Genomic DNA, 126,307 nt, shown 5'->3' with positions numbered 1-126,307 from the left:
ACCATGATTATAGTGACCATCATGTCGACCATGACCATGGTCATGTAAACCATCATAACCATTATCATGGTGATCATCATGACCATGGTCATAGTGACCATCATAACTATGATCATGGTGAACTTCATGACCATGTTTACGGTGACCACTGAGACCATCATGACCATGATCATGATTAACATCATGACTATGATCATGGTCACAATCATGACCATGATTATGGTGACTATTATGACCGTGTTCAGTATGACCACCATAACCATGATCATGGTAACCATTAGAACCATGATCATAGTGACCATCATGTCCACCATGACCATGGTCATGTAAACCATTATAACCATTATCATGGTGATCATCATGACCATGGTCATAGTGACTATCATAACTATGATCATGGTGACCATCATGACCATGTTTATGGTGACTATTGAGACCATCATGACCATGATCATAATAAACATCATGACCAGGATCATGGTCACAATCATGACCATGATTATGGTGACTATTATGACCGTGTTCATTATGACCACCATAACCATGATCATGTCGACCATTAGAACTATGATCATAGTGACCATCATGTCGACCATGACCATGGTCATGTTAACCATTATAACCACTATCATGGTGATCATCATGACCATGGTCATAGTGACCATTATAACTATGATCATGGTGACCATTGAGACCATCATGACCATAGTCATGGTGACCGTTGAGACCATCATGACCATGATCATGGTGACAGTAATGACCATGATTGTGGTGACCATCATAACTATGTTCATAGTGACCATCATAACTATGATCATGGTGACCATCATAAATATGGTCGTGGTGACCATCATGACCATGATTATGGTTACCATCATGACTGTGATTATGGTCACCATCATGACCATGATTATGGTGACGATTATGACCGTGTTCATGAAGACCATCATAACCACGATCAGGGTGACAATTAAAACCATCATGACCGTGATCATGGTCACCATCATGACCATGAACATGGTCACCATCATGACCGTGGTCATGGTGACCATCATGACCGTGGTCATGGTGACCATCATGACCATGATCATGGTGTCCATTACGACCATTATCATGGTGACCATTATGACCGTGGTCATTGTGACCATCATGACCATGGTCATGGTGAACATCATGACTAGGATCATGGCGACCACAACGACCATGATCATGGTCACCATTATGACCGACACTATCATGATCATGGTGACCATTACGACCATGATCATCGTGACCATCATGACCATGGTCATGTTGACCATTATAACCATTATTATGGTGACCATCATGACCATGTTTATAGTGACCATTGAGACCATTATGACCATGATCATGATTACCATCATGACCATGATCATAGTCACTATCATTACCATCGTGACCATGGTTATAGTGACCATCATAGCCATGATCATGCTGACCATTACGACCATGATCATATTGACCATCATGTCCACCATGATCAACCATGACCATGGTCATGTTGACTATTATAACCATTATCATGTCGACCATCATGACTATAGTCATTGTGACCATCATGACTATGATCATGGTGACCATCCTGACTATGATCGTAGTGACTATCATGACTATGATCATGGTGACCATCATGACTATGATCGTGGTCACCATCATGATCATTACGATCATGATCATGGTCACTATCATGACCATCATGACCACGATCATGATGACCATTACGAAGATCATGACTATGATCATAGTCACCATCGTCACTATGATCATGGTGACTATCATGACCATGGTCATGGTGACCATCATGACTATAATCATTGTGACGGTTATGACTATAGTCATTGTGACCATCGTGACTATGATCATGGTGACCATCGTCACCATGATCATGGTGACCATCATGACCATCGTCGTGGTGACCGTCATGTTTATGATCATGGTGTCCATCATGACCATGGTCTTGGTGACCATTATGACTATGATCATTGTGACTGTTATGACTATAATCATTGTGACCATCATGACTATGATCATGGTGTCCATCATGACCATGGTCTTGGTGACCATTATGACTATGATCATTGTGACTGTTATGACTATAATCATTGTGACCACCATGACTATGATCATGGTGACCATCGGCACTATGATCATGGTGACCATCATGCCCATGGTCATGGTGACCATCATGACTATGATCATGGTGACCATCATGACCATGGTCCTTGTGACAGTCATGACTATGATTATGGTGACCATCATGACCATGTTCACGGTCATGATGGTCACCATGATCATAGTCATGATGGTGGCCAAGACCATGGTCATGATGGTCACCATGATCATAGTCATGATGGTCACAATGATTATAGTCATAACAGTCACAATGATCATAGTCATAATGGTCACCATGACCATGGTCATGATGGACACCATAATCATAGTCATGACTGTCACAAGGACCATGGTCATGATGGTCACCATGATCATAGTCATGATGGTCACCATGACCATGGTCATGATGGTCACCATGATCATAGTCATGATGGTCACAATGATTATAGTCATAACAGTCACAATGATCATAGTCATAATGGTCACCATGACCATGGTCATGATGGACACCATGATCATAAACATGACGGTCACTACGACGATGGTCATGATGGTCACCATGATCATAGTGACGATGGTCACCATGATCATAGTCACGATGGTCACAATGACTATAGTCATAACCGTCACAATGATCATAGTCATGATGGTCACCATGACCATGGTCATGATGGTCACCATGATCATAGTGACGATGGTGACTATGATCATAGTCATGATCTTCGTAATGGTCATCCTGATCGTGGTCATGATAGTCATGATAGTGACCATGATCATGATCGTAATGATCATGATGGTGACCACGATCATAGTCATGATGGTCACCATGATCATAGTCATGATAGTCACTACGATCATAGTCAGGATGGTCACCATGATCATGGTCATGATGGTCACAATGACTATAGTCATAACAGTCACAATGATCGTAGTTATGATGATCACTATGACCATGGTCATGATGGTCGACATGATAATGGTTATAATAGTCAACATGACCATGGTCATGGTTGATCATGGTGGACATGATGGTCAATATGATCATGGTCGTAATGGTCACCATGATCATGGCTATGATGGTCACTATAACCATGGTCATGATGGTAATGATAGTGACCATGATCATGGTCATGATGGTAATCATGATCATGGTCATGATTGTCTCAATGGTCAGTATGAACATGGTCATAATGGTCTCAATGGTCACCATAAACATGGTCATGATGGTCACCATAATAATGGTTATAATGGTCAACATAACCATGGTCATGATGGTCACGATGATCATGGTCGTAATGGTCACCATGATCATGATAATGTCAGTCATAATGGTGACCATGATCATGGTCGTTGTGGTCGCCATGATCCTAGTCATGATGTTCACCATGACCATGGTCATAATGGTCACCATGATAATGGTCGTAATGGACACCATGATCATGGTCATGATGGTCACCATGACCACGGTCATGATGGTGACCATGTTCATGGTCATGATGGTGACCATGATCACGGTCATGATGGTTTTAATTGTCACCCTGATCGTGGTTATGATGGTCTTCATGAACACGGTCATAATAGTCACCATAATCATGGTCATGATGGTGACCATAATCACAGTCATGATGGTAACCATAATCATGGTCATGATGGTCACCACGACCATATTTATGATGGTCACCATGATCATAGTTATGATGGTCACTATGAACATAGTTATGATGGTCACCACAATCATGGTCATTACGGTCACCATGATCATGGTCATGATGGTCTTAACGGTCACCATGACTATGGTCATGATGGTCTCAATGGTCACCATGATCATAGTTATAATGGTCACTATGACCATGGTCATGATGGTCTCAATGGTCACCATGATCATAGTTATAATGGTCACTATGACCATGGTCATGATGATCACCATGATAATGGTTATAATGGTTAACATGACCATGGTCATGGTCGACATGATGGTCACTATGATCATGGTTCTAATGGTCGACATGATCATGGTTATGGTGGTCATAATGAACACGGTCATAATAGTCACCATAATCATGGTCATGATTGTGACCATGATCCTGGTCATGATGTTTATTATGATCATGGTCATGATGGTCTCAATAGTCACCATAAACATGGTCATGATGGTCACCATGATCATAGTTATGATGGTCACTATGACCATGGTCATGATGATCACCATGATAATGGTTATAATGGTTTACATGACCATGGTCATGGTGGACATGATGGTCACTATGATCATGGTTCTAATGGTTACCATGATCATGGTTATGGTGGTCATAATGAACACGGTTATGGTGGTCATAATGAACACGGTCATAATAGTCACCATAATCATGGTCATGATTGTGACCATGATCATGGTCATGATGTTAATCATGATCATAGTCATGATGGTCTCAGTGGTCACCATAAACATGGTCATGAAGTTCACCATGATCATAGTTATGATGGTCACTATGACCATGGTCATGATGATCACCATGATAATGGTTATGATGGTTTACATGACCATGGTCATGGTGGACATGATGGTCACTATGATCATGGTTCTAATGGTCACCATGATCATGGTTATGGTGGTCAGAATGAACACGGTCATAATAGTCACCATAATCATGGTCATGATTGTGACCATGATCATGGTCATGATGGTCTCAATGGTCACCATAAACATGGTCATGATAGTCACCATGATCATATTAAGGATAGTCGTTATGACCATAGATATGATGGTCACCATGATTATAGTCATGATGATCTCGATCGTCACCATGGTTATAGTCATGATGGTCTTGATCGTTAATGTGATCTAGGTCGTAATGGTCACCATGATCACGGTCATGATGGTAACCATGATCATGGTCATGATGGTCTTAATGGTCACTATAAACATGGTCATGATGGTCACCATGATCATAGTTATGATGGTCATTATGACCATGGTTATGATGGCCACCATGATCATGGTCGTGATGGACAGCATGATCGAAGTCATGATCGTCAACATGACCATAGTCATGATAGTCACGATGGTGACTATGATTATTGTCATGATGGTCACCATGATCATAGTCATGATAGTCGTAATAGTCACTATGATCATGGTCATGATGGTCGTGATAGTAATCATAATGATGATCGTTATGATCGTGATAGTGACCATGACCATGGTCATGATGGACACCATGATCATAGTATAGATGGTCACCATGACCATGGTCATGATGGTCACCATAATCATAGTGACGATGTTCACTATGATCATGGTCTCGATGGCCACCATGATCATGGTCGTGATGGACAGCATGATCAAAGTCATGATCGTCACCATGACCATGGTCATGATAGTCACGACGGTGACTATGATTATTGTCATGATGGTCACCATGATCATGGTCATAATGGTCACTATGATCGTGGATATGATGCTCAACATGACCAAAGACATGATGTTCATGATGGTCACCATGGTCATGGTCATGATGGTCATGATAGTGACTATAATCATGGTCATGATGGTCACCATGATCATAGTCATGATAGTCGTAATAGTCACTATGATCATGGTCATGATGGTCACCATGATCATAGTCATGATGGTCGCCAAGACCATGGTCATGATGGACACCATGATCATAGTCATGACTGTCACAAGGACCATGGTCATGATGGTCACCATGATCATAGTCATGATGGTCACCATGATCATAGTGAAGATGGTCACCATGATCATAGTCATGATGGTCACAATGATTATAGTCATAACAGTCACAATGATCATAGTAATGATGGTCGGCATGACCATAGTCATGATGGTCACCATGACCATGGTCATGATGGTCACCATGATCATAGTCATGATGGTCACAATGATTATAGTCATAACAGTCACAATGCTCATCGTCATAATGGTCACCATGACCATGGTCATGATGGACACCATGATCATAGTCATGACGGTCACCACGACCATGGTCATGATGGTCACCATGATCATAGTGACGATGGTCACCATGATCATAGTCATGATGGTCACAATGACTATAGTCATAACAGTCACAATGATCATAGTCATGATGATCACCATGACCATGGTCATGATTGACACCATGGTTATAGTCATGACGGTCACAACGACCATGGTCATGATGGTCACCATGATCATAGTGACGATGGTGACTATTATCATAGTCATGATCTTCGTAATGGTCACCATGATCGTGGTCATGATGGTCATGATAGTGACCATGATCATGATCGTAATGATCGTGATGCTGACCACGATCATAGTCATGACGGTCAACATGATCATAGTCATGATAGTCACTACGATCATGGTCAGGATGGTCACCATGATCATAGTCATGATGGTCACAATGACTATAGTCATAACAGTCACAATGATCGTAGTTATAGTGATCACTATGACTATGGTCATGATGGTCGACATGATAATGGTTATAGTGGTCAACATGACCATGGTCATGGTTGATCATGGTGGACATGATGGTCAATATGATCACGGTCGTAATGGTCACCATGATCATGGCTATGATGGTCACTATAACCATGGTTATGATGGTAATGATAGTGACCATGATCATGGTCATGATGGTAATCATGATCATGTCCATGATTGTCTCAATGGTCACTATGAACATGGTTATGATGGTCACCATGATCATGGTCAGGATGGTCACCATAATCATGGCTATGATGGTCACCATAACCATGGTCATGATGGTCATGATTGTGACCATGATCATAGTCATGATGTTAATCATGATCATGGTCATGATGGTCTCAATGGTCACCATAAACATGGTCATGATGGTCACCATGATCATAGTTATGATGATCACTATGACCATGGTCATGATGGTCACCATGATAATGGTTATAATTGTCAACATGACCATGGTCATGACGGTCATGATTGTCACGATGATCATGGTCGTAATGTCGGTCATAATGGTGACCATGATCATGGTCGTTGTGGTCGCCATGATCCTAGTCATGATGTTCACCATGATCCTAGTCATGATGTTCACCATGACCACGGTCATGATGGTGACCATGTTCATGGTCATGATGGTGACCATGATCACGGTCATGATGGTTTTAATTGTCGGCCTGATCGTGGTTGTGATGGTCTTCATGAACATGGTCATGGTAGTCAATATGACCATGGTCATGATAGTCAGAATGAACACGGTCATAATAGTCACCATAATCATGGTCATGATGGTGACCATAATCACGGTCATGATGGTAACCATAATCATGGTCATGATGGTCACGACGATCAAGGTCACAATAGTCACCATGATCATGGTTATTATGGTCAACATAACCATGGTGGTCATGATGGTTATCATGATCATGGTCATGATGGTCTCGATCGTCACTATGATCATGGTCATTATGGTCTTGATTGTCACCCTGATCGTGATTATGATGGTCATCATGAACATGGTCATCATTGTCACCGTGATCATGGTTATAACAGTCAACATGACCATGGTCATGTTAGACATGATGGTCACTATGATCATGGTCGTAATGGTCACCATGATCATGGTCATGATGGTAATCATGATCATAGTCATGATAGTCTTAATCGTCAACATGAACATGGTCATGATCGTCACCATGACCATGGTCATGATAGTCACGATGGTGACTATGATTATGGTCATGATGGTCACCATTATCATGGTCATAATGGTCACTATGATCGTGGATATGATGCTCAACATGACTATTGACATGATAGTCATGATGGTCACCATGGTCATGGTCATGATGGTCATGATGGTGACTATAATCATGGTCATGATGGTCATGATAGTAACCATGACAGTGGTCATAGTGGTCATGATGGTCACCATGATCATAGTTATGATAAGCACCACGATCATAGTCATAATAGTCACCATTATTATAGTCATGATGGTCACCACGATCATAGTCATGATGGTTACCATGATCATGGTCATGATGGTCACCATGATCATGGTCATGATGGTCATGAAAGTAACCATGATCATGGTCGTTATGATCGTGATGGTGACCATGAACATGGTCATGATATTCACCATGATCATAGTTATGATGGTCACTATCACCATGGTCATGATGGTCATTATGATCATAGTCTAATGGTCACTATGGTCATGGTCATGATGATCTTAATGGTCATCATATAATTGATCATGATAGTCACCATGATCATAGTTATAATAGTCAATATGACCATGGTCATGATCGTCACTATGATCATGTTCATGATGGTCACCATGATAATGGTCATGATGGTCTCTATGGTTATGGTTCTGATGGTCTCAACGGTCACTATAAACATGGTCATGATGGTCACCATGATTATAGTTATGATGGTCACAATGACCATGGTCATGATAGTCACCATGATCATGGTCATGATCGTCACTATGATCATGTTCATGTTGGTCTCAATGGTCACCATGAACATGGTCATGATGGGCACCATGATTATCGTTATGATATCCACCTTGAAGATGGTCATGATGGTCCCCATGATCATAGTATTTATAGTCACCATGATCATGGTCGTAAAGGTCATTATGATCTTGGTCATGGAGGTCACCATGATCATGCACAAAATGGTCATTATTGTCATGGTCATAATGGTACGGGTTGTGACCATAATCATGCTCATAATGGTCATTATTATCATGGTCATGATGGTCATGCCGGTCACTATGATTTTGGTCATGATGGTCACCATGATCATGTTCAGGTCAGTCGTGATGGTGACCATAACTTTGGTCGTGTAGGTCCGCATGATCATGGTCATGATGGTCAACATGATCATGGTCACAAAGGTCTTGATCGTCACCATGATCGTGGTCATAATGGTCAACATGACCATAGTCATGATGGTCACTATAAACATAGTCATAAAAGTCACCACGATCATAGTCATGATGGTCACTATGATCATGGTCATAATGGTCATGATAGTGACCATGATCATAGTCATGATAGTAACCATAATCATGGTCGTGATGGTCTTAATGATCACTATGAACATGGTCATGATGGTCACCATGATCATAGTTTTGATGGTGACTGATCATGGGTATGATGGTCACTATAATCATAGTCATGATGGTATTGATTGTAACCATGATCGTGGTTATGATAGTCACAAAAATCTAAGTCATAATAGTCACCGTGATCATAGGTATGATGGTCATGATGGTGACTATGATCATGGTCATGATAGTCATCATGATCATGGTCATGATGGTAAATATGATCATGGTCAAGATGGTCATGATAGTGACTATGATTATGATCATGATGGTAACCATGATCATAGTTATGATGGTCACCATGACCATAGCCATGATAGTCACCATGATCATGGCCATAATGGTCACTATGGTCGTGGTAATGATGGACACTATGATCATAGTCATGATGGTCACCATGACCATGGTCATGAAAGTCATTATGATCATGGTCATGATGGTAAAGATAATCATGGTCATGATGGTAAAGATAATCATGGTCATGATGGTCATGATAGTGACTATGATCATGGTCATGATGGTAACCATGATCATAGTTATGATGGTCACCATGAGCATAGTCATAATAGTCACGATGATCATGGCCATAATGGTCACTATGATCATAGTCATGATAGTCACTAGGATCATAGTTATGATGGTCACTATGACCGTGGTCATGATAGTAACCATGATCATAGTCATGATGGTCTAAATGGTCACAATGACCAATATCATGATGCTCACCATGATCATGGTCATAATGGTCATGATAGTAACTATGTTCATGGTCATGATAGTAACTATAATCATGGTCATGATGGTCTTAATGATCACTATAAACATGGTCATAATGGTCACTATGATCATAGTTTTCTAGTCGGTATGACCATAGTTATGATAGTCACCATACTCTAAGTCATAATAGACAACATCATCATGATTATGATGGTCACCATGATCATAGTTATGATGGTCATCATGACCATGGTCATAATAGTCACCATGATAATGGTCAGAATGGTCACTATGATTATGGTCATGATGGTCTCAATGGTAATGGTCATGATGGTCACAATGGTCACCATGAACATGGTCATGATGGCCACCATGATCATAGTTGTGATAGTCACTATGACCATGGTCATGATAGTCACCATGATCATGGTCATGATGGTCACTATGATCATGGTCATGATAGTCTCAATGGTCACCACGAACATGGTCATGATGGTCACTATGACCATGGTTATGACGGTCACCATGATCATAGTCATGATGGTCTTGATCGTCACCATGATCGTGGTTATGAGAGGCACCATAATCTAAATCATAATAGTCACCATAATCATAATTATGATGGTCATCATAGGCACTATGACGATGGTCATGATGGTCACCATGATCATGGTCATAGTGGTCATTATGGTCACTGTGATCATAGTCATGATGATCTCAATGGTCACCATGAACATTGTCATGATGGTCACTATGATCATAGTTATGATGGTCACTATGACCATGGTCATGATGGTTACCATGACCGTGGACATATTGCTCACATTGATGATGGCCATGATGGTCACTATGATCATGGTCATGATGGTCTTAATGGTCACCATTAACATGGTAATGATAGTCACCATGATCATAGTCATGATGGTCACCCTGAACATTTTTATGATGGTCACCATGATCATGCTTATAGTGGTCATGATGGTCACCATGATCATAGTTATGATTTTCTTGATTGTCTTCATGACCGTGGATATGATAGTCAGCATAATCTCAGTCATAATAGTCACCATAACCATGGTTATGATGATCATGATGGTGACTATGATCATGGACATGATAGTCACAATGATCATGGTCATGATGGTCACTATGATCATGGTCATGATGGACACCATGATCATGGTTATAATGGTCACCATAATCATAGTTATGATGGTCACCATGACCATGGTCATGATATCACCATGATCATGGTCGTAATGGTCACTATGATCATGGTCATGATGGTCTCAATGGTCACCCCGAACATGGTCATGATAGTCAGCATGATTAGTGTCATGATGGTCATAATGGTCACCATGACCATGATCATGATAGTCACTATGATCATGGTCATGATGGTCTCAATGGTCATGATTATGATGATCACCATGATCATAGTCATGACTGTCTTTATGGTCACCATGAACATGGTCATGATGGTCACCATGATCATGGTTACAAAGGTCACTATGACCATTGCCATGATAGTCACCATGATCATGGTCATGATGGTCACCAAGACCATGGTCATGATAGTCGTGACGGTCACCATGATCGTGGTTATGATCGTCACTAACATCATAGTCATAATGGTCATGATGATTACCATGATCATAGTCATGATAGTCACCATAATCGAAGTCATGATGGTCTTGATCGTCACTAGGATCATGCTCATAATGGTCATCATTATCATGGTCATGATGGTCATGCTGGTCACTATGATCTTGGTTATGTTGATCACCATGATCATAGTTATGTCAGTGATCATAATCATTGTCATAATGGTCACCATGATCGTGGTCATGATGGTCAGCATGATCATGGTCATGATGGTCACCATGATCATGGTCATGATTGTCAACATTTCATGGATCTGATAGTCTCCATAATCATGGTTATAAAGGTCATGTTGGTCTTAACGGTCACCATGAACATAATCATGATGGTCACCATGATCATGGTTATGATGGTCACCATGATCATAGTTATGATGGTCACCATGACCATAGTCATGATAGTAACCATGATCATGGCCATAATGGTCACTATGATCATAGTCATGATGGTCACTAGGATCATAGTTATGATGGTCACTATGACCGTGGTCATGATGGTCACCATGATTAGGGTCACGATGGTCACTATAATCATGGTCGTGATGGTCACCACGATCATGGTCATGATGGTCACTATGACGATGGTCGTGATGGTCACCATAATCGAAGTCATGATGGTCTTGATCGTCACTAGGATCATGCTCATAATGGTCATTATTATCATGGTCATGATGGTCATGCTGGTCACTATGATCTTGGTCATGATGGTCACCATGATCATAGTTTTGATGGTCGCTATGACCATGGTTGTGATGGTTACTATAATCATAGCCATGATGATATTGATTGTCACCATGATCGTGGTTATGATAGTCACCAAAATCTAAGTCATAATAGTCACCATGATCATAGTTATGATGGTCATGATGGTGACTATGATCATTGTCATGATGGTCACCATGGTCATTATCACGACCATGTTCATGTTCATGGTCACTATCACGATCATAACGATCATTATGATGATTATTATCATGACCATCATGACCATGATCATAGTGACTATTACGACTATTATGACTATGATCATGGTGACCATCATGACCATGATTATAGTCACCATCATGACCATCATGACCCTGACCATGGTGACCATCATGAACATCATGTCTTTGGTCATGTTGAGCATCGTATCCACGATCATAGTGACCATTATGACCATGATCATGGTGACCATCATGACAATAATCATAGTCACTGTCGTGATTATCATGACCATGGTCATGGTGACGATCATGACTTTGATCATGCTGTCCATCACGACCATGATCATGGTGACCATCAAGACCAAGATCATGGTGACCATCGTCACTATGATCATGGTGACCATCATGACCATCGTCGTGGTGACCGTCATGTTTATGATCATGGTCTCCATCATGACCATGGTCATGGTGACCATTATGACTATGATCATTGTGACTGTTATGACTACAATCATTGTGACCACCATGACTATGATCATGGTGACCATCGGCACTATGATCATGGTGACCATCATGCCCATGGTCATGGTGACCATCATGACTATGATCATGGTGACCATCATGAACATGGTCCTTGTGACAGTCATGACTATGATTATGGTGTCTATCATGACCATGGTCATGGTGACCATTATGACTATGATCATCGTGACTGTTATGACTATAATCATTGGGACCATCATGACTATGATCATGGTGACCATCATGACCATGGTCTTGGCCACCATCATGACTATGATCATGGTGACCATCATGACCATGTTCGTGGTCACTATCACGATCATAACGATCATGATGATGATTACTATCATGACCATCATGACCATGATCATAGTGACTATTACGACTATTATGACTATGATCATGGTGACCATCATGACCATGATTATAGTCACCATCATGACCATCATGACCCTGACCATGGTGACCATCATGAACATCATGTCTTTGGTCATGTTGAGCATCATATCCACGATCATAGTGACCATTATGACTATGATCATGGTGACCATCATGACAATAATCATAGTCACCGTCGTGATTATCATGACCATGGTCATGGTGACGATCACGACTTTGATCATGCTGTCCATCACGACCATGATCATGATGACCATCAAGACCATGATCATGGTGACCATCGTCACTATGATCATGGTGACTATCATGACCATGGTCATAGTGACCATCATTACTATGATCATGGTGACCATAATGACAATAATCATAGTCACCATCGTGACCATCATGACCATTGTCATATTGACGATCATGACTTTGATCATGCTGTCCATCACGAACATGATCATGGTGGCCATCAAGACCATGATCATGGTGACCATCACAACCATGGTCATAATGACCATCATAACTATGATCATGGTTACCATCATGACCATGATCATGGTGACCATTACGACCTAGATCACATTAACGATCAAGACCATCATGACTATAATCATGGTGACGATCGGGATCATCATGACTATGATCATGGTGACCATCATGACCATGGTCATGGTGACCATCATGACTATGATCATTGTGACTGTTATGACTATAGTCATTGTGACCATCATGATTATGATCATGGTGACCATCGTCACTATGATCATGGTGACCATCATGACCATCGTCGTGGTGACCGTCATGTTTATGATCATGGTCTCCATCATGACCATGGTCATGGTGACCATTATGACTATGATCATTGTGACTGTTATGACTACAATCATTGTGACCACCATGACTATGATCATGGCGACCATCGGCACTATGATCATGGTGACCATCATGCCCATGGTCATTGTGACCATCATGACTATGATCATGGTGACCATCATGACCATGGTCCTTGTGACAGTCATGACTATGATTATGGTGTCTATCATGACCATGGTCATGGTGACCATTATGACTATGATCATTGTGACCATCATGCCCATGGTCATTGTGACCATCATGACTATGATCATGGTGACTATCATGACCATGGTCCTTGTGACAGTCATGACTATGATCATGGTGACCATCATGACCATGGTCTTGGCCACCATCATGACTATGATCATGGTGACCATCATGACCATGTTCATGGTCACTATCACGATCATAACGATCATGATGATGATTACTATCATGACCATCATGACCATGATCATAGTGACTATTACGACTATTATGACTATGATCATGGTGACCATCATGACCATAATTATAGTCATCATCATGACCATCATGACCCTGTCCATGGTGACCATCATGAACATCATGTCTTTGGTCATGTTGAGCATCATATCCACGATCATAGTGACCATTATGACCATGATCATGGTGACCATCATGACAATAATCATAGTCACCGTCGTGATTATCATGACCATGGTCATGGTGACGATCACGACTTTGATCATGCTGTCCATCACGACCATGATCATGGTGACCATCAAGACCATGATCATGGTGACCATCATGACCATGGTCATAGTGACCATCATTACTATGATCATGGTGTCCATCATGACCATGGTCATGGTCACTATCATGACCATCATGACCATGACCATGGTGACCATCATGAACATCGTGTCTTCGGTCATGTTGAGCATCATATCCACGATCATAGTGACCATTATGACCATGATCATGGTGACCATCATGACAATAATCATAGTCACCATCGTGACCATCATGACCATGGTCATGTTGACTATCATGACTTTGATCATGCTGTCCATCACGACCAGGATCATGGTGGCCATTTGAGGTCGCGAAAACACGATTTTCTAACTTTTGTCCCAATTATCAGAAATTTGACGGACCAAGCTTAGATTGCTTATTTTAATGCATAGGAACGATATTGAGTAATTTGGAGATTTTTCTAATAAGTTGGTTTTCTTGACTTTTTAGGTCGCAAAAACACAATTATCTAACTTTTGTCCTAAACATCAAACATCAGTCGGACCAAGCTCAGAACCCATATTCGATGCATAGAACCGATATTAAGCGATTCGGAGATTTTTCTAAAAAGTTGGTTTTTTCGACTTTTCAGGTCGCAAAAACACGATTTCCTAACTTTTGTCCTTATTATCATAAATGAGTCAGACCAAGCTCAGAACGCTTATTTCGATTCATAGAAACGATCTATAATGATCGGGAGATTTTTCTAAAAAGTTGGTTTTTTCGACTTTTCAGATGGCGAAAACACAATTTTCTAACTTTTGTCCTAATAATCAGAAATGAGTCGGACCAAGCTTAGATCGCTTATTTTGATGCATAGGAACGATATTTATCGATTCCGAGATTTTTCTAAAAAGTTGGTTTTTTCGTTTTTTGCGGTCGCGAATACACGATTTTATAACTTTTGTCCTAATTATCGGATATGAGTCGGACCAAGCTCACAACCCATATTCGATGCATAGAACAAATATTGAGCGATTCGGAGATTTCTCTAAAAAGTTCGTAGTTTCGACTTTTGAGGTCGCGAAAACACGATTTTCTAACTTCTGTCCCAATTATCAGAAATGAGTTGGACCAAGCTTAGATCGCTTATTTTGATGCATAGAAACGATATATAGCGATCCAGAGATCTTTCGAAAAAGTCGGTTTTTTCGACTATTAAGGTCGCGAAAACACGATTTTCTAACTTTTGTCCTAAACATCAGAAATGAGTCGGACTAAGCTCAGAACGCTTATTTCGATGCATAGAAACGATATATAGCGATCCGGAGATTTTTCTAAAAAGTTGTTTTTTTCGACTTCTGAGGTCGCGAAAACACGATTTTTTAACTTTTGTCCTAATTATCAGAAATGAGTCGGACCAAGCTTAGATCGCTTATTTTGATGCATATGAACGATATTTAACCATCCGGAGATTTTTCGAAAAAGTCGGTTTTTTCGACTTTTCAGGTGGCGAAAACACGATTTTCTAACTTTCGTCCTAATCATCAGAAATGAGTTGGACCAAGCTCAGAACGCTTATTTCTATGCATAGAAACGATATATAGCGATCCGGAGATTTTTCTGAAAAGTTGGTTTTTTCGACTTTTGAGGACGCGAAAACACGATTTTCTAACTTTTGTCTTAAACATCAGAAATGAGTCGGACTAAGCTCAGAACGCTTATTTCGATGCATCGAAACGATATATAGCGATCCGGAGATTTTTCTAAAAAGTTGTTTTTTTCGACTTCTGAGGTCGCGAAAACACGATTTTTTAACTTTTGTCCTAATTATCAGAAATGAGTCGGACTAAGCTTAGATCGCTTATTTTAATGCATATGAACGATATTTAACCATCCGGAGATTTTTCGAAAAAGTCGGTTTTTTCGACTTTTCAGGTGGCGAAAACACGATTTTCTAACTTTCGTCCTTATTGTCGGAAATAAGTCGGACCGAACTCAGAACGCTCATTTCGATGCATAGCAACGATATCGAGTGATCCGGAGATTTTTCTAAAAAGTAGTTTTTTTCGACTTCTGAGGTCGCGAAAACACGATTTTTTAACTTTTGTCCTAATTATCAGAAATGAGTCGGACCAAGCTTAGATCGCTTATTTTGATGCATATGAACGACATTTAACCATCCGGAGATTTTTCGAAAAAGTCGGTTTTTTCGACTATTGAGGTCGCGAAAACACGATTTTCTAACTTTTGTCCTAAACATCAGAAATGAGTCGGACTGAGCTCAGAACGCTTATTTCGATGCATAGAAACGATATATAGCGATCCGGAGATTTTTCTAAAAAGTTGTTTTTTTCGACTTCTGAGGTCGCGAAAACACGATTTTTTAACTTTTGTCCTAATTATCAGAAATGAGTCGGACCAAGCTTAGATCGCTTATTTTGATGCATATGAACGATATTTAACCATCCGGAGATTTTTCAAAAAAGTCGGTTTTTTCGACTATTGAGGTCGCGAAAACACGATTTTCTAACTTTTGTCTTAAACATCAGAAATGAGTCGGACTAAGCTCAGAACGCTTATTTCGATGCATCGAAACGATATATAGCGATCCGGAGATTTTTCTAAAAAGTTGTTTTTTCCGACTTCTGAGGTCGCGAAAACACGATTCTTTAACTTTTGTCCTAATTATCAAAAATGAGTCGGACCAAGCTTAGATCGCTTATTTTGATGCATAGGAACGATATTTATCGATTCCGAGATTTTTCTAAAAAGTTGGTTTTTTCGACTTTTCAGGTGGCGAAAACACGATTTTCTAACTTTCGTCCTAATCATCAGAAATGAGTCGGACCAAGCTGAGACCGCTTATTTCGTTGCATAGAAACGATATATAGCGATCCGGAGATTTTTCTAAAAAGTTGTTTTTTCGACTTTTCAGGTGGCGAAAACACGATTTTCTAACTTTCGTCCTAATCATCAAAAATGAGTCGGACCTAGCTCAGAACGCTTATTTTGATGCATAGAAACGATATATAGCGATCCGGAGATTTTTCTAAAAAGTTGTTTTTTTCGACTTCTGAGGTCGCGAAAACACGATTTTTTAACTTTTGTCCTAATTATCAGAAATGAGTCGGACCAAGCTTAGATCGCTTATTTTGATGCATATGAACGATATTTAACCATCCGGAGATCTTTCGAAAAAGTCGGTTTTTTCGACTATTAAGGTCGCGAAAACACGATTTTCTAACTTTTGTCCTAAACATCAGAAATGAGTCGGACTAAGCTCAGAACGCTTATTTCGATGCATAGAAACGATATATAGCGATCGGGAGATTTTTCTAAAAAGTTGTTTTTTTCGACTTCTGAGGTCGCAAAAACACGATTTTTCAACTTTTGTCCTAATTATCAGAAATGAGTCGGACCAAGCTTAGATCGCTTATTTTGATGCATATGAACGATATTTAACCATCCGGAGATTTTTCGAAAAAGTCGGTTTTTTCGACTTTTCAGGTGGCGAAAACACGATTTTCTAACTTTCGTCCTTATTGTCGGAAATAAGTCGGACCGAGCTCAGAACGCTCATTTCGATGCATAGCAACGATATCGAATGATTCGGAGATTTTTCTAAAAAGTTGTTTTTTTCGACTTCTGAGGTCGCGAAAACACGATTTTTTAACTTTTGTCCTAATTATCAGAAATGAGTCGGACCAAGCTTAGATCGCTTATTTTGATGCATAGGAACGATATTTAACCATCCGGAGATTTTTCGAAAAAGTCGGTTTTTTCGACTATTGAGGCCGCGAAAACACGATTTTCTAACTTTTGTCTTAAACATCAGAAATGAGTCGGACTAAGCTCAGAACGCTCATTTCGATGCATCGAAACGATATATAGCGATCCGGAGATTTTTCTAAAAAGTTGTTTCTTCCGACTTCTGAGGTCGCGAAAACACGATTTTTTAACTTTTGTCCTAATTATCAGAAATGAGTCGGACCAAGCTTAGATCGCTTATTTTGATGCATATGAACGATATTTAACCATCCGGAGATCTTTCGAAAAAGTCGGTTTTTTCGACTATTAAGCTCGCGAAAACACGATTTTCTAACTTTTGTCCTAATTATCAGAAATGAGTCGGACCAAGCTTAGATCGCTTATTTTGATGCATATGAACGATATTTAACCATCCGGAGATTTTTCGAAAAAGTCGGTTTTTTCGACTTTTCAGGTGGCGAAAACACGATTTTCTCACTTTCGTCCTAATCATCAGAAATGAGTTGGACCAAGCTCAGAACGCTTATTTCGATGCATAGAAACGATATATAGCGATCCGGAGATTTTTCTAAAAAGTTGTTTTATCCGACTTCTGAGGTCGCGAAAACACGATTTTTTAACTTTTGTCCTAATTATCAGAAATGAGTCGGACCAAGCTTAGATCGCTTATTTTGATGCATATGAACGATATTTAACCATCCGGAGATCTTTCGAAAAAGTCGGTTTTTTCGACTTTTCAGGTGGCGAAAACACGATTTTCTAACTTTCGTCCTAATCATCAAAAATGAGTCGGACCTAGCTCAGAACGCTTATTTTGATGCATAGAAACGATATATAGCGATCCGGAGATTTTTCTAAAAAGTTGTTTTTTTCGACTTCTGAGGTCGCGAAAACACGATTTTTTAACTTTTGTCCTAATTATCAGAAATGAGTCGGACCAAGCTTAGATCGCTTATTTTGATGCATATGAACGATATTTAACCATCCGGAGATCTTTCGAAAAAGTCGGTTTTTTCGACTATTAAGGTCGCGAAAACACGATTTTCTAACTTTTGTCCTAAACATCAGAAATGAGTCGGACTAAGCTCAGAACGCTTATTTCGATGCATAGAAACGATATATAGCGATCCGGAGATTTTTCTAAAAAGTTGTTTTTTTCGACTTCTGAGGTCGCAAAAACACGATTTTTCAACTTTTGTCCTAATTATCAGAAATGAGTCGGACCAAGCTTAGATCGCTTATTTTGATGCATATGAACGATATTTAACCATCCGGAGATTTTTCGAAAAAGTCGGTTTTTTCGACTTTTCAGGTGGCGAAAACACGATTTTCTAACTTTCGTCCTTATTGTCGGAAATAAGTCGGACCGAGCTCAGAACGCTCATTTCGATGCATAGCAACGATATCGAATGATTCGGAGATTTTTCTAAAAAGTTGTTTTTTTCGACTTCTGAGGTCGCGAAAACACGATTTTTTAACTTTTGTCCTAATTATCAGAAATGAGTCGGACCAAGCTTAGATCGCTTATTTTGATGCATAGGAACGATATTTAACCATCCGGAGATTTTTCGAAAAAGTCGGTTTTTTCGACTATTGAGGCCGCGAAAACACGATTTTCTAACTTTTGTCTTAAACATCAGAAATGAGTCGGACTAAGCTCAGAACGCTCATTTCGATGCATCGAAACGATATATAGCGATCCGGAGATTTTTCTAAAAAGTTGTTTCTTCCGACTTCTGAGGTCGCGAAAACACGATTTTTTAACTTTTGTCCTAATTATCAGAAATGAGTCGGACCAAGCTTAGATCGCTTATTTTGATGCATATGAACGATATTTAACCATCCGGAGATCTTTCGAAAAAGTCGGTTTTTTCGACTATTAAGCTCGCGAAAACACGATTTTCTAACTTTTGTCCTAATTATCAGAAATGAGTCGGACCAAGCTTAGATCGCTTATTTTGATGCATATGAACGATATTTAACCATCCGGAGATTTTTCGAAAAAGTCGGTTTTTTCGACTTTTCAGGTGGCGAAAACACGATTTTCTCACTTTCGTCCTAATCATCAGAAATGAGTTGGACCAAGCTCAGAACGCTTATTTCGATGCATAGAAACGATATATAGCGATCCGGAGATTTTTCTAAAAAGTTGTTTTTTCCGACTTCTGAGGTCGCGAAAACACGATTTTTTAACTTTTGTCCTAATTATCAGAAATGAGTCGGACCAAGCTTAGATCGCTTATTTTGATGCATATGAACGATATTTAACCATCCGGAGATCTTTCGAAAAAGTCGGTTTTTTCGACTATTAAGGTCGCGAAAACACGATTTTCTAACTTTTGTCCTAAACATCAGAAATGAGTCGGACTAAGCTCAGAACGCTTATTTCGATGCATAGAAACGATATATAGCGATCCGGAGATTTTTCTAAAAAGTTGTTTTTTCCGACTTCTGAGGTCGCGAAAACACGATTTTTTAACTTTTGTCCTAATTATCAGAAATGAGTCGGACCAAGCTTAGATCGCTTATTTTGATGCATATGAACGATATTTAACCATCCGGAGATCTTTCGAAAAAGTCGGTTTTTTCGACTATTAAGGTCGCGAAAACACGATTTTCTAACTTTTGTCCTAAACATCAGAAATGAGTCGGACTAAGCTCAGAACGCTTATTTCGATGCATAGAAACGATATATAGCGATCCGGAGATTTTTCTAAAAAGTTGTTTTTTTCGACTTCTGAGGTCGCGAAAACACGATTTTTTAACTTTTGTCCTAATTATCAGAAATGAGTCGGACTAAGCTTAGATCGCTTATTTTAATGCATATGAACGATATTTAACCATCCGGAGATTTTTCGAAAAAGTCGGTTTTTTCGACTTTTCAGGTGGCGAAAACACGATTTTCTAACTTTCGTCCTTATTGTCGGAAATAAGTCGGACCGAACTCAGAACGCTCATTTCGATGCATAGCAACGATATCGAGTGATCCGGAGATTTTTCTAAAAAGTAGTTTTTTTCGACTTCTGAGGTCGCGAAAACACGATTTTTTAACTTTTGTCCTAATTATCAGAAATGAGTCGGACCAAGCTTAGATCGCTTATTTTGATGCATATGAACGACATTTAACCATCCGGAGATTTTTCGAAAAAGTCGGTTTTTTCGACTATTGAGGTCGCGAAAACACGATTTTCTAACTTTTGTCCTAAACATCAGAAATGAGTCGGACTGAGCTCAGAACGCTTATTTCGATGCATAGAAACGATATATAGCGATCCGGAGATTTTTCTAAAAAGTTGTTTTTTTCGACTTCTGAGGTCGCGAAAACACGATTTTTTAACTTTTGTCCTAATTATCAGAAATGAGTCGGACCAAGCTTAGATCGCTTATTTTGATGCATATGAACGATATTTAACCATCCGGAGATTTTTCAAAAAAGTCGGTTTTTTCGACTATTGAGGTCGCGAAAACACGATTTTCTAACTTTTGTCTTAAACATCAGAAATGAGTCGGACTAAGCTCAGAACGCTTATTTCGATGCATCGAAACGATATATAGCGATCCGGAGATTTTTCTAAAAAGTTGTTTTTTCCGACTTCTGAGGTCGCGAAAACACGATTCTTTAACTTTTGTCCTAATTATCAAAAATGAGTCGGACCAAGCTTAGATCGCTTATTTTGATGCATAGGAACGATATTTATCGATTCCGAGATTTTTCTAAAAAGTTGGTTTTTTCGACTTTTCAGGTGGCGAAAACACGATTTTCTAACTTTCGTCCTAATCATCAGAAATGAGTCGGACCAAGCTGAGACCGCTTATTTCGTTGCATAGAAACGATATATAGCGATCCGGAGATTTTTCTAAAAAGTTGTTTTTTCGACTTTTCAGGTGGCGAAAACACGATTTTCTAACTTTTGTCTTAAACATCAGAAATGAGTCGGACCTAGCTCAGAACGCTTATTTCGATGCATAGAAACGATATATAGCGATCCGGAGATTTTTCTAAAAAGTTGTTTTTTTCGACTTCTGAGGTCGCGAAAACACGATTTTTTAACTTTTGTCCTAATTATCAGAAATGAGTCGGACCAAGCTTAGATCGCTTATTTTGATGCATATGAACGATATTTAACCATCCGGAGATTTTTCGAAAAAGTCGGTTTTTTCGACTTTTCAGTTGGCGAAAACACGATTTTCTAACTTTCGTCCTAATCATCAGAAATGAGTCGGACCAAGCTCAGAACGCTTATTTCTTTGCATAGAAACGATATATAGCGATCCGGAGATTTTTCTGAAAAGTTGGTTTTTTCGACTTTTGAGGACGCGAAAACACGATTTTCTAACTTTTGTCTTAAACATCAGAAATGAGTCGGACTAAGCTCAGAACGCTTATTTCGATGCATCGAAACGATATATAGCGATCCGGAGATTTTTCTAAAAAGTTGTTTTTTCCGACTTCTGAGGTCGCGAAAACACGATTTTTTAACTTTTGTCCTAATTATCAGAAATGAGTCGGACTAAGCTTAGATCGCTTATTTTGATGCATATGAACGATATTAAACATCCGGAGATTTTTCGAAAAAGTCGGTTTTTTCGACTTTTCAGGTGGCGAAAACACGATTTTCTAACTTTCGTCCTTATTGTCGGAAATAAGTCGGACCGAGCTCAGAACGCTCATTTCGATGCATAGCAACGATATCGAGTGATCCGGAGATTTTTCTATAAAGTTGTTTTTTTCGACTTCTGAGGTCGCGAAAACACGATTTTTTAACTTTTGTCCTAATTATCAGAAATGAGTCGGACCAAGCTTAGATCGCTTATTTTGATGCATAGGAACGATATTTAACCATCCGGAGATCTTTCGAAAAAGTCGGTTTTTTCGACTATTGGGGCCGCGAAAACACGATTTTCTAACTTTTGTCTTAAACATCAGAAATGAGTCGGACTAAGCTCAGAACGCTCATTTCGATGCATCGAAACGATATATAGCGATCCGGAGATTTTTCTAAAAAGTTGTTTTTTCCGACTTCTGAGGTCGCGAAAACACGATTTTTTAACTTTTGTCCTAATTATCAGAAATGAGTCGGACCAAGCTTAGATCACTTATTTTGATGCATATGAACGATATTTAACCATCCGGAGATCTTTCGAAAAAGTCGGTTTTTTCGACTATTAAGGTCGCGAAAACACGATTTTCTATCTTTTGTCCTAAACATCAGAAATGAGTCGGACTAAGCTCAGAACGCTTATTTCGATGCATAGAAACGATATATAGCGATCCGGAGATTTTTCTAAAAAGTTGTTTTTTTCGACTTCTGAGGTCGCGAAAACACGATTTTTTAACTTTTGTCCTAATTATCAGAAATGAGTCGGACCAAGCTTAGATCGCTTATTTTGATGCATATGAACGATATTTAACCATCCGGAGATTTTTCAAAAAAGTCTTTTTTTTCGACTATTGAGGTCGCGAAAACACGATTTTCTAACTTTTGTCTTAAACATCAGAAATGAGTCGGACTAAGCTCAGAACGCTCATTTCGATGCATCAAAACGATATATAGCGATCCGGAGATTTTTCTAAAAAGTTGTTTTTTCCGACTTCTGAGGTCGCGAAAACACGATTTTCTAACTTTTGTCCTAAACATCAGAAATGAGTCGGACTAAGCTCAGAACGCTTATTTCGATGCATAGAAACGATATATAGCGATCCGGAGATTTTTCTAAAAAGTTGTTTTTTTCGACTTCTGAGGTCGCGAAAACACGATTTTTTAACTTTTGTCCTAATTATCAGAAATGAGTCGGACCAAGCTTAGATCGCTTATTTTGATGCATATGAACGATATTTAACCATCCGGAGATCGTTCGAAAAAGTCGGTTTTTTCGACTATTAAGCTCGCGAAAACACGATTTTCTAACTTTTGTCCTAATTATCAGAAATGAGTCGGACCAAGCTTAGATCGCTTATTTTGATGCATATGAACGATATTTAACCATCCGGAGATTTTTCGAAAAAGTCGGTTTTTTCGACTTTTCAGGTGGCGCAAACACGATTTTTTAACTTTCGTCCTAATCATCAGAAATGAGTCGGACCAAGCTCAGAACGCTTATTTCATTGCATAGAAACGATATATAGCGATCCGGAGATTTTTCTGAAAAGTTGGTTTTTTCGACTTTTGAGGACGCGAAAACACGATTTTCTAACTTTTGTCTTAAACATCAGAAATGAGTCGGACTAAGCTCAGAACGCTTATTTCGATGCATCGAAACGATATATAGCGATCCGGAGATTTTTCTAAAAAGTTGTTTTTTCCGACTTCTGAGGTCGCGAAAACACGATTTTTTAACTTTTGTCCTAATTATCAGAAATGAGTCGGACTAAGCTTAGATCGCTTATTTTGATGCATATGAACGATATTAAACATCCGGAGATTTTTCGAAAAAGTCGGTTTTTTCGACTTTTCAGGTGGCGAAAACACGATTTTCTAACTTTCGTCCTTATTGTCGGAAATAAGTCGGACCGAGCTCAGAACGCTCATTTCGATGCATAGCAACGATATCGAGTGATCCGGAGATTTTTCTAAAAAGTTGTTTTTTTCGACTTCTGAGGTCGCGAAAACACGATTTTTTAACTTTTGTCCTAATTATCAGAAATGAGTCGGACCAAGCTTAGATCGCTTATTTTGATGCATAGGAACGATATTTAACCAACCGGAGATTTTTCGAAAAAGTCGGTTTTTTCGACTATTGAGGCCGCGAAAACACGATTTTCTAACTTTTGTCTTAAACATCAGAAATGAGTCGGACTAAGCTCAGAACGCTCATTTCGATGCATCGAAACGATATATAGCGATCCGGAGATTTTTCTAAAAAGTTGTTTTTTCCGACTTCTGAGGTCGCGAAAACACGATTTTTTAACTTTTGTCCTAATTATCAGAAATGAGTCGGACCAAGCTTAGATCACTTATTTTGATGCATATGAACGATATTTAACCATCCGGAGATCTTTCGAAAAAGTCGGTTTTTTCGACTATTAAGGTCGCGAAAACACGATTTTCTAACTTTTGTCCTAAACATCAGAAATGAGTCGGACTAAGCTCAGAACGCTTATTTCGATGCATAGAAACGATATATAGCGATCCGGAGATTTTTCTAAAAAGTTGTTTTTTTCGACTTCTGAGGTCGCGAAAACACGATTTTTTAACTTTTGTCCTAATTATCAGAAATGAGTCGGACCAAGCTTAGATCGCTTATTTTGATGCATATGAACGATATTTAACCATCCGGAGATTTTTCAAAAAAGTCTTTTTTTTCGACTATTGAGGTCGCGAAAACACGATTTTCTAACTTTTGTCCTAAACATCAGAAATGAGTCGGACTAAGCTCAGAACGCTTATTTCGATGCATAGAAACGATATATAGCGATCCGGAGATTTTTCTAAAAAGTTGTTTTTTTCGACTTCTGAGGTCGCGAAAACACGATTTTTTAACTTTTGTCCTAATTATCAGAAATGAGTCGGACCAAGCTTAGATCGCTTATTTTGATGCATATGAACGATATTTAACCATCCGGAGATCGTTCGAAAAAGTCGGTTTTTTCGACTATTAAGCTCGCGAAAACACGATTTTCTAACTTTTGTCCTAATTATCAGAAATGAGTCGGACCAAGCTTAGATCGCTTATTTTGATGCATATGAACGATATTTAACCATCCGGAGATTTTTCGAAAAAGTCGGTTTTTTCGACTTTTCAGTTGGCGAAAACACGATTTTCTAACTTTCGTCCTAATCATCATAAATAAGTCGGACCAAGCTCAGAACGCTTATTTCTTTGCATAGAAACGATATATAGCGATCCGGAGATTTTTCTGAAAAGTTGGTTTTTTCGACTTTTGAGGACGCGAAAACACGATTTTCTAACTTTTGTCTTAAACATCAGAAATGAGTCGGACTAAGCTCAGAACGCTTATTTCGATGCATCGAAACGATATATAGCGATCCGGAGATTTTTCTAAAAAGTTGTTTTTTCCGACTTCTGAGGTCGCGAAAACACGATTTTCTAACTTTCGTCCTAATCATCAGAAATGAGTCGGACCAAGCTCAGAACGCTTATTTCGTTGCATAGAAACGATATATAGCGATCCGGAGATTTTTCTAAAAAGTTGTTTTTTCCGACTTCTGAGGTCGCGAAAACACGATTTTTTAACTTTTGTCCTAATTATTAAAAATGAGTCGGACCAAGCTTAGATCGCTTATTTTGATGCATATGAACGATATTTAACCATCCGGAGATTTTTCGAAAAAGTCGGTTTTTTCGACTTTTCAGGTGGCGCAAACACGATTTTTTAACTTTTGTCCTAATTATCAGAAATGAGTCGGACCAAGCTTAGATCGCTTATTTTGATGCATATGAACGATATTTAACCATCCGGAGATTTTTCAAAAAAGTCGGTTTTTTCGACTATTGAGGTCGCGAAAACACGATTTTCTAACTTTTGTCTTAAACATCAGAAATGAGTCGGACTAAGCTCAGAACGCTCATTTCGATGCATCGAAACGATATATAGCGATCCGGAGATCTTTCGATAAAGTCGGTTTTTTCGACTATTAAGGTCGCGAAAACACGATTTTCTAACTTTTGTTCTAAACATCAGAAATGAGTCGGACTACGCTCAGAATGCTTATTTCGATGCATAGAAACGATATATAGCGATCCGGAGATTTTTCTAAAAAGTTGTTTTTTTCGACTTCTGAGGTCGCGAAAACACGATTTTTTAACTTTTGTCCTAATTATCAGAAATGAGTCGGACCAAGCTTAGATCGCTTATTTTGATGCATATGAACGATGTTTAACCATCCGGAGATTTTTCGAAAAAGTCGGTTTTTTCGACTATTAAGCTCGCGAAAACACGATTTTCTAACTTTTGTCCTAATTATCAGAAATGAGTCGGACCAAGCTTAGATCGCTTATTTTGATGCATATGAACGATATTTAACCATCCGGAGATTTTTCGAAAAAGTCGGTTTTTTCGACTTTTCAGTTGGCGAAAACACGATTTTCTAACTTTCGTCCTAATCATCATAAATAAGTCGGACCAAGCTCAGAACGCTTATTTCTTTGCATAGAAACGATATATAGCGATCCGGAGATTTTTCTGAAAAGTTGGTTTTTTCGACTTTTGAGGACGCGAAAACACGATTTTCTAACTTTTGTCTTAAACATCAGAAATGAGTCGGACTAAGCTCAGAACGCTTATTTCGATGCATCGAAACGATATATAGCGATCCGGAGATTTTTCTAAAAAGTTGTTTTTTCCGACTTCTGAGGTCGCGAAAACACGATTTTCTAACTTTCGTCCTTATCATCAGAAATGAGTCGGACCAAGCTCAGAACGCTTATTTCGTTGCATAGAAACGATATATAGCGATCCGGAGATTTTTCTAAAAAGTTGTTTTTTCCGACTTCTGAGGTCGCGAAAACACGATTTTTTAACTTTTGTCCTAATTATCAGAAATGAGTCGGACCAAGCTTAGATCACTTATTTTGATGCATATGAACGATATTTAACCATCCGGAGATCTTTCGAAAAAGTCGGTTTTTTCGACTATTAAGGTCGCGAAAACACGATTTTCTAACTTTTGTCCTGAACATCAGAAATGAGTCGGACTAAGCTCAGAACGCTTATTTCGATGCATAGAAACGATATATAGCGATCCGGAGATTTTTCTAAAAAGTTGTTTTTTTCGACTTCTGAGGTCGCGAAAACACGATTTTTTAACTTTTGTCCTAATTATCAGAAATGAGTCGGACCAAGCTTAGATCGCTTATTTTGATGCATATGAACGATATTTAACCATCCGGAGATTTTTCGAAAAAGTCGGTTTTTTCGACTTTTCAGTTGGCGAAAACACGATTTTCTAACTTTCGTCCTAATCATCATAAATAAGTCGGACCAAGCTCAGAACGCTTATTTCTTTGCATAGAAACGATATATAGCGATCCGGAGATTTTTCTGAAAAGTTGGTTTTTTCGTCTTTTGAGGACGCGAAAACACGATTTTCTAACTTTTGTCTTAAACATCAGAAATGAGTCGGACTAAGCTCAGAACGCTTATTTCGATGCATCGAAACGATATATAGCGATCCGGAGATTTTTCTAAAAAGTTGTTTTTTCCGACTTCTGAGGTCGCGAAAACACGATTTTCTAACTTTCGTCCTAATCATCAGAAATGAGTCGGACCAAGCTCAGAACGCTTATTTCGTTGCATAGAAACGATATATAGCGATCCGGAGATTTTTCTAAAAAGTTGTTTTTTCCGACTTCTGAGGTCGCGAAAACACGATTTTTTAACTTTTGTCCTAATTATTAAAAATGAGTCGGACCAAGCTTAGATCGCTTATTTTGATGCATATGAACGATATTTAACCATCCGGAGATTTTTCAAAAAAGTCTTTTTTTTCGACTATTGAGGTCGCGAAAACACGATTTTCTAACTTTTGTCTTAAACATCAGAAATGAGTCGGACTAAGCTCAGAACGCTCATTTCGATGCATCGAAACGATATATAGCGATCCGGAGATTTTTCTAAAAAGTCGGTTTTTTCGACTTTTCAGGTGGCGAAAACACGATTTTCTAACTTTCGTCCTTATTGTCGGAAATAAGTCGGACCGAGCTCAGAACGCTCATTTCGATGCATAGCAACGATATCGAGTGATCCGGAGATTTTTCTAAAAAGTTGTTTTTTTCGACTTCTGAGGTCGCGAAAACACGATTTTTTAACTTTTGTCCTAATTATCAGAAATGAGTCGGACCAAGCTTAGATCGCTTATTTTGATGCATAGGAACGATATTTAAATATCCGGAGATTTTTCGAAAAAGTCGGTTTTTTCGACTATTGAGGCCGCGAAAACACGATTTTCTAACTTTCGTCCTAATCATCAGAAATGAGTTGGACCAAGCTTAGAACGCTTATTTCTATGCATAGAAACGATATATAGCGATCCGGAGATTTTTCTGAAAAGTTGGTTTTTTCGACTTTTGAGGACGCGAAAACACGATTTTCTAACTTTTGTCTTAAACATCAGAAATGAGTCGGACTAAGCTCAGAACGCTTATTTCGATGCATCGAAACGATATATAGCGATCCGGAGATTTTTCTAAAAAGTTGTTTTTTCCGACTTCTGAGGTCGCGAAAACACGATTCTTTAACTTTTGTCCTAATTATCAGAAATGAGTCGGACCAAGCTTAGATCGCTTATTTTGATGCATAGGAACGATATTTATCGATTCCGAGATTTTTCTAAAAAGTTGGTTTTTTCGACTTTTCAGGTGGCGAAAACACGATTTTCTAACTTTCGTCCTAATCATCAGAAATGAGTCGGACCAAGCTCAGAACGCTTATTTCGTTGCATAGAAACGATATATAGCGATCCGGAGATTTTTCTAAAAAGTTGTTTTTTCCGACTTCTGAGGTCGCGAAAACACGATTTTTTAACTTTTGTCCTAATTATCAGAAATGAGTCGGACGAAGCTTAGATCGCTTATTTTGATGCATATGAACGATATTTAACCATCCGGAGATTTTTCAAAAAAGTCGGTTTTTTCGACTATTGAGGTCGCGAAAACACGATTTTCTAACTTTTGTCTTAAACATCAGAAATGAGTCGGACCTAGCTCAGAACGCTTATTTCGATGCATAGAAACGATATATAGCGATCCGGAGATTTTTCTAAAAAGTTGTTTTTTTCGACTTCTGAGGTCGCGAAAACACGATTTTTTAACTTTTGTCCTAATTATCAGAAATGAGTCGGACCAAGCTTAGATCGCTTATTTTGATGCATATGAACGATGTTTAACCATCCGGAGATTTTTCGAAAAAGTTGGTTTTTTCGACTTTTCAGGTGGCGAAAACACGATTTTCTAACTTTCGTCCTAATCATCAGAAATGAGTCGGACCAAGCTCAGAACGCTTATTTCTATGCATAGAAACGATATATAGCGATCCGGAGATTTTTCTGAAAAGTTGGTTTTTTCGACTTTTGAGGACGCGAAAACACGATTTTCTAACTTTTGTCTTAAACATCAGAAATGAGTCGGACTAAGCTCAGAACGCTTATTTCGATGCATCGAAACGATATATAGCGATCCGGAGATTTTTCTAAAAAGTTGTTTTTTCCGACTTCTGAGGTCGCGAAAACACGATTTTTTAACTTTTGTCCTAATTATCAGAAATGAGTCGGACTAAGCTTAGATCGCTTATTTTGATGCATATGAACGATATTTCACCATCCGGAGATTTTTCGAAAAAGTCGGTTTTTACGACTTTTCAGGTGGCGAAAACACGATTTTCTAACTTTCGTCCTTATTGTCGGAAATAAGTCGGACCGAGCTCAGAACGCTCATTTCGATGCATAGCAACGATATCGACCGATCCGGAGATTTTTCTAAAAAGTTGTTTTTTTCGACTTCTGAGGTCGCGAAAACACGATTTTTTAACTTTTGTCTTAAACATCAGAAATGAGTCGGACCTAGCTCAGAACGCTTATTTCGATGCATAGAAACGATATATAGCGATCCGGAGATTTTTCTAAAAAGTTGTTTTTTTCGACTTCTGAGGTCCCGAAAACACGATTTTTTAACTTTTGTCCTAATTATCAGAAATGAGTCGGACCAAGCTTAGATCGCTTATTTTGATGCATATGAACAATATTTAACCATCCGGAGATCTTTCGAAAAAGTCGGTTTTTTCGACTATTAAGGTCGCGAAAACACGATTTTCTAACTTTTGTCCTAAACATCAGAAATGAGTCGGACTAAGCTCAGAACGCTTATTTCGATGCATAGAAACGATATATAGCGATCCGGAGATTTTTCTAAAAAGTTGTTTTTTTCGACTTCTGAGGTCGCGAAAACACGATTTTTTAACTTTTGTCCTAATTATCAGAAATGAGTCGGACCAAGCTTAGATCGCTTATTTTGATTCATATGAACGATATTTAACCATCCGGAGATTTTTCGAAAAAGTCGGTTTTTTCGACTTTTCAGGTGGCGAAAACACGATTTTCTAACTTTCGTCCTAATCATCAGAAATGAGTCGGACCAAGCTCAGAACGCTTATTTCTTTGCATAGAAACGATATATAGCGATCCGGAGATTTTTCTGAAAAGTTGGTTTTTTCGACTTTTGAGGACGCGAAAACACGATTTTCTAACTTTTGTCTTAAACATCAGAAATGAGTCGGACTAAGCTCAGAACGCTTATTTCGATGCATCGAAACGATATATAGCGATCCGGAGATTTTTCTAAAAAGTTGTTTTTTCCGACTTCTGAGGTCGCGAAAACACGATTTTTTAACTTTTGTCCTAATTATCAGAAATGAGTCGGACTAAGCTTAGATCGCTTATTTTGATGCATATGAACGATATTTAACCATCCGGAGATTTTTCGAAAAAGTCGGTTTTTTCGACTTTTCAGGTGGCGAAAACACGATTTTCTAACTTTTGTCCTAATTATCAGAAATGAGTCGGACCAAGCTTAGATCACTTATTTTGATGCATATGAACGATATTTAACCATCCGGAGATTTTTCGAAAAAGTCGGTTTTTTCGACTTTTCAGGTGGCGAAAACACGATTTTCTAACTTTCGTCCTAATCATCAGAAATGAGTCGGACCAAGCTCAGAACGCTTATTTCTTTGCATAGAAACGATATATAGCGATCCGGAGATTTTTCTGAAAAGTTGGTTTTTTCGACTTTTGAGGACGCGAAAACACGATTTTCTAACTTTTGTCTTAAACATCAGAAATGAGTCGGACTAAGCTCAGAACGCTTATTTCGATGCTTCGAAACGATATATAGCGATCCGGAGATTTTTCTAAAAAGTTGTTTTTTCCGACTTCTGAGGTCGCGAAAACACGATTTTTTAACTTTTGTCCTAATTATCAGAAATGAGTCGGACTAAGCTTAGATCGCTTATTTTGATGCATATGAACGATATTTAACCATCCGGAGATTTTTCGAAAAAGTCGGTTTTTTCGACTTTTCAGGTGGCGAAAACACGATTTTCTAACTTTCGTCCTTATTGTCGGAAATAAGTCGGACCGAGCTCAGAACGCTCATTTCGATGCATAGCAACGATATCGAGTGATCCGGAGATTTTTCTAAAAAGTTGTTTTTTTCGACTTCTGAGGTCGCGAAAACACGATTTTTTAACTTTTGTCCTAATTATCAGAAATGAGTCGGACCAAGCTTAGATCGCTTATTTTGATGCATATGAACGATATTTAACCATCCGGAGATTTTTCGAAAAAGTCGGTTTTTTCGACTTTTCAGGTGGCGAAAACACGATTTTCTAACTTTCGTCCTAATCATAAGAAATGAGTCGGACCAAGCTCAGAACGCTTATTTCGATGCATAGAAACGATATATAGCGATCCGGAGATTTTTCTAAAAAGTTGTTTTTTCCGACTTCTGAGGTCGCGAAAACACGATTTTTTAACTTTTGTCCTAATTATCAGAAATGAGTCGGACCAAGCTTAGATCGCTTATTTTGATGCATATGAACGATATTTAACCATCCGGAGATTTTTCAAAAAAGTCTTTTTTTTCGACTATTGAGGTCGCGAAAACACGATTTTCTAACTTTTGTCTTAAACATCAGAAATGAGTCGGACTAAGCTCAGAACGCTTATTTCGATGCATCGAAACGATATATAGCGATCCGGAGATTTTTCTAAAAAGTTGTTTTTTCCGACTTCTGAGGTCGCGAAAACACGATTTTCTAACTTTTGTCCTAAACATCAGAAATGAGTCGGACTGAGCTCAGAACGCTTATTTAGATGCATAGAAACGATATATAGCGATCCGGAGATTTTTCTAAAAAGTTGTTTTTTTCGACTTCTGAGGTCGCGAAAACACGATTTTTTAACTTTTGTCCTAATTATCAGAAATGAGTCGGACCAAGCTTAGATCGCTTATTTTGATGCATATGAACGATATTTAACCATCCGGAGATTTTTCGAGAAAGTCGGTTTTTTCGACTTTTCAGGTGGCGAAAACACGATTTTCTAACTTTCGTCCTAATCGTCAGAAATGAGTTGGACCAAGCTCAGAACGCTTATTTCTATGCATAGAAACGATATATAGCGTTCCGGAGATTTTTCTGAAAAGTTGGTTTTTTCGACTTTTGAGGACGCGAAAACACGATTTTCTAACTTTTGTCTTAAACATCAGAAATGAGTCGGACTAAGCTCAGAACGCTTATTTCGATGCATCGAAACGATATATAGCGATCCGGAGATTTTTCTAAAAAGTTGTTTTTTCCGACTTCTGAGGTCGCGAAAACACGTTTTTTTAACTTTTGTCCTAATTATCAGAAATGAGTCGGACCAAGCTTAGATCGCTTATTTTAATGCATATGAACGATATATAACCATCCGGAGATTTTTCGAAAAAGTCGGTTTTTTCGACTTTTCAGGTGGCGAAAACACGATTTTCTAACTTTCGTCCTAATCATAAGAAATGAGTCGGACCAAGCTCAGAACGCTTATTTCGATGCATAGAAACGATATATAGCGATCCGGAGATTTTTCTAAAAAGTTGTTTTTTTCGACTTCTGAGGTCGCGAAAACACGATTTTTTAACTTTTGTCCTAATTATCAGAAATGAGTCGGACCAAGCTTAGATCGCTTATTTTGATGCATAGAAACGATATTTAACCATCCGGAGATTTTTCGAAAAAGTCGGTTTTTTCGACTTTTCAGGTGGCGAAAACACGATTTTCTAACTTTCGTCCTAATCATCAGAAATGAGTCGGACCGAGCTAAGAACGCTTATTTCTATGCATAGAAACGATATATAGCGATCCGGAGATTTTTCTGAAAAGTTGCTTTTTTCGACTTTTGAGGTCGCGAAAACACGATTTCCTAACTTTTGTCTTAAATATCAGAAATGAGTAGGACTAAGCTCAGAACGCTCATGTCGATGCATAGGAACGATAATAAGTGATTTGGAGATTTTTCTAATAAGTCGGTTTTTACGACTTTTTAGGTGGCGAAAACACGATTTTTTAACTTTTGTCCTAATCATCAGAAATGAGTCGGACCAAGCTTAGAACGCTTATTTCGATGCATAGAAACGATGTTTCGAGATCCAGAGGTTTTTCTAAAAAGTCGGTTTTTTCGACTTTTTAGGTGGCGAAAACACGATTTTCTAACTTTTGTCCTAATCATCAGAAATGAGTCGGACCAAGCTTAGAACGCTTATTTCGATGCATAGAAACGATATTTCGAGATCCAGAGGTTTTTCTAAAAAGTCGGTTTTTACGACTTTTGCGGTCGAGAAAACATGATTTTCTAACTTTCGTCCTTATCAACGGAAATGAGTCGGACCAAGCTCAGAACGCTTATTTCGATGCATGAGAACGATATTTAACCATCCGGAGATTTTTCGAAATAGTTGGGTTTTTCGACTTTTGCGGTCGAGAAACCACGATTTTCTAACTTTCGTCCTTATCATCGGAAATGAGTCGGACCAAGCTCAGAACGCTCACTTCGATGCATAGCAACGATATCGAGTGATTTGGAGATTTTTCTAAAAAGTTAGTTTTTTGGACTTTTAAGGTGGCGAAAACACGATTTTCTACCTTTTGTCCTAATCATCAGAAATCAGTCAGACCAAGCTCAGAACGCTTATTTCGATCCGTAGAAACGATATATAGCGATCCGGAGTTTTTTCTAAAAAGTCGGTTTTCTCGACTTTTCAGGTCGCGAAAACACGATTTTTTAACTTTTGTCCTAATTATCAGAAATGAGTCGGACCAAGCTTAGATCGCTTATTTTGATGCAGATGAACGATATTTAACCATCCGGAGATTTTTCGAAAAAGTCGGTTTTTTCGACTTTTCAGGTGGCGAAAACACGATTTTCTAACTTTCGTCCTAATCATCAGAAATGAGTCGGACCAAGCTCAGAACGCTTATTCCTATGCATAGAAACGATATATAGCGATCCGGAGATTTTTCTGAAAAGTTGGTTTTTTCGACTTTTGAGGTCGCGAAAACACGATTTTCTAACTTTTGTCCTAATCATCAGAAATGAGTCGGACCAAGCTCAGAACGCTTATCTCGATGCATAGAAACGATATTTCGAGATCCAGAGGTTTTTCTAAAAAGTCGGTTTTTACGACTTTTTAGGTGGCGAAAACACGATTTTCTAACTTTTGTCCTAATCATCAGAAATGAGTCGGACCAAGCTTAGATCGCTTATTTCGATGCATATGAACGATATTTAACCATCCGGAGATTTTTCGAAAAAGTCGGTTTTTTTTGAATTTTTAGGTCGCGAAAACACGATTTTCTAACTTTTGTCCTAAACATCAGAAATGAGTCGGACTGAGCTCAGAACGCTTATTTCGATGCATCGAAACGATAAATAGCGATCCGGAGATTTTTATAAAAAGTTGTTTTTTCCGACTTCTGAGGTCGCGAAAACACGATTTTTTAACTTTTGTCCTAATCATCAGAAATCAGTCAGACCAAGCTCAGAACGCTTATTTCGATTCGTAGAAACGATATATAGCGATCCGGAGTTTTTTCTAAAAAGTCGGTTTTCTCGACTTTTCAGGTCACGAAAACTAGATTTTCTAACTTTTTTCCTAACTATCAGAAATGAGTCGGACTAAGCTCAGAACGCTTATTTCGATGCATAGAAACAATATATAGCGATCCGGAGATTTTTCTAAAAAGTTGTTTTTTCCGACTTCTGAGGTCGCGAAAACACGATTTTTTAACTTTTGTCCTAATTATCAGAAATGAGTCGGACCAAGCTTAGATCGCTTATTTTGATGCATATGAACGATATTTAACCATCCGGAGATTTTTCGAAAAAGTCGGTTTTTTCGACTTTTCAGGTGGCGAAAACACGATTTTCTAACTTTCGTCCTAATCATCAGAAATGAGTCGGACCAAGCTCAGAACGCTTATTCCTATGCATAGAAACGATATATAGCGATCCGGAGATTTTTCTGAAAAGTTGGTTTTTTCGACTTTTGAGGTCGCGAAAACACGATTTTCTAACTTTTGTCCTAATCATCAGAAATGAGTCGGACCAAGCTCAGAACGCTTATCTCGATGCATAGAAACGATATTTCGAGATCCAGAGGTTTTTCTAAAAAGTCGGTTTTTACGACTTTTTAGGTGGCGAAAACACGATTTTCTAACTTTTGTCCTAATCATCAGAAATGAGTCGGACCAAGCTTAGATCGCTTATTTCGATGCATATGAACGATATTTAACCATCCGGAGATTTTTCGAAAAAGTCGGTTTTTTTTGAATTTTTAGGTCGCGAAAACACGAATTTCTAACTTTTGTCCTAAACATCAGAAATGAGTCGGACTGAGCTCAGAACGCTTATTTCGATGCATCAAAACGATAAATAGCGATCCGAAGATTTTTATAAAAAGTTGTTTTTTCCGACTTCTGAGGTCGCGAAAACACGATTTTTTAACTTTTGTCCTAATTATCAGAAATGAGTCGGACCAAGCTTAGATCGCTTATTTTGATGCATATGAACGATATTTGACCATCCGGAGATTTTTCGAAAAAGTCGGTTTTTTCGACTTTTCAGGTGGCGAAAACACGATTTTCTAACTTTCGTCCTAATCATCAGAAATGAGTCGGACCAAGCTCAGAACGCTCACTTCAATGCATAGCAACGATATCGAGTGATTTGGAGATTTTTCTAAAAAGTTGGTTTTTTGGACTTTTAAGGTGGCGAAAACACGATTTTGGACCTTTTGTCCTAATCATCAGAAATCAGTCAGACCAAGCTCAGAACGTTTATTCCGATTCGTAGAAACGATATATAGCGATCCGGAGATTTTCCTAAAAAGTCGGTTTTTTCGACTTTTCAGGTCACGAAAACTTGATTTTCTAACTTTTGTCCCAATTATCAGAAATGAGTCGGACCAAGCTCAGATCGCTCATTTTGATGCATAGAAACGATATTTAATCATCCGGAGATTTTTCGAAAAAGTCGGGTTTTTCGAATTTTCAGGTGGCGAAAACACGATTATCTAACTTTTGTCCTGATCGTCAGAAATGAGTCGGACCAAGCTCAAAAGGCTTATTTCGATGCATAGAAACGATATATAGCGATCTGGAGATTTTTCTAAAAAGTTGTTTTTTCCGACTTCTGAGGTCGCAAAAACCCGATTTTCAACTTTTGTCCTAATTATCAGAAATGAGTCGGACTAAGCTTAGATCGCATATTCCGATGCATAGAAACGATATAAAGCGATTCGGAGATTTCTCTAAAATTTGGATCTCTCGACTATTGAGGTCGCGAAATCACGATTTTCTAACTTTTGTCCTAAACATCAGAAATGAGTCGGACTAAGCTCAGAACGCTCATTTCGATGCATAGAAACAATATATAGCGATCCGGAGATTTTTCTAAAAAGTTGTTTTTTTCGACTTCTGAAGTCGCGAAAACACGATTTTTTAACTTTTGTCCTAATTATCAGAAATGAGTCGGACCAACCTTAGATCGCTTATTTTGATGTATATGAACGATATTTAACCATCCGGAGATTTTTCGAAAAAGTCGGTTTTTTCGACTTTTCAGGTGGCGAAAACACGATTTTCTAACTTTCGTCCTAATCATCAGAAATGAGTCGGACCGAGCTAAGAACGCTTATTTCTATGCATAGAAACGATATATAGCGATCCGGAGATTTTTCTGAAAAGTTGCTTTTTTCGACTTTTGAGGTCGCGAAAACACGATTTCCTAACTTTTGTCTTAAACATCAGAAATGAGTAGGACTAAGCTCAGAACGCTCATGTCGATGCATAGGAACGATAATAAGTGATTTGGAGATTTTTCTAATAAGTTGGTTTTTTTGAATTTTCAGGGGTCGAAAACACGATTTTTTAACTTTTGTCTCAATCATCGAAAATGAGTCGGACCAAGCTCAGAACCCTTATTCAATGCATAGAACGAATATTAAGCGATTCGGAAATTTTTCTAAAAAGTTGGTTTTTTCGACTTTTGAGGTCGCGAAAACACGATTTTCTAACTTTTGTCCCAATTATCAGAAATGAGTCGGACCAAGCTCAGATCGCTTATTTTGATGCATAGGAACGATATTTAACCATCCGGAGAATTTTCGAAAAAGTCGGTTTTTTCGACTGTTCAGGTGGCGAAAACACGATTATCTAACTTTTGTCCTAATCATCAGAAATGAGTCGGACCAAGCTTAGAACGCTTATTTCGATGCATAGAAACGATATTTCGAGATCCAGAGGTTTTTCCAAAAAGTCGGTTTTTACGACTTTTTAGGTGGCGAAAACACGATTATCTAACTTTTGTCCTAATCATCAGAAATGAGTCGGACCAAGCTTAGAACTTTTATTTCGATGCATTGAAACGATATTTCGAGATCCAGAGGTTTTTCTAAAAAGTCGGTTTTTACGACTTTTTAGGTGGCGAAAACACGATTTTCTAACTTTTGTCCTAATCATCAGAAATGAGTCGGACCAAGCTTAGAACGCTTATTTCGATGCATAGAAACGATGTTTCGAGATCCAGAGGTTTTTCTAAAAAGTCGGTTTTTTCGACTTTTTAGGTGGCGAAAACACGATTTTCTAACTTTTGTCCTAATCATCAGAAATGAGTCGGACCAAGCTTAGAACGCTTATTTCGATGCATAGAAACGATATTTCGAGATCCAGAGGTTTTTCTAAAAAGTCGGTTTTTACGACTTTTGCGGTCGAGAAAACACGATTTTCTAACTTTCGTCCTTATCATCGGAAATGAGTCGGACCAAGCTCAGAACGCTTATTTCGATGCATAGGAACGATATTTAACCATCCGGAGATTTTTCGAAATAGTTGGGTTTTTCGACTTTTGCGGTCGAGAAAACACGATTTTCTAACTTTCGTCCTTATCATCGGAAATGAGTCGGACCAAGCTCAGAACGCTCACTTCGATGCATAGCAACGATATCGAGTGATTTGGAGATTTTTCTAAAAAGTTGGTTTTTTGGACTTTTAAGGTGGCGAAAACACGATTTTGTACCTTTTGTCCTAATCATCAGAAATCAGTCAGACCAAGCTCAGAACCCTTATCTGATGCATAGAACCGATATTAAGCGATTCGGAGATTTTTCTAAAATTTGGATCTCTCGACTTTTGAGGTCGCGAAAACACAATTTTCTAACTTTTGTCCTAAACATCAGAAATGAGTCGGACCGAGCTAGATCGCTCATTTTGATGCATAGGAACGATATTTAACCATCCGGAGAATTTTCGAAAAAGTCGGTTTTTTCGACTGTTCAGGTGGCAAAAACACGATTTTCTAACTTTTGTCCTAATCATCAGAAATGAGTCGGACCAAGCTTAGAACGCTTATTTCGATGCATAGAAACGATATATTGCGATCCGGAGATTTTTCTAAAAAGTTGTTTTTTCCGACTTCTAAGGTCGCAAAAACACGATTTTCTAACTTTTGTCCCAATTATCAGAAATGAGTCGGACCGAGCTTAGATCGCTTATTTTGATGCATAGGAACGATATTTAATCATCCGGAGATTTTTCGAAAAAGTCGGGTTTTTCGAATTTTCAAGTCGCGAAAACACGATTTTCTAACTTTTGTCCTAATCATCAGAAATGAATCGGATCAAGCTCAGAACGCTTATTTCGATGCATAGAAACGATATTTCGAGATCCAGAGGTTTTTCTAAAAAGTCGGTTTTTACGACTTTTTAGGTGGCGAAAACACGATTTTCTAACTTTCGTCCTTATCATCGGAAATGAGTCGGACCAAGCTCAGAACGCTCACTTCGATGCATAGCAACGATATCGAGTAATTTAGAGATTTTTCTAAAAAGTTGGTTTTTTGGACTTTTAAGGTGGCGAAAACACGATTTTCTACCTTTTGTCCTAATCATCAGAAATCAGTCAGACCAAGCTCAGAACGCTTATTTCGATTCGTAGAAACGATATATAGCGATCCGGAGTTTTTTCTAAAAAGTCGGTTTTCTCGACTTTTCAGGTCACGAAAACTTGATTTTCTAACTTTTTTCCTAACTATCAGAAATGAGTCGGACCAAGCTTAGATCGCTTATTTCGATGCATAGGAACGATCTATAATGATTCGGAGATTTTTCTAAAAATTGGGTTTTTTCGTCTTTTGCGGTCGCGAAAACACGATTTTCTAACTTTCGTCCTTATTATCGGAAATGAGTCGGACCGAGCTCAGAACGCTCATTTCGATGCATAGCAACGAGATCGAGTGATTTGGAGATTTTTCTAATGAGTTGGATTTTTCGACTTTTTAGGTGGCGAGAACACGATTTTCTAACTCTTGTCCTAATCATCAGAATTGAATCGGACCAAGCTCAGAACCCTTATCTCGATGCATAGGAACGATATTTAACCATCCGGAGATGTTTTGATAAAGTCGGTTTTTTCGAATTTTCAGGTCGCGAAAACACGATTTTCTAACTTTTGTCCTTATTATCATGAATGAGTCAGACTAAGCTCAGAACGCTCATGTCGATGCATAGGAACGATAATAAGTGATTTGGAGATTTTTCTAATAAGTCGGTTTTTACGACTTTTTAGGTGGCGAAAACACGATTTTTTAACTTTTGTCCTAATCATCAGAAATGAGTCGGACCAAGCTTAGAACGCTTATTTCGATGCATAGAAACGATGTTTCGAGATCCAGAGGTTTTTCTAAAAAGTCGGTTTTTTCGACTTTTTAGGTGGCGAAAACACGATTTTCTAACTTTTGTCCTAATCATCAGAAATGAGTCGGACCAAGCTTAGAACGCTTATTTCGATGCATAGAAACGATATTTCGAGATCCAGAGGTTTTTCTAAAAAGTCGGTTTTTACGACTTTTGCGGTCGAGAAAACATGATTTTCTAACTTTCGTCCTTATCAACGGAAATGAGTCGGACCAAGCTCAGAACGCTTATTTCGATGCATGAGAACGATATTTAACCATCCGGAGATTTTTCGAAATAGTTGGGTTTTTCGACTTTTGCGGTCGAGAAACCACGATTTTCTAACTTTCGTCCTTATCATCGGAAATGAGTCGGACCAAGCTCAGAACGCTCACTTCGATGCATAGCAACGATATCGAGTGATTTGGAGATTTTTCTAAAAAGTTAGTTTTTTGGACTTTTAAGGTGGCGAAAACACGATTTTCTACCTTTTGTCCTAATCATCAGAAATCAGTCAGACCAAGCTCAGAACGCTTATTTCGATCCGTAGAAACGATATATAGCGATCCGGAGTTTTTTCTAAAAAGTCGGTTTTCTCGACTTTTCAGGTCGCGAAAACACGATTTTTTAACTTTTGTCCTAATTATCAGAAATGAGTCGGACCAAGCTTAGATCGCTTATTTTGATGCAGATGAACGATATTTAACCATCCGGAGATTTTTCGAAAAAGTCGGTTTTTTCGACTTTTCAGGTGGCGAAAACACGATTTTCTAACTTTCGTCCTAATCATCAGAAATGAGTCGGACCAAGCTCAGAACGCTTATTCCTATGCATAGAAACGATATATAGCGATCCGGAGATTTTTCTGAAAAGTTGGTTTTTTCGACTTTTGAGGTCGCGAAAACACGATTTTCTAACTTTTGTCCTAATCATCAGAAATGAGTCGGACCAAGCTCAGAACGCTTATCTCGATGCATAGAAACGATATTTCGAGATCCAGAGGTTTTTCTAAAAAGTCGGTTTTTACGACTTTTTAGGTGGCGAAAACACGATTTTCTAACTTTTGTCCTAATCATCAGAAATGAGTCGGACCAAGCTTAGATCGCTTATTTCGATGCATATGAACGATATTTAACCATCCGGAGATTTTTCGAAAAAGTCGGTTTTTTTTGAATTTTTAGGTCGCGAAAACACGATTTTCTAACTTTTGTCCTAAACATCAGAAATGAGTCGGACTGAGCTCAGAACGCTTATTTCGATGCATCGAAACGATAAATAGCGATCCGGAGATTTTTATAAAAAGTTGTTTTTTCCGACTTCTGAGGTCGCGAAAACACGATTTTTTAACTTTTGTCCTAATCATCAGAAATCAGTCAGACCAAGCTCAGAACGCTTATTTCGATTCGTAGAAACGATATATAGCGATCCGGAGTTTTTTCTAAAAAGTCGGTTTTCTCGACTTTTCAGGTCACGAAAACTAGATTTTCTAACTTTTTTCCTAACTATCAGAAATGAGTCGGACTAAGCTCAGAACGCTTATTTCGATGCATAGAAACAATATATAGCGATCCGGAGATTTTTCTAAAAAGTTGTTTTTTCCGACTTCTGAGGTCGCGAAAACACGATTTTTTAACTTTTGTCCTAATTATCAGAAATGAGTCGGACCAAGCTTAGATCGCTTATTTTGATGCATATGAACGATATTTAACCATCCGGAGATTTTTCGAAAAAGTCGGTTTTTTCGACTTTTCAGGTGGCGAAAACACGATTTTCTAACTTTCGTCCTAATCATCAGAAATGAGTCGGACCAAGCTCAGAACGCTTATTCCTATGCATAGAAACGATATATAGCGATCCGGAGATTTTTCTGAAAAGTTGGTTTTTTCGACTTTTGAGGTCGCGAAAACACGATTTTCTAACTTTTGTCCTAATCATCAGAAATGAGTCGGACCAAGCTCAGAACGCTTATCTCGATGCATAGAAACGATATTTCGAGATCCAGAGGTTTTTCTAAAAAGTCGGTTTTTACGACTTTTTAGGTGGCGAAAACACGATTTTCTAACTTTTGTCCTAATCATCAGAAATGAGTCGGACCAAGCTTAGATCGCTTATTTCGATGCATATGAACGATATTTAACCATCCGGAGATTTTTCGAAAAAGTCGGTTTTTTTTGAATTTTTAGGTCGCGAAAACACGAATTTCTAACTTTTGTCCTAAACATCAGAAATGAGTCGGACTGAGCTCAGAACGCTTATTTCGATGCATCAAAACGATAAATAGCGATCCGAAGATTTTTATAAAAAGTTGTTTTTTCCGACTTCTGAGGTCGCGAAAACACGATTTTTTAACTTTTGTCCTAATTATCAGAAATGAGTCGGACCAAGCTTAGATCGCTTATTTTGATGCATATGAACGATATTTGACCATCCGGAGATTTTTCGAAAAAGTCGGTTTTTTCGACTTTTCAGGTGGCGAAAACACGATTTTCTAACTTTCGTCCTAATCATCAGAAATGAGTCGGACCAAGCTCAGAACGCTCACTTCAATGCATAGCAACGATATCGAGTGATTTGGAGATTTTTCTAAAAAGTTGGTTTTTTGGACTTTTAAGGTGGCGAAAACACGATTTTGGACCTTTTGTCCTAATCATCAGAAATCAGTCAGACCAAGCTCAGAACGTTTATTCCGATTCGTAGAAACGATATATAGCGATCCGGAGATTTTCCTAAAAAGTCGGTTTTTTCGACTTTTCAGGTCACGAAAACTTGATTTTCTAACTTTTGTCCCAATTATCAGAAATGAGTCGGACCAAGCTCAGATCGCTCATTTTGATGCATAGAAACGATATTTAATCATCCGGAGATTTTTCGAAAAAGTCGGGTTTTTCGAATTTTCAGGTGGCGAAAACACGATTATCTAACTTTTGTCCTGATCGTCAGAAATGAGTCGGACCAAGCTCAAAAGGCTTATTTCGATGCATAGAAACGATATATAGCGATCTGGAGATTTTTCTAAAAAGTTGTTTTTTCCGACTTCTGAGGTCGCAAAAACCCGATTTTCAACTTTTGTCCTAATTATCAGAAATGAGTCGGACTAAGCTTAGATCGCATATTCCGATGCATAGAAACGATATAAAGCGATTCGGAGATTTCTCTAAAATTTGGATCTCTCGACTATTGAGGTCGCGAAATCACGATTTTCTAACTTTTGTCCTAAACATCAGAAATGAGTCGGACTAAGCTCAGAACGCTCATTTCGATGCATAGAAACAATATATAGCGATCCGGAGATTTTTCTAAAAAGTTGTTTTTTTCGACTTCTGAAGTCGCGAAAACACGATTTTTTAACTTTTGTCCTAATTATCAGAAATGAGTCGGACCAACCTTAGATCGCTTATTTTGATGTATATGAACGATATTTAACCATCCGGAGATTTTTCGAAAAAGTCGGTTTTTTCGACTTTTCAGGTGGCGAAAACACGATTTTCTAACTTTCGTCCTAATCATCAGAAATGAGTCGGACCGAGCTAAGAACGCTTATTTCTATGCATAGAAACGATATATAGCGATCCGGAGATTTTTCTGAAAAGTTGCTTTTTTCGACTTTTGAGGTCGCGAAAACACGATTTCCTAACTTTTGTCTTAAACATCAGAAATGAGTAGGACTAAGCTCAGAACGCTCATGTCGATGCATAGGAACGATAATAAGTGATTTGGAGATTTTTCTAATAAGTTGGTTTTTTTGAATTTTCAGGGGTCGAAAACACGATTTTTTAACTTTTGTCTCAATCATCGAAAATGAGTCGGACCAAGCTCAGAACCCTTATTCAATGCATAGAACGAATATTAAGCGATTCGGAAATTTTTCTAAAAAGTTGGTTTTTTCGACTTTTGAGGTCGCGAAAACACGATTTTCTAACTTTTGTCCCAATTATCAGAAATGAGTCGGACCAAGCTCAGATCGCTTATTTTGATGCATAGGAACGATATTTAACCATCCGGAGAATTTTCGAAAAAGTCGGTTTTTTCGACTGTTCAGGTGGCGAAAACACGATTATCTAACTTTTGTCCTAATCATCAGAAATGAGTCGGACCAAGCTTAGAACGCTTATTTCGATGCATAGAAACGATATTTCGAGATCCAGAGGTTTTTCCAAAAAGTCGGTTTTTACGACTTTTTAGGTGGCGAAAACACGATTATCTAACTTTTGTCCTAATCATCAGAAATGAGTCGGACCAAGCTTAGAACTTTTATTTCGATGCATTGAAACGATATTTCGAGATCCAGAGGTTTTTCTAAAAAGTCGGTTTTTACGACTTTTTAGGTGGCGAAAACACGATTTTCTAACTTTTGTCCTAATCATCAGAAATGAGTCGGACCAAGCTTAGAACGCTTATTTCGATGCATAGAAACGATGTTTCGAGATCCAGAGGTTTTTCTAAAAAGTCGGTTTTTTCGACTTTTTAGGTGGCGAAAACACGATTTTCTAACTTTTGTCCTAATCATCAGAAATGAGTCGGACCAAGCTTAGAACGCTTATTTCGATGCATAGAAACGATATTTCGAGATCCAGAGGTTTTTCTAAAAAGTCGGTTTTTACGACTTTTGCGGTCGAGAAAACACGATTTTCTAACTTTCGTCCTTATCATCGGAAATGAGTCGGACCAAGCTCAGAACGCTTATTTCGATGCATAGGAACGATATTTAACCATCCGGAGATTTTTCGAAATAGTTGGGTTTTTCGACTTTTGCGGTCGAGAAAACACGATTTTCTAACTTTCGTCCTTATCATCGGAAATGAGTCGGACCAAGCTCAGAACGCTCACTTCGATGCATAGCAACGATATCGAGTGATTTGGAGATTTTTCTAAAAAGTTGGTTTTTTGGACTTTTAAGGTGGCGAAAACACGATTTTGTACCTTTTGTCCTAATCATCAGAAATCAGTCAGACCAAGCTCAGAACCCTTATCTGATGCATAGAACCGATATTAAGCGATTCGGAGATTTTTCTAAAATTTGGATCTCTCGACTTTTGAGGTCGCGAAAACACAATTTTCTAACTTTTGTCCTAAACATCAGAAATGAGTCGGACCGAGCTAGATCGCTCATTTTGATGCATAGGAACGATATTTAACCATCCGGAGAATTTTCGAAAAAGTCGGTTTTTTCGACTGTTCAGGTGGCAAAAACACGATTTTCTAACTTTTGTCCTAATCATCAGAAATGAGTCGGACCAAGCTTAGAACGCTTATTTCGATGCATAGAAACGATATATTGCGATCCGGAGATTTTTCTAAAAAGTTGTTTTTTCCGACTTCTAAGGTCGCAAAAACACGATTTTCTAACTTTTGTCCCAATTATCAGAAATGAGTCGGACCGAGCTTAGATCGCTTATTTTGATGCATAGGAACGATATTTAATCATCCGGAGATTTTTCGAAAAAGTCGGGTTTTTCGAATTTTCAAGTCGCGAAAACACGATTTTCTAACTTTTGTCCTAATCATCAGAAATGAATCGGATCAAGCTCAGAACGCTTATTTCGATGCATAGAAACGATATTTCGAGATCCAGAGGTTTTTCTAAAAAGTCGGTTTTTACGACTTTTTAGGTGGCGAAAACACGATTTTCTAACTTTCGTCCTTATCATCGGAAATGAGTCGGACCAAGCTCAGAACGCTCACTTCGATGCATAGCAACGATATCGAGTAATTTAGAGATTTTTCTAAAAAGTTGGTTTTTTGGACTTTTAAGGTGGCGAAAACACGATTTTCTACCTTTTGTCCTAATCATCAGAAATCAGTCAGACCAAGCTCAGAACGCTTATTTCGATTCGTAGAAACGATATATAGCGATCCGGAGTTTTTTCTAAAAAGTCGGTTTTCTCGACTTTTCAGGTCACGAAAACTTGATTTTCTAACTTTTTTCCTAACTATCAGAAATGAGTCGGACCAAGCTTAGATCGCTTATTTCGATGCATAGGAACGATCTATAATGATTCGGAGATTTTTCTAAAAATTGGGTTTTTTCGTCTTTTGCGGTCGCGAAAACACGATTTTCTAACTTTCGTCCTTATTATCGGAAATGAGTCGGACCGAGCTCAGAACGCTCATTTCGATGCATAGCAACGAGATCGAGTGATTTGGAGATTTTTCTAATGAGTTGGATTTTTCGACTTTTTAGGTGGCGAGAACACGATTTTCTAACTCTTGTCCTAATCATCAGAATTGAATCGGACCAAGCTCAGAACCCTTATCTCGATGCATAGGAACGATATTTAACCATCCGGAGATGTTTTGATAAAGTCGGTTTTTTCGAATTTTCAGGTCGCGAAAACACGATTTTCTAACTTTTGTCCTTATTATCATGAATGAGTCAGACTAAGCTCAGAACGCTTATTTCGATGCATAGAAACGATATTTAGCGATTTGGAGATTTTTCTAATAAGTCGGTTTTTTTGACTTTTCAGGTGGCGAAAACTCGATTTTTTAACTTTCGTCCTAATTATCGGAAATGAGTCGGACCAAGCTCAGAACCCTTATTCGATGCATAGAACCGATATAAAGCGATTCGGAGATTTTTCTAAAAAGTTGGTTTTTTCGACTTTTGAAGTCGCGAAAACACGATTTCCAAACTTTTGTCCTAATTATCGGAAATGAGTCGGACCAAGCTCAGAACCCTTATCTGATGCATAGAACCGATATTAAGCGATTCGGAGATTTTTCTAAAATTTGGATCTCTCGACTTTTGAGGTCGCGAAAACAAAATTTTCTAACTTTTGTCCTAAACATCAGAAATGAGCCGGACTGAGCTAGATCGCTTATTTTGATGCATGGGAACGATATTTAACCATCCGGAGAATTTTCGAAAAAGTCGGTTTTTTCGACTGTTCAGGTGGCAAAAACACGATTATCTAACTTTTGTCCTAATCATCAGAAATGAGTCGGACCAAGCTCAGAACGCTTATTTAGATGCATAGAAACGATATATAGCGATCCGGAGATTTTTCTAAAAAGTTGTTTTTTCCGACTTCTAAGGTCGCAAAAACACGATTTTCTAACTTTTGTCCCAATTATCAGAAATGAGTCGGACCGAGCTTAGATCGCTTATTTTGATGCATAGGAACGATATTAAATCATCCGGAGATTATTCGAAAAAGTCGGGTTTTTCGAATTTTCAAGTCGCGAAAACACGATTTTCTAACTTTTTTCCTAACGATCAGAAATGAGTCGGACTAAGCTCAGAACGCTCATTTCGATGCATAGGAAAGATATTGAGTGATTTGAAGATTTTTCTGAAAAGTTGGTTTTTTCGACTTTTGAGGTCGCGAAAACACGATATTCTAACTTTTGATTCAATTATCAGAAATGAGTCGGATCAAGCTTAGATCGCTTATTTTATTGCATATGAACGATATTTAACCATCCGGAGATTTTTCGAAAAAGTCGGTTTTTTTCGACTTTTCAGGTGGCGAAAACACGATTTTCTAACTTTCGTCCTAATCATCAGAAATCAGTCGGACTAAGCTCAGAACGCTTATTTCGATGCATAAAAACGATATATAGCGATCCGGAGATTTTTCTATAAAGTTGGTTTTTTCGACTTTCGAGGGCGCGAAAACACGATTGTTTAACTTTCGTTCTAATTTCTAGAAATGAGTCGGACCAAGCTTAGAACGCTCGTTTTGATGCGTAAGAACGATATGACGCGATTCGGAGATGTTTCTAAAAAGTTGGTTTTTTCGACTTTTCAGGTCGCGAAAACACGATTTCCTAACTTTTGTCCTTATTATCATGAATGAGTCAGACCAAGCTCAGAACGCTAATTTTGATGCATAGAAACGATATTTAGCGATTTGGAGAGTTTTCTAAAAAGTCGGTTTTTTTGACTTTTCAGGTGGCGAAAACACGATTTTCCAACTTTTGTCCTAATTATCAGTAATGAATCGGACCAAGCTCAGAACCCTCATTTTGATGCATAGAAACGATATTTAACCATCCAGAAATTTTTCGATAAAGTCGGTTTTTTCGAATTTTCAGGTTGCGAAAACACGATTTTCTAACTTTTGTCCTAATTATCAAAAATGAGTCAGACCAAGCTAAGAACGCTTATTTCGATGAATAGAAACGATATATAGCGATTTGGAGATTTTTCTAAAAAGTTGGTTTTTTCGACTTCTAAGGTCGCAAAAACACGATTTTCTAACTTTTGTCCCAATTATCAGAAATGAGTCGGACCGAGCTTAGATCGCTTATTTTGATGCATAGGAACGATATTTAATCATCCGGAGATTTTTCGAAAAAGTCGGGTTTTTCGAATTTTCAGGTCGCGAAAACACGATTTCCTTACTTTTGTCCAATTCGCAGAGGTTGTTCCAGACTAAATTAGCCCGTGTTACTTTCCAAGGGTCTGTTGGGACCCAAAATGATGCCTCTCAAAAATATCCAGCAGGGTTTTTGGGTTGCGACTTTTAATTTAAATTATTTAAACTTAAGGGATGATCGCAGACGGTGTTCTGGACCCGATTATCCCATGTATCTTGTAGAGAGTCTTCGAGGACCTGAAATAGAGCCTCTTGAACATATATAGCGGGGTATTTCGATTTTGACTATTGTTTTTGATATTTTTAAACTTGAGGGATGATCGCAAAGGGTGTTCCGAACTAGATTACCTCACGTAATATTTCAAGGGTCCTGGAAGGCCTCAGATCAAGCCCCTTAATAATATCCAGCTCGGTATTTTCATTGCAGATTTTTATTTTAATTTTTTCAAGTCAAGGGATGACCGCAGAGAATGTTCTGGACCAAATTAGCCCGTGTTACTTTCCAAGGGTCTGTAGGGACCCAAAACGACGCCTCTCAAAATATCCAGCAGGGTTTTTGCGTTGCGAAATTTTTTCTTAATATTCTAAACCTAAGGGATTATCGCAATGGGTGTCCTGGATCGTAACGGCCTGTTATAATTCTTTGGGGTCTTTAGAAACCCAGAATAAAGCCTCTTAAAAATATTCAGCTGGGTATTTTGATTGCAGATTTTTATTTTTATTTTTTAAACTTAAGGGATGATCGCAGAGTATGTTCCGGACCAAATTACCCCGTGTTACTTTCCAAGGGTCTGTAGAGACCTAAAATGATGCTCCTCAAAAATATCCAGCAGGGTTTTTAGGTTGCGACTATTGTTTCTTAATATTCTAAACTTAAGGGAAGATTGCGAAGGTTGTTCCGGACTGTAACACCCTATTGTAATTCTTGAGGGTCTTAAGAAACTTAAAATAGAGCCTCTAAAGAATATCCAGTTCGGTATTTTCATTGCAGATTTTTATTTTTATTTTTGAAACTTAAGGGATTATCGCGGGGGGTGTTCCGGACTAAATTACCCCGTGTTACCTTTCGCGGGTCTGTACGGACTTAAAATGATGCCTTTTAAAAATATCCAGCAGGGTTTTTGGGTTTCGACAATTGTTTCTTAATATTCTAAACTTAACAGAAGATCGCAAAGGGTGTTCCGGACCGTAACACCCTATTATAATTCTTAAGGGTCTTTAAAAACCCTGAATGAAGCCTCTTAAAAATATCCAGCTGGGTAATTTGATTGCAGATTTTCATTTTTATTTTTTAAACTTAAGGGATGATCCTAGAGGATGTTCCGGACCAGATTTTCCCATGTCCCTCGTGGAGAGGCTTTGAGGACTTTGAATAGAGCCCCTTAAACATATATAGCGGGTTATTTTAATTGTGACTATTGTTTTTGATATTTTCAAACTTGAGAAATGATAGCAAAGGGTGTTCCGGACCAGAACACCCTACGATAATTCTTGAGGGTCTTTAGAAACCCAGAATAAAGCCCCTTAAAAATATCCAGCTGGGTATTTTGATTGCAGCTTTTGATTTTCATTTTTTAAACTTAAAGGATGATCGCAGGGGGGGGTCCGGACCAAATTACCCCATGTTACTTTCTAAGTGTCTGTAAGGACTCAAAATGATGCCCCTCGTTAATATCTGGCGGGGTTTTTTGATTGCGACTATTTTTCTCAATATTTTAAACATGAGGGATGATTGCAGGGGGTGTTAAGGACCAGATTAGCCCATCGGAGTTTTCAAGGGTCTTTAAGGACCTAAAACAAAGCCCTAGAAAATATCAAGAGGGGTATTTTAATTGCGACTTTTTTCTTTATCATTTATTAAACTTAAGGGATAATCGCAGAGGGTGTTCCGGTCCAAATTACCCCATGTTACTTTCCAAGGGTCTGTAGGGACCCAAAATGATGCCCCTCAAACAAATCCAGCAGGGTTTCTGGGTTGCGACTATTTTTTCTTAATATTCTAAACTTAAGGGATGATCGCAAAGGGTGTTCTGGACCGTAACACCCTATCATCATTCTTGAGGGTTTTTAAAAACCCAGAATGAAGCCTCTTAAAAATATCGTGCTCGGTATTTTCATTGCAGATTTTTATTTTAATTTTTTCAAGTCAAGGGATGATCGCAGAGGGTGTTCCGGACCAAATTACCCCGTGTTACTTTTCAAGGGTCTGTAGGGACCCAAAACGACGCCTCTCAAAATATCCAGCAGGGTTTTTGGGTTGCGAAATTTTTTCTTAATATTCTAAACCTAAGGGATGATCGCAATGGGTGTCCCAGATCGTAACGCCCTGTTATAATTCTTTGGGGTCTTTGGAAACCCAGAATAAAGCCTCTTAAAAATATCCAGCTGGGTATTTTAATTGCAGATTTTTATTTTTATTTTTTAAACTTAAAGGATGATTGCAGAGGTCGTTTCGGACCAGATTACCCCGCGTTACTTTCCAAGGGTCAGTAGGGACTCCAAATGATGCCTCCCAAAAATATCCAGCAGGGTTTTAGGGTTGCGACTATTTTTTCTTGATATTCTAAACTTACGGGATAATCGCAACGGGTGTTTCGAACCGTTACCTCCTATTATAATTCTTAAGGGTCTTTGAAAATCTAGAATAAAGCCTCGTAAAAATATCCAGCTGGGTATTTTGATTGCAGATATTTATTTTTAATCTTTTAACTTAAGGGATGATCGCAAAGGGTGTTCCGGACCAGAACACTTTACGATAATTCTTGAGGTTCTTTTGAAACTCAGAATAAAGCCTATCAAACATATCCAGCGGGGTATTTTGATAGCAGCTTTTTATTTTTACTTGTTAAACTCAAGGGATGATCGCAGAGGGTGTTCCGGACCAAATTACCCCGTGTTACTTTCCAAGGGTCTGTAGGGACCCAAACTGATGCTCCTCGAAAATATCCAGCAGGGTTTTCGGGTTGCGACTATTTTTTCTTAATATTCTAAAATTAAGGGATGATCGCAAAGGGTGTTTCGGGCCGTAACACCCCATTATAATTCTTAAGGGTCTTTGGTCACCCAGAATAAAACCTCTTAAAAATATCTAGCTCGTTATTTTTACTGCTGATTTTTATTTTAATTTCTTAAACTTAAGGGATGATCGCAGAGGGTGTTCCGGACCAGATTACCGCATGTAACTTGTAGAGAGTCTTCGAGGACCTGAAATAAAGCCCCGTGAACATATAGAGCAGGGTATTTTGATTGTGACTATTGCTTTTGATATTTTTAAACTTAAGGAATGATCACAAATGGTGTTCCAGACCGTAACACCCTATTATAATGTATAAGGGTCTTTGAAACCCAGAATACAGCTCCGTGAGAATTTTCAGCCGGGTATTTTGAGTGCAGCTTTTGATTTTTTGTTTTAGACTTACGGGATGATCGCAGAGGGTGTTTCGGACCAGATTACCCCGTGTTACTTCCCAAGGAACTGTAGGGATCCAAAATAATGCCTCTCAAAAATATCCAGCAGGGTTTTTGGATTGCGAAATTTTTTCTTGATATTCTAAACTTAAGGGATGATCGCAAAGGGTGTTCCAGACCGTAACACCCTATTATAATTTTTGACGCTCTTTAGTAACCCAGAATAAAGCCTCTTAAAAATATCCAGCAGGGTTTTTGGGTTGCGACCATTTTTTCTTAATATTCTAAATTTGAGGGTTGATCACAAAGGGTGTTCTGGACCGTAACACATTATAATTCTCGGGGGTCTATGAAAATCCAGCATAAAGCCTCTTAAAAATATCCAGCTCGGTATTTTCATTGCAGATTTTTATTTTTATTTTTTAAACTTAAGGGATGATCGCAAAGGGCGTTTGAGACCAAATTACCCCGTGTTACTTACCAAGGGTCTGTAGAGACCCTAAATAATGCCGCTCAGAAATATCCAGCAGGGTTATTAGGTTGCGACTATTTTTTCTTAATATTCTAAACCTAAGGGATGATCGCAATGGGTGTTCCGGACCGTAACACCCTATTATAATTCTTGAGGGTCTTCGGAAACCCAGAATAAAGCCTCTTGAATATATCCAGCTGGGTATTTTCATTGCAGATTTTTATATTTATTTTTTAAATTTAAGGATGATCGCAGAGGGTGTTCCGGACCAAATTACGCCGTGTATTTTTCCTAGGGTCTGTAGGGACCCTAAATGATGCCCTTCAAAAATATCCAGCCGGGTTTTTGGGTTGCGACTATTATTTTTTAATATTCTAAACTTAAGGAATGATCGCAAAGGGTGTTTTGGACCGTAACACCCTATCATCATTCTCGAGGGTCTTGAGAAACCCAGAATGAAGCCTCTTAAAAATATCCAGCTCGGTATTTTCATTGCAGATTTTTATTTTAATTTTTTCAAGTCAAGGGATGATCGCAGAGGTTGTTCCAGACTAAATTAGCCCGTGTTACTTTCCAAGGGTCTGTTGGGACCCAAAATGATGCCTCTCAAAAATATCCAGCAGGGTTTTTGGGTTGCGACTATTGTTCCTTAATATTCTAAACTTAAGGGAAGATTGCAAAGGTTGTTCCGGACTGTAACACCCTATTGTAATTCTTGAGGGTCTTAAGAAACTTAAAATGAAGCCTCTAAAGAATATCCAGTTCGGTATTTTCATTTGAAACTTAAGGGATTATCGCAGAGGGTGTTCCGGACCAAATTACCCCGTGTTACCTTTCGCGGGTCTGTACGGACTTAAAATGATGCCTTTTAAAAATATCCAGCAGGGTTTTTGGGTTTCGACCATTGTTTCTTAATATTCTAAACTTAACAGAAGATCGCAAAGGGTGTTCCGAACCGTAACACCCTATTATAATTCTTAAGGGTCTTTAAAAACCCTGAATGAAGCCTCTTAAAAATATCCAGCTGGGTAATTTGATTGCAGATTTTCATTTTTATTTTTTAAACTTAAGGGGTGATCCTAGAGGATGTTCCGGACCAGATTTTCCCATGTCCCTCGTGGAGAGGCTTTGAGGACTTTGAATAGAGCCCCTTAAACATATATAGCGGGTTATTTTAATTGTGACTATTGTTTTTGATATTTCCAAACTTGAGAAATGATAGCAAAGGGTGTTCCGGACCAGAACACCCTACGATAATTCTTGAGGGTCTTTGGAAACCCAGAATAAAGCCCCTTAAAAATATCCAGCTGGGTATTTTGATTGCAGCTTTTGATTTTCATTTTTTAAACTTAAAGGATGATCGCAGGGGGGGGGTCCGGACCAAATTACCCCATGTTACTTTCTGAGTGTCTGTAGGGACTCAAAATAATGCCCCTCGTTAATATCTGGCGGGGTTTTTTGATTGCGACTATTTTTCTCAATATTTTAAACATAAGGGATGATTGCAGGGGGTGTTAAGGACCAGATTAGCCCATCGGAGTTTTCAAGGGTCTTTAAGGACCTGAAACAAAGCCCTAGAAAATATCAAGAGGGGTATTTTAATTGCGACTTTTTTCTTTATAATTTATTAAACTTAAGGGATAATCGCAGAGGGTGTTCCGGTCCAAATTACCCCATGTTACTTTCCAAGGGTCTGTAGGGACCCAAAATGATGCGCCTCAAACAAATCCAGCTGGGTTTTTGGGTTGCGACTATTTTTTCTTAATATTCTAAACTTAAGGGATGATCGCAAAGAGTGTTCTGGACCGTAACACCCTATTATAATTTATGAGGGTCTTTAGAAACCCAGAATAGAGCCTCTGAAAAATATCCAGCTCGGTATTCTCATTGCAGATTTTTATTTTTATTTTTTTAACTCAAGGGATGATCACAGAGCGTGTTCCGGATCAAATTACCCCGTGTTACTTTCCAACGGTCTGTAGCGACTCAAAATGATGCTCCTCAGAAATATCCAGCAGGGTTTTCGGGTTGCGACTATTTTTTCTTAATATTCTAAACTTAAGGGATGATCGCAAAGGGTGTTCCGGACCGTAACACCCCATTATAATTCTTAAGGGTCTTTGGTCACCCAGAATAAAGCCTCTTAAAAATATCCAGCTCGTTATTTTTATTGCTGATTTTTATTTTAATTTCTTAAACTTAAGGGATGATCGCAGAGAGTGTTCCGGACCAGATTACCGCATGTAACTTGTAGAGAGTCTTCGAGGACCTGAAATAAAGCCCCGTGAACATATAGAGCAGGGTATTTTGATTGTGACTATTGCTTTTGATATTTTTAAACTAAAGGGATGATCACAAATGGTGTTCCAGACCGTAACACCCTATTATAATTCATAAGGGTCTTTGAAACCCAGAATAAAGCTCCGTGAGAATTTTCAGCCGGGTATTTTGAGTGAAGTTTTTGATTTTTTGTTTTAGACTTACGGGATGATCGCAGAGGGTGTTCCGGACCAGATTACCCCGTGTTACTTCCCAAGGAACTGTAGGGATCCAAAATAACGCCTCTCAAAAATATCCAGCAGGGTTTTTGGATTGCGAAATTTTTTCTTGATATTCTAAACTTAAGGGATGATCGCAAAGGGTGTTCCAGACCGTAACACCCTATTATAATTTTTGACGGTCTTTAGTAACCCAGAATAAAGCCTCTTAAAAATATCCAGCAGGGTTTTTGGGTTGCGACCATTTTTTCTTAATATTCTAAATTTGAGGGTTGATCGCAAAGGGTGTTCTGGACCGTAACACCTTATTATAATTTTCGGGGGTCTATGAAAATCCAGCATAAAGCCTCTTAAAAATATCCAGCTCGGTATTCTCATTGCAGATTTTTATTTTTATTTTGTAAACTTAAGGGATAATCGCAGAGGGCGTTTGAGACCAAATTACGCCGTGTTACTTACCAAGGGTCTGAAGAGACCCTAAATAATGCCGCTCAAAAATATCCAGCAGGGTTTTTGGGTTGCGACTATTTTTTCTTAATATTCTAAACCTAAGGGATGATCGCAAAGGGTGTTCCGGACCGTAACACCCTATTATAATTCTTGAGGGTCTTCGGAAACCCAGAATAAAGCCTCTTGAATATATCCAGCTGGGTATTTTCATTGCAGATTTTTATATTAATATTTTAAATTTAAGGATGATCGCAGAGGGTGTTCTGGACCAAATTACGCCGTGTAACTTTCCTAGGGTCTGTAGGGACCCTAAATAATGCCGCTCAAAAATATCCAGCAGGGTTTTTTGTTTGCGACTATTTTTTCTTAATATCCTAAACCTAAGGGATGATCGCAATGGGTGTTCCGGACCGTAACACCCTTTTATAATTTATGAGGGTCTTTAGAAACCCAGAATAGAGCCTCTAAAAAATATCCAGCTCGGTATTCTCATTGCAGATTTTTATTTTTATTTTTTTAACTCAAGGGATGATTACAGAGCGTGTTCCGGATCAAATTACCCCGTGTTTCTTTTCAAGGGTCTGTAGAGACCCAAAATGATGCTCCTCAAAAATCTCCAGCAGGGTTTTTAGGTTGCGACTATTGTTTCTTAATATTCTAAACTTAAGGGAAGATTGCAAAGGGTGTTCCGGACCGTAACACCCTATTGTAATTCTTGAGGGTCTTTAGAAACTCAGAATAAAGCCTCTAAAGAATATCCAGCTCGGTATTTTCATTGCAGATTTTTATTTTTATTTTTGAAACTTAAGGGATTATCGCAGAGGGTGTTCCGGACCAAATTACCCCGTGTAACTTTCCGCGGGTCTGTACGGACTTAAAATGATGCCTTTTAAAAATATCCAGCAGGGTTTTTGGGTTTCGACTATTGTTTCTCAATATTCTAAACTTAACAGAAGATTGCAAAGGGTGTTCCGGACCGTAAAACCCTATTATAATTCTTGAGGGTCTTTGAAAACCCTGAATGTGGCCTCTTAAAAATATCCAGCTGGGTAATTCGATTGCAGATTTTCATTTTTATTTTCTAAACTTAAGCGATCATCCTAGAGGATGTTCCAAACCAGATTTTCCCATATCACTCGTAGAGAGGCTTCGAGGACTTTGAATAGAGCCCCTTAAACATATATAGCGGGTTATTTTAATAGTGACTATTGTTTTTGATATTTTTAAACTTGAGGGATGATCGCAAAGGGTGTTCCGGACCAGAACACCCTACGATAATTCTTGAGGGTCTTTGGAAACCCAGAATAAAGCCCCTTAAAAATATCCAGCTGGGTATTTTGATTGCAGCTTTTGATTTTCATTTTTTAAACTTAAGGGATAATCGCAGAGGGGGGTCCGGACCAAATTACCCCATGTTACTTTCTAAGTGTCTGTAGGGACTCAAAATAATGCCCCTCGTTGATATCTGGCGGGCCTTTTTGATTGCGACTATTTTTTCTTAATATTTTAAACATAAGGGATGATTGCAGGGGGTGTTAAGGACCAGATTAGCCTATCGGAGTTTTCAAAGGTCTTTAAGGACCTAAAACAAAGCCCTAGAAAATATCAAGAGGGGTATTTTGATTGCGACTTATTTTTTTAACATTTATTAAACTTAAGGGATGATCGCAGAGGGTGTTCCGGTCCGAATTACCCCATGTTACTTTCCAAGGATCTGTAGGGACCCAAAATGATGCCCCTCAAAAATATCCAGCCGGGTTTTTGTGTTGCGACTATTGTTTCTTAATATTCTAAACTTAAGGGAAGATCGCAAAGGTTGTTCCGGACCGTAACACCCTATTATAATTCTTGAGGGTCTTTGGAAACACAGAGTAAAGCCTCTTAAACATATCCAGCTGGGTATTTCGATTGCAGCTTTTTATTTTGATTTTTTAAACTCAAGGGATGATCGCAGAGGGTGTTCCGGACCAAATTACCCCGTGTTACTTCTCAAGGGTCTGTAGAGACCCAAAATGATGCTCCTCAAAAATCTCCAGCAGGGTTTTTAGGTTGCGACTATTGTTTCTTAATATTCTAAACTTAAGGGAAGATTGCAAAGGTTGTTCCGGACCGTAACACCCTATTGTAATTCTTGAGGATCTTTAGAAACTCAGAATAAAGCCTCTAAAGAATATCCAGCTCGGTATTTTCATTGCAGATTTTTATTTTTATTTTTGAAACTTAAGGGATTATCGCAGAGGGTGTTCCGGACCAAATTACCCCGAGTAACTTTCCGCGGGTCTGTACGGACTTAAAATGATGCCTTTTAAAAATATCCAGCAGGGTTTTTGGGTTTCGACTATTGTTTCTCAATATTCTAAACTTAACAGAAGATTGCAAAGGGTGTTCCGGACCGTAACACCCTATTATAATTCTTGAGGGTCTTTGAAAACCCTGAATGTGGCCCCTTAAAAATATCCAGCTGGGTAATTCGATTGCAGATTTTCATTTTTATTTTCTAAACTTAAGCGATGATCCTAGAGGATGTTTCGAACCAGATTTTCCCATGTCACTCGTAGAGAGGCTTCGAGGACTTTGAATAGAGCCCCTTAAACATATATAGCGGGTTATTTTAATTGTGACTATTGTTTTTGATATTTTTAAACTTGAGGAATGATCGCAAAGGGTGTTCCGGACCAGAACACCCTACGATAATTCTTGAGGGTCTTTGGAAACCCAGAATAAAGCCCCTTAAAAATATCCAGCTGGGTATTTTGATTGCAGCTTTTGATTTTCTTTTTTTAAACTTAAGGGATAATCGCAGAGGGGGGTCCGGACCAAATTACCCCATGTTACTTTCTAAGTGTCTGTAGGGACTCAAAATAATGCCCCTCGTTAATATCTGGCGGGCCTTTTTGATTGCGACTATTTTTTCTTAATATTTTAAACATAAGGGATGATTGCAGGGGGTGTTAAGGACCAGATTAGCCTATTGGAGTTTCCAATGGTCTTTAAGGACCTAAAACAAAGCCCTAGAAAATATCAAGAGGGGTATTTTGATTGCGACTTATTTTTTTATCATTTATTAAACTTAAGGGATGATCGCAGAGGGTGTTCCGGTCCGAAGTACCCCATGTTACTTTCCAAGGATCTGTAGGGACCCAAAATGATGCCCCTCAAACAAATCCAGCAGGGTTTTTGGGTTGCGACTATTTTTTCTTAATATTCTAAACTTAAGGGATGATCGCAAAGGGTGTTCTGGATCGTAACGGCCTGTTATAATTCTTGGGGGTCTTTGGAAACCCAGAATAAAGCCTCTTAAATATATCCAGCAGGGTTTTTGAGTCACGACTATTTTTTTCCTTAATATTCTAAATTTAAAGGTTGATCGCAAAGGGTGTTCTGGACCGTAACACTTTTTTATAATTCTCAGGGGTCTTTGGAAACCCAGAATGAAGCCTCTTAAAAATATCCAGCTCGGGATTTTCATTGCTGATTTTTATTTTAACTTTTTAAAGTCAAGGGATGATCGCAGACGGTGTTCCGGACCAAATTACCTCGTGCTACTTCCCAAGGGTCTGTAGGGACCCAAAATGATGCCTTTCAAAAATATCCAGCAGGGTTTTTAGGTTGCGACTATCTTTTTTTTAATATTTTAAATTTATGGGATGATCGCAAAGGTTGTTCCGGACCGTAACACCCTATCATTAGTCTTGAGGGTCTTTGAAAACCCAGAATGAAGCCTCTTAGAAATATCGAGCTCGGTATTTTCATTGCAGATTTTTATTTTTATTTTTTAAACTTAAGGGATGATCGCAGAGGGCGTTTGAGACCAAATTACCCCGTGTTACTTACCAAGGGTCTGTAGGGACCCCAAATAATGCCGTTAAAAAATATCCAGCAGGGTCTTCGGGTTGCGACTATTTTTTCTTAATATTCTAAACGTAAGAAATGATCGCAATGGGTGTTCCGGACCGTAACACCCGATTATAATTCTTGAGTGTCTTTAGAAACCCAGAATAAAGCTCCTCAAAAATATCCAGCTGGGGATTATGATTGCAGCTTTTTGTTTTTATTTTTTAAACTTAAGGGATGATCGTAGAGGGTGTTCCGGACCAACTTATCCCGTGTTTCTTTCCAAGGGTCTGTAGGGACCCAAAATGATGCCCCTCAAACAAATCCAGCAGGGTTTTTGGGTTGCGACTATTTTTTCTTAATATTCTAAACTTGAGGGATGATCGCAAAGGTTGTTCTGGACCGTAACACCCTATCATCATTCTCGAGGGTCTTTAAAAACCCAGAATGAAGCCTCTTAAAAATATCCAGCTCGGTATTTTCATTGCAGATTTTTATTTCTATTTTTTTAAGTCAAGAAATGATCGCAGAGGCTGTTCCGGACCAAATTACCCCGTGTTACTTTCCAAGGGTCTGTAGGGACCCAAAACGACGCCTCTCAAAATATCCAGCAGGGTTTTTGAGTTGCGAAATTTTTTCTTAATATTCTAAACCTAAGGGATTATCGCAATGGGTGTCCCGGATCGTAACGGCCTGTTATAATTCTTTGGGGTCTTTGGAAACCCAGAATAAAGCCTCTTAAAAATATCCAGCTGGGTATTTTGATTGCAGATTTTTATTTTTATTTTTTAAACTTAAAGGATGATTGCAGAGGTCGTTTCGGACCAGATTACCCCGCGTTACTTTCCAAGGTTCAGTAGGGACTCCAAATGATGCCTCTCAAAAATATCCAGCAGGGTTTTAGGGTTGCGACTATTTTTTCTTGATATTCTAAACTTACGGGATAATCGCCACGGGTGTTTCGAACCGTTACCTCCTATTATAATTCTTAAGGGTCTTTGGAAATCTAGAATAAAGCCTCTTAAAAATATCCAGCTGGGTATTGTGATTGCAGATTTTTATTTTTCATCTTTGAACTTAAGGGATGATCGCAAAGGGTGTTCCGGACCAGAACACTTTACGATAATTCTTAAGGGTCTTTTGAAACTCAGAATAAAGCCTATCAAACATATCCAGCTGGGTATTTTGATAGCAGCTTTTTATTTTTACTTGTTAAACTTAAGGGATGATCGCAGAGGGTGTTCCGGACCAAATTACCCCGTGTTACTTTCCAAGGGTCTGTAGGGATCCAAACTGATGCCCCTCAAAAATATCCAGCCGGGTTTTTGTGTTGCGACTATTGTTTCTTAATATTCTAAACTTAAGGGAAGATCGCAAAGGTTGTTCCGGACCGTAACACCCTATTATAATTCTTGAGGGTCTTTGGAAACACAGAGTAAAGCCTCTTAAACATATCCAGCTGGGTATTTCGATTGCAGCGTTTTATTTTGATTTTTTAAACTCAAGGGATGATCGCAGAGGGTGTTCCGGACCAAATTACCACGTGTTACTTCTCAAGGGTCTGTAGAGACCCAAAATGATGCTCCTCAAAAATCTCCAGCAGGGTTTTTAGGTTGCGACTATTGTTTCTTAATATTCTAAACTTAAGGGAAGATTGCAAAGGTTGTTCCGGACCGTAACACCCTATTGTAATTTTTGAGGATCTTTAGAAACTCAGAATAAAGCCTCTAAAGAATATCCAGCTCGGTATTTTCATTGCAGATTTTTATTTTTATTTTTGAAACTTAAGGGATTATCGCAGAGGGTGTTCAGGACCAAATTACCCCGTGTAACTTTCCGCGGGTCTGTACGGACTTAAAATGATGCCTTTTAAAAATATCCAGCAGGGTTTTTGGGTTTCGACTATTGTTTCTCAATATTCTAAACTTAACAGAAGATTGCAAAGGGTGTTCCGGACCGTAACACCCTATTATAATTGTTGAGGGTCTTCGAAAACCCTGAATGTGGCCTCTTAAAAATATCCAGCTGGGTAATTCGATTGCAGATTTTCATTTTTATTTTCTAAACTTAAGCGATGATCCTAGAGGATGTTTCGAACCAGATTTTCCCATGTCACTCGTAGAGAGGCTTCGAGGACTTTGAATAGAGCCCCTTAAACATATATAGCGGGTTATTTTAATTGTGACTATTGTTTTTGATATTTTTAAACTTGAGGAATGATCGCAAAGGGTGTTCCGGACCAGAACACCCTACGATAATTCTTGAGGGTCTTTGGAAACCCAGAATAAAGCCCCTTAAAAATATCCAGCTGGGTATTTTGATTGCAGCTTTTGATTTTCATTTTTTAAACTTAAGGGATAATCGCAGAGGGGGGTCCGGACCAGATTACCCCGCGTTACTTTCCAAGGGTCAGTAGGGACTCCAAATGATGCCTCTCAAAAATATCTAGCAGGGTTTTAGGGTTGCGACTATTTTTTCTTAATATTCTAAACTTACGGGATAATCGCAACGGGTGTTTCGAACCGTTACCTCCTATTATAATTCTTGAGGGTCTTTGGGAATCTAGAATGAAGCCTCTTAAAAATATACAGCTGGGTATTTTGATTGCAGATTTTTTTTTTTAATCTTTTAACTTAAGGGATGATCGCAAAGGGTGTTCCGGACCAGAACACTTTACGATAATTCTTGAGGGTCTTTTGAAACTCAGAATAAAGCCTATCCAACATATCCAGCTGGGTATACTGATAGCAGCTTTTTATTTTTACTTGTTAAACTTAAGGGATGATCGCAGAGGGTGTTCCGGACCAAATTACCCCGTGTTACTTTCCAAGGGTCTGTAGGGACCCAAACTGATGCCCCTCAAAAATATCTAGCCGGGTTTTTGTGTTGCGACTCTTGTTTCCTAATATTCTAAACTCAAGGGAAGATCGCAAAGGTTGTTCCGGACCGTAACACCCTATCATTATTCTTGAGGGTCTTTGAAAACCCAGAATGAAGCCTCTTAGAAATATCCAGCTCGGTATTTTCATTGCAGATTTTTATTTTTATTTTTTAAACTTAAGGGATGATCGCAGAGGGCGTTTGAGACCAAATTACCCCGTGTTACTTACCAAGGGTCTGTAGGGACCCCAAATAATGCCGTTAAAAAATATCCAGCAGGGTCTTCGGGTTGCGACTATTTTTTCTTAATATTCTAAACGTAAGAAATGATCGCAATGGGTGTTCCGGACCGTAACACCCGATTATAATTCTTGAGTGTCTTTGGAAACCCAGAATGAAGCTCCTCAAAAATATCCAGCTGGGGATTATGAGTGCAGCTTTTTATTTTTATTTTTCAAACTTAGGGGATGATCGTAGAGGGTGTTCCGGACCAACTTATCCCGTGTTTCTTTCCAAGGGTCTGTAGGGACCCAAAATGATGCCCCTCAAACAAATCCAGCAGGGTTTTTGGGTTGCGACTATTTTTTCTTAATATTCTAAACTTAAGGGATGATCGCAAAGGGTGTTCTGGATCGTAACGGCCTGTTATAATTCTTGGGGGTCTTTGGAAACCCAGAATAAAGCCTCTTAAATATATCCAGCAGGGTTTTTGAGTCACGACTATTTTTTTCCTTAATATTCTAAATTTAAAGGTTGATCGCAAAGGGTGTTCTGGACCGTAACACTTTATTATAATTCTCAGGGGTCTTTGGAAACCCAGAATGAAGCCTCTTAAAAATATCCAGCTCGGGATTTTCATTGCTGATTTTTATTTTAACTTTTTAAAGTCAAGGGATGATCGCAGACGGTGTTCCGGACCAAATTACCTCGTGCTACTTCCCAAGGGTCTGTAGGGACCCAAAATGATGCCTTTCAAAAATATCCAGCAGGGTTTTTAGGTTGCGACTATCTTTTTTTTAATATTTTAAATTTATGGGATGATCGCAAAGGTTGTTCCGGACCGTAACACCCTATCATTAGTCTTGAGGGTCTTTGAAAACCCAGAATGAAGCCTCTTAGAAATATCGAGCTCGGTATATTCATTGCAGATTTTTATTTTTATTTTTTAAACTTAAGGGATGATCGCAGAGGGCGTTTGAGACCAAATTACCCCGTGTTACTTACCAAGGGTCTGTAGGGACCCCAAATAATGCCGTTAAAAAATATCCAGCAGGGTCTTCGGGTTGCGACTATTTTTTCTTAATATTCTAAACGTAAGAAATGATCGCAATGGGTGTTCCGGACCGTAACACCCGATTATAATTCTTGAGTGTCTTTGGAAACCCAGAATAAAGCTCCTCAAAAATATCCAGCTGGGGATTATGATTGCAGCTTTTTATTTTTATTTTTTAAACTTAAGGGATGATCGTAGAGGGTGTTCCGGACCAACTTATCCCGTGTTTCTTTCCAAGGGTCTGTAGGGACCCAAAATGATGCCCCTCAAACAAATCCAGCAGGGTTTTTGGGTTGCGACTATTTTTTCTTAATATTCTAAACTTGAGGGATGATCACAAAGGTTGTTCTGGACCGTAACACCCTATCATCATTCTCGAGGGTCTTTAAAAACCCAGAATGAAGCCTCTTAAAAATATCCAGCTCGGTATTTTCATTGCAGATTTTTATTTTAATTTTTTTAAGTCAAGGGATGACCGCAGAGGGTGTTCTGAACCAAATTACCCCGTGTTACTTTCCAAGGGTCTGTAGGGACTCAAAACGACGCCTCTTAAAATATCCAGCAGGGTTTTTGGGTTGCGAAATTTTTTCTTAATATTCTAAACCTAAGGGATTATCGCAATGGGTGTCCTGGATCGTAACGGCCTGTTATAATTCTTTGGGGTCTTTGGAAACCCAGAATAAGAGCCTCTTAAAAATATTCAGCTGGGTATTTTGATTGCAGATTTTTATTTTTATTTTTTAAACTTAAAGGATGATTGCAGAGGTCGTTTCGGACCAGATTACCCCGCGTTACTTTCCAAGGGTCAGTAGGGACTCCAAATGATGCCTCTCAAAAATATCTAGCAGGGTTTTAGGGTTGCGACTATTTTTTCTTAATATTCTAAACTTACGGGATAATCGCAACGGGTGTTTCGAACCGTTACCTCCTATTATAATTCTTGAGGGTCTTTGGGAATCTAGAATGAAGCCTCTTAAAAATATACAGCTGGGTATTTTGATTGCAGATTTTTTTTTTTAATCTTTTAACTTAAGGGATGATCGCAAAGGGTGTTCCGGACCAGAACACTTTACGATAATACTGAGGGTCTTTTGAAACTCAGAATAAAGCCTATCCAACATATCCAGCTGGGTATACTGATAGCAGCTTTTTATTTTTACTTGTTAAACTTAAGGGATGATCGCAGAGGGTGTTCCGGACCAAATTACCCCGTGTTACTTTCCAAGGGTCTGTAGGGACCCAAACTGATGCCCCTCAAAAATATCTAGCCGGGTTTTTGTGTCGCGACTCTTGTTTCCTAATATTCTAAACTCAAGGGAAGATCGCAAAGGTTGTTCCGGACCGTAACACCCTATCATTATTCTTGAGGGTCTTTGAAAACCCAGAATGAAGCCTCTTAGAAATATCCAGCTCGGTATTTTCATTGCAGATTTGTATTTTTATTTTTTAAACTTAAGGGATGATCGCAGAAGGCGTTTGAGACCAAATTACCCCGTCTTACTTACCAAGGGTCTGTAGGGACCCCAAATAATGCCGTTAAAAAATATCCAGCAGGGTCTTCGGGTTGCGACTATTTTTTCTTAATATTCTAAACGTAAGGGATGATCGCAATGGGTGTTCCGGACTGTAACACCCGATTATAATTCTTGAGTGTCTTTGGAAACCCAGAATGAAGCTCCTCAAAAATATCCAGCTGGGGATTATGATTGCAGCTTTTTATTTTTATTTTTCAAACTTAGGGGATGATCGTAGAGGGTGTTCCGGACCAACTTATCCCGTGTTTCTTTCCAAGGGTCTGTAGGGACCCAAAATGATGCCCCTCAAACAAATCCAGCAGGGTTTTTGGGTTGCGACTATTTTTTCTTAATATTCTAAACTTAAGGGATGATCGCAAAGGGTGTTCTGGACCGTAACACCCTATCATCATTCTTGAGGGTTTTTAAAAACCCAGAATGAAGCCTCTCAAAAATATCCAGCTCGGTATTTTCATTGCAGATTTTTATTTCTATTTTTTTAAGTCAAGAAATGATCGCAGAGGGTGTTCCGGACCAAATTACCCCGTGTTACTTTCCAAGGGTCTGTAGGGACCCAAAACGACGCCTCCCAAAATATCCAGCAGGGTTTTTGAGTTGCGAAATTTTTTCTTAATATTCTAAACCTAAGGGATTATCGCAATGGGTGTCCCGGATCGTAACGGCCTGTTATAATTCTTTGGGGTCTTTGGAAACCCAGAATAAAGCCTCTTAAAAATATCCAGCTGGGTATTTTGATTGCACATTTTTATTTTTATTTTTTAAACTTAAAGGATGATTGCAGAGGTCGTTTCGGACCAGATTACCCCGCGTTACTTTCCAAGGTTCAGTAGGGACTCCAAATGATGCCTCTTAAAAATATCCAGCAGGGTTTTAGGATTGCGACTATTTTTTCTTGATATTCTAAACTTACGGGATAATCGCAACGGGTGTTTCGAACCGTTACCTCCTATTATAATTCTTAAGGGTCTTTGGAAATCTAGAATAAAGCCTCTTAAAAATATCCAGCTGGGTATTGTGATTGCAGATTTTTATTTTTAGTCTTTTAACTTAAGGGATGATCGCAAAGGGTGTTCCGGACCAGAACACTTTACGATAATTCTTGAGGGTCTTTTGAAACTCAGAATAAAGCCTATCAAACATATCCAGCTGGGTATTTTGATAGCAGCTTTTTATTTCTACTTGTTAAACTTAAGGGATGATCGCAGAGGGTGTTCCGGACCAAATTACCCCGTGTTACTTTCCAAGGGTCTGTAGGGATCCAAACTGATGCCCCTCAAAAATATCCAGCCGGGTTTTTGTGTTGCGACTATTGTTTCTTAATATTCTAAACTTAAGGGAAGATCGCAAAGGTTGTTCCGGACCGTAACACCCTATTATAATTCTTGAGGGTCTTTGGAAACACAGAGTAAAGCCTCTTAAACATATCCAGCTGGGTATTTCGATTGCAGCTTTTTATTTTGATTTTTTAAACTCAAGGGATGATCGCAGAGGGTGTTCCGGACCAAATTACCCCGTGTTACTTCTCAAGGGTCTGTAGGGACCCAAAATGATGCTCCTCAGAAATATCCAGCAGGGTTTTCGGGTTGCGACTATTTTTTCTTAATATTCTAAACTTAAGGGATGATCGCAAAGGGTGTTTCGGACCGTAACACCCCATTATAATTCTTAAGGGTCTTTGGTCACCCAGAATAAAGACTCTTAAAAATATCCAGCTCGTTATTTTTATTGCTGATTTTTATTTGAATTTCTTAAACTTAAGGGATGATCGCAGAGGGCGTTCCGGACCAGATTACCGCATGTCACTTGTAGAGAGTCTTCGAGGACCTGAAATAAAGCCCCGTGAACATTGTCACGTAACCGTTCAAATAAATTAATATTTAATTAGAATTAAGTAATAAGAATAGTATGTAAGTTTAAATTTGAATGGTTACGCGGGCATTTCGTCGCTACGCCGGTGAGACAGCGTTTGCTCGCGCATGCGCGCGGTATGACTGAGAGCACGTGTGTGCGTAAATTTTAATTTTTAATTTAAAAATAATTGCACTTATTATTTATTGTTTACAAGGGAATATTTATGTTTTTGCGTTACTCAGGGGACATAATGTGTGGTCACATTATGCCCCAATCATTGTTTTTATTTTGTTTAGTTTAAATTGGATATCCAGGTAATGTGGAAATGAAAATAGCCACCACAGATGAGGGGAAAAATCGATATTTTCCCCTGCAATATCGACGGATAACATACATTGTTAAATAATTACTATTTAATTACATATATATTTTTCGAGAGTTATTTTGGTAAAAATAGATACCATATATATATATTCAACTTATAATGTATCATTCAGGTGGGGAAAAATTGTCTTTATAATTTATTTAATTAGTTAAAGGCCCGGGGCTAGGTAACAATGATAATAATAATGAAGGGCGATTGTTGCGCCACGTGGGTGGCCAACAAGTGGCGGGCCCAAAAAGTACGCAGAAAGGTACGGGAAGTCTAACCGAGCAGACGCTGTGAATAATAGGTTGCAAAAACGTTTTGTATAAAACGCAATTAAGCGTTATTTAACATCGCTTGTAATTAATCTATTAAAGAGTACTAATTAGTCTTGTTCACCGTGTGTGTGTGGCTACGAGACCTATTTTTTGGAAGAAAGCAGTAATTAGTAAGTACTTTGATTTCTCTCCATGCATTGTTATCTGTAGCCTCCCCGGGGATTGTTGGAATTCGCGATTCTAATAATTTGATGGATTTATATCTTACCACCCCTGAATGGTACATTTTTATATACGTTTGAATTTAATTGAGTAGAATAATTATATTTTATTTGAGATTATTTTGTGTAATTTATAAGTTCATACTGGAAATTGTGCGGCTGTGGTAGTTCGCTGTATGGATGTACCGATAGTCGCGTAAATCGATAGCTACCTATAGCTATACACTTATAGCAATAGCTATACACCGGCTAAGAAAACAAATTCCTAAGCCGGCGACGTAATAATTCGCAGGAAAAATTCCTGGGCAAATAATAATAATTATTAAGGGGAATTAATATTATTTTTATTAATTTATTATTTCTATTATAATTTGTTATTTTTCCTTATTATTATTATTTAATTAATTAACCCCGAATTATTATTTATATTTTTCTTTTTATTTACCCCAGTGGTCAAGTAATTTACGTTATATTTTTGATTATTAATAATTATGGAAAAAGCGATGATTATTTGTTTTACATAATTTATGTTATAATTTTTGGAAATTTATACTGCGATTGAAAGTGAGTGTGTGCCGTATCTTTCTCCCCCTGCAAAGTGTAAAGGGGTAACCCAAGGTGGTGATAAATATTTTATTGACATTTTGTTTATTTATTTGAGTGAATTATTATTATAATATATTTCTGTTTTATATTGGATTTAAATTCAGAATTTCTTTTGCATTATATAAATTCTGCCCCCAGGGGTTTATTAAAGATTATAATTTATATTATCAGTGGAATATTGTATCAAGAAATTTTTGATAATTTTATATAAATAATTGGAACCAACAATTCTCGGGGAAATACTCTGTGTTTATTTTCCTGGGTCTTTTCCTGCTATATTTAATTTAATTTCTTATCTACTTATTTTCAACTGTGCATATTATTTTCTTTTCTTGATCATTTCTTTTATTTATTTCATTCGATTAATCCGCCTTGTTACTGGCTGTACTCGCTCGGACTTATCCTCGCGAATTTCCCCCTGATAAAAATTTTGTCCGTTTTTGGGAAAACGGTTTGGCGCCTACGTGCACTAACCCAGCCTGAGGGGCTGGTCCAGGCACGCCTTATTATTTTATTTATTATTTTACAATTTAATAACGGTATTATTCATTAATTAATTTATAAATTAATTGAAACAATATCTATCAACGTTTTATATTTTTCGGACTTTGAGTTTATTAAATTTAATTTAATTTCTTTTTTTTTGATTTACACGTGGGTGACCGCATACAGTACTGGGATAATTTGCGTCTCCGTCGCAAAATTTAAACTAGTATTTGTTATAACATATAGAGCAGGGTATTTTGATTGTGACTATTGCTTTTGATATTTTTCAACTTAAGGGATGATAACAAATGGTGTTCCAGACCGTAACACCCTATTATAATTCATAAGGGTCTTTGAAACCCAGAATAAAGCTCCGTGAGAATTTTCAGCTGGGTATTTTGAGTGCAGCTTTTGATTTTTTGTTTTAAACTTACGGGATGATCGCAGAGGGTGTTCCGGACCAGATTACCCCGTGTTACTTCCCAAGGAACTGTAGGGATCCAAAATAATGCCTCTCAAAAATATCCAGCAGGGTTTTTGGATTGCGAAATTTTTTCTTGATATTCTAAACTTAAGGGATGATCGCAAAGGGTGTTCCAGACCGTAACACCCTATTATAATTTTTGACGGTCTTTAGTAACCCAGAATAAAGCCTCTTAAAAATATCCAGCAGGGTTTTTGGGTTGCGACCATTTTTTCTTAATATTCTAAATTTGAGGGTTGATCGCAAAGGATGTTCTGGACCGTAACACCTTATTATGATTCTCGGGGGTCTATGAAAATCCAGCATAAAGCCTCTTAAAAATATCCAGCTAAGTATTTTCATTGCAGATTTTTATTTGTATTTTTTAAACTTAAGGGATGATCGCAGAGGGCGTTTGAGACCAAATTTTGCCGTGTTACTTACCAAGGGTCTGTAGAGACCCTAAATAATGCCGCTCAAAAATATCCAGCAGGGTTTTTGGGTTGCGACTATTTTTTCTTAATATTCTAAACCTAAGGGATGATCGCAATGGGTGTTCCGGACCGTAACACTCTATTATAATTCTTGAGGGTCTTCGGAAACCCAGAATAAAGCCTCTTGAATATATCCAGCTGGGTATTTTCATTGCAGATTTTTATATTTATTTTTTAAATTTACGGATGATCGCAGAGGGTCTTCCGGACCAAATTACGCCGTGTAACTTTCCTAGGGTCTGTAGGGACCCTAAATGATGCTCCTTAAAAATATCCAGCAGGGTTTTTAGGTTGCGACTATTGTTTCTTAATATTCTAAACTTAAGGGAAGATTGCAAAGGGTGTTCCGGACTGTAACACCCTATTGTAATTCTTGAGGGTCTTAAGAAACCCAGAATAGAGCCTCTAAAAAATATCCAGCTCGGTATTCTCTACTCAGAACACCCTATGATACTTTTCGAGGGTCTTTGGAAACCCAGAATAAATCCCCTCAGATATATCCAGATGGGTATTTTGATTGCAGCTTGTTATTTTTATTTTTTTAACTCAAGGGATGATCGCAGAGGGTGTTCCAGATTAGAATACCCCTGTAACGTTCTAAATGTCTTAAGGATGCTAACATAAAGCCCCTTAAAAATATCAGGTGGGATATTTTGATTGCGACTATGTTTTTTGAATTTTTCAAACTTGAGGGATGATCGCAGAGAGTGTTGTGGACCAGATTACCTCAAGTCACTCTCTAAGGGTCTTTAAGGACCCAAAAGAAAGCCACTCGAAAATATCCAGTGGGGTATTTTGAATGCGACTATTTTTTCTTAATATTCTAAACTTTGGGGATGATTGCAAATGGTGTTTTGGACTGTAACACCCTATTATAATTCTTGAGGGTCATAAGTAACTCAGAATAAAGTCGTTTAAAAATATTCAGCTCGGTATTTTCATTGCAGATTTTTATTTTAATTTTTTAAAGTCAAGGGATGATCGCAGACGGTGTTCCGGACCAAATTACCTCGTGTTACTTCCCGAGGGTCTGTAGGGACCCAAAATGATGCCTTTCAAAAATATCCAGCAGGGTTTTTGGGTTGCGACTATTTTTTCTTAATATTCTAAATTTATGGGATGATCTCAAAGGTTGTTCTGGACCGTAACACCCTATCATTATTCTTGAGGGTCTTTGAAAACCCAGAATGAAGCCTCTTAGAAATATCCAGCTCAGTATTTTCATTGCAGATTTTTATTTTTATTTTTTAAACTTAAGGGATGATCGCAGAGGGCGTTTGAGACGAAATTACCCCGTGTTACTTACCAAGGGTCTGTAGGGACCCCGAATAATGCCGTTAAAAAATATCCAGCAGGGTCTTCGAGTTGCGACTATTTTTTCTTAATATTCTAAACGTAAGGGATGATCGCAATGGGTGTTCCGGACCGTAACACCCGATTATAATTCTTGAGTGTCTTTGGAAACCCAGAATAAAGCTCCTCAAAAATATCCAGCTGGGGATTATGATTGCAGCTTTTTATTTTTATTTTTTAAACTTGAGGGATGATCGCAATGGGTGTTCCGGACCGTAACACCCGATTATAATTCTTGAGTGTCTTTGGAAACCCAGAATAAAGCTCCTCAAAAATATCCAGCTGGGGTATTTTGATTGCGACTATTTTTTCTTAATATTCTAAACTTTGGGGATGATTGCAAATGGTGTTTTGGACTGTAACACCCTATTATAATTCTTGAGGGTCATTAGTAACTCAGAATAAAGTCGTTTAAAAATATTCAGCTTGGTATTTTCATTGCAGATTTTTATTTTAATTTTTTAAAGTCAAGGGATGATCGCAGACGGTGTTCCGGACCAAATTACCTCGTGTTACTTCCCGAGGGTCTGTAGGGACCCAAAATGATGTCTTTCAAAAATATCCAGCAGGGTTTTTGGGTTGCGACTATTTTTTCTTAATATTCTAAATTTATGGGATGATCTCAAAGGTTGTTCTGGACCGTAACACCCTATCATTATTCTTGAGGGTCTTTGAAAACCCAGAATGAAGCCTCTTAGAAATATCCAGCTCAGTATTTTCATTGCAGATTTTTATTTTTATTTTTTAAACTTAAGGGATGATCGCAGAGGGCGTTTGAGACCAAATTACCCCGTGTTACTTACCAAGGGTCTGTAGGGACCCCGAATAATGCCGTTAAAAAATATCCAGCAGGGTCTTCGAGTTGCGACTATTTTTTCTTAATATTCTAAACGTAAGGGATGATCGCAATGGGTGTTCCGGACCGTAACACCCGATTATAATTCTTGAGTGTCTTTGGAAACCCAGAATAAAGCTCCTCAAAAATATCCAGCTGGGGATTATGATTGCAGCTTTTTATTTTTATTTTTTAATTTTGAGGGATGATCGCAATGGGTGTTCCGGACCGTAACACCCGATTATAATTCTTGAGTGTCTTTGGAAACCCAGAATAAAGCTCCTCAAAAATATCCAGCTGGGGATTATGATTGCAGCTTTTTATTTTTATTTTTTAAACTTAAGGGATGATCGCAAAGGGTGTTCTGGACCGTAACACCCTATCATCATTCTCGAGGGTTTTTAAAAACCCAGAATGAAGCCATTTAAAAATATCCAGCTCGGTATTTTCATTGCAGATATTAATTTTAATTTTTCAAGTCAAGGGATGATCGCAGAGAGTGTTCCGGACCAAATTACCCCGTGTTACTTTCCAAGGGTCTGTAGGGACCCAAAACGACGCCTCTCAAAATATCCAGCAGGGTTTTTGGCTGGCGAAATTTTTTCTTAATATTCTAAACCTAAGGGATTATCGAAATAGGTGTCCTGGATCGTAACGGCCTGTTATAATTCTTTGGGGTCTTTGGAAACCCAGAATAGAGCCTTTTAAAAATATCCAGCTGGGTATTTTGATTGCAGATTTTTATTTTTATTTTTTAAACTTAAAGGATGATTGCAGAGGTCGTTTCGGACCAGATTACCCCGCGTTACTTTCCAAGGGTCAGTAGGGACTCCAAATGATGCCTCTCAAAAATATCCAGCAGGGTTTTAGGGTTGCGACTATTTTTTCTTAATATTCTAAACTTACGGGATAATCGCAACGGGTGTTTCGAACCGTTACCTCCTATTATAATTCTTGAGGGTCTTTGGAAATCTAGAATAAAGCCTCTTAAAAATATCCAGCTGGGTATTTTGATTGCAGATTTTTATTTTTAATCTTTTAGCTTAAGGGATGATCGCAAAGGGTGTTCCGGACCAGAACACTTTACGATATTTCTTGAGGGTCTTTTGAAACTCAGAATAAAGCCTATCAAACATATCCAGATGGGTATTTTGATAGCAGCTTTTTATTTTTACTTGTTAAACTTAAGGGATGATCGCAGAGGGTGTTCCGGACCAAATTACCCCGTGTTACTTTCCAAGGGTCTGTAGGGACCCAAACTGATGCCCCTCAAAAATATCTAGCCGGGTTTTTGTGTTGCGACTCTTGTTTCTTAATATTCTAAACTCAAGGGAAGATCGCAAAGGTTGTTCCGGACCGTAACACCCTATTTTAATTCTTAAGCATCTTTGGAAACCCAGAGTAAAGGCTCTTAAACATATCCAGCTGGGTATTTCGATTGCAGCTTTTTATTTTGATTTTTTTAACTTAAGGGATGATCGCAGAGGGTGTTCCGAACCAAATTACCCCGTGTTACTTTTCAAGGGTCTGTAGGGACCCAAAATGATGCTCCTGAAAAATATCCAGCAGGGTTTTTGGATTGCGAAATTTTTTCTTGATATTCTAAACTTAAGGGATGATCGCAAAAGGTGTTCCAGACCGTAACACCCTATTATAATTTTTGACGGTCTTTAGTAACCCGGAATAAAGCCTCTTAAAAATATCCAGCAGGGTTTTTGGGTTGCGACCATTTTTTCTTAATATTCTAAATTTGAGGGTTGATCGCAAAGGGTGTTCTGGACCGTAACACCTTATTATAATTCTCGGGGGTCTATGAAATTCCAGCATAAAGCCTCTTCAATATATCCAGCTCGGTATTTTCATTGCAGATTTTTATTTTTATTTTTTAAACTTAAGGGATGATCGCAGAGGGCGTTTGAGACCAAATTACCCCGTGTTACTTACCAAGGGTCTGTAGAGACCCTAAATAATGCCGCTGAGAAATATCCAGCAGGGTTTTTAGGTTGCGACTATTTTTTCTTAATATTCTCAACCTAAGGGATGATCGCAATGGGTGTTCCGGACCGTAACACCCTATTATAATTCTTGAGGGTTTTCGGAAACCCAGAATGAAGCCTCTTGAATACATCCAGCTGGGTATTTTCATTGCAGATTTGTATATTTATTTTTTAAATTTAAGGATGATCGCAGAGGGTGTTCCGGACCAGAACACTTAACGATAATTCTTGAGGGTCTTTTGAAACTCAGAATAAAGCCTATCAAACATATCCAGATGGGTATTTTGATAGCAGCTTTTTATTTTTACTTGTTAAACTTAAGGGATGATCGCAGAGGGTGTTCCGGACCAAATTACCCCGTGTTACTTTCCAAGGGTCTGTAGGGACCCAAACTGATGCCCCTCAAAAATATCTAGCCGGGTTTTTGTGTTGCGACTCTTGTTTCTTAATATTCTAAACTCAAGGGAAGATCGCAAAGGTTGTTCCGGACCGTAACACCCTATTTTAATTCTTAAGGGTCTTTGGAAACCCAGAGTAAAGGCTCTTAAACATATCCAGCTGGGTATTTCGATTGCAGCTTTTTATTTTGATTTTTTAAACTTAAGGGATGATCGCAGAGGGTGTTCCGAACCAAATTACCCCGTGTTACTTTTCAAGGGTCTGTAGGGACCCAAAATGATGCTCCTCAAAAATATCCAGCAGGGTTTTTGGATTGCGAAATTTTTTCTTGATATTCTAAACTTAAGGGATGATCGCAAAAGGTGTTCCAGACCGTAACACCCTATTATAATTTTTGACGGTCTTTAGTAACCCGGAATAAAGCCTCTTAAAAATATCCAGCAGGGTTTTTGGGTTGCGACCATTTTTTCTTAATATTCTAAATTTGAGGGTTGATCGCAAAGGGTGTTCTGGACCGTAACACCTTATTATAATTCTCGGGGGTCTATGAAATTCCAGCATAAAGCCTCTTCAATATATCCAGCTCGGTATTTTCATTGCAGATTTTTATTTTTATTTTTTAAACTTAAGGGATGATCGCAGAGGGCGTTTGAGACCAAATTACCCCGTGTTACTTACCAAGGGTCTGTAGAGACCCTAAATAATGCCGCTGAAAAATATCCAGCAGGGTTTTTAGGTTGCGACTATTTTTTCTTAATATTCTCAACCTAAGGGATGATCGCAATGGGTGTTCCGGACCGTAACACCCTATTATAATTCTTGAGGGTTTTCGGAAACCCAGAATGAAGCCTCTTGAATACATCCAGCTGGGTATTTTCGTTGCAGATTTGTATATTTATTTTTTAAATTTAAGGATGATCGCAGAGGGTGTTCCGGACCAAATTACGCCGTGTAACTTTCCTAGGGTCTGTAGGGACCCTAAATGATGCCCTTCAAAAATATCCAGTAGGGTTTTTGGGTTGCGACTATTTTTTCTTAATTTTCTAAACTTTAGGGATGATCGCAAAGGGTGTTCCGGACCGTAACACCCTATTATAATTTATGAGGGTCTTTAGAAACCCAGAATAGAGCCTCTAAAAAATATCCAGCTCGGTATTCTCATTGCAGATTTTTATTTTTATTTTTTTAACTCAAGGGATGATCGCAGAGCGTGTTCCGGATCAAATTACCCCGTGTTACTTTCCAAGGGTCTGTAGGGACCAAAAATGATGCCCCTCGAAAATATCCAGTAGGGTTTTTGGGTTGCGACTATTTTTTCTTAATTTTCTAAACTTTAGGGATGATCGCAAAGGGTGTTCCGGACCGTAACACCCTATTATAATTCTTGAAGGTCTTGAGTAACCCAGAATAAAGCCTTTTGAATATATCCAGCTGGGTATTTTCATTGCAGATTTTTATATTAATTTTTTCAATTTAAGGATGATCGCAGAGGGTGTTCCGGACCAAATTACCCCGTGTTACTTCCCAAGGGTCTGTAGAGACTTAAAATGATGTCTCTCAGGAATATCCAGCAGGGTTTTTTGGTTGCGACCATTTTTTCTCAATATTATAAACTTAAGGGTCGATCGCAAAGGGTGTTCCAGACCGTAACACCCTATTATAATTCTTGAGGGTCCTTAGTAACCCAGAATAAAGCCGTTTAAAAATATCCAGCTCGGTATTTTCATTGCAGATTTTTATTTTAATTTTTTAAACTTATAGGATGATCGCAGAGGGTGTTTCGGACACCAAATTACCCCGTGTTACTTCCCAAGGGTCTGTAGAGACATAAAATGATGCCTCTCAGAAATATCCAGCAGGGTTTTTTGGTTGCGACCATTTTTTCTTAATATTCTAAACTTAAGGGATGATCGCAAAGGGTGTTTCGGACCCTAACGACCTATTATAATTCTTGAGGGTCATTAGTAACTCAGAATAAAGCCGTTTAAAAATATCCAGCTCGGTATTTTCATTGCAGATTTTTATTTTAATTTTTTAAACTTATAGGATGATCGCAAAGGGTGTTCCGGACCAAATTACCCCGTGTTACTTTCCAAGGGTCTGAAGAGACCCAAAATGATGCCTCTCGAAAATATCCAGTAGGGTTTTTGGGTTGCGACTATTTTTTTTAAATTTTCTAAACTTTGGGGATGATTGCAAAGGGTGTTTTGGACCGTAACACCCTATTATAATTCTTGAGGGTCATTAGTAACTCAGTATAAAGTCGTTTATTAATATTCACCTCGGTATTTCCATTGCAGATTTTTATTTTAATTTTTTAAAGTCAAGGGATGATCGCAGACGGTTTTCCGGACCAAATTACCTCGTGTTACTTCCCAAGGGTCTGTAGGGACCCCAAATAATGCCGTTAAAAAATATCCAGCAGGGTCTTCGGGTTGCGACTATTTTTTCTTAATATTCTAAACGTAAGGGATGATCGCAATGGGTGTTCCGGACCATAACACCCGATTATAATTCTTGAGTGTCCGTGGAAACCCAGAATAAAGCTCCTCAAAAATATCCAGCTGGGGATTATGATTGCAGCTTTTTATTTTTATTTTTTAAACTTAAGGGATGATCGTAGAGGGTGTTCCGGACCAACTTATCCCGTGTTTCTTTCCAAGGATCTGAAGGGACCCAAAATAATGCCCCTCAAACAAATCCAGCAGGGTTTTTAGGTTGCGACTATTTTTTCTTTATATTCTAAACTTAAGGGATGATCGCAAAGGGTGTTCTGGACCGTAACACCCTATCATCATTCTCGAGGGTCTTTAAAAACCCAGAATAAAGCCTCTTAAAAATATCCAGCTCGGTATTTTCATTGCAGATTTTTATTTTAATTTTTTCAAGTCAAGGGATGATCGCAGACGGTGTTCCGGACCAAATTACCCCGTGTTACTTTCCAAGGGTCGGTAGGGACCCAAAACGACGCCGCTCAAAATATCCAGCAGGGTTTTTGGGTTGCGAAATTTTTTCTTAATATTCTAAACCTAAGGGATTATCGCAATGGGTGTCCCGGATCGTAACTGCCTGTTATAATTTTTTTGGGTCTTTGAAAACCCAGAATAAAGCCTCTTAAAAATATTCAGCTGGGTATTTTGATTGCAGATTTTTATTTTTATTTTTTTAACTCAAGGGATGATCACAGAGCGTGTTCCCGATCAAATTACCCCGTGTTACTTTCCAAGGGTCTGTAGGGACCAAAAATGATGCCTCTCGAAAATATCCAGCAGGGTCTTTATGTTGCGACTATTTTTTCGTAATTTTCTCAACTTTAGGGATGATCGCAAAGGGTGTTCCAGACCGTAACACCCTATTATAATTCTTGAGGGTCTTTAGTAACCCAGAATAAAGCCGTTTAAAAATATCCAGCTCGGTATTTTCATTGCAGATTTTTATTTCAATTTCTTAAACTTATAGGATGATCGCAAAGGGTGTTTCGGACACCAAATTACCCCGTGTTACTTCCCAAGGGTCTGTAGAAACATAAAATGATGCTTCTCAGAAATATCCAGCAGGGTTTTTTGGTTGCGACCATTTTTTCTTAATATTCTAAATTTAAGGGATGATCGCAAAAGGTGTTTCGGACCGTAACACCCTATTATAATTCTTGAGGGTCATTAGTAACTCAGAATAAAGTCGTTTAAAAATATTCAGCTCGGTGTTTTCATTGCAGATTTTTATTTTAATTTTTTAAACTTAAGGGATGATCGCAGATGGTGTTCCGGACCAAATTACCCCTTGTTACTTCCCAAGGGTCTGTAGAGACTTAAAATGATGCCTCTCAGGAATATCCAGCAGGGTTTTTTGGTTGCGACCATTTTTTCTTAATATTATAAACTTAGGGGTCGATCGCAAAGGGTGTTCCGGACCGTAACACTCTATTATAATTCATGAGGGTCTTTAGAAACCCAGAATAGAGCCTCTAAAAAATATCCAGCTCGGTATTCTCTACTCAGAACACCCTATGATACTTTTCGAGGGTCTTTGGAAACCCAGAATAAATCCCCTTAGATATATCCAGATGGGTATTTTGATTGCAGCTTGTTATTTTTATTTTTTTAACTTAAGGGATGATCGCAGAGGGTGTTCCAGATTAGAATACCCCTGTAACGTTCTAAATGTCTTAAGGATGCTAACATAAAGCCCCTTAAAAATATCAGGTGGGATATTTTGATTGCGACTATGTTTTTTGAATCTTTCAAACTTGAGGGATGATCGCAGAGAGTGTTGCGGACCAGATTACCTCAAGTCACTCTCTAAGGGTCTTCAAGGACCCAAAAGAAAGCCACTCGGAAATATCCAGTGAGGTATTTCGATTGCGACTATTTTTTCTTAATATTCTAAACTTTAGGGATGATTGCGAAGGGTGTTTTGGACCGTAACACCCTATTATAATTCTTGAGGGTCATTAGTAACTCAGTATAAAGTCGTTTAAAAATATTCAGCTCGGTATTTCCATTGCAGATTTTTATTTTAATTTTTTAAAGTCAAGGGATGATCGCAGACGGTTTTCCGGACCAAATTACCTCGTGTTACTTCCCAAGGGTCTGTAGGGACCCCAAATAATGCCGTTAAAAAATATCCAGCAGGGTCTTCGGGTTGCGACTATTTTTTCTTAATATTTTAAACGTAAGGGATGATCGCAATGGGTGTTCCGGACCATAACACCCGATTATAATTCTTGAGTGTCCGTGGAAACCCAGAATAAAGCTCCTCAAAAATATCCAGCTGGGGATTATGATTGCAGCTTTTTATTACTATTTTTTAAACTTAAGGGATGATTGTAGAGGGTGTTCCGGACCAACTTATCCCGTGTTTCTTTCCAAGGGTCTGTAGGGACCCAAAATAATGCCCCTCGAACAAATCCAGCAGGGTTTTTGGGTTGCGACTATTTTTTCTTAATATTCTAAACTTAAGGGATGATCGCAAAGGGTGTTCTGGACCGTAACACCCTATCATCATCCTCGAGGGTCTTTAAAAACCCAGAATAAAGCCTCTTAAAAATATCCAGCTCGGTATTTTCATTGCAGATATTTATTTTAATTTTTTCAAGTCAAGGGATGATCGCAGACGGTGTTCCGGACCAAATTACCTCGAGTTACTTCCCGAGGGTCTGTAGGGACCCAAAATGATGTCTTTCAAAAATATCCAGCAGGGTTTTTGGGTTGCGACTATTTTTTCTTAATATTCTAAATTTATGGGATGATCTCAAAGGTTGTTCTGGACCGTAACACCCTATCATTATTCTTGAGGGTCTTTGAAAACCCAGAATGAAGCCTCTTAGAAATATCCAGCTCAGTATTTTCATTGCAGATTTTTATTTTTATTTTTTAAACTTAAGGGATGATCGCAGAGGGCGTTTGAGACCAAATTACCCCGTGTTACTTACCAAGGGTCTGTAGGGACCCCGAATAATGCCGTTAAAAAATATCCAGCAGGGTCTTCGAGTTGCGACTATTTTTTCTTAATATTCTAAACGTAAGGGATGATCGCAATGGGTGTTCCGGACCGTAACACCCGATTATAATTCTTGAGTGTCTTTGGAAACCCAGAATAAAGCTCCTCAAAAATATCCAGCTGGGGATTATGATTGCAGCTTTTTATTTTTATTTTTTAATTTTGAGGGATGATCGCAATGGGTGTTCCGGACCGTAACACCCGATTATAATTCTTGAGTGTCTTTGGAAACCCAGAATAAAGCTCCTCAAAAATATCCAGCTGGGGATTATGATTGCAGCTTTTTATTTTTATTTTTTAAACTTAAGGGATGATCGCAAAGGGTGTTCTGGACCGTAACACCCTATCATCATTCTCGAGGGTTTTTAAAAACCCAGAATGAAGCCATTTAAAAATATCCAGCTCGGTATTTTCATTGCAGATATTAATTTTAATTTTTCAAGTCAAGGGATGATCGCAGAGAGTGTTCCGGACCAAATTACCCCGTGTTACTTTCCAAGGGTCGGTAGGGACCCAAAACGACGCCGCTCAAAATATCCAGCAGGGTTTTTGGGTTGCGAAATTTTTTCTTAATATTCTAAACCTAAGGGATTATCGCAATGGGTGTCCCGGATCGTAACTGCCTGTTATAATTTTTTTGGGTCTTTGAAAACCCAGAATAAAGCCTCTTAAAAATATTCAGCTGGGTATTTTGATTGCAGATTTTTATTTTTATTTTTTTAACTCAAGGGATGATCACAGAGCGTGTTCCCGATCAAATTACCCCGTGTTACTTTCCAAGGGTCTGTAGGGACCAAAAATGATGCCTCTCGAAAATATCCAGCAGGGTCTTTATGTTGCGACTATTTTTTCGTAATTTTCTCAACTTTAGGGATGATCGCAAAGGGTGTTCCAGACCGTAACACCCTATTATAATTCTTGAGGGTCTTTAGTAACCCAGAATAAAGCCGTTTAAAAATATCCAGCTCGGTATTTTCATTGCAGATTTTTATTTCAATTTCTTAAACTTATAGGATGATCGCAAAGGGTGTTTCGGACACCAAATTACCCCGTGTTACTTCCCAAGGGTCTGTAGAAACATAAAATGATGCTTCTCAGAAATATCCAGCAGGGTTTTTTGGTTGCGACCATTTTTTCTTAATATTCTAAATTTAAGGGATGATCGCAAAAGGTGTTTCGGACCGTAACACCCTATTATAATTCTTGAGGGTCATTAGTAACTCAGAATAAAGTCGTTTAAAAATATTCAGCTCGGTGTTTTCATTGCAGATTTTTATTTTAATTTTTTAAACTTAAGGGATGATCGCAGATGGTGTTCCGGACCAAATTACCCCTTGTTACTTCCCAAGGGTCTGTAAAGACTTAAAATGATGCCTCTCAGGAATATCCAGCAGGGTTTTTTGGTTGCGACCATTTTTTCTTAATATTATAAACTTAGGGGTCGATCGCAAAGGGTGTTCCGGACCGTAACACTCTATTATAATTCATGAGGGTCTTTAGAAACCCAGAATAGAGCCTCTAAAAAATATCCAGCTCGGTATTCTCTACTCAGAACACCCTATGATACTTTTCGAGGGTCTTTGGAAACCCAGAATAAATCCCCTTAGATATATCCAGATGGGTATTTTGATTGCAGCTTGTTATTTTTATTTTTTTAACTTAAGGGATGATCGCAGAGGGTGTTCCAGATTAGAATACCCCTGTAACGTTCTAAATGTCTTAAGGATGCTAACATAAAGCCCCTTAAAAATATCAGGTGGGATATTTTGATTGCGACTATGTTTTTTGAATTTTTCAAACTTGAGGGATGATCGCAGAGAGTGTTGCGGACCAGATTACCTCAAGTCACTCTCTAAGGGTCTTCAAGGACCCAAAAGAAAGCCACTCGGAAATATCCAGTGAGGTATTTCGATTGCGACTATTTTTTCTTAATATTCTAAACTTTGGGGATGATTGCAAAGGGTGTTTTGGACCGTAACACCCTATTATAATTCTTGAGGGTCATTAGTAACTCAGTATAAAGTCGTTTAAAAATATTCACCTCGGTATTTCCATTGCAGATTTTTATTTTAATTTTTTAAAGTCAAGGGATGATCGCAGACGGTTTTCCGGACCAAATTACCTCGTGTTACTTCCCAAGGGTCTGTAGGGACCCCAAATAATGCCGTTAAAAAATATCCAGCAGGGTCTTCGGGTTGCGACTATTTTTTCTTAATATTCTAAACGTAAGGGATGATCGCAATGGGTGTTCCGGACCATAACACCCGATTATAATTCTTGAGTGTCCGTGGAAACCCAGAATAAAGCTCCTCAAAAATATCCAGCTGGGGATTATGATTGCAGCTTTTTATTACTATTTTTTAAACTTGAGGGATGATCGTAGAGGGTGTTCCGGACCAACTTATCCCGTGTTTCTTTCCAAGGGTCTGTAGGGACCCAAAATGATGCCCCTCGAACAAATCCAGCAGGGTTTTTGGGTTGCGACTATTTTTTCTTAATATTCTAAACTTAAGGGATGATCGCAAAGGGTGTTCTGGACCGTAACACCCTATCATCATCCTCGAGGGTCTTTAAAAACCCAGAATAAAGCCTCTTAAAAATATCCAGCTCGGTATTTTCATTGCAGATATTTATTTTAATTTTTTCAAGTCAAGGGATGATCGCAGACGGTGTTCCGGACCAAATTACCTCGTGTTACTTCCCGAGGGTCTGTAGGGACCCAAAATGATGTCTTTCAAAAATATCCAGCAGGGTTTTTGGGTTGCGACTATTTTTTCTTAATATTCTAAATTTATGGGATGATCTCAAAGGTTGTTCTGGACCGTAACACCCTATCATTATTCTTGAGGGTCTTTGAAAACCCAGAATGAAGCCTCTTAGAAATATCCAGCTCAGTATTTTTATTGCAGATTTTTATTTTTATTTTTTAAACTTAAGGGATGATCGCAGAGGGCGTTTGAGACCAAATTACCCCGTGTTACTTACCAAGGGTCTGTAGGGACCCCGAATAATGCCGTTAAAAAATATCCAGCAGGGTCTTCGAGTTGCGACTATTTTTTCTTAATATTCTAAACGTAAGGGATGATCGCAATGGGTGTTCCGGACCGTAACACCCGATTATAATTCTTGAGTGTCTTTGGAAACCCAGAATAAAGCTCCTCAAAAATATCCAGCTGGGGATTATGATTGCAGCTTTTTATTTTTATTTTTTAATTTTGAGGGATGATCGCAATGGGTGTTCCGGACCGTAACACCCGATTATAATTCTTGAGTGTCTTTGGAAACCCAGAATAAAGCTCCTCAAAAATATCCAGCTGGGGATTATGATTGCAGCTTTTTATTTTTATTTTTTAAACTTAAGGGATGATCGCAAAGGGTGTTCTGGACCGTAACACCCTATCATCATTCTCGAGGGTTTTTAAAAACCCAGAATGAAGCCATTTAAAAATATCCAGCTCGGTATTTTCATTGCAGATATTAATTTTAATTTTTCAAGTCAAGGGATGATCGCAGAGAGTGTTCCGGACCAAATTACCCCGTGTTACTTTCCAAGGGTCTGTAGGGACCCAAAACGACGCCTCTCAAAATATCCAGCAGGGTTTTTGGCTGGCGAAATTTTTTCTTAATATTCTAAACCTAAGGGATTATCGAAATAGGTGTCCTGGATCGTAACGGCCTGTTATAATTCTTTGGGGTCTTTGGAAACCCAGAATAGAGCCTCTTAAAAATATCCAGCTGGGTATTTTGATTGCAGATTTTTATTTTTATTTTTTAAACTTAAAGGATGATTGCAGAGGTCGTTTCGGACCAGATTACCCCGCGTTACTTTCCAAGGGTCAGTAGGGACTCCAAATGATGCCTCTCAAAAATATCCAGCAGGGTTTTAGGGTTGCGACTATTTTTTCTTAATATTCTAAACTTACGGGATAATCGCAACGGGTGTTTCGAACCGTTACCTCCTATTATAATTCTTGAGGGTCTTTGGAAATCTAGAATAAAGCCTCTTAAAAATATCCAGCTGGGTATTTTGATTGCAGATTTTTATTTTTAATCTTTTAGCTTAAGGGATGATCGCAAAGGGTGTTCCGGACCAGAACACTTTACGATATTTCTTGAGGGTCTTTTGAAACTCAGAATAAAGCCTATCAAACATATCCAGATGGGTATTTTGATAGCAGCTTTTTATTTTTACTTGTTAAACTTAAGGGATGATCGCAGAGGGTGTTCCGGACCAAATTACCCCGTGTTACTTTCCAAGGGTCTGTAGGGACCCAAACTGATGCCCCTCAAAAATATCTAGCCGGGTTTTTGTGTTGCGACTCTTGTTTCTTAATATTCTAAACTCAAGGGAAGATCGCAAAGGTTGTTCCGGACCGTAACACCCTATTTTAATTCTTAAGCGTCTTTGGAAACCCAGAGTAAAGGCTCTTAAACATATCCAGCTGGGTATTTCGATTGCAGCTTTTTATTTTGATTTTTTAAACTTAAGGGATGATCGCAGAGGGTGTTCCGAACCAAATTACCCCGTGTTACTTTTCAAGGGTCTGTAGGGACCCAAAATGATGCTCCTCAAAAATATCCAGCAGGGTTTTTGGATTGCGAAATTTTTTCTTGATATTCTAAACTTAAGGGATGATCGCAAAAGGTGTTCCAGACCGTAACACCCTATTATAATTTTTGACGGTCTTTAGTAACCCGGAATAAAGCCTCTTAAAAATATCCAGCAGGGTTTTTGGGTTGCGACCATTTTTTCTTAATATTCTAAATTTGAGGGTTGATCGCAAAGGGTGTTCTGGACCGTAACACCTTATTATAATTCTCGGGGGTCTATGAAATTCCAGCATAAAGCCTCTTCAATATATCCAGCTCGGTATTTTCATTGCAGATTTTTATTTTTATTTTTTAAACTTAAGGGATGATCGCAGAGGGCGTTTGAGACCAAATTACCCCGTGTTACTTACCAAGGGTCTGTAGAGACCCTAAATAATGCCGCTGAAAAATATCCAGCAGGGTTTTTAGGTTGCGACTATTTTTTCTTAATATTCTCAACCTAAGGGATGATCGCAATGGGTGTTCCGGACCGTAACACCCTATTATAATTCTTGAGGGTTTTCGGAAACCCAGAATGAAGCCTCTTGAATACATCCAGCTGGGTATTTTCATTGCAGATTTGTATATTTATTTTTTAAATTTAAGGATGATCGCAGAGGGTGTTCCGGACCAGAACACTTTACGATAATTCTTGAGGGTCTTTTGAAACTCAGAATAAAGCCTATCAAACATATCCAGATGGGTATTTTGATAGCAGCTTTTTATTTTTACTTGTTAAACTTAAGGGATGATCGCAGAGGGTGTTCCGGACCAAATTACCCCGTGTTACTTTCCAAGGGTCTGTAGGGACCCAAACTGATGCCCCTCAAAAATATCTAGCCGGGTTTTTGTGTTGCGACTCTTGTTTCTTAATATTCTAAACTCAAGGGAAGATCGCAAAGGTTGTTCCGGACCGTAACACCCTATTTTAATTCTTAAGGGTCTTTGGAAACCCAGAGTAAAGGCTCTTAAACATATCCAGCTGGGTATTTCGATTGCAGCTTTTTATTTTGATTTTTTAAACTTAAGGGATGATCGCAGAGGGTGTTCCGAACCAAATTACCCCGTGTTACTTTTCAAGGGTCTGTAGGGACCCAAAATGATGCTCCTCAAAAATATCCAGCAGGGTTTTTGGATTGCGAAATTTTTTCTTGATATTCTAAACGTAAGGGATGATCGCAAAAGGTGTTCCAGACCGTAACACCCTATTATAATTTTTGACGGTCTTTAGTAACCCGGAATAAAGCCTCTTAAAAATATCCAGCAGGGTTTTTGGGTTGCGACCATTTTTTCTTAATATTCTAAATTTGAGGGTTGATCGCAAAGGGTGTTCTGGACCGTAACACCTTATTATAATTCTCGGGGGTCTATGAAATTCCAGCATAAAGCCTCTTCAATATATCCAGCTCGGTATTTTCATTGCAGATTTTTATTTTCATTTTTTAAACTTAAGGGATGATCGCAGAGGGCGTTTGAGACCAAATTACCCCGTGTTACTTACCAAGGGTCTGTAGAGACCCTAAATAATGCCGCTGAAAAATATCCAGCAGGGTTTTTAGGTTGCGACTATTTTTTCTTAATATTCTCAACCTAAGGGATGATCGCAATGGGTGTTCCGGACCGTAACACCCTATTATAATTCTTGAGGGTTTTCGGAAACCCAGAATGAAGCCTCTTGAATATATCCAGCTGGGTATTTTCATTGCAGATTTGAATATTTATTTTTTAAATTTAAGGATGATCGCAGAGGGTGTTCCGGACCAAATTACGCCGTGTAACTTTCCTAGGGTCTGTAGGGACCCTAAATGATGCCCTTCAAAAATATCCAGTAGGGTTTTTGGGTTGCGACTATTTTTTCTTAATTTTCTAAACTTTAGGGATGATCGCAAAGGGTGTTCCGGACCGTAACACCCTATTATAATTTATGAGGGTCTTTAGAAACCCAGAATAGAGCCTCTAAAAAATATCCAGCTCGGTATTCTCATTGCAGATTTTTATTTTTATTTTTTTAACTCAAGGGATGATCGCAGAGCGTGTTCCGGATCAAATTACCCCGTGTTACTTTCCAAGGGTCTGTAGGGACCAAAAATGATGCCCCTCGAAAATATCCAGTAGGGTTTTTGGGTTGCGACTATTTTTTCTTAATTTTCTAAACTTTAGGGATGATCGCAAAGGGTGTTCCGGACCGTAACACCCTATTATAATTCTTGAAGGTCTTAAGTAACCCAGAATAAAGCCTTTTGAATATATCCAGCTGGGTATTTTCATTGCAGATTTTTATATTAATTTTTTAAATTTAAGGATGATCGCAGAGGGTGTTCCGGACCAAATTACCCCGTGTTACTTCCCAAGGGTCTGTAGAGACTTAAAATGATGTCTCTCAGGAATATCCAGCAGGGTTTTTTGGTTGCGACCATTTTTTCTCAATATTATAAACTTAAGGGTCGATCGCAAAGGGTGTTTCGGACCGTAACACTCTATTATAATTCATGAGGGTCTTTAGAAACCCAGAATAGAGCCTCTCAAAAATATCGAGCTCGGTATTCTCTACTCAGAACACCCTATGATACTTTTCGAGGGTCTTTAGAAACCCAGAATAAATCCCCTTAGATATATCCAGATGGGTATTTTGATTGCTTCTTGTTATTTTTATTTTTTTAACTCAAGGGATGATCGCAGATGGTGTTCCAGATTAGAATACCCCTGTAACGTTCTAAATGTCTTGAGGATGCTAACATAAAGCCCCTTAAAAATATCAAGTGGGATATTTTGATTGCGACTATGTTTTTTGAATTTTTCAAACTTGAGGGATGATCGCAGAGAGTGTTGCGGACCAGATTACCTCAAGTCACTCTCTAAGGGTCTTCAAGGACCCAAATGAAAGCCACTCGAAAATATCCAGTGGGGTATTTTGATTGCGACTATTTTTTTTTAATATTCTAAACTTTGGGGATGATTGCAAAGGGTGTTTTGGACCGTAACACCCTATTATAATTCTTGAGGGTCATTAGTAACTCAGGATAAAGTCGTTCAAAAATATTCAGCTCGGTATTTTCATTGCAGATTTTTATTTTAATTTTTTAAAGTCAAGGGATGATCGCAGACGGTGTTCCGCACCAAATTACCTCGTGTTACTTCCCAAGGGTCTGTAGGGACCCAAAACGACGCCTTTCTAAATATCCAGCAGGGTTTTTGGGTTGCGAAATTTTTTCTTAATATTCTAAACCTAAGGGATTATCGCAATGGGTGTCCTGGATCGTAACGGCCTGTTATAATTCTTTGGGGTCTTTGAAAACCCAGAATAAAGCCTCTTAAAAATATTCAGCTGGGTATTTTGATTGCAGATTTTTATTTTTATTTTTTTAACTCAAGGGATGATCACAGAGCGTGTTCCGGATCAAATTACCCGGTGTTACTTTCCAAGGGTCTGTAGGGACCAAAAATGATGCCCCTCGAAAATATCCAGTAGGATTTTTGGGTTGCGACTATTTTTTCTTAATTTTTAGGGATCTTAAACTTTAGGGATGATCGCAAAGGGTGTTCCGGACCGTAACACCCTATTATAATTCTTGAGGGTCTTTAGTAACCCAGAATAAAGGCTTTTGAATATAGCCAGCTGGGTATTTCCTTTGCAGATTTTTATATTTATATTTAAAATTTAAGGATGATCGCAGAGGGTGTTCCAGACCAAATTACACCGTGTAACTTTTCAAGGGTCTTTAGGGACCCAAAATGATGCCTCTCGAAAATATCCAGCAGGGTCTTTATGTTGCGACTATTTTTTCGTAATTTTCTCAACTTTAGGGATGATCGCAAAGGGTGTTCCAGACCGTAACACCCTATTATAATTCTTGAGGGTCCTTAGTAACCCAGAATAAAGCCGTTTAAAAATATCCAGCTCGGTATTTTCATTGCAGATTTTTATTTTAATTTTTTAAACTTATCGGATGATCGCAGAGGGTGTTTCGGACACCAAATTACCCCGTGTTACTTCCCAAGGGTCTGTAGAGACATAAAATGATGCCTCTCAGAAATATCCAGCAGGGTTTTTTGGTTGCGACCATTTTTTCTTAATATTCTGAACTTAAGGGATGATCGCAAAGGGTGTTTCGGACCCTAACGACCTATTATAATTCTTGAGGGTCATTAGTAACTCAGAATAAAGCCGTTTAAAAATATCCAGCTCGGTATTTTCATTGCAGATTTTTATTTTAATTTTTTAAACTTATAGGATGATCGCAAAGGGTGTTCCGGACCAAATTACCCCGTGTTACTTTCCAAGGGTCTGAAGAGACCCAAAATGATGCCTCTCGAAAATATCCAGTAGGGTTTTTGGGTTGCGACTATTTTTTTTAAATTTTCTAAACTTTGGGGATGATTGCAAAGGGTATTTTGGACCGTAACACCCTATTATAATTCTTGAGGGTTATTAGTAACTCAGAATAAAGTCGTTTATTAATATTCAGCTCGGTATTTTCATTGCAGATTTTTATTTTAATTTTTTAAAGTCAAGGGATGATCGCAGACGGTTTTCCGGACCAAATTACCTCGTGTTACTTCCCAAGGGTCTGTAGGGACCCCAAATAATGCCGTTAAGAAATATACAGCAGGGTCTTCGGGTTGCGACTATTTTTTCTTAATATTCTAAACGTAAGGGATGATCGCAATGGGTGTTCCGGACCATAACACCCGATTATAATTCTTGAGTGTCCGTGGAAACCCAGAATAAAGCTCCTCAAAAATATCCAGCTGGGGATTATGATTGCAGCTTTTTATTTTTATTTTTTAAACTTAAGGGATGATCGTAGAGGGTGTTCCGGACCAACTTATCCCGTGTTTCTTTCCAAGGGTCTGAAGGGACCCAAAATAATGCCCCTCAAACAAATCCAGCAGGGTTTTTAGGTTGCGACTATTTTTTCTTTATATTCTAAACTTAAGGGATGATCGCAAAGGGTGTTCTGGACCGTAACACCCTATCATCATTCTCGAGGGTCTTTAAAAACCCAGAATGAAGCCTCTTAAAAATATCCAGCTCGGTATTTTCATTGCAGATTTTTATTTTAATTTTTTCAAGTCAAGGGATGATCGCAGACGGTGTTCCGGACCAAATTACCCCGTGTTACTTTCCAAGGGTCGGTAGGGACCCAAAACGACGCCGCTCAAAATATCCAGCAGGGTTTTTGGGTTGCGAAATTTTTTCTTAATATTCTAAACCTAAGGGATTATCGCAATGGGTGTCCCGGATCGTAACTGCCTGTTATAATTTTTTTGGGTCTTTGAAAACCCAGAATAAAGCCTCTTAAAAATATTCAGCTGGGTATTTTGATTGCAGATTTTTATTTTTATTTTTTTAACTCAAGGGATGATCACAGAGCGTGTTCCCGATCAAATTACCCCGTGTTACTTTCCAAGGGTCTGTAGGGACCAAAAATGATGCCTCTCGAAAATATCCAGCAGGGTCTTTATGTTGCGACTATTTTTTCGTAATTTTCTCAACTTTAGGGATGATCGCAAAGGGTGTTCCAGACCGTAACACCCTATTATAATTCTTGAGGGTCTTTAGTAACCCAGAATAAAGCCGTTTAAAAATATCCAGCTCGGTATTTTCATTGCAGATTTTTATTTCAATTTCTTAAACTTATAGGATGATCGCAAAGGGTGTTTCGGACACCAAATTACCCCGTGTTACTTCCCAAGGGTCTGTAGAAACATAAAATGATGCTTCTCAGAAATATCCAGCAGGGTTTTTTGGTTGCGACCATTTTTTCTTAATATTCTAAATTTAAGGGATGATCGCAAAAGGTGTTTCGGACCGTAACACCCTATTATAATTCTTGAGGGTCATTAGTAACTCAGAATAAAGTCGTTTAAAAATATTCAGCTCGGTGTTTTCATTGCAGATTTTTATTTTAATTTTTTAAACTTAAGGGATGATCGCAGATGGTGTTCCGGACCAAATTACCCCTTGTTACTTCCCAAGGGTCTGTAGAGACTTAAAATGATGCCTCTCAGAAATATCCAGCAGGGTTTTTTGGTTGCGACCATTTTTTCTTAATATTATAAACTTAGGGGTCGATCGCAAAGGGTGTTCCGGACCGTAACACTCTATTATAATTCTTGAGTGTCCGTGGAAACCCAGAATAAAGCTCCTCAAAAATATCCAGCTGGGGATTATGATTGCAGCTTTTTATTTTTATTTTTTAAACTTAAGGGATGATCGTAGAGGGTGTTCCGGACCAACTTATCCCGTGTTTCTTTCCAAGGGTCTGTAGGGACCAAAAATGATGCCTCTCGAAAATATCCAGCAGGGTCTTTATGTTGCGACTATTTTTTCGTAATTTTCTCAACTTTAGGGATGATCGCAAAGGGTGTTCTGGACTGTAACACCCTATCATCATTCTCGAGGGTCTTTAAAAACCCAAAATGAAGCCTCTTAAAAATATCCAGCTCGGTATTTTCATTGCAGATTTTTATTTTAATTTTTTCAAGTCAAGGGATGATCGCAGACGGTGTTCCGGACCAAATTACCCCGTGTTACTTTCCAAGGGTCTGTAGGGACCCAAAACGACGCCGCTCAAAATATCCAGCAGGGTTTTTGGGTTGCGAAATTTTTTCTCAATATTCTAAACCTAAGGGATTATCGCAATGGGTGTCCCGGATCGTAACTGCCTGTTATAATTTTTTTGGGTCTTTGAAAACCCAGAATAAAGCCTCTTAAAAATATTCAGCTGGGTATTTTGATTGCAGATTTTTATTTTTATTTTTTTAACTCAAGGGATGATCACAGAGCGTGTTCCGGATCAAATTACCCCGTGTTACTTTCCAAGGGTCTGTAGGGACCAAAAATGATGCCTCTCGAAAATATCCAGCAGGGTCTTTATGTTGCGACTATTTTTTCGTAATTTTCTCAACTTTAGGGATGATCGCAAAGGGTGTTCCAGACCGTAACACCCTATTATAATTCTTGAGGGTCTTTAGTAACCCAGAATAAAGCCGTTTAAAAATATCCAGCTCGGTATTTTCATTGCAGATTTTTATTTCAATTTCTTAAACTTATAGGATGATCGCAAAGGGTGTTTCGGACACCAAATTACCCCGTTTTACTTCCCAAGGGTCTGTAGAGACATAAAATGATGCTTCTCAGAAATATCCAGCAGGGTTTTTTGGTTGCGACCATTTTTTCTTAATATTCTAAATTTAAGGGATGATCGCAAAGGGTGTTTTGGACCGTAACACCCTATTATAATTCTTGAGGGTCATTAATAACTCAGAATAAAGCCGTTTAAAAATATCCAGCTCGGTATTTTCATTGCAGATTTTTATTTTAATTTTTTAAACTTATAGGATGATCGCAAAGGGTGTTCCGGACCAAATTACCCCGTGTTACTTTCCAAGGGTCTGAAGAGACCCAAAATGATGACCCTCGAAAATATCCAGTAGGGTTTTTGGGTTGCGACTATTTTTTTTAAATTTTCTAAACTTTGGGGATGATTGCAAAGGGTGTTTTGGACCGTAACACCCTATTATAATTTTTGAGGGTTATTAGTAACTCAGATTAAAGTCGTTTAAAAATATTCAGCTCGGTGTTTTCATTGCAGATTTTTATTTTAATTTTTTAAACTTAAGGGATGATCGCAGATGGTGTTCCGGACCAAATTACCCCTTGTTACTTCCCAAGGGTCTGTAGAGACTTAAAATGATGCCTCTCAGGAATATCCAGCAGGGTTTTTTGGTTGCGACCATTTTTTCTTAATATTATAAACTTAAGGGTCGATCGCAAAGGGTGTTCCGGACCGTAACACTCTATTATAATTTATGAGGGTCTTCAGAAACCCAGAATAGAGCCTCTTAAAAATATCCAGCTCGGTATTCTCTACTCAGAACACCCTATGATACTTTTCGAGGGTCTTTGGAAACCCAGAATAAATCCCCTTAGATATATCCAGATGGGTATTTTGATTGCAGCTTGTTATTTTTATTTTTTTAACTCAAGGGATGATCGCCGAGGGTGTTCCAGATAAGAATACCCCTGTAACATTCTAAATGTCTTAAGGATGCTAACATAAATCCCCTTAAAAATATCAGGTGGGATATTTTGATTGCGACTATGTTTTTTGAATTTTTCAAACTTGAGGGATGATCGCAGAGAGTGTTGCGGACCAGATTACCTCAAGTCACTCTCTAAGGGTCTTCAAGGACCCAAAAGAAAGCCACTCGAAAATATCCAGTGAGGTATTTCGATTGCGACTATTTTTTCTTAATATTCTAAACTTTGGGGATGATTGCAAAGGGTGTTCTGGACCGTAACACCCTATCATCATTCTCGAGGGTCTTTAAAAACCCAAAATGAAGCCTCTTAAAAATATCCAGCTCGGTATTTTCATTGCAGATTTTTATTTTAATTTTTTCAAGTCAAGGGATGATCGCAGACGGTGTTCCGGACCAAATTACCCCGTGTTACTTTCCAAGGGTCTGTAGGGACCCAAAACGACGCCGCTCAAAATATCCAGCAGGGTTTTTGGGTTGCGAAATTTTTTCTTAATATTCTGAACCTAAGGGATTATCGCAATGGGTGTCCCCGATCGTAACTGCCTGTTATAATTTTTTGGGGTCTTTGAAAACCCAGAATAAAGCCTCTTAAAAATATTCAGCTGGGTATTTTGATTGCAGATTTTTATTTTTATTTTTTTAACTCAAGGGATGATCACAGAGCGTGTTCCGGATCAAATTACCCCGTGTTACTTTCCAAGGGTCTGTAGGGACCAAAAATGATGCCTCTCGAAAATATCCAGCAGGGTCTTTATGTTGCGACTATTTTTTCGTAATTTTCTCAACTTTAGGGATGATCGCAAAGGGTGTTCCAGACCGTAACACCCTATTATAATTTTTGAAGGTCTTTAGTAACCCAGAATAAAGCCGTTTAAAAATATCCAGCTCGGTATTTTCATTGCAGATTTTTATTTCAATTTCTTAAACTTATAGGATGATCGCAAAGGGTGTTTCGGACACCAAATTACCTCGTCTTACTTCCCAAGGGTCTGTAGAGACATAAAATGATGCTTCTCAGAAATATCCAGCAGGGTTTTTTGGTTGCGACCATTTTTTCTTAATATTCTAAATTTAAGGGATGATCGCAAAGGGTGTTTCGGACCGTAACACCCTATTATAATTCTTGAGGGTCATTAGTAACTCAGAATAAAGCCGTTTAAAAATATCCAGCTCGGTATTTTCATTGCAGATTTTTATTTTAATTTTTTAAACTTATAGGATGATCGCAGACGGTTTTCCGGACCAAATTACCTCGTGTTACTTCCCAAGGGTCTGTAGAGACCCAAAATGATGCCTTTCAGAATTATCCAGCAGGGTTTTTGGGTTGCGACTATTTTTTCTTAATATTCTAAATTTATGGGATGATCGCAAAGGTTGTTCCGGACCGTAACACCCTATCATTATTCTTGAGGGTGTTTGAAAACCCAGAATGAAGCCTCTTAGAAATATCCAGCTCGGTATTTTCATTGCAAATTGTTATTTTTATTTTTTAAACTTAAGGGATGATCGCAGAAGGCGTTTGAGACCAAATTACCCCGTGTTACTTACCAAGGGTCTGTAGGGACCCCAAATAATGCCGTTAAAAAATATCCAGCAGGGTCTTCGGGTTGCGACTATTGTTTCTTAATATTCTAAACTTAAGGGATGATCGCAATGGGTGTTCCGGACCGTAACACCCGATTATAATTCTTGAGTGTCTGTGGAAACCCAGAATAAAGCTCCTCAAAAATATCCAGCTGGGGATTATGATTGCAGCTTTTTATTTTTATTTTTTAAACTTAAGGGATGATCGTAGAGGGTGTTCCGGACCAACTTATCCCGTGTTTCTTTCCAACGGTCTGTAGAGACCCAAAATGATGCTCCTCGAATATATCCAGCAGGGTTTTTGTGTTGCGACTATTGTTTCTTAATATTCTAAACTTAAGGGAAGATCGCAAAGGTTGTTCCGGACCGTAACACCCTATTATAATTCTTAAGGGTCTTTGGAAACCCAGAGTAATGCCTCTTAAACATATCCAGCTGGGTATTTTGATTGCAGCTTTTTATTTTGATTTTTTAAACTTAACGGATGATCGCAGAGCGTGTTCCGGACCAAATTACCCCGTGTTACTTCACAAGGGTCTGTAGGGACCCAAAATGATGCTCCTCAGAAATATCCAGCAGGGTTTTCGGGTTGCGACTATTTTTTCTTAATATTCTAAACTTAAGGGATGATCGCAAAGGGTGTTCCGGACCGTAACACCCCATTATAATTCTTAAGGGTCTTTAGTCACCCAGAATAAAGCCTCTTAAAAATAACCAGCTCGTTATTTTTATTGCTCATTTTTATTTTAATTTCTTAAACTTAAGGGATGATCGCAGAGGGTGTTCCGGACCAGATTACGGCATGTAACTTGTAGAGAGTCTTCGAGGACCTGAAATGAAGCCCCGTGAACATATAGAGCAGGGTATTTTGATTGTGACTATTGCTTTTGATATTTTTAAACTTAAGGGATGATCACAAATGGTGTTCCAGACCGTAACACCCTATTATAATTTATAAGGGTCTTTGAAACCCAGAATAAAGCTCCGTGAGAATTTTCAGCCGGGTATTTTGTGTGCAGCTTTTGATTTTTTGTTTTAGACTTACGGGATGATCGCAGACGGTGTTCCGGACCAGATTACCCCGTGTTACTTCCCATGGAACTCCAGGGATCCAAAATAATGCCTCTCAAAATTATCCAGCAGGGTTTTTGGATTGCGATATTTTTTCTTGATATTCTAAACTTAAGGGATGATCGCAAGAGGTGTTCCAGACCGTAACACCCTATTATAATTTTTGACGGTCTTTAGTAACCCAGAATAAAGCCTCTTAAAAATATCCAGCAGGGTTTTTGTGTTGCGACCATTTTTTCTTAATATTCTAAATTTGAGGGTTGATCGCAAAGGGTGTTCTGGACCGTAACACCTTATTATAATTCTCGGGGGTCTATGAAAATCCAGCATAAAGCCTCTTAAAAATATCCAGCTCGGTATTTTCATTGCAGATTTTTATTTTTATTTTTTAAACTTAAGAGATGATCGCAGAGGGCGTTTGAGACCAAATTACCCCGTGTTACTTACCAAGGGTCTGTAGAGACCCTAAATAATGCCACTCAAAAATATCCAGCAGGGTTTTTGGGTTGCGACTATTTTTTCTTAATATTCTAAACCTAAGGGATGATCGCAATGGGTGTTCCGGACCGTAACACCCTATTATAATTCTTGAGGGTCTTCGGAAATCCAGAATAAAGCCTCTTGAATATATCCAGCTGGGTATTTTCATTGCAGATTTTTATATTTATTTTTTAAATTTAAGGATGATCGCAGAGGGTGTTCCGGACCAAATTACGCCGTGTAACTTTCCTAGGGTCTGTAGGGACCCTAAATGATGCCCTTCAAAAATATCTCGCCGGGTTTTTGGGTTGCGACTTTTATTTTTTAATATTCTAAACTTAAGGAATGATCGCAATGGGTGTTCCGGACCGTAACACCTTATTATAATTTATGAGGGTCTTCAGAACTCCAGAATAGAGCCTCTAAAAAATATCCAGCTCGGTATTCTCATTGCAGATTTTTATTTTTATTTTTTCAACTCAAGGGATGATCGCAGAGCGTGTTCCGGATCAAATTACCCCGTGTTACTTTCCAAGGGTCTGTAGGGACAAAAAATGATGCTCCTCGAAAATATCCAGTAGGGTTTTTGGGTTGCGACTATTTTTTCTTAATTTTCTAAACTTTAGGGATGATCGCAAAGGGTGTTCCGGACCGTAACACCCTATTATAATTCTTGAGGGTCTTTAGTAACCCAGAATAAAGCCTCTTGAATATATCCAGCTGGGTATTTTCATTGCAGATTTTTATATTTATTTTTTAAATTTAAGGATGATCGCAGAGGGTGTTCCGGACCAAATTACGCCGTGTAACTTTTCAAGGGTCTTTAGGGACCCAAAATGATGCCTCTCGAAAATATCCAGCAGGGTATTTGGGTTGCGACTATTTTTTCGTAATTTTCATAACTTTAGGGATGATCGCAAAGGGTGTTCCGGACCGTAACACCCTATTATAATTCTTGAGGGTCTTCAGTAACCCAGAATGAAGCCGTTTAAAAATATCCAGCTCGGTATTTTCATTGCAGATTTTTATTTTAATTTTTTAAACTTATAGGATGATCGCAAAGGGTGTTCCGGACCAAATTACCCCGTGTTACTTTCCAAGGGTCTGAAGAGACCCAAAATGATGCCCCTCGAAAATATTCAGTAGGGTTTTTGGGTTGCGACTATTTTTTTTAAATTTTCTAAACTTTGGGGATGATCGCAAAGGGTGTTCCGGACCGTAACACTCTATTATAATTCATGAGGGTCTTCAGAAACCCAGAATAGAGCCTCTAAAAAATATCCAGCTCGGTATTCTCTACTCAGAACACCCTATGATACTTTTCGAGGGTCTTTGGAAACCTAGAATAAATCCCCTTAGATATATCCAGATGGGTATTTTGATTGCAGCTTTTTATTTTTATTTTTTTAACTCAAGGGATGATCGCAGAGGGTGTTCCAGATAAGAATACCCCTGTAACGTTCTAAATGTCTTAAGGATGCTAACATAAAGCCCCTTAAAAATATCAGGTGGGATATTTTGATTGCGACTATGTTTTTTGAATTTTTTCAAACTTGAGGGATGATCGCAGAGAGTGTTGTGGACCAGATTACCTCAAGTCACTCTCTAAAGGTCTTCAAGGACCCAAAAGAAAGCCACTCGAAAATATCCAGTGGAGTATTTTGATTGCGACTATTTTTTCTTAATATTCTAAACTTAAGGGATGATCCCAGAGGGTGTTTTGGACTAAATTACCCAGCGTTACTTTTTGTGGGTCTTTGAGGACCAAAAATGAAGCTCTTCTAACAATATCCAGCGGGGTATTCTGATTGCGACTATTATTTTTTTTATTTTTTAAACTTAAGAGACGATCGCAGAGAATGTTCCGGACTAGATTACCCCATGAAACGTTCTGCGTGTTTTTTGGATCCTAACATAAAGCCCCCTAGAAACATGCGGGATATTTTGATTGCGACTATCTTTCAAGCTTAAAGGATAATCGCAGAGGGTGATTTGGACCAGATTACTCCATGTCACTTTCTAAGGGTCCTCGCGGACCTGAAATGGATTTTTTCAAAAATATCTAGCAGGTAACTTTGATTGCGACTATTTTTTCTCAATTTTTCGAATTCAAAAGACGATTGCAGAAGGTGTTCCGTATCAAAATACCCTATGTCACTTCTGGTGAGTCTATGGGGACCTAACAAGAAGCCCCTTATAAATATCTGGAGAAGTATTTTGATTGCGACTATTTTTTTTGAATTTTGAAACTCAAGGTATAATTGCAGAGGGTGTTCTGGAACAGATTACTCCATGTTAATTTTTGAGGGTCTTCGGGGACCTAAAAAGAAATTCTTCAAAGATATCCAGCGGGGAATTTTGATTGCGACTAATTTTTGTTTTTTTTTTTTAACTGAAGACATGATCGCAGAGGGTGCTAAGGACCAGATTACCTCATGTAACTTTTGTAGTGTCTTTGGGGACCCAAATCGAAGCCCCTTGAACATATCTAGCGGGGTATTTCAATTCCGATTTTTTTTTTTTTAATTTTTAAACTTGAGGTATGATCTCAGAGGGTTTTCCGGACTATTTTACCCAATGCTACGTTTTATGGGTTCTTGGAGACCTAACATTAAGCCCCTTAAAAATATCCAGCAGGGTTGTTTGTGTGCGGCTATATTTTTTTAATTTTTCGAACTTAACGGATAATTGCAGAGGGTGTTCCAGACCAGGTTACCCAATGTAACTTCTTAAGGGTGTTTGGGGACCGAAATCGCAGCCCCTCAAAAATATACAATGGGATTTTCGATCGCGACTATTTTTTTCTTAATTTTCAAACTTAAGGTGTGATCGCAGTGGGTGTTTCGGACCAGATTACTCCATTACACTTCGTGAGGGTCTTTGGGGACCTAAATTGAAGCCTCTCGATAAAATCTAGCAGGGTATTTTGATTTCGACTATTTTTTTTTCATTTTTCAAACTCAAGGTGTGTTCGCAGAGAGTTTTCTGGACTAGATTATCCCATGTAACTTTTTAGGACCTTTTGGGACCCAAAATGAAGCTCTTCAGAAATATCTAGCAGTGAATTTTGATCGCGACTATTGTTTTTTAATTGTTCACACTCAAGGGATGATCGCAGAGGACGTTCCGGAGCAGATTACCCCACGTCACTGTTTGAGGATCTTTTGAGACCCAAAATAAAGCCCCTCAGAAATATCTAGCAAGGAATTTTGATTGTGACTATCGTTTTTTAATTGTTTAAACTTAAGGGATGATTGCAGAGGATGTTCCGGATTAGATTACCCCATGTAACATTTTGAGTGTCTTCGGGATCCTAGAATAAAGCCCCTCAAATTTATCCAGCGGGGTATGTCGATTGCGACTGTTTTTTTTAATTTTTATTGAAATGTGATCGCAGAGGGTGTTCCGGACCAGATTTCCCTATTTTATTTTGTGAGGGTCTTTGGGAACCTAAAATGGAGCCCCTCGAACTAATCTAGCAGGATATTTTGATTTTGACTATTTTTTTGATTTTTCAAAGTTAAAGGTTGATCGCAAAGGGAATTCTGGACTAGATTACCCCATGTTAATTATTTAGGATTTTTCGGGACCCAAAATGAAGCCCCTCAAAATATCTAGCGGAGAATTTTGATTGCGACTATTGTTTTTTAATTTTTCAAACTTAAAGGATGATCGCAGAGGATGTTCCTGAGCAGATTACCTCACGTCACTGTTTAAGGGTCTTTTGGGACCTAAAATGAAGCTCCGCAGAAATATCTAGCGGAGTATTTCGATTGCGACTGTTTTTTTTTAATTTTTTAAACTCAAGCGATGATTGCAGAGGTTGTTCCGGACCAGATTACTCAATAGTCCTTCTTGAGGTTCTTTGGGGTACCAAAATGAAGCCTCTCACATATATTCAGTAGGGTATTTTGATTGCCGGTCGTTCCGGCGAATGGATTCTAATGGTGAGTTTTTCCTACACGTCTCAAGACGTTATAAAAAATCTCTCGAAGTTAGAGAGGGCACAAGGAACTCGAAGTGATAATGTTGAATTTTTTTCCACGGAAACTAAGAGATAGCATGAGTTTATGGTGTTTACGGGCTCGGTCTTGCGAACGGATTCTTACAGTGTTTTTTTTTTTTGCCTTTCTTATATCGTCCCCACTTATTTCTTAAAGATACAGCAAGCACACGGAATTTGAAGTAATAATGTTGGAAATTTTTTCAACAATTAGGACAAGAGAGCATGAAATTATGGTGGTCATGGGGTCATTCCTGCGAGGGAATTATCATGGTGATTGTTTTCTATACTTTTTATGTCGCTATTGAAAATTTCTGTGAGTAACAGATGGCACACGAAACTCGAAGTGATAGCTTTGAATTTTTTTTCACGAAAATCACCAGATAGCAAGCGTTTATGGTGGTTATTGGGTCATTCCGGCAAATTGATTTTCCTGGTGATTTAACTCTACACTTTTTATTACGTTCCGAAGAATCCCTGTGAGATACAGAGGGCAGGGGGAAACTCGAAGTGATAGCTTTCAATTTTTTTCCACGAAAATCACGAGATAGCAAGAGTTTACGGTGGTTATGGGGTTGTTCCGGCGAATTGATTTTCCTGGTGATTTTGGTCTACACGTTTCATTCATATAAAGAATCCCTGTAAGATACGGAGGGCTCGGAGAACTCGAAGAAATAGCTGTGAATTTATTCCCATGAAAATCACAAAATAGCATGAGTTTATGGTGCTTATGCGGTCGTTCCGGCAAATAGATTCTTATGGTGATTTTTTCTAACCTGTCTTATGTCATTATGAAGAATTCTTGAGAGTTACAGAGGGCACACGGAACTCGAAGAGATTGCTTTAAATTTTTTTCACAAAAGTCAAGAGATAGCATGAGTTTTTAGTGGTTATGGGATCGTTTCGTCAAATGGATTCTTATGACTATTGTTTTTACATTTCTTATATCGACCTTAAAAATTCCTGAAAGATACGGAGGGCACACGGAACTCGGAGTGATAGCTATTGATTTTTTTCCACGAAAATATTGACATAGCTAGAGTTTATGGTGGTTTTGGGGTCATTCTGGAGAATGAATTCCAACAGTGGGTTTTTTTACTATTCTTATGTCGTTATTATAGCTCCTTATGAGTTACAGAGGGCACAGGGAAGTCGAAATGATACCGTTGGATTTTTTTTTCACCGATAAGGACAAAAGAGCATGAAATTGAGGTGGTAATGGGGTCGTTCCGGAAAATGGGTTCTTATAGTGATTTCTTTTACACTTTTTATGACACTATAAAGAATTTCTGTGAGTTATAGAGTGCACACGGAACTAGAAGTTGAAGCTTTGAATTTTTATGCACGAAAATCACATGATAGCATGCGTTTATGGTAGTTATGAGCTCGTTCCGGCAAACGGATCCTTATGGTGATTTTTCTCTAGCCCTTCTCATATCGTCCTTAAAAATCCCTGAAAGTTCCAGAGGGAAAAGAAAACTTGAAGTTATAGCTTTGAATTTTTATCTACGAAAATCACTACATTGCAAGTGTTTATGGTGGTTAAAGGGTCATTCCGGCGAATAGATTCTTATAGTGATTTTTCCCTACACTTTTTATGTCGCTATAAAAAGTTTCTGTGAGTTACAGAGGGCGCACGGACTTGGAGTGATAGCTTTAAATTTTTTCTACGAAAATCTCAAGATAGCATGAGTTTATGGTGGTTATGCGGCAAATAGATTCTTATAGCGATTTTTTTCAACTTGTCTTATATCATTATCAAGAATATCTGTGAGTTCCAAAGGGCACATGGAACTCGAAGAGAAAGCTTTGAATTTTTTTCCACGAACATCACGGGATAGCGTGAGGTTATGGTGGTTATGGGTTCGTTCCGGTGAATGGATTAACAAGGTGATTTTTGTCTAGACTTTTTATGTCATTATTAGGAAGCACTGAACGTTACAGATGGTGAACGGAACTCGAAGAGATTGCTTCGAATTTTCCTCACGAATATCACGAGATAGCATGAGTTAATGGTGGTTATGGGTTCTTTCAGGCGAATTCATTCTTATGGTAATTTCTTCCTACCCGTTTTTTATCATCATAAAAAATCCCTGCGAGTATCAAAGGGCACAAAGACCTCGAAACGATAGCTTTGAATTTTTCTCACGAAAATCAAGAGATAGCAAAAGTTTATGAGGCTTATGAGACCGTTTTGTCAGATGGATTCTTATCGTAATTGTTTCCTTGTTTTTTTATGTCTGTATTTAAAGTTTCTGTAAGTTACAGAGGGTACAGGTAACTCGGAGTGATAGCTTTGAATTTTTTTCTACGAAAAACACGACATACTAGAGTTCATGGTGGTTTTGGGGTCGTTTCGGGGAATGGATTCTTATGGTAATTGTTTTCTACACTCCTTTTGTGGCTATAAAAAATTTTTGGGAATTCAGAGGGCACACAGAACTCAAAGTGGTGTATTCGAATTTTTTTCCCACAAAATCAAGAGATAGCATGAGTTTATAGTGGTTATAAGGTCATTCTGGCGAATAGATTCTAATAGTGGGTTTTTTGATCTTCTTGTGTTGGTATTATAGCTTCTTATGAGTGACAGAGGGCACAGAGATATCGAATTGACACCGTTGGATTTTTTGACCGATAAGGACAAGAGAGCATGAAATTAAGATGGTTATGGGGTCGTTCCGGTAAATAGATTCTCATAATGATTTTCTTTTATACTTTTTATGGAACTATTAAGAATATCTGTGAGTTATAGAGTGCATACGGAACTCGAAGTTAAAGCTTTGAATTTTTTTTCCACGTAAATCAAGAGAAAGCATAAGTTTATGAGGGTGATAAGATCGTTTCGTCAAATGGATTTTTACGGAGATTTTTTCCTGCAGTTTTTATGTCTTTATTAAATGTTTCTGTAGGTAACAGAGGGTACAGGTAACTCGAAGTGATAGCTTTGAATTTTTTCCACGAAAATCACGAAAGAGCATGCGTTTATGGTAATTATGAGCTCGTTCCGGTGAACAGATTCTTATGTTGATTTTACCCTACCCTTTGCATGTCGTCTATGAAAATCCCTGAAAGTTTCAGAGGGCAAAGGAAATTTGAAGTTATAGCTTTGATTTTTTCACACGAAAATAAAGAGAAAGCATAGGTTTATGGGGGTTATGAGTTCGTTTCGTCAAGTGGATTCTTATGTTGGTTGTTTTCGAAGTGCTTATATCATTATAATGAATTCCTGTAAGTAACAGAGGGCACACGGAACTTGAAGTGATAGCTTTGAATTTTTTTCTACGAATATCACGAGATAGCAAGCGTTTATGGTGGTTATGGGGTCGTTCCGGCAAATGGAATTTCCTGGTGATTTCGTTGTACACTTTTTAATTTGTTCTATACAATCTCTGTGAGATACAGAGGGAACGGGAAACTCGAAGTAATTGCTTTGAATTTTTTCGATGAAAATCACAAGATAGCATGCGTTTATGGTAGTTATGAGCTCGTTCCGGTGAACAGATTCTTCTGTTGATTTTACCCTACCCTTTGCATGTCGTCTATAAAAATCCCTGAAAGTTTCAGAGGGCAAAGGAAATTCGAAGTTATAGCTATGAATTTTTTTCTACGATAATCACTAGATAGCAAGAGTTTATGGTGGTTATGGGGTTGTTCTAGCGAATAGATTCTTATAGTAAATTTACCAACACTTTTTATGTCGCAATAAAAAGTTACTGTTAGTTACAGAGGGTACACGGAATACCAAATTATAGCTTTGAATTTTTTTTCACGAAAAACTCGACATAGCCAGAGTTTAACGTGGTTTTGGGGTCATTCTGGCAAATGGATTCAAATAGTAAGTTTTTTTTTAATCTTCTGATGTCGTTATTATAACTCCTTATGAGTTACAAAGGGCACAGGAAATTCAAAGTAATACCGTTGGATTATTTTCACCGATAACGACAAGAGAGCGTGAAAGTTAGGTGGTTATGGGGGCGTTCCGCTAAACTGATTCTTATGATGATTTCTATCTACACTTTTTATGTCACTATAAAAAATTCCTGTGAGTAACAGAGGGTACAGGGAAGTCGGAGTGATAGCTTTGAATTCTTTACGAAAATCACGAGATAGCATGAGTATATGGTGGTTATGGAGTCGTTCCGGGAAGTGGATTTTCCTGGTGATTTTGTTCTACACTTTTTATTTTGTTCTGAACCATCTCTGTACGATACAGAGGGTACGGGGAACTCGAAGCAATAACTTTGAATTTCTTCGACGAAAATCACAAAATAGCATGCGGTTATGGTAGTTATGAGCTCGTTCCGGCGAACAGATTCTTATGATAATATTTTTCTACTCTTTTCTTGTCGTCCTCACCAATTACTGAATGTTTCAGGAAACAAACGGAACTCGATCCGATAGCTTAAAATTTGTTTCGACGAAAATCACTACATAGCAAGAGTTTATGGTGGTTATGGGGTCGTTTTGGCGAATAGATTTTTATGGTGAATTTTTCCTACACTTTTCATATCGCTATAAATAGTTTCTGTAAGTAACAGAGGGCAAACGGACCTCGACGCGATAGCGTTGAATTTTTTCCACGAAAATCTCGAGATAGCATGAGTTTATGGTGGTTATGCGGTCGTTTTGGCAAACGGAATCTTATGGTGATTTTTTCCTACCATTTTTATATCGTACTTATAAATCCTTATAAGCTACAGAGGGTTTACGGTACTCGATGCAATACCGTTGGATTTTTTTTCACCGAAAAGCACAAGAGAGCATGAAACTAAGGTGATCATAGGGCCGTTCCGGTAAATGGATTCTCACGGTAATTTTCTTCTACACTTTTTATGACACTCTAAAGAATTTCTGTGATTTATAGAGGGCACACGGAACTCGAAGTAATGGCTTTGAATTTTTTCCCACGAAAATCAAGAGAAATCACAAGTTTATGGGGGTTATGGGGTCGTTTCGACAAACGGATTATTATGGTGATTGTTTTCGACCTGCTTATATCATTATAATGAATTCCTGTGAGTAACAGAGGGGCGAACAAAACTCGAAGTGATAGCTTTGAATATTTTTCTACGAATATCGCGAGATAGCATGAGTTTATGGTTGTTATGAGTTCGTTCCGGTGAATGGATTAACATGGTGATTTTTGTCTACACTCGTCATGTCATTTGTAGGAATCACTCAACGATACAGATGGCGAACGGAACTCGAAGAGATTGCTTTGAATTAATCTCATGAGTATCACGAGATAGCATGAGCTAATGGTGGTTATGAGTTCGTTCAGGTAAGTAAATTTTTATGGTAATTTCTTTCTACCCGTCTTTTATCATTATAGAAAATTCCTGTGAGTATCAAAGGGCACACAGAACTCGAAGTGATATTTTTGAATTTTTTTCACGAAAATCACGACATATTAAGAGCTTATGGTGGTTATAGGGTCGTTCCGGCTAATGGATTCTTATGGTAATTTTTTCCTTCCGTTTTTACGCGTACCTATAAATCCCTAGAAGCTACAGAGGGTTACGGACCTCGAAGTGATGGCTTTGAATTTTTTCTCACGAAAAACACGACATAGCTAGTGTTAATGGTGGTTTTGGGGTCGTTCCGGGAAATGGATTCTGATGGTCATTGTTTTCTACACTCCTCATGTGGCTATAAAAAATTTCTGCGAGTTACAGAGGGCACACAGAATTCGAAGTAATATCTTTGAATTTTTTTATCTACGAAAATCAAGAGATAGCATGAGTTTATGGTGGTTATAAGGTCATTCAGGCGAATGGATTCCAATAGTGTGTTTTTTTAATCTTCTTATGTCGTTATTATAGCTCCTTATAAGTGACAGAGGGCACAGGGAAATCGATTTGATACCGTTGTATTTTTTTTCACCGATAAGGACAAGAGAGCATGAAATTAAGGTGGCTTTGGGGTCGTTCCGGTAAATGGATTCTTATAGTGATTCCCTTTTACACTTTTTATGAAACTATATAGGATTTCTGTGAGTTATCCAGTGCACACGAAACCCGAAGTTAAAGCTTTGGATTTTTTTTCCACGAAAATCACATGATAGCATGCGTTTATGGTAGTTATGAGCTCGTTTTGGCGAACGGATTCTTAAGGTGGTTTTTTCCCTACCCTTCTTATGTCGTCCTCAAAAATCGCTGAAAGTTTCAGAGGGCAAAGGAAACGAAGTGATAGCTTTGAATTTTTTTTTACGAAAATCACTACGTAGAAAGAGTTTATGGTGGTTATTAAGTCGTTCCGGCGAATAGATTCTTATTTTGATTTTTCCCTACACTTTTTGTGTCGCTATAAAAAGTTTCTGTAAGTTACAGAGGGCACACGGACTTGGAGTGATAGCTTTGAATTTTTTCTACGAAAATCTCGAGAGAGCATGAGTTTATGGTGGTTATGCGGCAAATAGATTCTTATAGCGATTTTTGTCAACTTGTCTTATATCATTATAAAGAATACCTGTGAGTTACAGAGGGCACACAGAACTCGAAGTGATATTATTGAATTTTTTTCTATGAAAATCACGACATAGCCAGAATTTATGGTGGTTATGGGGTCATTCTGGCGAATGGATACAAATAGTCGGATTGTTTACTCTTTTTATGTCGTTATTATAACTCCTTTCGAGTGACAGAGGGCACAGAGGATTCGAAGTAATACCGTTGGATTTTTTTTCACCGATAAGGACAAGAGAGCATGAAATTAAGGTGGTTACAGGGTCGTTCCGCTAAATAGATTCTTATGATGATTTTTTTCTACACTGTTTATGTCACTATAAAGAATTTCTGTGAGTTACAGAGGGCACACAGAACTCGAAGTGATGGATTTGAATTTTTTTCCACGAAAATCACGACATAGTTGAAGTTTATGGTGGTTATGGGGTCGTTCCGGCAAATGGATTTTTATGGTGATTTTTTGCAACCTGTCTTATATCATTATGAAGAATTCTTGTGAGTTACAGAAGGCGCACGAAACTGAAAGCAATTGCTTTGAATTTTTTTCACAAAAATCAAGAGATAGCATGAGTTTATGCTCGGTATAGGATCGTTTCAGCAAAAAGATTCTTATGATGATGGTTTTCAACCTGTCTTATATCATAATAATGAATTCCTGTTAGTAACAGAGGGCGAACGAAACTCGAAGTGATAGCTTTGAATTTTTTTCCACAAAAATCACGAGATAGCATGAGTTTATGGTGATTATGTGCTTGTTTCGGCGAACAGATTCTTATAGTAATGTTTTTTTACACTTCATTTATCGTCCTTACTAATCCTTGGAAGATACAGAGGGCACACGGAACTCGAAGTGATAGCTATGGTTTTTTTTATAACGACACGGACAAGAGAGCATGAAATTATGGCGGTTATGAGCTCGTTCCGGCAAACGGATTCACATGGTGATTTTCTCCTGCACTTTGTATGTCATTCTTAAGAATCCCTGATTGATAAAGAGAGCATACGGAACTCAAAGTAATAGCTATGAATTTTTTTCCACGAAAATTACACGAGATAGCAAGCGTTTATGGTGTTTATGGAGTCGTTCCGGTGAATGGATTCTTATGGTGATTCATTTCTATACATCTTATGTCATTTTGAAGAATCTCTGTAACAGAGGGAACACAGAACTAAAAGTGATAGCTTTAATTTTTTTCTCTCAAAAATCACGAGATAGCAAGCGTTTATGGTGGTTATAGGGTCGTTCCAGCTAATGGATTCTTATGGCGATTTCGTCCTACACGTCTCATGTCATTAAAAGAAATTTCTGTGGGTAACAGAGGGCACACGGAACTCGAAGTGATAGCTTTGATTTTTTTTCCACGAAAATCACTACTTAGCAAGAGTTTATGGTGGTTTTGGTCTCGTTCCGGCGGCTGGATTCTTATCGTGATTTTTATCTACACCTCTCATGCCACTAGAAAAAATTCCTGCGAATTACCGAGGGCACAAATAACTCATAGTACTACCTTTGGATTTTTCCCACGAAAATCACGAGATAGCATAAGTTTATGGCAACTATGTGCTCGTTCCGGCGAGCAGATTCTTATGGTAATTTTTTTTACACTTTCTATATCGTCCTTACTGATTTCTGAAAGATAGAAAGGGCACACGGAACTCGAAAGGATATCTTTGTATTTTTTTTTAACGATAAGGACAAGAGAGTATGACATTATGGTGGTTATCGACTCTTTCCGGTGAACGGATTCGTATTGTGATTTTTTTCTACCCTCTTTATGTCGTCCCTGAAAATCCATGAAAGTTACAGAGGGCCCACAAAACTTGAAGTGATAGCTTTGAATTTATTCCCACGAAAATCACGTGATAGCATGAGTATTTAACGTTCACTACTATTCGTCACAACCCACGGCGGAGTGTGGTGTGTGCAAAATAGCCGTTATGGCTCACCGATGGTAAAAACTGAAAATAAAAATAATAAACACAACAAAAATATCCCTTGGAGATGCCCACGATCCCCACTGGATACACAGCTCTTCTCAGGCTGGGTTAGATAATCGAATTGGGCGCCAGTTCATGTACCCCCACGAACAAAAAAAATATAATCAACAATAAAGTAAAAAAATGAAAATGAAACATGGAAATAATAAAAATCAGAGAGCAGTTTCAGGTGTTAGAAAAGGATCGCAAGAAAAGGGATAGTGTGCAATAAATAAATAACAAAATTAAATAAATCCCAGGTTGGTAGCCATTTAACAACCCGTTATATTTTAAATTATAATCTTGTTTCAGGGGGTATATAAAAACAATAAAGAATAATGTAAATAATAATAGTTTACTTCAACATAAACTTTACCCAATAGTCAAAGAACGCAAACAATATTTGTACAAAATGTACGACTTGATATCACTCGCACGTGATATCAACAAATATAAATAATTATAAATAATAATTATTGTGCACACAAATATAAATTTCTCACAAATTATAATTATATAATACGCTTAAATGTTTTAATGCTTTGAGCACTTGTAACTATTTACTGCCCGTAATAATAGTCGCTGGTAATACTTGTAAATAGTTACAGCAAATAATCACCAGTGTTTATAAATAATAATTCAATAATTGTAATAATCAAAGCACAGTAATACGAAATGATCACAAAAATTGAAATTACCAGAGTAAATATTTAACGCAAACAATAATACCGAAACACTGAAGATATATAATTGATTGTAAAATAATTCTCAAAATAATAAATACTTATCACAAATAATAATTCACATACGAGTAGATATTTAACACAAAATTAATAAATAATAATTATCAAATAAGATTATCGCATGAAATCAAAAATATTTCCCAGATAATAATTAATTAAGTGTAAATATCCACCGCAACTACAATAGATCGTCCCCAATAATATTTAAAATGATAAATAGTACACGGAAAGAACAAGATAGTTCTGGCAAACATGCCAGATTATTCTCAGATACATCTGAGTGAAAAAAAAATTTCAGATGCTTGTGAGGTCTATCCAGATAGAACTGAGATGAATGTAGATTATATTGAAATCTATCTCAGATTTACCTCAGATGCATCTTGGATTATTTATTGTTAGATACTTCTGGCGACTATCCGAAATAGTTCCTAGAAACATCTGCATTGGTTCAGTATCTATCCGAGATTATTCTCAAGTAAATCTCCGATACTTTTTGGCTAGCGCATGCGCGTAGATTGATTTTCACATATATGGAATAATTCTATTGTTTTTAATAAATTTACTAAATTCAAAACTATTTTTTATGTTATATTTATATTTATTTTTGCAACAGTTTAATAAGTTTGCTAGCCACTTACTAAGATTATAAGTGGGTCCATTAATCGAAGATACAATCAACCTATAAGGTATATTGGGTTTATGTATCTTTGGTAAAGCATACGCTCTACGTAAATTACTTTTATGTGTTATTAAACTATTTCTAGTGTCAGATGTAATGTAAAACTTTTTTTCCCATTTATTTATTAAATCATTATTGCTTTTTTCTAAAGTGTTGTTGTAATTTTTAAATATTACTTGCTCATAAGTTGATGTATCATTTAACATTTCAATTACTTTATTTTTATATTCTATTTTGTCTAAAATCACTGTTGAGTTGCCTTTATCGGCTCTAGTTATCATAATGTTTTTATTGTTTTTAAGAAATGATTTTATGTTGTATGAGTTAGAAGTATTTGAATTATAACTATAAAATGTGTTTGATAATTTATTTATGAACTTGTTTCTTTCCGATATTCTTTTATCTTTATTAATCAAATAAATTTTAGATTCAAAACTGGTTATAAATTTATATAGTGGAAAGGATTTTTTATCATCTAAGCTGTGTTTAGGACCCAGTTGTAAAACTTTGGCAATATTATCAGGAATTTCTATTTGGCTTAAATTAATTAACCATTTGTTATTTATTTTATCTATTTTTTCATCTAGTCTATTGTTGTTGTAATTTGATAAATGATTATAAGTAGGTATATATTTTTTTAGATTATTAATTTTTGTTTTATAATTACTATTGAAAATATTTACTAATCTTTTTATTTTAGAATTTTGTGCATTTATAAAATATAAAATATCATTATGATCAAGTGATCTTTTTATATCTGAATCTAAATCGCGTATTCTACTTATTATTTTATTTATTTTAAAATATAATTCACTGATATCTATTTTTAATAATTTAACTTGAAATTCATACACTAATTTTTGTAATTTATATTTGTTTTTACAAACTTGTAAGTATTTACTTTTAATAAATTTATAGTTCATTGATTTAGGAATTAAATGTAATTTTAAACATTGTTTTAAAAATTTAACTTTACTTAATCTTTTAGCTAAATTGTATGTAAATGTTGTTCTTGATTTTAACTTAACTATGATGATGTTTCCATATTTATCATTTAGCTTTCCTCATTCCATGTTTAATGCCTTGAATAATTATAAGTTGTTTCTATTTTAATATACATGAAGGATGTTTCATTCATGTATTTTTTGATTGGTGTTTTATATTATTTAACAATGAAATCACTGGCAATCCTTGCCATAACTTTAATTATGATCAAGTTAAAATTTTAGATATAGAATCAAATTACAGAAAGAGATTAATATTGGAATCAATATATATAGAAAAAGACAAAAATACAGTCAACACGGAGAAAAAAATATTGCGCTCATCGCTCACCAACGGAGAGCGACAGTTGTATCGTGACTAGTACTAAACCGTTGCTTGATTTTCACGATAATAAATACCGATATGCTATATCCATAAGATCCTTATAACAGCTATTTGAGTTATTGCTACTACCACAATATATATATCGATATGAATTGTTTGTGGGAAAATGTTCCCTTTCTTTTTATTTTTAATTTATATTTAAATCTAAATTTACCTGTAAATTAAATTAAATTAGTAATTGGAATGTAATTAACTTCTTATAATGATAGGTAGGATATGACAGGTATTATTTAATAAAACTCGTGGTTTGGGTATATCAAAATCGAAGAATATATTTTGACCCAAAAAAAATAGGGAAAGCGCTACGGCATAAAACCCTTTGAAGAATACAATGAAAGATTGAGAATGTTAAGATAATGAGAATGAGGGTAACTCGTTGAACAATTGATACAAAATGAAATGTAGAGATGTGTGTGTGTATGTGTGTGTGTCAATGTGTACTGGGATGATAGAGAGTCTACTGTGGGACAGTTAAATAGTACTTGGTACTAATGCGATGGTAAGAGTCCACTGTGGGACAGTTAAATAGTACTTGGTACTAGTGCGATGTTAAAGAGTCCACTGTGGGACAGTAAAATAGTACTTGGTACTAGTGCGATGTTAAAGAGTCCACTGTGGGACAGTAAAATAGTACTTGGTACTAATGCGAGCGAATGAGTGAAAGCTTTCAGTCGATAACGATTGCGTCGTTAAATGTTTGTGTTATGAGATGCGTCGCGACGATGTTACCGATTGATCAGATCGGCGGTACGAATTGAGAAGTCAAAATTGTAATGGGATATTCCAATGACAATATTATGACGCTAAATTATTATTATAATTGTTCTTATGATTTGTAACAGATTGTTATTTAACTGCAGTTAATTAAATTCTCATCAATTGGATTGATGGCTGTGGTTAGCACGCGGCTATGGTACGAATGAAGTTGTATTTTAGATTATTTTTAATTTAGAAGGTACTTTAGAAATAAATAAACAGACAGCAACCGGATATCTATATCCATTAAGACGTATTTTTAAAAAAGTATTTGAATTGCCTGATGTGTTTAATACAGTTTTTGCATATATTAAACAATTAAAATGTGAGCCATCTCTCTCAAATTTTGTGCAAGGTAATCTATGGAAAAATAAAATAAAAAATTTTCATTCCACCAATGTTTTACCGATTTTTCTATTCAGTGATGATCACGAAACAGGTAATGGCCTCGGTAGTCATGCCGGTGTTCACAAATTATCGGGAACATATATATCTATACCATGTTTACCACCACACTTCCAAACTCTAAATTCTATATTTCATGCTGTTATTTATAGTTCAAAAGATAGACAAGAATTTGGTAATTATGCAGTTTATAGAACGTTAATTGAAGAACTTAGATTTTTAGACAAACATGGTGTTGAGCTTGATCTACCTCAAGGGAAAACGAAAATTTATTTCAAATTAGGTCTTATTTTAGGCGATAATTTAGGTCTCCATTCAATACTAGGATTCGTTGAGAATTTTAATGCTAGCTATAGCTGTAGATTTTGCAAGATGGATAAAATACAACGGTCTTTAGCAACTGTTGAAGACAAATCGTTGATACGTTCTTATCAGTATTATAAATATGATTTAAATTTAAAAGATCCTAATTCAACTGGAATAAAAAAAAAATGTGTCTTTAGCTCTTTACCTGATTTTCACGTTACACAGAATTATGCCGTAGATATGATGCATGACTTTTTAAGAGGGATTTTTCATTTTGATATGATCGAAATAATAAATCACTATATCTATAAAGCTAAATTGTTTTCTCTTGATGAATTGTCAAGTCGTATGAATGCTCACGACTTTAGAGTTGTAGAATCAAAGAATAAACCTCCTGAAATCTTAGATAAACATTTACAAACTGACAGTTTAAAAATGTCAGCAGGAGAAACATTAACTTTTATTCGGCATTTTGGTATCATTGTGGGTGATATGATCCCTGAGGATGACATTGTATGGCGAGTCTACTTGAATTTACGACAAATACTTGATATTATTTCTAGTAGGTCCCTTCAAAAAGAAAGCAAATTCTTGTTGGATAATTTAGTTTCAGAACATCATATATTAGTTCAACGTGTATTGAAACGTAAGCTAAAAGCTAAAGATCACATTTTATTGCATTACGGTTCTGTATTTATTGAATCTGGACCTGTAATTAATACCTCGAGTATGCGTTTCGAAGCTAATCACCAAGGTTCAAAACTCGAAACCAATATTTGTCATTCTAGAGTGAACTTATGTCAGACTTTAGCTACAAGACATCAACTGAAACTTGCTCATCTTCTATACTCTAATACAATGTTCCCTCCATTATTTAAATGTGGCCCAACTTATCAGCAAACATTGAAAAGCTTACAGCTTTCCTTTGATCTTTCTTTAAAAGAGCATATATTATTTTTAAATAAATTACTCTATTTTTATAAGTGGGTAGAAAAAAAAAGATGTTTGTTAAAACCAAATATGGTTGTATGCCTACCTGATGATTATAGACTGAGTTTCGGCGTTATTAAGTATATGTTCATAGAACTAGAAGTACTTTTTTTAATTTGTCAGAAACCCATTACTGTCTTCGATACTCATGTACATTCATTTAAAGTTATTGGGTTTGTTAACGAACATTCTATAATACGTCATGAAAATTTATATGATCCATATCCTTTAGCTTTAATTCAAAAGAAAAACACGTACTATGTAATGTAAAATTAAATATTTTAATATTTCAATAAAGAAACTTTTTAAATGTATATTATATAATTGAATTTGAAATTATTTCATACCACATACTGTAAAAAAAAACGTCATAAGTAAGTAAATAGTATTAATCAGTGTTTAAAATTAATAAAATGAATAAGAATATTCCAATTGACAGTAAAATAGTAATTTATTGACTCAATATTACACTGAACAAAAATTAGAAAGATTTAGTATTTACTAATTATAATATGCCTACGCCGTTAAAAAATAACGATATACAAACACACAACGACAAAAAAAAAATACGATTTATATATTTAATGCAAGAATTTCTTTTTCTTATCGATTAATTTTTTAATTTATCTTTGAAAAACAAAAAACTAAAATTTACGTCACATAATTATGTATATTCTATTACTTTACATTTCTTCATATTAAATAATAATTTTTTTAAAATAAAATTGTAATGAAGTTAAAGTTGAGAATTTATCTATTTTAACCTCAAATTTGTTATGGGTATTTGCCTATATAAATCATTTAGATTTCTGGCGTATCGTTAACGGAACAGTTCAAAAGATAGTGATTATAACAAAACGGATCGTTACTATAGCAAAACGATCATGTGATTTCGGGATTCGCCTGGATCGCGATAATCACGATCCGATAGACCAAGACTTTCCGTATACAACGGATACCCAACCGAGGAGAGTGAATATCACGATACCGTTGAGCGATGAGCGCAATATTTTTTTCTCCGTGAATAAAAGAAAAGATACAGATAATTTAAATGAATCATATAACAATCTTATTAGACAAAAATAGAGTAAGATATAAAACCAATAAAATAAATTAAAAATGTCATTATAATATCATCAATAGTCATAAAATTTAAAACTTATACAAATCAATTACAAACAATATTATAGATAATAGTTCAAGTTAAAATATCATAAAATATAAAAAATCAATGTGCCATCAAATAGAGTGGCTCTATTACCGACAGTTGCAATAGTAAAAGTAAAAATATAATAAAAGATATAAAATCAATTCACAAATAAATAAAATATCTCTATTACCGACAATTACAAGCTAACCAAAAAATATCACATTATAACAGTAATAGTTAAGGTACAACATTAAATAAAATTAAATAACAATAGTCAAAAGTTATAAAAAATATAAATTATTTAGTCAAAATAAAAAAAAAAAAGAAGAAAATAATGTTTCTAACAATACTTCATATAAAATAAGGTATAAAATAAAATAAAGTAATAAAATAACCTCTAACTTGGCACATGGTTTTCTAAATTAATATATATTGATTCCAGATTTATATTTAATATAATTGTATTTAAATTAAAAAAATATTTCATATTTACATGAAAAAATTTTTTTCTACATTCGATATTGTAAGTTAAAAATTTAATATATTATTAATTTTTTAAGTATAAATTGTAATAATAAATGTAAATTAACTAGGAAGTCTGAAGATGCTAGTACCGAGGGGCTAGCGAAATATTACACAAATAAAATATTTGAATGGATTGGTTTGCCAGTGATTTCATTGTTAAATAATATAAAACACCAATCAAAAAATACATGAATGAAACATCATTCATGTATATTAAAATAGAAACAACTGATAACTAATAACTTAGTTGTCGCTTTAAGCGGCAAATACAAATGAAGAATGAATAACCAAATAATAATTAGGGAATGGACTAGAAAATCGTGTGCTCTTGACAAATTATTTACCGTCAAGACATATAAACGGTCACCAATAATGATTCAATGAGAAAATAATAATTTTCAACTCCCAAGTTTTGGATAAAAATTTTTGGCCGGGACAAACAAGTACGCGAGTATATATATGTGGAATTTTGTTATAAGCACTAATGTATTTAGCACAAAGGTATTTACAGTCGTCGTTGTAAAAGAGCACTCGTATAGGCTCCATTGGTCTCAATTTTAAATACAATATTAACAATGGCCTCAATTCAAATCAATATTATTTTCCAAAAGGCCAATAAACTCGTCAATTATGCAAATTTGCTCAAATGGCGTCTTAATTTAGAAAATATTTGGCAGCAACAAGCACACACACCTTGCTCTTACAAAAGCTTATCCACGTCTGACCACGGCAGCACGTGTTTCTCACGCCGACACTTCGGCCGATGCCATCTTATAATTTTTCTCACTCAGACCAATGGAGAAATATACCTGTCGCATGTTAATTTTCTCACCAACATCAACATGATGCATGACTTGTTTTAGTGTAATTGGCCCATTCCCGACATTAAATGACCATTCGCACATTTCAGAGCCAATTATTAACATCATTTTACCGATAAATCTCGCATTGGTTTATTTATAAAACTAGTAAATTTATTTATAATAAATAAATTTACTGATGCCAATCGTTGCGTTGACGCGTATGCGTCAACCAACCAAAACAATGATAATAATAATCAAATAAATAAATGCGCAATTATTTATCCCAGCGGCTATTAAATCCATTTATCAGTTTATAAAATTCAGTAAATTTTACTGATTTCGCCGCAATTTTTACCTAGGAAATCAAACAAATAATAGAGACACAGTAAATAATATAAATTAATACATCAAATAATAATAATAATAGTAATGATAATAATAATAATATTTGAGACGTGTTGAGCAGCGTATTCTGCCATCTGTTGCCCCTCTCCGACCTAATGCGAAGATGCCGCGATATTTAAATATCGTGACACCCCCCACCAGGCCGATCTTAGCCCTCTGCAAGACCTTTGGCCGAGACAACAGCAGTCTTCACATCCATTTTAATAATAATAATGAATACTAAGTACAGGATCGTACAGTAACGGATTCCTGGTACTTGGCCGCCTACCGACACGAACGAATATAAGAAAATAGCAAATAATAAATAATAAGTAATAAGTCAAAGTCATGTAAAGAAATGAAATAAACGTAAAATAAATAAAGATTTCAAAATGCCGCTCAACCTCCCAGTGGTTGGTCCAATCGGTAGCGTCGGATTACCTCAGGATCCCATGTAAACTTGGGAAGGCTAGGTAGCGCCCACAACTGCTCGGCTCCGGTGCGGTGGCATTTTGAGCACCGTGTATGCCACTGAGTAATGCGGGGAGTCGGGTGCATGCAAACGTCACATCAAATCATACATCGTTCACGCACGGCCACCCGTGCCCGTCCATGTGGCTCATGGCAAATTTCGCCATCAAAAAACGCGACGCATTCGTCGCAGAACGGCTTAATTACTCGTGGCGGATTCGTGCCGTGCCGAGCTGCATGCTCAGAATCGCCACAACGCGCGCAGCCAGCCCGAACATCCCGTTGGGCCCACTGGATCTTCCAGGCATCCACCTGGGCGAAGAATAACCTTTCGACTGCCATCTTCCATTCATCGGTCCCGGGTTGACGTTCTCGAGCGTAACGGGCTCCGCTCTTGGCCTTGATTCTTCTTCACCCGGCCTTCTTCTCCTCATCGGTTAATACGGGCTTGACTACCCCGGAATGCACCCAATTTCGGGTACACATCAGATCTGTAAATGTTCAAATAAGTTGTTAGTACTCAGAATGGCTTCACCACCACATCCGAGCATAACCCACAAAAGCAGTAGACAATAAACAACGTAGTAAAGCAATAGGTAAGGAGCAATAGACAGACAGTGCGAGTAACAGAAGCAATAGATAGATAAGTAGAAACAGACCATTGGAGAGTCATCATGCGACCATCAAGATCGCGTTCATAGACGCCAGAGCAACCGAATTTTCAACCGCTTGGACCACATTCTCAGCGCGTTTGAACAATTTGAGCAGTTTGATGTGACTGCGACCCACGCATTTACCATTGAGCGTCTTTAACTCAACAATCACCGGTGTGACCACCTTATCAACCACCAATGGACCGACAAACCTTGGAGCTTATTTACCAACCACTTGTTCGCTCTTTTCCGACAGCACCTTGTTTGGACGATATACGAGATCACCGACTTCGAAAACCCCCACTCGGCGAGTTTTATTATAGTACTTCGCGTACCGGTCCGATGCTCGACGTATAGTTTGGTTGACTATGTCCCTCAGTTCAACCACTCGGTCCATACGTGATGCCCAAGTCAATCGATGCACATTTTCGTTGTTAGTGACTGCATCATTATTATATCCGTAGCACCTCATTGGACACGGATCTCGACCAAAGTTGAAAAAGGCTGGACTTACTCCCAAGCTTTCATGGTTGGCCGTGTTTTACGCAAATTGGAACTCATATATGTACTTGTCCCACTCCCGATGGTCATCTTCCAGATAACTCATTATCATGGTCTTTATATTACAGTTCACTCGTTCCACTGGGTTTGCCTGCGCGTGATAAGGCTGTGTGGTCATGTGATGGATTCCACATTCCTCAATAACGGCTTGTACATCTTTATTAATGTATTCGCGACCGTTATCTGTCCAGAACACCTTTGGAGTTCCCCACCGGTTCAGAATCACGTGTTTGAAGCTGTTGGCCACTGTTTTACTGTTTGAAGCTCTTACTGGAACACACTCAATCCAGCGTGTGTACAGGTCTTCAAAAATCAGCAGATACGCAAACCCAGACTTCGAACGAGTGAAAGACATGGTGTCTGCAGCTACTATTTCCCACGGTTTCATTGGTGCTCTGGTTTCCATTAATCCCAGAGGTTTTTGCTGAACCGGTTTCGAAGCGACGCAGGTTTCGCACTCCAACACGTAATGGCATATATCTATAGACATACCTGGCCAATAGTACCGTGCCTTGATCCGCTTCAGGGTCTTCCGGATTCCCAAGTGGCCTGATTGAGGATGGTTGTGAGCCTGTTGTAATACCCACCATTTGCCATTAGAAGGTACCACCAGTTTCCAACTCTTATCTCCATCAGCAATCAGACTCTACATTGGCGCAGATACTCGCTTGTACAATCGCCCATTTTCGAATCGATAGCCAACTATCGCATTCGGATCTGCTTCCAGCAGTTGACACTTTTCCGAGTACCAGTCATCGTCAATGTACTCGTCCAACACGTTCAATTCATCAGTTACATCCAGTTCATCTTCAAACCGCCGAGATAAAGCGTCTGGGGCCTCATTCTCTGACCCACGACGGTATTCGATTAGCATGTCATACTCGGACAATTCCAGTGCCCATCTGGCTAACTTTCCAGTGAGGTCCCGAGTATTCATCAGCCACCGGAGACTGGAATGGTCAGTTACCACCGTAAAAGTGTATCCCTCCAGATACGGGCGGAATTTTCTTACCGACCACACCACGGCAAGACACTCCTTTTATGTGGTGCTGTAGTTGGCTTCCGCTGGTGTTAAGGACTTACTTGCACACGCTATTAATCGTTCTTTGTCCTCCTCGCGTTGAACCAGCACTGCACCCAATCCGGATTGACTCGCATCGGTATACAGTACGAATGGTAATGTATAGTCAGGCGTACTCAGTACTGGGGCCTCCACTAGGGCCCGTTTCAACGCTTGAAAAGAAGCCTCCTCGACATCAGTCCACTTCCACTGGAGATTCTTTCGAGTCAGCCTGAATAGGAGTCCAGCTACGCAGGCGACGTTTTTGAGATGACGATGGTACCAGTTTATCATTCCATTGAACCGACGGACTTATTTCACGTTCTTCGGTGTCGGATAATTTACAATGGGCTCAATTTTCTCCGGATAAGGCCGCAATCCGTCCTTGTCCAACAAGAAACCCAAAAATCGAGCCTAAGACTGACAGAATTTACTCTTCTCAAAATTCAGAGTAGACCCCGCCTCTCGTATCCGGTTCAGAACTTCAGCCAAAATCTCCAGGTGCTTCGAAAATGTCGGAGTGATCACGATGATGTCATCTAGATACGCTGCAGCGTATGGTTTTAAATCTGGAGTGATTATACGATCGATTCCCCGCTGGAAGGTCGCCGGTGCATTGCATAAGCCCATTGGCATCCTCTTGTACTGATAAAGGCTTCTACCAGGTACCCAAAATGCTGTAAATGGCCGACATTGTTCAGTCAACAGGATCTAATAATATGCAGAGTTCATATCAATGGTTGAGATGTAATGGGCTTCCCCACAGCCATCCAATACTTCATGTATCGGAGGTGAACGATAGGTGTCACGTTCTGTCACTGCATTAACATCTCTAAAATCCACACATATTCGATATTTTCCATTGGGTCGTTTCACCATTACCGGTTGACTCAACCACTCTGACAACGCTGCTGGTTCGATGATATCCTCGATCACCATTTGGTCCACGATTTCCTGCATGGCTTCCAATACCACTGGTGATCGTCGGTAGACACGCTGTTTAACCAGTTTGTGCTCTTTCAATCGGATGTCATGTTACACCAGATGGATCAGACCCAACCCTGGGGTCATTAGACTCTTCTGGTGATCGATGAACTGCTGCAACCGCTTTGTTTCACTGTCGGTCAGCTCTTGTAATGCACAAAAGGCTTTACGAGGGCTAGTTGACGTATCCCGAGTCAACATGTGCCATTCCCCATCGCGTATTCGCCATAGATTGCGCTGTAAGTCTAATTGCATTTGAAAATGATCAATGAAATTCATTCCGATCCAATTCAACGACCCCAAACGTGGTATATAATGTATTGGAAATGTCACCTTTTCGACATTATCCAATGTAAATACCGGTCCAATCACACCTCCACTCTCATCGGTGGTATGATTGGCCATGCCAAATCTGGTGGAAATTTCTTCCACCATCTATGGACACCCTGAGTCCATCAATTTTCTGGCAAAAGACCCAAAAGCGGTAGTCTTAGCCCCAGTGTCGATAATGGCAATGCGAGACCTTTCCGCAACGCTTATCGAAACCATTGGTCGCGAATGTCCGGTTTTGAACCGCCCAAACCCATTGGCGATCTTTGACTCAGGTAGATCTCGCCTTGTTTGCATCGCCAGCAAATCATCAGTCAACACATCCATCGTAGCATCCAATTCTTGAGCTAAACCCGCACTGGATTGTTGACTGATGGCGTGTACCTCGACCTGGACACAGATTGGGTGCTGCTGATCGTCTGGTTGAGGGATTACCACGCTATGAGAACCATCACCCTCTATTGACGGCCCGCATTGGCGTTTTTTGGCTGGATTGACCTTGGTGGACACTGGCAAGTAACCGCAGTCTTGCCTACAGTCCCACATCTTGGACATACATCCCTGTGTGGTTCACGGCAATCATAACTTAAGTGTTGCAATGAACCACAATTGAAGCAAAATCGAGGTCGACGGAATGCTGGTGCTCGAGGATTCAAATTTCGTGGGCCTCGAGACGTCGACGGCTTAACTGGAGCATTTCCACCGGGTACCATTGGTGGATTGGACCTCACCAGTGGCATGTTCGGTGAGGTGGGCCGAAAATCCGCTTTTTTTTAATTTTCACTATTAATACCAAAAATATTTTTTTTTGTACAACAAAAAAAATTTTAGGTCGATATCTTAGGCTCGCCAAATCCCGCTAAAGTTAGAGGTTGTTTAAAAATTTTTTTCTAACTTAGGTGATAGGAAATTGAATTCCCTACAAAAAAGGTCCTATAATAAAATTACGTGAAGTTGATAGTTACTGAGATAATTGCAATTTTGCTCTAAAAAATGAAATTTTTCAAGATATTATCACTTTTTCAAGGTAAAAAATAAATTTTATTATAAAAATTTCATAGGAAATTCAATTTTCTACAAAACAGACTTAATAAAAATTTATTCAAAGTTGATAGTGACAAAGACAATACCAATTCTTGGTGAAAGCCGCCAAATAACGAGAAATGTGACTATCTAAACATAAAACTGCCAGTTTCTGATTAACTATTTTTTTTTTTTTTATATATTTATTTAAGGTCGCTTTTTAACAACGAAGGTCATTAGCGACTACTATGATTTACAATTGAATAAATTGAACTATATTTTGTATAAATGAGATTATTTTGATACAATTATCTTTGTTGTTTAACATTGATCTTAAATTTGGAGGTAAACCGTATTTGTTCCTCTCAGCTTGGTAGAGTTTGCAGTCGATTAGCAGGTGGTGTACGGTAATTCTTGCTATACAGCGGGGACATTCTTTTGGGTAATCCTTAGTGAAGAGGTAAATGTGGCTGAAGTTTGCGTGTCCTATACGCAGCCGTGTAATTGCACCTTGTTGTTTTCTGTTTAGTATCGGTGATTTTTCAAAGATGCTGTATCTTGCAGAGTGTAACTTGGTTGGGGGAAGCCGCCTCCATTGCTCATTCCAATATTCAAGAAGTTTATTATGGATATGTTTTTTAACTTCTTGGTGTGTTACCTCAATGTTTGTGCTTACGTATATCTCAGTAGCTTGCTTTGCTGCTTGATCTGCCGTTTCATTGCCTTGTATTTCTTGATGTGCTGGAATCCATGTGAGGATTATTCCGGTGTTGTCTGTTTTTAGTTGGTCTATGAGTTGATGCATTTTTATTATTAGTGGATGTGAGCTGGACATGTTACCGATAGCATGGAGTGCTGACAGCGAGTCAGTGTATATGATATTGTTAGATCCTCTGTGGTTTTTTATAAGTCCTAGGGCTTGGATTATGGCGGAGATCTCACAGGTAAACACTGAGCAATAGTCATACAAGCGATGGGTAATTAGTACTGTTGATTTGGTGGTGACAGCAAATCCTGCGTGTCCATTAATCAGTGATCCGTCGGTGTAGTATTCATGAAGGTTCTGGTATTTTTCTTGTATTTCTTTAAATAGAGTTTGGTACATGATCGGGGGGGTTGTCGGTTTGTAATATTTGCAGAGACTTAGATCAATTTTAATGGTTGAGGTTGACCATGGTGGGTGGTAACTTATGCTGCGTATTGCTGGTAAGGGTAATGCGATTGATGTTTCATTCATGTATGTGTGCATACGTATTCGAAGAGGATTAGGTAGCTTCTGGTTATTTGTATATACTGAGGTGAGGAAATCCTTAGTGACACAATGGAATGCCGGGTTACTTGGTGTGGCTTTAATTGTGGCTGTATATTTAAGACATAGTTCCTTCCTTCTAATATCTAGTGGGGTCATTGCTGCTTCGGCCACTAAGCTAGTAGCTGGACTTGTTCTGAAGGCTCCAAGGCTCAATCTTAGTGCTGTATTTTGAATTGGATCTAATAATTTAGGGGTTTTTTTTTTGGCTGATTCATAAATAATACCAGCGTAGTCCATTTTCGCCCTGATAAGAGCTTTGTAGATGGTTGTGAGTACCTCAGCGGATGCACCCCAGCGTTTGGAAGATAGACATTTAAGGATTTGTAAGCGTGCCTGACAGTTAGTTTTGGGTGATTTGATATGTGGGTTCCAAGTAAGCTGGCTATCAAAGGTTAATCCAAGGATTTTCATTGCATATACTTTTTTTATTGTTTGTCCGCATAATTTTAACTCAGGATTTTCTTTGGATTTATGGCCCCTTTTAACAATCATAAATTCAGATTTTATGGCAGAAAATTAAAATCCACTTGATTCAGACCATTCTTGGAGTTTATTTAATGTTTCTTGCATGATCTTAAATGTTAATTGATAATTTTTTCCTCTGAGTGCTAATGTATAATCATCGATGAACAAGCGACGATTGAGTGGGGGCTTAATTATTACTAGTGCTTCATTGATCGCTATCAAAAAGAGGAGGCCACTGAGGACTGAGCCTTGAGGGAGACCATTCTTAATTTATACTTCTTTGGATAAGATGTTGTGTATTCTTACTCTCATAATTCTGTTTATATTAAAGTTCGAGATGAATGCAATTAAGTTACCGTTGAGCCCAAGGCTTACTAAAATGAATATCACCCTGTTTACCCATGTCATCTCATAAGCTTTTTCAATGTCTAGTGACACCATCAATAGGAACTCGTCCAGTGTGAAGGCATCACATATGTCAGTAGTATGGTGCAACTATAGCGCCCCCCACCACAAAGTGGTGGTAGAGCGCAGAGCGTGGTGGGGACACTCGCGAGACGTATAACCAGCAAACGCAATATTATATATATATATATATATATATATATATATATATATATATATATATATATATATAGATGTACATGTTCTTACTTACCTTCTTAGCATATAATAACAAAAAATGTATCAGGTTTACTTACCTACCTCCCCGTTACATTTAATAATATTAATAAATAATTATAACTTTAAGTGATAAAAGGTCGAGAATTAAAAAATCTGTTTATGGATTTAGATGGCGATTATTTATTTGATTCTCCAAACATTTCGCAAAATATTTATTTGTGTAGTAGTTCTGATACTCTTTCGCTCAGCTCAAATATTGATTCCATATCACCCTCACATATATAAGGTCTATTGTAAGCCGCATATGAAATTTTGTTGCGCGTGTACTGCTGAATACGCACTTCGTGTATTTTTTCCAGCTCCACGTACAAGGGCTCCAGCACGATCGGTAGATTACACTGTGTTAATTTTTTTACATGATCCATCTTTTCAAGCCCTTCGATGGGTGAATAATCTTCGTAATAAAGGTCCAATATAATTTCATAAACGTTTTTAAGAACCTGTTTATATAAAAGCTTTGGTTAGTTTGCAAATTTCAAAATATTATTTAAAACTTTAAAATGATGCTTACTTCTCTCTCGAGGTTCAACAACGTGAGTATAAAATACCGTATTCCAATAAACACAGGCATTTTAGGTTTTTCACTTTATAATTTTAATATAAATTTTAATGTAAAAATTTAGCGTCCTCGTGATCTGACCACTTGAATTGTACTGAGTACCGTATTGTTAATCTGCTAAGAATGCTAGCGAAGAAGCTCTGATTACATACACCAGCAGATTTATATCTCATTAGAAGTATGTCTTACAGCTTCTTTGTTAAATTAAATGTAGACGTTTAAAATTAAAAAATATTCAAAATTTCAATTTTATTCTAATCTTTTTTAAATTAAATTAAATATATTTATTATTTTTAAGGTAAAATTCCAAAATATTGAATAATTTTCAGGTGTTTTAAAGTATTTAAATTATTTAATGCATCTCAGAGGTAAAAAGAATTTATCCGTGTGCCGATAAGTTAGTATTTGTTAAACGAAGGCTAATTAGCATAATACATTATCAACTGTATGACAGGCGAGTGCTAGCTGATAATAGAGGTATCGCAGCTATTGTTTTGCTGCTTCGGGAATACAACAATATTTGTAGAGTTATATATATATATATATATATATATATATATATAGCTACAGCGCGAAACCAATTTTAAGTATTATAATTCAAAATAACTTACCGTAGTTTATAAAATATATGTATATTATTCAAATACTAAAAATTTTCAATTGAAATAACTTATTTTCTAAAATAATATAAAATCATTATTTTAATTATTAATTTAAAGTTACTTACCTGCATTACTTAAATACTATAAATTTTCATTTGAAACGTTTTAGATATATTTTAAATATCTTATTTCCTCAAACAATATAAAATCATTAAATATTCTAAAATAATATATTT

At 37.8% G+C, this 126,307-nt stretch overlaps 2 protein-coding genes across 2 annotated transcripts; both read left to right on the top strand.

Moving 5' to 3' along the window:
* Positions 1-6,590: 6,590 nt before the first annotated feature.
* Positions 6,591-112,405, top strand: LOC130665882 (urease accessory protein UreE-like). Its single transcript, XM_057466512.1, has 3 exons — positions 6,591-6,693; positions 8,706-8,947; positions 112,343-112,405. Exons 1-3 carry the CDS (start codon positions 6,591-6,593, stop codon positions 112,403-112,405), a joined length of 408 nt encoding a protein of 135 aa, XP_057322495.1.
* A 189-nt stretch (positions 112,406-112,594) lies between these two features.
* LOC130665881 (uncharacterized) lies at positions 112,595-116,280 on the top strand. The gene is made up of 3 exons (XM_057466511.1): positions 112,595-112,685; positions 113,244-114,269; positions 116,249-116,280. The coding sequence occupies exons 1-3, from the start codon at positions 112,595-112,597 to the stop codon at positions 116,278-116,280; spliced, it is 1,149 nt and encodes a 382-aa protein (XP_057322494.1).
* The last annotated feature ends 10,027 nt before the right edge of the window (positions 116,281-126,307 follow it).

Source organism: Microplitis mediator, chromosome 3, assembly GCF_029852145.1.
Source record: "Microplitis mediator isolate UGA2020A chromosome 3, iyMicMedi2.1, whole genome shotgun sequence".
Classification (NCBI taxonomy): domain Eukaryota; kingdom Metazoa; phylum Arthropoda; class Insecta; order Hymenoptera; family Braconidae; genus Microplitis; species Microplitis mediator.
Note: the sequence above shows the minus strand (reverse complement) of the source record. Positions and strands in the feature narration are given on the sequence as shown.

Excerpts from the sequence above, each read along its gene's own strand:
- LOC130665881 (XM_057466511.1), top strand. The coding sequence starts at position 112,595 with ATGTTAAAGAGTCCACTGTGGGACAGTAAAATAGTACTTGGTACTAGT. Across the intron at positions 112,686-113,243 it reads GGACAGTAAAATAGTACTTG|GTAATGGCCTCGGTAGTCAT; the intron begins GTACTAATGCGA and ends ATCACGAAACAG. Across the intron at positions 114,270-116,248 it reads TTTCGAAGCTAATCACCAAG|GAAGTCTGAAGATGCTAGTA; the intron begins GTTCAAAACTCG and ends TAAATTAACTAG.
- LOC130665882 (XM_057466512.1), top strand. The coding sequence starts at position 6,591 with ATGACTATGGTCATGATGGTCGACATGATAATGGTTATAGTGGTCAAC. Across the intron at positions 6,694-8,705 it reads TGGTCAATATGATCACGGTC|ATGGTCATGATGGTCCCCAT; the intron begins GTAATGGTCACC and ends TCCACCTTGAAG. Across the intron at positions 8,948-112,342 it reads GTCACCATGATCATGTTCAG|GGAAAGCGCTACGGCATAAA; the intron begins GTCAGTCGTGAT and ends CAAAAAAAATAG.